The sequence below is a fragment of the Bactrocera tryoni genome, chromosome 4 (genome assembly GCF_016617805.1).
Source record: "Bactrocera tryoni isolate S06 chromosome 4, CSIRO_BtryS06_freeze2, whole genome shotgun sequence".
Taxonomy (NCBI): Eukaryota; Metazoa; Arthropoda; class Insecta; order Diptera; family Tephritidae; genus Bactrocera; species Bactrocera tryoni.
In genome coordinates this window covers 5,730,789-5,832,955 of record NC_052502.1, presented here as the reverse complement: position 1 = coordinate 5,832,955, position 102,167 = coordinate 5,730,789, and the positions used below count along the sequence as shown (strand labels likewise).

The window sequence follows — 102,167 nt, the reverse complement described above, 5'->3', positions numbered from 1 at the left end:
CATGGCGTACATTTTATGTCCGAGCTAATCGGTAATGAGTACTATTGTAAATGAAAATTGGATGAATTGAGGATTTGGTTATTTTGAAAAATTTATACAAGAAAAACTGTCAAATACTTTTTTATTCCAATGAAATATTTGCGAATGTTAAAATAAATTTTTGCCGCTTTTTCAAGCAACTGAAATGTGTGCTTAGATCTCAAGCCCTAACTTTACACTGGATTTGTTGCTAATGTCTTCATAAATTAAAGCAATATGCGCCTACCTACCAACAAAGAGGCGTGGCCAACATAAAAGACTCACAATCCCATGAGCCTGTGAGCCAAATGAATAAAAGAGCAAAATAACAACAATTGCAACAACCAAATCGCCAAGTAATGGAGGTTAAGCGCGACAACGAAAAAGCAATTATGATTAAAATTGGAATTTATTGAACGATTTGCCAAACATCGTGCGGCCAGCCCACCAATATGAGCCCAATTTCGCTACCTTCCGCCGTGGCTTCCCACACATACATACATACATTAATATAATACAAACTTGCGCCGGAGTTTACTTAAGTCTTCCACAAATGTACAGTATGTGTATGTATGTATATGTGCATGTAAGTGTATGCCACATTGCTGACTTGCACTGGCCGTAAATGCTGCGGTATGAAAATATCCTTCGGCATCACTTTGCAATGCGCATAATTTCGATTTGTAATAAAATAATCGACAAAATCGTTTTGACGGCGCAGGCGCATGCGCATTCTGATAGCAACATGCCCATAGTTGCCGCACTTATATGCGGCTGTTTGTCTGCAGCATTTGCACTTGTCCAACTGGGGCAGCACTCAATTCGACGTAGCAACAATATTATCAAGACGCGCGCTGCAGTCATGACAGTGGCGTTGCAAGAGCACAGCAGCAGCAGCCACGGCGCCGTGCGTGCCGCCCGCAGCAAAATAGCAAATGCAAAATGCTCGCATACAAAGCGCTCTTCCACAAAGTCCTTATGCGGCTCATCGCTCCAAAGCGGATACCTGTTTTGGCCACAGAATATTTGTTTGCTCTTCGCTTGGTAAGTAGGTACTATGCAGTATTTGAAGTCCTCGAGCAATTTGTTGAAAATTGAGTCACGACTCGAAATTAAAGCTGCAGATTTGAAAAGCCAGAAACATCAAAATGCAGCTTCAAGAGCGTAATCGCCGCAGTCGCTAGAATTCTACAGTGTTGCTGGCAATCGAAGAGTACGTGCAGAATATAAAAATGAGTGGATATGAATATATGTATATGAGTGAAAATAAATGTTAATAAAAAATTATTATAAAAACCATGAATAATCATACTCATTCATGGATTTTAATTCGAAGTGGAATATTGATGTGAATATGAATATTTTTGATAAATACATATATGTGAGTAGGAATATAAAAGTAATATAAAATTTAGTGTGACTGAAGTCAGATATGTTTGTAGAAGTATATGAATTAAAATACTTTATATACTTAAGAATGAGTATTACCGAAGAATGAGTATATCCCAACAAAATACAAACAGGAGTAAGATCAATGTTTCGCATTGGAATGCCGGCCTTGGTTAGGCTGCTCACAAGAAAGGCGGTGTGAGCCGGGGCGTTGTCATGGAGCAACTCCTAAACGGCTGCGATGTATTGTCAGACCCCATTGACCCTTAGTTTGAGGACTATCACGTAAAACTTAGTGTTGTCCAGGAGGAACAAATTCATGGTGAATAATGCCTTTGATGTCAAAAAAGACAATGCGCATCGTGTTCACTTTGGATTTGCTCATTCATCAGTGATCCTGGCCCTCCAAAAAGGCCTGATGCCACCGAAACACACTACTTCTTGCTGAATCAAAATCTGGGTAAGCCTTTTTGATCATATCAAACGTATCTGTCTGTCTGTTGTACCACTCACAGAAACACGTTTCCTGTTTTTCTGACTCTCCAGGTGCTCGAAGACAACTTACCAGCCGCTCGTTCGTTAGCTAGGAACGCTCTCTACCAAATCCAGACGGTCCGAAGTACAGTAGCGGTGGAAGAAAATCAGTACTACCGATAAAACCCTATAACTTTTTTTACAGTAGAGGAAAGTATCGAAAGCCGTAGTGCAAAACTTTAATCCGCTAAACTTAACCTACTCCCAACTTACGACTCTCCTACGGAAGCGGCGTATTAAGTATTACTTCGGGACAAAGAATAAGACTTTGAAGTCTCTTTTATCAAATGGGCTGTTGTAAGTTTTTAGTTTTGTCATAATTAGGTCTAACGCTTCGCTGACAGCCTTACATTTATCAGAAGCCATATGGGTTGTCAAAGTTTCCACCGATAAATTACCGCCGAGTGTAGATTTAACTTTTCTGAACATATGTCTTCAGAGTCTTCTATGCACGTCGGGCAATACGGACTAACATTATAATTAATTTGGAACGATACTTTATAAAGCATTAATGCCCACTCAGTATTTGAGTTAGGAGGAATTTCAAGTCTACGGCTGTAAAGAAGAAGAAGACGTCTGTGATAACTGGTATAGTCGCGAGAATTCGTTCCAATATTCAGCATGCTGACTAATATTTCAACAGCATCGCTTGATCGTTCAGAAACCATTTATTACATGGATTGCAGAAAACCCAGGCACTACGTTTATTAGTCTTGCATATGATTTTATGCTTAGTCCTTATATCACTATTTGTGCTGCATACAATATCACGGAACTCATTGCTTTTGCTATTAAGTATCGACGGCAGCCTCTATTGCTCATCTTTCTCAATGGAGCATTACAGTTTTTGTTTGGTGTACCAGAAGTATACGCCAAGTGTTCTTTAAATTTTAATTTGGAATCCAATTTTATTACCAGTGATCTCAATCTCCCTTAAGTTGAGTGATACCCTTTCTTCAACCTTTTTGTGTTTATGGGCTGGTCTTCCGTTTTCTGCTCAGTTAACTCTAAACTCATGGTAAAAAACCTTTGACGCCTACTAAGATTATGATCAATATTAGTTAAAGGTAATAATTGCCAATAGAATAAACATTTCACTACCAAAGACAGCTCTACGCGACACTGTAGCTCAAAAATTAGGCAAATAAATGCAACTCTGCCGACAAACTATACACTCAGTTACAAATACAGCGACTTAAAGCGGCGCGCTTGTAGCAAGAAGTATTCGTTAAGGCGGCGATCAGCGTGCGCGCCTGCGCAAGCCGCTTCGATTTGCTTTGCAGCTTTATCTTGACGGGCAATTAAAGGCGTGCCCCAGCAATGCCATATTTGTGGCTTTCAAGGGCTTTTGTGCTGGAAATGCGTTGGCATTTGCCACTTGCGACACAGGTTGACTTTTGTGCGCTTGCACCAGTGCAGGTGTGCGCGTGTGTGTGGCACGTTGTTCCTACTGCAGTGTTTGTTTGGCAATTTAAAAGGCTTTTGATTACATTTTTGGGCAACAGCAACAACAAACAACACATATCGATTGCATTTAAAGCGACATCGTCGAAGGCAGAGATTTGTTCATTTAATTTTTTTTTTGCTCTTGTGTTGCGCATTTTTGTATAGTTTTAATTTGCTGCTAAAACACCTGCAAATGCAGCGACGGCAGCGATGAATCTCACACCTTCGCAGCGCTCAACTACCCAGTGGGAGCTGGAAGTGTGTCGCGCACCGAGAATTACTGTGCTGTTTGTGTCAAAGCATACAGAAGTCACATGATACTAAATTAATTTTTATTTATCTAAATATAAAACAAGACAAAAAGAAGCGCTCAGAAAACCGAAATAGAGAGTCCAAAATTTAAAAAAATTGTTGTTTAGAAACCAGACGCATTTCAACTACTTACGCTTGCACCAAAAAGTAATGAATGTAACCCTGCATGTTGCCCTTATACATATCCAATAGGTTGCAACAACCAAATTCGTATTGGGATATTTATCACTTTGTGTGTTCGCGCTTCGGTATATGCGCGGGCAACTGTCTGCCACCCATTTTGCTTATCTTTCGATTTTCTTATTACAATTTTTTATTGCTTTTATGAGCAGCGGCGGAAATTTAAGCATTCAAGCGCTTCAACAACAATAACATCGACACTATCGTTTTTATTTGTGGTGCCGGCAACCTTTCAAAACGCGGCTGATCTGTTACTCTTTCCTGTTGTTGTTGTTGTTGCTGTTCAAATTAAGCCGCGAAATGAGTGTATTAGTGGTTAAAACTGACACATCTTCACGGCTGATATGACAGCCAATGAACCCGCCATGCAAACAGGCATGTGGCAAGGCGGTGAGTCCCAGCTTGGAAGCGATCGCCAGATCCTCATGATATACATATGTAGCTTATGTTGCAGGTTCATTGCCAATATTTTGTTAATTTGCTTTTGTTCGAGATAAGAGTGTGCTGCTGCAAACTGGTGCTGATGTCTAAATGCAATCGAACGTTTTTAATTTATTTATTCACCAACTTCTTGTTGGGAGTTTGATCTCACATACAAAGTGTATATATGTATGTATGTATCTATTTGTTTCGATTTGTTCTCTGTTGTTTTAATTCCAGTCCTCCTCTTGCATTGCCTTCATTTTATGGCGATGCAATATGTATGTATATATTCATTTACAAGGCTGGTCAAACCTTTATTAAGGCTACAAAATAAAATGAAAATTAAAAATGGAGAATTGTTTGTTAGCTTAATATCTTTTAAGAGGGATATACCGAGTTTTCCAATAGATATACTAAAGCCATTGCTTAAAAGTTAAAAAACAACCATCACATTCATCAAAATTAACAGTTTAGGGATGTTTTTGGTCTGGTGAAATCATCAGTCCATACTTCTTACGAAATGCAGCTGGTGATTAGTCAATTGAGAGCCCTGTAGATCTATAATATCCTACTTTCTATGGCCGCAAATAGAAGAAGTTGATCTTGACAACATCTGGTTCGAACAAGATGTGGATACGTGCCACACAGCACATGCAGCAACAGCTATAGCGGAAAAATTTTGGATATTTCATTATTTAAAATTATTGTGAGATCCAAAAAGTTGTAATTTAACACAATTAAACTACTTCTTGTAGGGTTATTTGCAGTCATTGATCTTTAACAAGAAAACCGACTACTCTCCAAGCTTTAGAAGTCAATATTGAACGTACCTTCATGATGTACGACTAATTTTATTAAAAAAAAGTACTTGAAAATTCAGAATCATTTGGAGAGCAAGGTCCGAAGTAAAAAATACACTAGTCTCGAGATGCTGAAGAAAGCCATTGTCCGTGAGTGGGCAAAAATTCCGGAAAGTCACATTCGGACAGCTTGCGATTCGTTTTTTGACCGTCTCAAGGTCATAGTTAATGCAAAAGGTGGTCATTTCGAGCAAAAGTGAATTGGTCTTAAATTTATGATTATTTTCACTGGACTTCTTCAAGTTAGACACTCATTTGACTCATATTCCGACAGGCAAGTAACTTTTATCTAGTCGGAAACAAAAAAACGTGCACAAAGCCAAACTGAGAAGCATACGGTGCTGGCATTGTCATAACATGTATTCTCAACGAAGTCGCTGTAAATCAAACCTTGTGAATCCTACTGATCAGTGGATATACCTCTTCGAGCCAACACGATAGTTTTCATTTTCTTCGGAGCAAGTCAGCGGTGTTGACTGTTTAGACTGTTTTTGGTCTAGATATGTGACTGCATCCATGTCTCTCCGCTGGCATAGTCACGATGAAATTAAGCAGAAAGTCCTTCAGATTGCGCTGAAACAACTTCACATGCTCCTGTGTATTGGTCCCACGGTTACCATAATTACCCAAAGCGATCATAAGCGGCATTCACTGACGGCTATCGCATTCCGAATACTTCATGCAGAATATAAATCATTACTAAGTCGTTTGAAATCCCTCAGCCATCTTGCATACTTGCAAACACCGGTCTGCCAATACAAGATTATGGACTTGTGTTACGTTATTCCCCATAGTAGCCGTTTCTGGGGCTGCTGAAGCCATATCCGTAGAAACTCTTAAACTCATTTTGGTCAGTTGAAGGAAAACGATCACTTTATATAACATTTAAGCGCTCTTTAATTTCAAAGTAATTTATAATATCTTTGTATGTTGGTTTAAAAGAGACAGGCGGCAACCAAAAGTAAAAAAGGCATAATTTTTGCGAAACTGTGGTTCTTAGTATTATGTGAGTTGATTCACATTTGACTCTCACGAAATCTTCTTAAAATCAAATACAGCTTGCATTAATAAACTGTTTTTTCTTATATCATGAAAATATTCCAGCTTGCAACAAATTTTGCGCTAAGCATCACGGCTTCGCTCTACACGCTATTCATCTGGCAAAACAATTTACTTTTTTGCACTTTTTTGAATCTTTTTATATCTCATTAGAATTTCAGCACTCATCTCATGGTTTTCTCATACTCTTGTACAGTAATTAAGTCTCGAAACAACAAACTTGCTACAGCACAGCTCACGACGCGCTGACACTGAGTAAATACTAGGAAAGCCAGCTAATCAACAGCGACAGCAACATGTCAAGTGATAAAACAACATGCAACAACGACAAGCAGCTTAGGGGCTGCACATATGAACATCTGTGGCAAGCATGGCAACTTGCCACACATCTCGCTAATGACGCGTTCGCGCACAGAGCTCTTTTAATCGTTTTTTGTGTTTCTCGCAAATGTTAAAAATAACTTTATGAAAATATGTACAGAATATTGCCACGTTTTTTCGTTTCTTGTTTGCTAGTGAGTTGCACTAGTCTCAGCTGCATGGCCAATTCATTGTCATCATTTTAATATCGGCAATAATTTCATAATGGCAGCTGCGCATGCGCAACAGTCAACACACAACACGGACGGGCCACCCATAAAGCTCAATCAAGCGCAGCCCTGGCAACCCGCGCTCACGCCGCCCCTCGCGTGCAACTCGTGAACTAAGCAACAACAATAGCATATCGACAAACATCATTACAGGCGTTGTGGACCCCGCGCAAATACCTGCCGATGCCGCACTTAATTTCCGTCATTTGTTCCCATGAATTAACTTTTTGCCGAAACAAAAATGAAGGTAAAATGTTGAAATAAAGTAAAGAAAATCTTTGCTGCAGACGAGTAAGTACAAGTTGCAATGCAAGAGGCAGAACCAATAAATTTATATCATAGCCGGTCTATGGATCTACTAGTGCAGAATGTATCAAGCGCTTACTGTTACTACGCGCGCCTTTGACCGCGTTGTGCAACTCACCCGCGAGCCACAACTCGTGTGCATCACAACTCATCGGTTGCACGTATGTATGTAAATAGAAGACGAGCAATTACGCCGGCGCATGAATGATAATCAACGGCGGTGGAGAGACAGCGGCTTTGCTGACATTGAAATTGCACGAAGAACTTCTTCATCCGCTCGCATCAACTTGCAGCTACATTGTTGCACCATCACAAAACCGCACGTTCAACCAAGACGTCATCATCAGTGTCAGTATCGGTATCAGCCGCAGTCGATGTGACTAGCAAATCTATAGGCAGACGCGTCGACGACTCCGGCTGCAGGGAAGTTTGTGGCTTGGCATGAATCGCTCTTGTAAGGGTATCAGTGTTGCGTCACGAAGCTTTTCGTGCAACAAAATAAAGGCCTCAAAACATGACCACGCGGACTCTCACATCTGCGCAGTGTTGCTGAGGCCGAAAACTAAATAAACACTTTGGAAAGTAGGCGACAAGTCGAGAGCACCTAGCTTAAGGTAGGAGAGTAAAATAAATTAACTAATATTTGTAAAAGTATCATTAATAGTTCATATGACATTTTAACTTGTAGTGCTGAGAATTTATTCGTCGGTGGATCTAATTTTGCTAATTTTCATTGGGGGTGTTCTTTACTTGGCGGGTCCCAAACCCAGCGCACAACCGTATGTCGGGGATGTTTTCGCCTTCAAACGGATGTTCTTAGGCTACCCAGAGGATACTTGGTTAAAGACCGGAAGTCGTGAGCTGCTTGAGCCATATATAAAAGAATCGTTTCTGGCCACTCCCAAGTGAATGGCAATCAGAAGACTTTCCTCACTTGCATGAACTTCTACACATGACTGCATCCTTCTAATAGAGCAGGTACAATCTTTTATATGGGTGTACACCTGCTGGCGTATGCCGATGATTTGATATCATCGGCCTCAACAGACGCGCCGTTAGTTCTGCTTTCTCCAGACTGGACTAGGAAGCAAGGCAAATGAGTCTGGAAGTGAACGAGGGCAAGACGAAATATCCCCTGTCATCAAACAAACAGTCGTCACACTCGCGACTTGGCTCTCACGTCACTGTTACAGCCAAAACTTTGAAGTTGTAGTTGGTTATGTATATCTGAACCAGCATAAACACCACCAACAATGTCAGCCAGGAAAGCCAACGCAGTATAACTCTTGCCAATAGGTGCTACTTCGGACTAAGTAGGCAATTGAAAAGTAAAGTCCTATCTCGACGAAGAAAAGCCAAACTCTATAAGTCGCTCATAATTCCCGTTCTGCTATATGGTGCAGAGGCTTGGACGATGACAACAACTGATGAGTGGACGTTGCGGGTTTTCGAGAGAAAGGTGCTGCAAAAGATTTACAACATGATCGATCTTGTTGTTAAATTTTCGATACGGAGACTGCCAGGTAGCTTGATGAATCTTCTTATGCTGGAATCTAGTACTACACATATCCATATTTCGGGCCCCGGCGAAGTCGATCAGCCTCAACCCATTTGGGGATGTTTCATCGTGGAGGCTGAATTTACCGACCGTAGTGCCAAAGATACCTTCTGTGCCCACCCTGACGTTAAAATCGCCAAGCACGATTTTGACATCGTGGCGGGGGCAGCCTTCATAAGTGCGCTCCAAGCACTCATAAAAGGCATCTTTGATCACATCGTCCTTCTCTTCCGTCGGGGCGTGGGCGCAAATCAGCGATATGTTGAAGAACCTCGCTTTGATGCGGATTGTGGCTAGACGTTCATTCACCGGAGTGAATGATAGTACTCGGCGACGGAATCTCTCTCCCACCACGAATCCCACACCAAACTTGCGCTCCTTTATATGGCCACTGTAGTAAATGCCACAAGGACCTACTCGTCTCTGTCCTTGTCCCGTCCATCGCATTTCTTGGACGGCGGTGATGTCAGCCTTTATTTTCCCGAGGACATCAACCAGCTGGGCAGCGGCACCTTCCCAATTAAGGGACCGGACAGTCCAGGTGCATGCCCTAATATCATTGTCCTTATTTCGTTTACCATGGTCGTCATCAAAAGGGGGGTTTCTCATCCGAGGCTGTTGGTAGTTTTTCATTGGGGTGGGCTTTTTACGTGGCGGGTCCCAAACCCAGCGCACAACCCTATGGGAATGTTTCGCCTTCTCACTTTAGCTCGCCTTCGAACGGATACTCTTAGGCTACCCAGAGGATACTTGGTCAAAGACCGGAAGTCGTGAGCTGCTTGAGCCATATGTAAAAGAATCGTTTCTGGCCTTGCGTGAACTTCTACACATGACTCCATCCTCATGTTTATTATACAGGTCGATAAAAAGGATATCAAAATAAAATATGTTTCTTGAATCAAAAAATTGAGAAAAATATTGTTTATTTTGGGACTTTTGTAAACATAAACGTTGTGCATGCCACATAAAATGTTGCAAGTTGTTTTCTTTATTTATCGGAGTAATTCTTATACATACCAGAGTAGAGTATGTCGAGGAGAAATTATAGGGAAAGCCGGAAATAGAGACTAACTGCATTTAAACTCAATTCCTTGCACTTTGTCTTCATAGCAACGCATTGCTATTGTAATGCCACGCCCTCTTGTTGTTGTGCTAAAAGATAAAAATATAGTATATATTTAGGATCTGTATGTCCACAAGTGCTAAAGTACCAAAGGACCAAAGTACATACTCTACCGTCGCGACCACGTATTGTCGTAGCCTTAACGGCTGGCTGTCATTGGCAGTTGCAACGTGCCACGCATTACGATCAAGTGGCGCAGACATTATTCCGCTGAATCACAAGAAGCCACACATTAGTAGGGGTCGGTTGGGGAAACGGAGTTATTTATATGGACCAAACCCGGAACGGTGAGATCAAGTAAAAAGACTAAAGCTGAGTTTATTATCAAATCATCATTATAAGTAGTTATTTTTATATCAGCACTTTTTTTCACTACTAAATTATTACCGATCTCACTGACCCACCTTGATGGACCTGCCTTAAAGAGGTTGCTATTTGGCGCGCAAATGGCTGTGATGGCGTTCGGCGCGTCTTAAGCACCACGGCATCGAATTCTTTAGAAAATGAATTTTCCGCGGCGGATTGTTGTTGTGGGTGCACCTCGGCATTCGCCGTAAGTTTGTCGCAATCTCGAAGATAAGTCCTTGGCGCTGCCAACGTTGCCGCTAGTTTCCATTTTATTAGTATTTACTACACGATTTAGCTTTGTTGCACTTGCAGCCCTTAAATTGAAGTTTTGCTTTTACACTTATTTCCCGTTGTTTGGTTGTGCGCTTGCTTCTGCGCTGGCCGGCCAGCTACTTTCGAACGCATATAAAATTGCTTTAAAATCTGTTTGTGAAATTGGAAATTGAATTTTATTTTATTAAGCGAAAAAGTTGCCACAACTTAAAATAGGAGAAGGATAAAAAGCCAAGAGAGCATTGTGTAGAGCAGTATCGATCCACGAACTACCTACTCTCACATGCACATAATTTGCCATAACTTAATACTCTAGAAAGGATAAGCGAGATAGGCGCTTAAATTGAAAATAGATTTTATAGGTGGGGGTTGCCTGATTATTATTATAGGGTATATTATGTTTGCCAGGAAGTTTGTGGCACACAGAAGGAAACGTCGGGGATCCTATGAAGTATATATTGGATAGTCGAAAAAATATTTTCGGGTTTAGTCAAGATGTTGTTGCAGTCGTATATCTCCAGTGATACCAATCACATTGTGTCATACCATATAGTGTTGGAAAGATGAAATTAAGCATCATTTAACCAGAAAATTTAATTATTAAATTCGAAAAAGTTGGAAGAAAGTTACAGCTGTTCAAAAATTAGTGAAAATAATGTAGAAATTCACATATGCAGCCTTGACAAGCTAAGGAACTTAACATTCATCATCAAGCGGTTTTGAACCATTTAAAGGCTGGCTACAAAAAGAGTTTCGATGTTTGGGTACCACATAAATTATCTGCGAAAAATTTAATGGACCGAATTAACATCTGCGATTCTTTGCTGAAACGAAATGAAATTGAACCATTTCTGAAGCGAATAGTAACAGAAAACGAAAAGTGATGCAAACATGACAACAATTTGCCGAAAAGATCATTATCAAGCGTGGTGATCCTCAACAAACGGTCGCAAGGCCAGGATTGACACCTCGAAAAGTTATGCTGTGTGTTTGCTGGGATTGGAAAGGAATCATTCACTATGATCCGCTCCAGCCTGGTTGAACTATTGATTCTACATTTTATTAGCAAGAACTGATGAGATTGAAGCAAGGAATCAAAAAAAAAAGGCCAGAACTGATCAACAGAAAAAGCTTTGTCTTCCATCAGGACAACGCTAGACCACACACATCTTCGAGGACCAGGCAAAAGCTTGTAGAGCTTGGCTGGAAAGTTTTGATATATCCACCATATAGCCGTGACTTTACACCATCGGACCACCATTTGTTTCGGTCAATGCAGAACTCCCTTAATGGAGTAAAGTTGGCTTCAAGAGAAGCCTGTGAAAATTACTTGTTGCAGTTTTTCACCAAGAAACTTGAAAATTTGTACACTGATGGAATAATGTCTATAGCGGAAAAATGGCAAAAAGCGGTCGACAAAAATAGTACATATTTGGTTCATTTAAGTTCATTAAAAAAAATAATAAGTTGAATACGAAAACTACCCAATAGAACTGATCAACGTGAGGAGTTGAATCGATTTAGCTATGTACGTCTGTCGAACCGTCTGCCTGTATATGTACATAGTCATTGAGTTTTTGAGATATCAATTTTCAACTCACGTTTTTCCCCCAAGAAGTTACGCATTTGTCGGAACTGTCAATATCGGACCACTGAATGATCCGAATAAAGTCCTTGCATAGAAAACTTGTTGATTTGACGAGATATCTTCTTCAAATGTGGCATGAGTTTTGTCATCAAGCGATCGCATAATTTCCCAAAAAATTGTTCATAACGGATCACTATAACATATGGTTGTAAAACAAACTGTTTAGTAGGCATAAAGTGCTTGTATGAAATTTTTCATATTTGTGAAAAAACTATGGATTCGCTGCATCCAAAGTTAATATTTTTTCTTGTTTTTGTACTCATATCGTTAAAGCAAACGAACTTGCAACACCACAAAGAGCGGTGCAAACATTGTAATCGATTATTGCACCCGATTAAATTGTTTATTGGCTTTCACTTAATGAAAATGTGGATGACTCGCATGACAACGCGTTGCCTGCCACATAGCCACATGCATATATGCATTTCACCAATGCATCGCCACGTTGGCGTACATATGTGGCAGGTATGTATTATATGAACGGCATGTATGCAACTATGCCGCCACAGCTCGCTGTAGCGTCCGCCTCGCACCCACATTCTTGGCATGCAACGGCTGCTGTTGTGGCTTTATTAAGCGGTAATTTACAACATTCGTATGCGTTGCGACTGTGATTAAAATCGCTGTCGAATCAGCAATGCAACCTGCACCCGCCTCGTCAGCCGCATTCGCAATTGTTGCAACTACGGACAGTAGTTGTTGTTGTGAAGTATGGCCGTTAAATGATTAAAATGTTTTATTGCAACACTTTTGTGGCCGCTGCTGACATAAACACATTTCGGTTGTTGCAGCAGTAGCGCGTGTAGTCAACATCAAGGCAACAAAATTGTAAAAATTTATCGAAAAACCGAAACAACAACACTTTGTAGCATGCAACGCAATTGCAGATGAGCTAGGCTACATACATATGTGCATGGTTATGTCAGCAGGGCAGCTGAAACATGCGCGCTTTGCATTATTTGGGTGGCAGCAAGTGATGCATGTAGCATGCCACACCGCGGCAATGCCTGTAGTACCTGCAATAATCTCCATATCAACACTTTGCTATGTGCCACAAATATGTGGCGCTTACCTGCAGCGCATATCGAGTTACGTATGTACAAATTTTAGTCACAGCAACAGCAAATCTGTTATTTGCCACATAAATGTACAAATTATCTAAAAACTATTTGTGGCAATACTTCGAATACTTATTGAAATGAACTGAACAGGTGGCAACCTTTCTCAAAAATAGATTCAGCTAAAAGCTTTTTCAAATATGTAACTATACTTGTTACCGTAATTGTTATAAGCCTTCTTAAGCCTTCTCTATATTATTGAACTCAATTTTAAAACCGGTGGCAACCTTTTCAAAAATTAGTAAAATGTGAAATTTACAAAAAACTTCTATTTGCATAATTTTATCATTTAATTATAATTTCTAAATTTTTTTAGAAAGCTGGCAACACTGTATTTTTTGTTTTAAATCATCTTAGTATATCGTTTATGTATGCGTGCATTTAATGAAATTCCAGCATTCAGCTGGACACCGCGATCAATTAAGCCATCAACTGGTGTAAGAAGCTACAGTTTTTGTATGTACATACATATGTATTCAACTAATTATGTTGCTTGATTTCCGCTTGCAAGTCGAGAAAGTTTTGCAGAATTCAAATATACAACATTTCAAAAGCAAAAACACTCGAAGTTCTCGATAAATTGGAAATTTGCATAAAAATCAGTTGAGCGCAAAATAAAGGGTGCGCAAGAGCCTCGACTGCGAGTGGGAATTTCCGCGAAAAGCAAGAAATAATTAACAACTTTGAAGACATAAGCTAGTCCATGATCAACATATACACGATACAGTGCCCTCGAAATTTCTGTGTAAAAACTATAATTAGGCCGCCGGGGCGTGTATTTATGCGCAGACAGACAAAGAGCAAGATAAGGCCATGCAACGTGCGAGTCAAGTGCAACGGCGTTAATATGCTTTATTGCTGTTATTGTAGATTTAGCAATGCCGCAATTAACGTGTGCAACAATGTAGCGGCAAGACATAATGTGCCACAAAGCGACTGCATTGTGCTGCAAAGTACATCGGCGGCGGAAAATGTTAAGTTGTAGCAACAAAAAATAGGCATTTTAGCATATTTCTCCTCTAAGTACAATTCTCAGATCAGGCATCGCACAAAAAGCACAAAATACATGGCAAACTGATTGCAACTTGTAAAAATTTCATGCAACACAATAATTTTATGCTCCGTTTGCGGCATATTTGCAAGTCGGGAAATGTGCGCTGCGGCAAAACCAAATATACAAAGCATAAACAAGTATGTAACATTAATAAAAAATACAACAACACAAACAATAAGAAATCAAGAAAGCAAAAAAAAATAAAAAATATGTACTTTGCTTGCCTTGTGTTCTTAGCTTCTTTGCTGCTGTTTTTTTCTTAGTGTCTTTCTTCTTCTTCTTTTTTATTTTCCAAACATTGATTATTTCATTATTTTCACTTTGTTTTTCAGCTTTTCTGTCTTTGAAGAAAATAAGGTGGAAGTTGGAAAAATGCAAACTTTTAGAAAAAGGCCAACAGGTGGCAACCCTGCAAAAAAATTCGTTTGACAGCAACCTGTATTTCGTTCGTATAGCGGCAATGTCTCATTTACTTCCCTAATTCATTTTAACACATTTTGAACAGGTGGCAACCTTTGCCCAAAGTTTTTGTTACAAATTTGAAAAGCTTGTTATTTATGTGGCAATCTGCCCCGAAAATATTCAACATATTGCAATAATTTTTTGATCCCTTTTGTATCTTCAACTTGCTGTTGATTCATCATTAGGCAAGGTGCCTAAAAGCTCGGCTCAACGCTTTTGTAATTAAGGATCAACTCGAATAAGGAATTTTTGGATTGAAATACGTTGAGAATTCGTTAGCAAAAGAAATCATGAAGGTAAATGTAATTTAAAAGTATCGCGAATTCAGTATTCCCTTTGTCTCCTTCAAAGAAATCATCACAGATATATTGCCGTGCCCTCATGGTGGAGTTCTATCCCCCTTCTATGGAGTCTAATAGTAGATGAGCTCTTTCAGTTGCTTATTACAATGGGATTCGTTGCCAGGAGTACACCGATGACATTTTCATAATGGTACCAGGTAAGTTTGCGAATACTTTCCGTCACATAGTCCTAGGGGGCTTGAGTTTAGCTAACAGATGGTGTACGGTAAGGTTAAACATCAACCCGTCAAAAATCACCGTCGTCTCTTTCACAAAGCGATGATCTCTTCCGGGCTTGAGGCCCCTAACACTTGAAGGTAGGGAGTTGGAGGTATCTTAAGAGGTAAAATTTCTAAAGCTCACATTAGGCTCCTTACAGGGGAATAGACAAGGCCTATTATCACTTATGGAGCAGTTGCTTAGACATTTTAGATCGAATGCTTAGGCATGGAAGCAATGGTCTTCGGTAGGTCTTCAACTATCGATGCTGGAGAAACTCTCTTCCGTCTGCGCTTCAGGAGCAATATGCACTTGCTCACACCGCTCCATCTGGTGATCAAACAGGCAGCGAAGCATATCACGCTGTTCACGGCAGCAGAGAGTTATGGCAAAGAAAAGATAATTTTATTTCCACAAATGAAGGCCTTAGGGAAAGACACACCACTGACCCTTCTTCCAAGGGACGGCGTTACGAAGATGGTAAACTTCACAAAGAAGTTTAAAATTACTCTCCGCAGTAAGGCGAAGTGAAGTGATTCCCCACTCGACCTACTACTGAGGTGCAGCACTATCCAGTGGTACAGTGACGGCTCAAAAACCTCAGAAGGCATTGCAACAGGCGGTGTGCAGAAATCATTCACAAACGCAACTATCGCAACCAGCGTATCGGTATTTTCAACGATAGGCACTAAAACTGATCTCAACTTATGAAGTCAAATCGCTATTAGTGGAGGTGTTTATAGGAAGGCTGAACCGTGTTACCTAGCAAGATTTAGAGATATGATTAACCACCACCGGGGCAAATTTCATCTCCTTGTCGCGCTTTATATTGGTCACTGCAGGCTTAAGAAGCACTTGTTCAACATGGGCATAGCCTGCAGAATACCAGATTCTAAATTGATGAGCAACTTGTAGAAGCAGGCTCAATGCCCTTAGTTCCATCTGCGTGGACAGGGATCACATCACATCTATCGCTCCCAGCAAGCTTCTAGAATTGTTCAGAGTGCTGGACCTTTGTGGATATAGGAGAGAGAGAAACCGTAATAATTTTCTATCTGTCTCTCTATCTTAGATATATGGTGGCTGTGGCACCATTAATGTGCCATTAAATGCGTGTTTCAAAAGCTAATTTTTGTTCTTCCACAAATCCGTGTGTTTCTAGTGGATTGCTTCGAGCATATTGCGCTTAATTTTCGGGTAATGTTCTTTATTGACTGTACAGCAATTTGGCAAGAACTCATGATGCACAATGCCTTGCAATTAAAGGAAACTGTTATCACTACCTTCACATTCGATCCAAATTGGCTCGCTTTTTTCATTATAAACATAAAACCACGACCATCAGGAGCACCTGAACAATGTAAACACGACGCTGATGCATAACGTACCACGCCCGTAACCTATATGTGGAGGGAACCTCCTCGTAAATGTTTAAGTATTTGCAACCTCGTGTAATTAATTAAATAAGAGAGGTGTGATTTATCTCTTAAAATTCTTTGTTTCTCTCTTAAATCTACTTCCAAAGTTTGGTTAAACTTTTAAAAAGCTTGCGTTTGTAACATTAAAAAATCGTTTATATTATTTATCTCTAAATATCTATGGAATTCATGCTCGTTTTTCTTTAAATATAGGAATATGCACTACTCTTTAATCCACAAAGTAGACAAAATCTTCTTAGAAATAAAGCCTTAGCATCACACTTTAAGCTTGAGTGTAGCTAATTCTCTCGCAAATACCAGAAAATGGCGACAAAAAGTAGTAGCAAGTGGCTGCAGACGATGCTTTCCCATATAAATAATATAAAATTGACAATTGTACAATGCCACTAAATAATGTGACCGAACACGCACACACTTACGCTAAAGCCACATACATACACAATGAGCCATTTGTAGACACACAACAAGCCCGAATAATTTGCTGCTTTGCTACGTTTTGTGACGCCTTTTTAGCACTTTGCTACAGAATAACGCATTCGTTGGAAAAATTCCGGCGGCGAGACCCAACAGCGGCGTGGCGAGGAGCAGCTAGCCATAGCCAGAAAAACTACACACTCGTACGTGGAAAGGAAGCAGTGCAAGGAAGGAAGTCAGGAAGGAAAGTGTAGCATGCAAGTAATACAAAAGCTGATTTTTTCGATACGCAAGCAGGTTGGCAAACTAATGCCGGCGAGGGGGCAGTGAGGGGCGTCGTATTGTTTCACACTGATTGCGATCGCACGAAAGGACAAATGTTGAGCTTCCCATGGAACAATTGCATTCACTGCTCACACACTCAAACATCCCATTGATTGTTGTGTGTGTGCGACAGCTTTTTTCCTGTTGCACGAAGGCTTTGGTACCGGTGAGTGTGTATGTGTGCATTTGTTGGCTGGCGGATATAAAATTGAATCGATTTTCTATGTTTTTATTTCATTCTGTGCCACCACTCGCACACACGCACACTTTTCAAGGCGAAATTCTAATGTGCGTTGCTGGAGTTGCTTGTGTGCCTTCGGCCAGGAGATTGCTTTTTAAACAAGCACCTTAAAGGCTATAATTTACTCGGTATTTGAGTAAAATTTTTCCACAGCAAAAGCAAGTCATCGCAAAGTTTCGAACTACTACAGGGTTGCCTTGCCCGCACGAATACTTTCACTTCACTGTTGCAGCAGTTGAAATAGCTCCGGTAGTTGGTAGTTGGGAGCAGTGTGAAAGGGGCGTTGCAGGTGATTAAAATGAACTTGCTCCTTTGTCTTTCGACTGGCTCAATTGCTCGAGTGCTTAATTATTACTGAAGTGTACAATCGAAGGTGTTGTGTTTATTCAATTTATCTTTTCCAAACTTTAATATTTAAGTGCAACTACTTTACTACTGTGATTTTCAAGAGTTTGTTACTCTCTTCATAGTATAGAGACGCTCATTCTCAATTCAACTATTTTTAGAGAATTATTTTAAATTTTGTGATTCATTTTCTGATTACATTCACGTCATTTTCTTGGGTGCTTGCTTTTTTCCGCTTACGCCATCCCCCCTTTTATGAGCGCTTTCCAAAAACTAATAATTCTATAATTCTTATTATTCTGCAAACTCATGTTCCTGCAATAATGAACTGCTTTATTCCGTTCTTCTTTGAAAACGAAAAAGTTCCTGTAATTATATAGTATAATCATCAGAAAACCTAAAACTGTAGCCCTCGTCCGCCTCCCTCCTCGCAAGCTTTGATATATCTATGAGAAAGCTCACAGCTCGTCTTCTACAGCGAGTCTTTCTCGAAGTCATGAAATCAAAGTGTGATAGGATTTCGGAGTGCTCAGACCCGCAGTCATCTAAGTACCCTGATTCTCTGAGTCTGAAGGCAACTTTCGGGTCATCCACCTTCAGACTATGTCCACCGGTGCTATGGTTGTACTGCACCACAAATACTGATAAGAGGCGCCCATTGAACATGCGAGTGTGATCTTTTCCAATGCATACCACCAAACAAAAATTCCGTAGAACATATACATTAACCTAAAACGATCGAAAAATATCACAAATCAGAAATAAATTAATTTTAAAATAGGTTAGATTAGGTTAATCTGGTAAGCCAATAAGCCACGCATTGCACAGTTGGGTCCTTTGCGATATCGGGTGGAGTCCAAGAAGTGTAGTCATCGTTTAGGAGCCTGCGCTTGACGCGAATTTTAACAGACCCTGTCGCCTCAATGTCGATAAGTCCCACAGTGTATCATATTTTGGAGACCCCAGATGCTTTAAGGATGCTCCATTGTTTCCCTGGTGATCTGCTCTAAACATTTCCTGCAGTCTTCTTGATCTGTCAACCGCATTCTGCGAGCATATGCCAGCACCATACAGTGACCAGTCAGTATTCCGATCATGTTCCTGTAGTCTCTTCTATCGAGTGTCAATAGGAATTTTGTATATTTCCGATCTATCGTTTTGCACATGACTTTTGCAATCTTGCACCCAGGTAGCTCGTTCGTATTTTGACAATGCATGGGTTTCCAAATGTTTATCACGGTTGCATTATGCCAAACTACCAACTCCATCGTCCATTTTCGAGCCATCAGTATAGATGCTAATAGTGTTGCTTCCACAACAGTTTTCCGTCCACACTCCCCCAAGGTACTTGGTGTGGTCCTTGAGAAAGAGTTGTATCCCATTTGTAGACAGTAACCTCCAAAGAAGAGTTTTGTGATTTCTTGTGAACACCAGCCAATCCGTTTTACCGCGTTCAACCCCAGACCCGCTTTAGATGCCCAGTGGGAGTGGTGGGCATAATACTGCTAATGGTCTGTAAACACCTTCCCGTTATTGAGATGGCAATGCCGTCCGCATATGCCACTATCTTGGGGGCTTTGCCTTCCAAATTCCTTAGCAGGTGGAGATAGCACCCTACCTTGAGGAGTACTTCTTTAGTCTTCCTTCTATTTTAGCGTCGTTCCATGCTGCTCTTATCCGCCTAGAGGTCAAAAGGCTCCTGATCCAGCGTTGTATAGCGGGATCAACACCTATTGACTGGATACTGTTCAGAATACTTACATCCGGTAGAGACGTTGTTGAACGCTCCGGAAATGTTCAGGAATGCTCCAAGAGCATATTCCTTATATTCAGGAGATCTTTCGATATTAACCAGTGTAAGGAGTGCAGACTCTACTGATCTGCCCTTCGTGCGTGCTGCGGCTTGGACAAGCTTCGTAGAGGCGCTGCGGCCCTAATGTGGCAGATAGCTGTACATCAAGCCTACCCAAAAATTCGCCTTTAGTCATGGCAAGGATAGATAGAAATGTTATAAAATAATATTAAGATACCTTAATTAAATTTAGAGATAGTAAACCAGTCATTTTGACAAATTTATATTTAACGCCCCTTACAACAAAAAAATATGTTTAAACGAATTTTAGACTTACTTCGTGGCATAAAACTCGCCCGACGCTAAACACAATAATAAATCCGTGGCGATCCAGAGCTGCATTTTCGACATCCGCTGTTGGCAACACTACACAACACTGATTTCGGCACTTCCTTAAGACACTCGTATCCGCTTCCGTTATGCTGTTTTTTGTTTGTCGGCGATTTCCGTTACTTGCAGCTTGCAGTTGTCAGATTTGACCGGCATTCGTTGTGCAACGAAAGGGAAGGTGTGAAGAAGTCGTGCACTCGGGAATTTATCGCATTAGTTGCGTGAGCTTGCTTGCCGGCGATAACGGCATATGCAGTAGCCAGTGTGTGTGTGTGCCTGTGAGCAGAAATGAGCTCAGTGTTACACAGCCGGAACACTTACAGTTGGACGCCATTTGAAAATAGCGGCAAAAACGTGCAACATATATAAATGCGAAGCACATCCTGCGCCACCTATGAGTGTGTGTGTGTGTGCATGAGTATTGCGCTGGCGTCGCTAAATAAATTCAGCCTCGTTGCGCGCAAATTGCAGAAAATCCGCTTTTCGACACTTGGCTGGCAGACAATGAGCGCCGGAAATGCCCCGGCACACAGTCAGTCAATACTTAAACAAAGCCACACACACATTCATGCACAAGACAAAGCAAGGAGTTTTAGGAAGTGCTCCAAAAAAGCATAAAGTAAATAAATTGAGGCAGTGAAAGAACGACGAAGTTCTGCGAAAATAAATTGCATTCGGCAAAGTGGCGCGAAATCCGCCCAGCATGTTAGTTGCTCTATTGAATAATAAGCTCACACACACACGCACATACAAGCACGAACACTCACCATGCCACATATGCATTTTTGCGCGCTTCGCTGGCTGTTGGTGGTGTGGCGAGTATCGGGTTTTCATGAAATGTGTTCATGCAACATTTACGTTATGTGCATAGGAGAAATTGCAGAAAAACGACAACAACAGCAACATCAAAACAAGCTGCAAATACATTAAAAACGAACTTGCAACGTGATACAATGCAACAACAACATTATTTTTTTATAAAAAACACAAGCATACCGATATTGGCGCTCGTCATGTGTGTGTATACATATATTATGCAACACACACTTGGAAACGCATGAAAAGCGCGCGAAATGCTTTCGCATGTCGAGCTTGCAACATATGCAACGCATGTATGTATGCATGCACAGAATTGATTGCATTTCTATAAATGAGTGCATATTTTATAATAAAAAATTCGCAGAACGCCGAGCTCGGATATTGCGCGCACCAGTGGCAAGCGCGCCGACAGACGGGGCGTATGAGGAATTTGCGCAGCGCACATAGTCTAACACACACACGTTCCCCCGCAACTCGAGCTCTTCGGCAGCCGTTTGCCAAATTTGTGTACGAAATCCGCAAAGCAAAACAAGCGTTGGCTGTGCAACTTTTGAAATAAACTAAAAACTAGCAGCTTAGCTGTCAATGTTGCCTGCAACGCCAGTGCCAATAGCTACACATGCGCTACAACAACATCAGTGAAAAAAGAAAAGCAGCCAAATAAATGCATTTCGCAATAAAATATGCGCCGAAAATGAAATGGTGTTGGCAATGTGGCATGCAACTATTGATGCATACGCGAAAATACGCTGCCAAATCCTACACCAATGCACACACATGAGCCTGCAACTCTGTGTGGATGCAATGGCATAGCTGATTTGTGCATTCGGCAGTTAGCGTTGGCAGCGGGCGATGTGTAGTTGCACATTTGGCTCGAAAGCGCGAACAACTGAATATTTCATATCGACAGCTGTTTCATTATGCGAAGTGCAACTGCAACAACTCATTCATATAATATTTCACACTTACAATGGCCCGTTTGCTATATCCTTGTTGTTGTTGCCTTTTTTTTATTTTCTTTGCAGCCAATGAGTGTAAAATTCTCTTTGGATGTTGCACATAGCGGCTGATTTGGGAGAGTAGCGCCATTTCAATTTAGTTAATTTTTTCAGGAAGAAATTAAAAATAAGAGAGGCAAATATGTCAAAGAACAAATATATTTCAGTGCGGGTGAAAACAAGCCTTTTCTTGCAAATTGGTGAAGTTGTTATAATATTTTTTTTTTTTATTTTTTTATTATTGCACTTACAGGGTCCGTCTGTCTGTATATATACGAACTAGTCCCTCAGTTTTTAAGATATCGTTTTGAAATTTTGTAAACGTCATTTTCTCTTCAAGAAGCTGCTCATTTATCGGAACGGCCGATATCGGACCACTATATCATATAGCTGCCATATAAACTGAACGATCGGAATCAAGTTCTTGTACGGAAAACTTTCACATTTTACAATGTATCTTCACCAAATTTGGTATAGATTATTTTCTAAGTCAACAATGTAATCTCCGAAGATATTGTTCAGATCGACTCACTATAGCATATAGCTGCCATACAAACCGAACGATGGGAATGAAGTTCTTGTATGGAAAACTTTCGCATTTGACGTGGCGACGTGGTAATAACATAATCTCCGAAAAAATTGCTCAGATCGGATTACCATAGCATATAGCTTCCATAACAATTCAATCTTAAATTTTGCGGTAGCTCGTTTGACAACTGAGTGCAAGATCAGCCTACAAATATTTTATTCAGACTTTGACTCAAATGACATCTTACTCTGTTCAAGATATATACATACATATGTATGTCTATGTTTTGGTAACAAGAAATACACATCTATACTATAAGGTAAATGCATGAGAATCTCGCATCAGTACCACCAGAGCCACTTTTGATTTATGTAGTCCGGCGTAGTACTGTTGGAACATAGTTCCGCTCCTATCGGCCAAAGTTCTCCGCTTTTGAGCTATTGCTTTATTCCGACATTCAAATTGTTGACAGTACAAGTCCGGATTTTTTTGGCCGAAGGAGAGCAGTTCATACAAAGCTGCTAATACCACCAAACACTCAGAAAAACCTGCCTGGTCGTCAAAACTCCCATGGCCACCCTTTGCATCGACTCATCGTGATTCAACCACGACCGTTTACGCTTGAGATTTCCGTAATAGACTTTTCATGGAATTTACGTGAAGGGTTCCAAGCCCGGCTCACAATCTTGGGGAGAAATATTTCGCCTTCTCCTTACCTCGCCTTCAAACGGATATTTTTTGGCTACACAGAGGATGCATGGTCTAACAGCAGAAGTCGTGAGCTGCTTAGCCATATGTAAAAGAATCGTTGTTGACTACTCCGAAGTGAATGGCGCTCAGAGAACTTTCTTCACTTACCTAACCTTCTACAAGTGGTTTCGTCCTTCAGTTCCGCTTTCCCCAGACTGGATTAGGAAACGAAGCAATTAGGTTTGGCATTGAACGAGAGCAAGACGAAATATTTCTTGTCATCAAACAAACAGTCGTCGCTCTCGCGACTTGGCTCCCAAGTCCCTGTTGACAGTCATAACTTCGAAGTCGTAGATAATTTCGTCTATCTTGGAAGCAGTATTAACACCAACAACAATGTCAGCTTTGAAATCCAACGCAGAATAGTTCTTGCCAATAGGTTCTACTTAGGACTGAATAGGCAATTGAGAAATAAAGTCCTCTCTCGACGATCAAAAACAAAACTCCATGAACTCATTATTTCCGTCCTGCTATATGGTGCAGAGGCATGGAAGATGACAACATTTGATGAGTCGGAGAGGAAGACCTCCACTCCGTTAGAAAGACATGGTGGAGAAGTACCTGTTTTAACCGTTTAAGCGATATCTACGTCAATAAAGAAAAATAAGATCTACACCATTAAAGCAAAATATTAAGACCTGTAGACTTATGCTTCCGGAGCAACGTTCGTCAAAATATTTTTTCACTCTTGCTAAATGACTTTCTGACTTTTGTGGCCTTTACTTAGGCTTTACCGTACCCGTCGCGTTGTTCTCGAATTTTAATATAATTTATTTCTAATAACTTTCTCTCCCTAAACCTTCAAAAAATAATATTTCAAATTATTACTTTTTTGAAAAAAAGTCAAAGCCAGTGTTACGTCATGTATAGTATTGCCTCAACTCCCTTTTAGTTTTCCTCTTATTGATATTCCAACGAACTACCAGCACAAAAGTTATGTTTTTTAAGATGACGAAGATGGATTTTCAACATGGAAATCAGACTCATCTATTGTGATTGGTTACTTATGGCGCTCTTAATGACAATATTTTTAATTAAAATACATATTTAATTACCGAAAAATTAAATTAAAGTAGATATTAGAGATATTTTTTGTATTTGCAATAGAACTGTACCTTTGGAATAAAATCTCGCCAAACAACATCACAATAAAATATTCTGGCAAGCGAATCTTATTTATGGATGACTAAAACCCGCAGAACCTTGCAAATTTGCATCATCGAAACGCCGAACTATTTGTTTGCCTTATAAATACATGCTCTGGTTCACTGAAATACTCCCGCCGCCATCAACGAACTGCAGTTAATCGTTGGCTGAGAAACCACTTAAGCAAGGGATAATGTGTCACGCGTTGGGAAGAGTTCCAGAGCACTTTTCGCATGCCAAAGGTCTTAATCTTGAAATATTCAATTTTCGAAATGTCAACCGAAGTTGCAACAAATGGCTTGCGACTGACGGAAAGACACGGCAGGGGCGTTGAAGCGGTAATGCATTTCCCCTGCGGCCGAGCGGGCACAACTGACGCAGAGATAACCACCAAGTGTCAATTTTTGCACACGTATCGTCACACAAACAACAACAAAAATAATAAGCACGCGTGTGTATGGGTGTATGTGTACGCGTGGCATGCGGCTGTTGCACGCAAATATGCAATTAAGCCATCTTAAGTTTCCTTAACAGTTCAAAGCTTTCAATCTGTCACTTCGATTTCAGCACCACATTGCAACGCCGCAGCCACAGGCGGGCGGCGAGGCGAGAGGGGAGGTGCAACGTTCTATGAGTTGAAAATTGCACAGCTTTTGCTGTAACGTAGGCAGTTGAATGCATGCAACATAACAAGAACAACAAAACTTTGTGCAACAGCCGAACGGCGGGGACACGTGGGGCGTTACGAAGTCGCTCGTCCGTTATGGCAACGACCTTTCCTCTTCAATGCCGCATGCACGCACATACATGTATATGTATGTGTGTGGTTGTTGGCAGGCTTATTTACTGCTGCGTTTGTTGCACGCCACGCAGCGAATGTCGCATGCCACGGAGCGAGCGAGTATGCAAACTGTTGCAAGCAGCTCAAGTTCAGTTTTCTCCACACACACACACACACACACACACACACTGCTGTGCATATGTGCGTGTATTTGTGCAATATTTATGCGAATATATTCACCGAATACCGTCCGTCTCTGCGTCTATCCGTCCGTCCGTTCGACCCACTGACACGCTCGCATGCAAAGCGTAATCGCATAATTTCTGCTTAATCAGGTGCCTACGCATCGGCGTTAATGCTCGTTCCAGCTGAACATTTCACTTGTTGTTGTTGTTACTTTTGTTGTTGCTGCCGCGCACTCACATGCCCTGCGCCACCAAATACTGCCACCTGTACGCAACGCATTTGCATTTTAATGCCTCTTCTTCTTCGTGTTGTTCTTCGTGCTCTTCCTCTCACTCTTATCCTTCTTCTTCACCTGCTTGTGTTGTTTACCGGTTTTGCTTTTATTTCCATTCATTTACTTAAGCACTCAAGTGACATACGATAAACAAAGTAACAACAACAATTTCAGCTTGAAAACAAAATAAAAACAACGGCAACAACAGCAACAATTTTGTCATGCAAAAAGTTGATTGCTGCAACTGCAACGGAAAAATGTCTGAATTCACAACCGAACGTCTGTATCTACACACACACATACACGCATACTTTTACTTACAATTTGCATGCGAATGAGCCAAATGAAAACAGACGCATTACTCAAATTGCAAAATAAGACGACGGAGGGGTGTCACGCCAGTGCATTGCTGTTGCTGTTGCCGGCGCTGCAGCTCGAGCCGGGCAAGTGGCGGGTGTGGCGCCTGACATGCACTCAAACAAATGCAATTAAGTGTAAAGAAAAATGTAAACAATGTGGCAAGGCTTTCGCAACTCTTCAAAATACAATTCTACACGAGCTTGCACTTACCGGGGTCCTGATAAGCAGCGGTGGAAATGCGAAAGCAAATAATAACATTCGAACTAAGTGGCCCTAATTACGGTCTCTTTGCCAATACTACACCAGTGCCAAGCCACAGAAATGTATTAAACTTAGAGTCAGCTGTATTGACATTTCACAGATTATTCTAATGTAGTCAGGTTATATTTTTAAAGGGATAGTCTTCATGTATTTTTGTTATAAGTAAGCAGAGACCGAATGTTTTGCATGACTGTACTATATAACCGATACTTTTTAGAGCATCTTGACAATTATCGCAATGACATTTTAAAGCTCTACTCCGTAAACTTTGTGGACAGACAACATGCACTTTTAGAGGGCTTATGTATATTGAAGAATACTATTTTTTCATACTGCACGGTAAAGCGAGCATTCATTATATACCAAGTACTTGGAAACAGTATCAAATACTTCGTTCTCATTGGTCCAAATTCTTCAAGTTTCACGATCTGTGAACCAAAGCAGGAATTTACGTTTCAGTGTCACATTTCCTACTACAGCAACCGTGTACAGTAAAATCATGGAGCATCAGCTTTTCTAGCTTTTTCTAGCGACGTTGTTTGTTAAAAACAACCTTGAATTTGAAATAAAATTACTTAATAAGGAAAATGGTCTCTTTTGAAGATATGTTTTTTCTTGATTTGGCTCAATTAGTTTGAATAACATCTATATGTTAACCCAGTCTGATCAGAACAGTATTTTTGGATGTTGTATAGTTTCCTTCAACAATAATATACATACATATGTCCAATTTCATGAAGACATCTTATCACATATTTTTCTTTTTTTACAAGAACTTGATGAGGATGATGTATGTATCAGTCATCAGCGCTCAGCTCGCATGGCAAGTATTTACAATAGTGATCTTATATCTGATATTGACGTACATATACAAGAAAGACTCACAGACAGATACGGGTAAATCAACACAGCTCATCAAGCTGACCATATTTAACGGGGTTTTCAATAGGAACGCTACAAAAGTAGAACGATAGTGACAGCAAACGACACCATATTTTTGAGGATCACACGTATTACATGAGTCACCATTGCGTTCCGAAAAAATTACAGTTTTGTACGATTTATGGGCCGGTGACGTCATTAGGCCGAACTTCTTCCGTTATGGTCAAGACCGCCACGTAACTGTGAGTTGGAGTCGCTACCGCTCAATGATAACCGAATATATTTGTTCAAAATTGAATGATATGGACAATATGTGGTTCCAGCAGCATGGCACCACAAGCCACACAGCGAAAGGCACAATCGATTTTTGAAATTCAAGTTTGGAGACCGTGTTATCTCTTTCAACTCACTAACAAAATTTTACACAAATCCGTAAGCAAACTGGTGGCCATCCTATCAATATCCCATACACATGATACATATAAATAATAACAAAAATTTTAAAGATTCCTCTCCAGCACCCAAGTAACCTACAAATTGAAATAATGTTATGATTAAGTTGAGAAGTCTGAAGCTACTGTACGGCTAGTGATAAGAACGCGTTCGATACTCATTTAGAGTACATTATACACTTTCCATACCCACCGAGTAAACAACTTAACAACAACAACAGTTCAAGTGCAAACAACGAAGCAAAATGCTGTTGTCGCCCTGTAGAATAACGGGTAAAGTACCAGCAACAGCAAATGTGTGCAGTGACTTTCGAATTTTCATGAACACGCAAAATAATTCAAAAAAAGAGAAACAACTTTTTCGTGCGCAAAACGCAAACCGAATTAGCGAGTCATTAAGCCAAAAATAGACTGAAAACAGAAAGAAAAAAGGAAGTTTTAGGTCGAATCATTTTGACAGTGAGTAATTTCATAAACAAAAATATGGTAATGAGACCGAAATAAACATTTGTTTGTTATTAAATTTGAACTACTGAGGTACTTTGATAATTTTCAGTACGAAATATTGGCAAAAAAACCGTTAAAACAACAGAAACAGGTTTTAGAACTGATAATTATGAAATAGTGCCTGATAGGTTATTAAATTCATCGCCTAAATGTATACTACAAAGTTCAAAATCTCCCAAAGTCCGTTATTTGTGAGAAATATTGAAATAATGTATGTGGCTATAACTTAGATAACTGTAAATTATATTTGATATAAATTATAGCTTAGATGTACTTACATGTGATATGCCGCACACTACAATCCGATTTTACGCATTTAAGCGTTGTTAATTCAAGGTAACACCCGATCAACAACTACAACAACAAACTAGTCTGGGCTTAGAAATTGCGTGCCCGTTCATATACGCATCAATTCCGGACGATTGGCAAAAGTGGATAAGTGACAACATAGATGCAGATGAGACGACAAATGCGAAAGGTGAGAACGGCCACAAGCCGCTTTTGCGCTTCATTAGAGGCGACGCACTGGAGCAATGCAGTGTCTGCGTGAACTCACGCAGCGTTGCAGTGGTGAGAAATTTGGGGAAGGTGGAAAGAGGATGAAGGTAATAAGACACTATTCAGTATTAATGGGAGTAAATACACACGGCATTTGACCGAAATTATTTCACTGAAATTATATGAGTCTTTAAAACCGTCTTTAAAAGAGTCTTTAAACTTCAGCGGAAGAAAAATATAATATTTTAGTTCTAAAAGTACAAATCTGTTAAAATTTACATGTAAAAAATTAAAGAAAATGTTTGAATATAATCACCGCACAATTTCCAGCACAAAAATATTACCTCCCCTCTTTAAAACATAAAATATGAGACCCTACCTACTTCATATGAAGATTGTGCGCCACCAGCTATGCTACGGCAACTAAAAATTACCAAGTCATGTTCAATCTGTTGGGGTATTTATAATTTTCGAACCTTCGCTTGTCTTCTGCGCTTGCTGCTGTCTACTTTCCGCCTCGCAACCTTATGTCGCATATCAAATTGTGCGGAATTGAGCTTGTGGGGTCTCTTGTCTTCAGCATTATACTCAAAAAAAAAAATTCTCCCATACACAAAAATGAGTCGTAATATGACGACATTTTTCAGTGCCGTTACGAAAGCCGAAAGTGAAGAAAAGATGTAAAATCAAATTTGAAAAATAAGCACATTAGTGTTTTTTATTTAGCACAAAATTCGTGGTATTATTTTGCCGAGCTCTTGTGACTCTGATTCTTGCCACAACAGCACAAGCAATTTACGCCGTAAAAAGCGCCTAAATGTATGCTTCATTTCGTTTCAAAAGCGCAAGTATTTGAGCGGAGCAAATTCAATTTCGTCGTGGCTGACTGTAAATGTGAAGAAATATATTTTATGAAAGGCAGACGAGTTTAGGCACTGTGCTTTAATAGCATATGTACTATGGAGAGCAAAAATAATATGAGAGAGCATATTTTAAATAAAAGCGCTGATTTTTCATTGACACAGCCAACTTTGCTAGAAATCTTAATTTTTATTTATATTTTTTTATAGTAGAGTTGGACAAATTTATAAAAAAAAGGCTACTATTGTTTGAATAGCTGTTAATTGGCCATATACCAGATCAAAAAGAGCAAGAAGGCACATTCCAAGTTGATAAAAAGCTGCTGTTTTCCCCATTTTTACTTCCATTCTTCTTGAACAATTAGTCATTAGAGAGCGAACATAAAGGAGAGTATTATTCTAAAATTAAACTTAAAAGAAAGAAAAAGGGGTCACATTATTTTGCACACACAAGGTATGTGTGTGTGTGTGTGTGCGGAACCAAGGTTAAGGACAGCATGTCAGCTCTCTCCATTTGCACGACGAACAGAGCCAGCAAATCAAAGATTTCAAACACACATACACGCACCTTACAACCCATACATACAAACCTTTGCAGCAAAGTCATACGCAATCGTGTTTCAATGTCAAAAACAAAGGCGCAAAAAGGTACAAGTCCTCCGCTGCCTCGCTGCCTTCACCACCGCTTGGTGGGTGCGTGAGGACAAGCTGTAGCTCCGCCGCGCGCCGACCTTCGACTGTTGAATCACTGTGGAGTGGCCGCCTGCCAGCGCTACATTCTACGCTTTGCGGCATGCGAAAAGGGTTCGCATTTGTTGTAAGCCATTGTTTTGTTGCTCTCATTGCGTAACGGGAATTTCACTTATGCACTTTAATAAGCATTTTATGTACGAGTGTGTGCGTGTGTGTGACGCTAAACGCTTTTGACAATGATGTATGGCCTGCCAACAATGACACATCCTTCCACCGAACGGGCAGGAGCAAGCAGGAGACGAGGCGATGGTGGAGGTGTATGCAAGAAACGCTTGCTTCAAAGGATATGCGTAGCAGAGGCACTCATTTGTGAAGTGCGCATCGTGTAATGTGATATGGGTGACATTATTGTTGTTGTCGTTGTTAATTTTTACAATATCTTCCTTTCTGCCTTTTGTAAACCGTTTATGTGGCTAATAAGGCAGCAAGTGAGTGTGTCATTGATGGCGGTGATTCAGTCATTCAATCCACTCTGGGTGCGTTTTGTTTGTTTGTTTGTCGATATGGAGTGGCTTGTGGCATAATTATGAATGTAATAACGGAAGAAAGCACCATTTGTTTGCATTGTATCGAGTAGCGGTACTTTGATTGGAAAAAGTGAAGAAGGTCGTGCTTGTTTGAGTTTTGTGCTTAGCGATTAGAGTTTAGACAATTGAAGGCGCTTTGGAATTAAGTGCGTCATGCAACAAATTGGGTTTCCAAATAACAAATATGCGTTTCTTTTTTGTAGCAAAAAATATTGTCTGTGAGTTATTTTATATTTTTCAGGTAAAACTTCATCTCTGAATTTTGTTAGGAGTTTTCTCTCTGTTTTGTAATTTTTCAGAATAAATTTTACTAAATTCATAAAATTGATATAATAATGCTAATAGCTTTGCGTTTTTGCACAAACAAATGTTTTTTTAATAAAAAAAAATTTTAGCAAAAAAGCCAGAACGAGGCATGTAGTTTTTTAAGCAAAAATATTTTTTGCATCCAAAATTATTTTTTATCAAAATTTTTTTCTTTGTATTAATTTTTATTTTTGCTTTTAAAAAGTGCTTCATGTTTTCATTGATGTAGTTTTTGCTCGATTTTGACTTTGGCATATTTTTGTGTGCAAGTGCTTCATATTTTTTGTCGATAAACATTTTAAATAAATAGTATTTGCACTGTGTTAATCGAGTTAGAAATGTCACAATTGAATTAACCGTTGCACTCTGAAAAACTTCTATATAGTGCAGCAGATCAAAAATGAAATTGCATGAATGCACTTAAGCATTCGCTTTTATATTACAAGGTTGCATTAGATATATGCATATATATATGTATATATATATATATATACATATATATATGTGTGTGTGTGTATATATTAATTACAACCTGAAATAAATGCGATTATCAAGTGGAAAAATAGCAAAAGAAATATATGTAAATATATATATACTATATACAGAGCACGAAGTCTTTTTCCATCGAAAACATAAACTTTTTAAAGCTAACGCCGTTCACATTTGGGAAATCTTCACGTTTACGAATGCCCAAAAAGTATAAGTTATTATATTTTACATTTGCACAATTAAATTTCCATTTTATTCTTGTTTCGTATACATTTTAAACTGTATGAGATATGATAGGAAACGTGAGTTTGAGAAAAATGTTGCTTAAAAAAACTGTAATAACTGCAATACAGAAAGCTGTATTTGTATTGTATTGTCATTTTATCCATTTTATCGACGTCTTCATGAGAAGCTCACTGTACCTATTTGTTGAAAGTTTCATCTTCTTATTACGTTTGATATTCTCCAATGCCACTGAAAGAAGTCTTCCATTACGAGTATCTAGCATTAGCTAGACAACTGTAGTGCACTTTCAGGATTTTTATTGCAATTTGATGTATCGATGGAACGACCTTTGGTGACATTGCGAAAATTTTCCCGTCTTCTGCTGCCAGTACAGCTTTATGCAGATGTGATGGAGCGTTGACAATTACGAAACGATTTTTCATTGGCAAGTTTTTTCCTTTAGAAACGATTTCACCTTGGAAGCACCAAATTTTCTAAATGTTTGGACTCCTAAAGATACCTGCAGAAAGAATAATTCGGGAAGCCTTCCTTTGAATATAGCCGATGTCATCCAGACGGATTTTGTGCTACTTGCTGATGCAATGAAAATTTTTAAAACAGCGTAGATTCTTTGCTTCCCAATCATCAATATTTTAAGTTTATGATATTCATTGGCATTTGAGCAACACACAAACGTAATAAGCCACTTATCCGATTTTACACATGGGATGCTCTTTTCAAAACAAGGGACGTACAGCTGAATTCGAATGCCGAATTTTTTTCTGAACTTTTAAAGTTATCCTTCACTAGTACTTTTTATATTATTAAAGCACTAATTGGTGCTGGTGCCAATCCTGATTTCGCATTTTGAGAAACCAAGGATAAAGGCCTTGACCTTTTTTGTTCAGTTTTCTTAAAATTGCAACTGAAGTCTTTTTCGCTTTCCACGCAACCATAAAAAATCGTGTAATTTACTATTAAGCGACTCCCTAAGTACAGAATTACTTATGTCGACGTAAAATACATTCAAACATCGAAAGGTTTATTGTTCATGTTTTAGAGCTTTCGTCTCTTGTTCGCGTTTTAGAGTGACCACGTTTTCGAGCGCGCTTAATCTGGGTGCAAACCGTGGTATCAACACTTTGGTGGCGAGATATTTTTCTTTTTTTTTTTACTTTTTAATAAACGGTAGTTTGTAGGCCCAATGCTCAACGCAATGGCTTTACTTTAGCGGCCTGTAATACCATCATTAAGTTAGAAAGAATATCTTTGTTATACTCTCGCAACAAATTCGCTAAGGAGAGTATTATAGTTTTGTTCACATAACGGTTGTTTGGAAGTCCTAAAACTAAAAGAGTCAGATTTAGGGTTATATACACCAAAGTGATCAGGGTGACGATTAGAGTTGAAATCCGGATGTCTGTCTGTCCGTCAGTCCGTCCGTGCAAGCTGTAACTTGAGTAAAAATTGAGATATCATGATGAAACTTGGTACACGTATTTCTTAGCTCCATAAGAAGGTTCAGTCCACGCCCACAAATTGGCGAAAGCCGAAAACCTATAAAGTGTCATAACTAAGACATAAATAAAGATATTAAAGTGAAATTTGGCACAAAGGATCGCATTAGAGAGGGACATATTTGGACGTAATTTTTTTGGAAAAGTGGGCGTGGCCCCGCCTCCTACTAAGTTTTTCGTACTTATCTCGGAAACTACTATAGCTATGTCAACCAAACTCTATATAATCGTTTCCCTAGGCATTTCCATATACAATAGTAAGCAATAATTAGTTAAAAATGGAAGAAATCGGATAATAACCACGCCCACCTCCCATACAAAGGTTATGTTCAAAATCACTAAAAGTGCGTTAACCGACTAACAAAAAACGTCAGAAACACTAAATTTTAGGGAAGAAATGGCAGAAGGAAGCTGCACCCAGGCTTTTCTAAAAATTGAAAATGGGCGTGGCGTCGCCCACTTATGGACCAAAAACCATATCTCAGGAACTACTCAACCGATTTCAATGAAATATATATGGTATATAATATTTTCTTAACACCCTGATGACGTGTACGAAATATGGTCGAAATCGGTTCACAACCACGCCTTCTTCCAATATAACGCTATTTTGAATTCCATCTGATGCCTTCACTGTATAATATATAGTACATTAGGAACCAATGATGATAGCGGAATAAAACTTTACAAAAATAGGGTATTTGAAAAATATGTAAATAACGGATAATGAAATCTCGATTATCACTTTATCATGCGAGAGTATAAAATGATCGGTGACACCCGAACTTAGCCCTTCCTTACATGTTCTGAAGTAAATTTGTCTCATCATCACATAGTTATAACTGTTAATTATAGGAAACATAACGGTTAGGTGTAAATTATTGAATAGTTGAGTAACGAGTTGCGAAATGTGAATTAGCAAGAGTCAGACCAAATAATTCATTTGTTTTTCCAAGATTATAATGTGCTTTGACTATAAATGAAACCATTATCGACAACAACCCAACAAACTGAAGAGAACGATTACTGGAAAACGACCGGAATTTGCAAATAGACACGAAGCAATAATTTTGGATCTTGACAAAATCGGCATTATGTTGCAAGACCGGTTAAAAACTATTTGGAAAACAACCGCCGGGAGGTTGTTTCTCACTCGGTTATAGCCCAGACCCTTTGTTCCGATCCATGCAGAGCACCCTCACCGGTATAGGATTCATATTAGAACAGGGTATTAAAAATTAGCTCGGTTTCTTCTGGGCTGCTATAAATTGTCAGAAAGATAACAAAATGTTATGGCGTCAGATGGGCTTTCAAGAATAATATTGTGATTGTTTTTCTAAAATAAACGTTAAAGTTTTGAAAAAGAAACAGTGAACATAGTAAAAACCTGCGTAAGTGCTCCCGCTTAAATATCGAAATCGCTAAACAACCAACACTTTGGGCTCAGTACTTGTATCAAAGGATTTATGTGGGCTCTCCTAAGTACCCAACCCGCCAAAGTTCCTCACAAAGCTGGAATTTTTCGTGCTGCTCATGATTCTGTTTTACTGTATAGTTTTAGATCTTCATTTTCATGACAATTTTAAAATTCAATTTGAAAAATATGTTAAAATCTCAAAGCTGGAAAGCAATTAGGGTGTGTATGTAAAGAAGTAGGCTAAAGGCCATAGAAATGGGTCAAATCGAAATACCGTGTAGGAGAAATATATACACAACTTGGCAACATACATATGTATGTATATATCTACTAAGTGTATATAACCATAATGAGTGTACGTTTGTGGCGCCAGTGCATATGGAATCCGAAAGTGTGGCTGACATGACACACATTTGACATGTAGTGACAGTTGGCAATTTTTATGTCAAAAATGTAATTCGCTACTTTACTATTTGCTATGAATAAACTGCAGAAACTACAGAAAAAGTAGTGCTGGCAAAAAGTCGGCCGATTAACTTGTCGCTGTGTCAGTCAGACTGAATACCTGCAGTGTTGGCGATGCCATTGTTGCTAGTGTTACTTTAAATCCACACACAAGCAGCTGTACACACACACACAAATGAGTGTTTGTTTGTATGCATGCGTTACTGTTGCAATTGCTGGCAATACTGTTGCAGTTTGGCAGTGACGGTGATGAATTATTTTGTAGCAACCACTTTTTCACTCAAATTTATTTATTTTTATTACTTTCAAACATTCTCATTTCATATAAAGTTTGTTTTTCTTATGGTTTTTTTGTTTGCTGCTGTTTTAGTGTTGCATGTTGCAATGTATTTTTCATAAATCATATAACACTCGTGCAACGTGTGCCTGCATGCAATTGGTTGCATACATACATCTGTATTTATGTGGCAATAATGAAAATATCCGTGCAGAAAAGTTGATCCTACACAAACTATCAACTGCAGTCAATATTTTATTAAAGCTGCAGAGTTAGCTTTTAGCTGAGACGGCGAACGGTGGCTTAGGTAAATATACATACGTATAATAATAAAATATCAATATATAATATGAAATACATAGAAATATATTCGACGTACATATATTTAAGTTTGTATTTTATTTATTGGTTTTTCTTTATTTATTATTTTATTTCTTGTTTATGTTTTTCCAAGTTTTCAATTTTTAAATGGAAATCTTGCTTTTAGATTTTTGCTGACAATCAAACTTAGAAAGCAGCCGCAATCAAATAAGAAATATTAGCAAAATAAATTGAAAGCGATGGCTAGTCAATTCAAAATGCTCAGCCGAGACCAAATACGTTACATGTGTAATTGAGTTGATGTGGGGTATTTTCTACAATTTATTTTAATTCTCTTGATGTTGTCTTTTTATTGAATTTTTAACTTTCTTACTTCAAAATATAATTTGGAAATTGGAAGATATGTCAAAGTCTAAACAAATATTTTACATAAGTGAACTAGTTCCCCATTTTACCTACCAAATGGAGTAATGAAAAGGGACTAAATCGTGGAACACAAACACTTTATATCTTCTCCCCAAAATGTCATCAACATCAACTGATGATCAACACGTCAATAAAATAAAGAAACCGTGCCTTGGGCATCGACGATTAACAGTCAGATATCTCACTGACATTATTAGAATATCGGAAGGATGAATGAAGACCGTTATGAAAGGTCAATTGGGCCTAAAAGAAGTGAAACAAGGATTGGTTCTAACATCACTCAATTTTTTGGAAAAACGGTGTCGAGTTAACGTCAGTGAAACAACGCTTTCCGACAATCAGGATGTCATGAATTTTACTATTATCGGCGATGAGTATTGGATCATGCATACGACCCAGAAACACACGATCAGTCGACCGAATATCGTGGCAAAGGTGACCCAAAGCCAAAAAAACCACGTCAAAGCAGGTCAAAAACAGGGATATGTTGTCAGTTTTCTTCGATTATCGAGCTGTCGCGCACTTCGAATTTCGTCCGACCGGCCAAACTGTCAACAAGAAATACTATTTGAGTGTGAGGATTAGAAAAAACGTAGGTACAAGTCTACTGGCGCTAATTAAGATTACATTGAGTGGGACAACATGGATATTTATGAATAAATTAAGAATTTTAAAAATATGAACCAAGTCTTACTATTTTCAGCACATATAAATTTATTTTCAAAAATTTTAACTTTAACACATTTTGTTTATGATACGATTCTAATGCGATGTTTGTTAAAAAAATAACGGGAAATTTCGATTTTTGAAAAACAAAAATATTTATTCATTTGTCTACATCAAGCAATTCTTCTAATCGCTGAAAAATTTCTCAGCACGATTTCTCGGATAGCCTTTAGTTCTTTCAGCGATATTCATCTATATTGTAAAACGACGGTCTTTTAAGTCTGTTCTTGTTGTAGCGGCAGAAAACATTCCTGAATTTAATTCGAGACATGAATTTAATACGGACATCCGTTTCCGTTCCGGTTACCCGAATGTCGTGGAATAGGTCTCCTTTATGTCTCTTAGCGAACACTGAATATTTAAAGATTTTTTAAAAGAACTGCCCCTAAGATACCAAAGTCGAAATTTGCTAATTCATTGCCTATCATAGCAATTATTCAGCCTACAACTTATTCAACTTTAGCTCGGATTTACTTTAAAAAAGTTGCAGCCAATATATCCGTAAGTCTCTGGAATGCTTCTAACTACAGAAAACTACTAACGTGAGCGAATGCTGTATTCGTTTTCGCAGTTTTCCGTTTCGGTTTTCTTTTGTTGCTCCTGCTGGCACTCTTTAACACGTAAAAAATGAGTTTGCGACACCAAGTGGTTCGTCTTGAGGATAAGTAAGTATTTGTCCATAAAACTAATTTGCCTATTTACGTTTCTACAGTATGCTTTAAAATGCGAGCGATAAGGAGCTGTTAACACAAGCTTAAAAGGTAGAGAGAATCTACAAACAGCAATGAACAAAAAGTTTCCGAAGTATTGCCCCGGAGCTATATATTTACGACGTCGGATATCTAACGAATGGAGCAAGCATGCCAATCGATAGAGACTTAGGTCTGCTCGCCCATGCCTTCAAACTAATCCACATCTGAACTATAAAACTACTCCGTTGATGGTACTTTTGTTTTAGATCTAAGAAATCTGAAGTATCCACAACGCACAACGCATTTTACGTTAAGATTTTAGATTGTAAAGTTCAAAGGAGATCCGATGTTTTCGAGCCAAATTTTGTTCTGCAATGAGGCTCAATTCTATGTAGCTCAATGGGTATGTAAACAAGCAAAATTTCCGCGTTTGGGACAAAAGGCAACCTGAAGAGATTCAAGAGCTGCCATTTCGTTCAGAAAAACCAATGATTTAGTGTGCCTCCTGAGCCGGAAGAATCATCTATCCTTACTTGTTCAAAAATGATTCCGTTGAGAACGTCATCGTCAATGGCGACCGTAATCACGCCATGATAACTGACGACTATTTGATGCCTGAATTAGAAGCTCGTAATCTCGCATTAATCAATGAGTTCATTTAGAGAACACTTCGTTGAGCACATAATTTCACGTTTTGGACCGACCGCTGGACTTTTTGCTATGGGAATATGTAAAGTAATAAATGCCAAAGAATGTTCTTTCGAATGATAATAAACATTTCTCATTAAATTTGTTTTTTCTTTGAAAAAAGTAGGTAGCCTCGAAATTGATCAATCTTTATGTAGTAGCCTATTTCAAAACTGCTTTCTTTCTTAAGTGAGCGAACACAATTCGAACAGTAGAACTGTTCAGATGCAACGATTAAAGAGGGAGTAAAACGAACGACCTGATTTCTTAGAAATTATCAACTGTCTCATTCCCGTTGTTGCATAAAAAGCAAGAAGAACGAATCTAAATACAAGTATTAAAGATCTTAGTCCATTCAGAAGAAATTCGCAATAAAATGTGTCCGAAATATATATTTACTGTACACAAAAGGGGTGCCAAATTCATACTAATACCAACATATTTCATATAACCATCAGTAGTGATGGATTTTTATTATTTAAAATACAACAGAAATTTTTTGCGTTCTTTCAGCATTTTTTCCATAATTTTAAATGCCGTCGAAACTGGTAAGCACAGCATCAACGCATTTCAATTACGACAGTAATATTTATTTATTGTTGCACCGCCATCAAAGCGCCGTTACGAGCGAATATTTGTAATCACCTGTGCTGAACGGGTGTGAATAAAAACCTGAAAAAATTATTTGAATGCGCAAAAAATGCTTCACACGTGGTGCTCCCCTGCGGCATGACTATTTATTCGGTGGTTGGCTGATGGAATGTACTGTGCAACAAAGGTGAGTCGAAGAGAAAAAAGCATGTGTGTGTTTGTGTGTGAGTGTGTGTTGCAAATAGCGCAGCGTAAAACAAGCAGCAACAGAAATATTAACGCCTTCAGTTATTTGTGAAAAGGGTAGCCGCACAAAAACAACATCAACAGCAAAAGTGACCCAACAAAAACAGTAAATATGGAGCTGCAACAATAACCTAGAACAAAGGCAACATGAACCGCATACTCTTCCATAATACTCGCTTCACATGTGTGTAGCTATTAATGGCGGAGCGACACCTAGCGGTTTGCATTGTTTGTACAATGAGTTGGAGGTGCAAAAGTGAACTTTCAATGTCGTAGAATCCCCTGCAGGAAATTCTACTAAATTTTTAAGTGGTGTGATAATGCTTCGCTGCCCTTAACGAAAGCTCGCTAAAAATGTAATTGAATACGGAACAAAATTAAGAACAGCACAAAACGCGTATATACCTCTTTAGCACCAACAGAGGTTTCTTGCAACTTCAGCTCAGACTTGTCCACCAGGGTACACAAATTTCATTTGTGGGATTCTATATGTAAATTCTTTTGTCAGTTTGTGCTGCTTTTGTATATTTTCGTTGTTATAACTGCCTTATTGCCACAGCGTGACCAGAGTGCTTTAATTTGTTGTTTCTTTTGTTAAGCGTTTATAGTTGACCATTTTGTGTGCTCCAAAGTGAGCAGAAAAAGCAATGTTCTTTTTCCATATGTCAAGCGGACTGATAAGACTTGAAACGCAAAAACACTTGCAACATTGGTAGCAGACACAAATGGCTCAAGGCCATCGCAAGTGTTCATATACACGAACTTACATACAATATGTACCGATAGACATACATACAGTAAAAAATTAAGCGTCAGCTCATGTTCAAATGCTGCGTACTTCGAGCACACTTTTTCACCATCAAACTTTTGCTTTGCTCCAGGGGCGAGTTTTTCGGGAACTAGCCTGCGTTGACAATTGGACTTCGAATGTTCCGGGCTACCAAAAACCCAGTAGGCATAGCAGTGTTTAAAATACTTAAAATTATGTCGAGTAACTTACGATTTTTTCTTAAACATATGTATTATATATAAAAGGTGATCCATTCCCAGGTTTTCTGCTATTTCAAAGAAAAAACACAGAAACAGAAAACTAATAGAGAATTTTAATTTTCATTCGAAAGAACATTATTTGGCATTTATATTTTGAAGATTATCTCTTCCAAGTGGTTTCCGTGGCTACGTCTCAGATCGTCCTTCCATTGAGTCCAGTTTTCGATGACTCGTTCGAGCGTTCCAAGTGGTAACTGGTGAATGACACGCTTGGTGTCTTGCTACAAGGCCTGAATCGAAACGAAATGTCCGCACAGACTTTAGACTTTAGTTTTTACATATCCTCACAAGAAAAAGTCTAACGGTGTGATATCAGACGATATTGGTGACCAATCGACCGGCCCAAAAAGTTAAATTATCCGCTCTTCGAAGTGTTATTTCAATTAATCCATTGATTGATGCGATGTGTAGTGTGCACTGATGCCGTCTTGTTGAAACCGAATATCGCCGAGATCGCGTACTTCAATTTCAGGCAGCAAATAATCGGTTATCAGAGACGCTATAACGGTCGGCAATTTTGGTTGTTTACATACCCATTGAGACAGAAACGTCTGTTCTTCTTGGAACTTTTTAAAAGCCCATAGAGGGAAGCGATATCGCCTGGGAAGGCCGAGCGGCTTCAGATCTTGCTAAAGATCTCGACGTAAATCTCGACAAGACGTTCCAAACATCAGTCAGAGTTTCTGCGGACGGCGCCGAATCGACTCTCCACGGTCCCCGTGTACACTCTCAGGTACGGCTGCTGCGTGCTAAACGTGGTCTATTTGGCTGAAAATTATTGAATAATGATTGCAGGGTCTCAAGATGGATCATGGTGTTTCGAATAGTATGCTCAGTAGACCGATTAAGTTGACCTTAAGTTGAATGATTTGTAAACGCTGTTCAGGCGTAAGTCTTTCCACGATGAAATGTAAAAGAATACGGAACAAAAATGACATGGGCGTTTGACACTGCTTACGCCTGATCTGTAAAAAAAACTCTATTGAAAAAAGTTCCTCTATAGCGATCACCCATTAGATTGCAATTGTATTCTAAATTGATAAATTTTGATAAATATCAAAAACATCGAATTCAATGACTCCTAGGTCTATCTTAACTATCGTGATTATTAAAATGGAGTTTCAAAAACCCTGAAATCAGTAAGATCATCTGAGTTTGAAACTACTTAATATGTGTTAGAAGAAATAATTTATCAAAGAAAGACCAGGTAGATGTTTTCTTTTTTTGGGTTAACCGAAACAGAGTTAGATATAAAAAGTAGAAAGGCTGAAAATCTTAACTCGGCTGCTGAAGCTTCGCAGAACTATTCATGCAAAAGCTCCATGAAAGCAACTCTAAGCAAAGCATACTTTCCTCCTCAGCAAGAGTTTCGAAGATCCAGTGACCAATATAAGACATTAATCTGATTTATCCTAACAATACAAAAAACTTGTTCATTAAACTTGAGTTTAAGATATGTTAAACCCACAGTTAAATTTGATATACTTTATGTATTCGTTGGTTTAAAAATAACAGAAAAATCTGCATTTTTAAATACCAAGTTGAACTCATATTTCTTCATGCTAAAGCACATCTCTTATCACCCATCTCTAAAAGTTTGTTCGGTCTGCAGAAGTCAATCTATCAAATTCCTATGAGCCAGCTTTCATGATTTCGTGCCTACCTAACGCCAAGCTGACTTTTGTTGCAGATGAAAGTGCAGCTGTGAACTGACAACTGTTTTCGCAACAATATTTTTTTATAATCAAGCGCCGGGACGCGCACACACTACCCTTACTGACCAAGAATGGCGGTGGGCAATAATCAAACAATAACATTGCAACGCACACACACAGACACACACACAGAGAAGTGTCGACAAAAGCAGAGTGATTTTTTGCAGACCTAACATACCTGAGCGAAGTGTTTTTTCCATACTTACCACACAAATTCCAACAACAGCCAACTTAACACCCAGGATAGGTGCTCAAAATTATAAAATTGACTTGAAAATTTTTAATTTTCAATTCCATTAACAGCCTTGTGCAGCGCTGTCATTTAATTGCGAACAATGTGTGAATTGACTGTGAAAAGCGCAAAAAGTCGAACATGTGGCAACATTCTCATGACAACGAAACGAGCATGCGGACACACACAAACACACGCGATTACACATAAACGCTGCGCAGACATTTGTTAGCCAGAAATGTGTAGAGTTTTGCAAATGCAAAAATAGCTGGAAAGTAAAAAAAACAACGAAATTGCCACAAAATCCTATTTTCATGAAATATCCTTTTTGCTAGACGCAAAGGCGCACAGCCATGTGAGGTAAGCGCGCAGCAAGGCGGCCACAAACGACCGTCGAAATAGCAGCAGAAGCAGATATATGAAAAACAAAAACAACAGCAACAAGCACAACACCCACGCAATAACGAAAGGATACAAAAGCCATTTGGCTGCACGAGGCAAGGATGTGCCTTAGTGTGTAGGCGGCAAGCACCGAAAAACAATCAAAAAGCCAGCTTTGTTAAATACCGACGAGCTTTGTGTGTGTATGTGTTTGGTTGGTGTGTTCTCTCGCCGAATGGCAACAATTCGTAACGGAAAGGAAGCAAATTGTGCGCCACGTTGACTTTTGACTTGGATAAGCGCTGAAAGCTCGCGGCTCAGTTCCCCGCCCACACTCTACTAACTTTAATTTGGTTGCAAATATACTGAAACACTTCGGCTAACATTCCTCGCCTCCTTTTTACTTTTCTCGCAGGAATTGGCTTTTTCCGTTTGCCGTTCTCTAGCAAAGGGTTCGGTTTGAGCGGCAATTTACACCCGAATTGTTCGCTCCGTTGCTTACCCGCTTTTTAGCCAAATTTAAGTGTGTTGTCTCTAACTCTTTCGGAAATCGATTGCGGCAGACATTGTTCCCTTTTCTGACCGCCCAAACGTTTAGCATTTGTAGCGCTTGACAATAAAAACTTGCTTCAAAGTGTGTTGCGCAAAACCAAGCTGAGCAAATGAATGCAAATGGGTGTGTGGAAAGGACACGTTGTAAATTTAAAATTGAATTGATGACTGGCGAATTTCGTTAGAGTTGGGGCTTAAATTAACTTACACCACTCCCGTTTTCATTTAAAAGAAGGAAAATGTTAACTTCGGCAGCAGTGAAGCTATGATATACTTCACAAATACAAAAGAATGGAAAATGTTTCCATACAAGCACTTGATTCCGATTGGTCAGTTTGTATGGCAACTATAAGCCAGTCGTCCGAAAGCAGCTTCTTGGTTAAAGTGGTACGGATGCATAATTTCAGATCGATATATCTGAAGCTGAGAGATTAGTTCGCATACATACAGACCGACGGACGAGCAGACAAACGGACGGACTGACAAACGGACAAACAGACAGACAGATAGACATATCTAAATGGACTCAGTACTTTATAGAGTTTCTGGCGTTTCCTTTTGGGTGTTATAAACATCTTGGTAAACTTAATATACCCTGTTTAGGGTACAAAAATGAGTATATTTTATGAATTTGAGTTCTGAGTTACTGTATGTAACGGGTTTAAATAAGAGCGCAACAAAAAATTTCGTGTGAAACAACATTCGATGCCATTATGTATGGAACTCGATTTCTTTTGCATGGCCACCACGGGCTCCCTCGAAGAAGTCCAAACGCTGAACCCAATTTTCGACGGTTTTCAAGCATAAATTGACCGATGGTGCTGTACTTTCACGTTCGATATTCGTACGAAGTTCATCAATCGTCGCTGGCTTGTTAGCCTAGACCATACACTTGACGTAGCCCCACAGGAAATAGTCTAACGGCGTCAAATCGCACGACGGAGGCGGCACATTGACTAGGCCATTTCGTGAGATAACACCTTCACCAAACTTGGTTTCCAATAAATCGATTGTGACGTTCGCTGTGTGGCTAGTGGCGCCATCTTGTTAGACGTCCAAGTCCACATAATTCAATTCGGGCCAAAAATATTCGGTTATCATTGATCATCACGGTAGACGTACTGCCCAATGGCGTGACCGGCCAATAAACCGCACCAAACCGCAATTTTTTCGGGATGCAATGTTGACTCATGGAGTACATGTGGATTGCTGTCTGACCAATAACGTAAATTTAGTTTATTGACAAAGTCATCCAGCCAGAAATGAACCTCATCGCTGAAAATCCAGATCATTTTCAATTTGTAGGTCAGCTCAATTCACGAAATTACGACGACTATGATGGTCAAGCGGCTTCAGTACTTGCGTCTATTTGACCTTCTAAAGAGGTAGGCCAAGATTTTTTGCAAAATTCTCCACAACGACGTCACAGAGATGCCCAACGCCTGAGAACGACGTGTAAGAGACTTCCTCGTCAGATGAGTTCTTTCATAGTCAATTTGGGCGGGTCAGAATCTATTATATCTACTTGTATAAACAAAGTTGTAAAATCACGAGGTTTATTTCGCATGCCTCATTCAAAGTTATTGTATACAAAAGTACAAGTGTTTCATCAATCTAACGAAGTTGGTATAAACAAGTATTCGATTGACTTAATATTCAGAACATTTTGTGAAATACGTAATGAGGCGATTCTCAAGTACTCGTACAAGAATCAACTGAATGTATTTTTGTTTTCCAGGAATTTTACATAAAATATATGCTACATATATATGTCACATTTTTAATAAGAAATGACAAAAACGTCCTTACTTCCAGCACATTCGAAGAAAAGAACTCAAAATAGTAACATGTTTCTCTTGTAAATAAAATAAGCGTTTCCGTTATCAATTTTATTGACTGCCAAGTGACGGAAGCATGCTAAATCTACAAACTAGGAATCCCAAAAGGCGAAAATCGAGAAGCTCTACGTCAAAAATTAACCGTTGGAGGTCAACTCACTCATAATTCTCGAAACGTAAATGGAATTTGAAGAACACAAAACTAAAATGGCAAATAAAACAAACGACAAAGACAACAACAACTTGAGTGCAACTTATTTATGACAACTACTAAACTTTATGACAAAATACAATTCACAGCAATGAGAGCAACAAAAGTACAAATAACAAACAAAATATTTTAAATGAACGAGCGTAAAGTCCAACAAGCGCATCAGGGCGGAAAGCTATCAAGCGAAAGCTGAAACAAATTTAACGATTTTTCGAATTTCGCACGAGCAAAGTATTTCGGTTAGTGAGTATCAAAAAATATGTTGAGCGGCACTTCTTAATTTTTGCTTAGAATACTATTCTCATCAAAAATAGAAATTTCGAATATCTTTATGAAATTAGTTCGACAGAATGCTCCAATTAATACTCCGCACAATTTCTACTGATTCTGGTTACACCAGAGGACTGATGTATCTTATCTGTATAGTAGAGATATTTTATGAAAGAGAGACAACTGTTATTTTGTACTAAATAACCAGCTCATCTTGTTGGTTTCCTGTATCTGGTTCAATAGCGATCTGAACAGATAATTGTAGTTTGAGTAACCGAACTTAGGGATACTAAATCTTCTCGAGCTATATTTCTCAGCAATACATAAAGATTATACACAGTCTGCCTTATTATTTAATCGATTTTGGCGAGCTTAAATTTATAGGTTGTGGCTGATACATTCTCTACCGGGAAAATTTACTCTTTGTATAAATATCTACGTATATATGACATGTGTGCACCTAATGGTAATTAAACGCGTTTACCTAAGCGTAATCGTAATCGTTAATGTATGAGTTCACATAAGTACTCTATGGACATAGAGACATAATGTTGCATGCCACGCTTCCCACGATGACATGGCAGAACAAAAGGCCAGTGCTTTCTAGGAAATACAAGTACTAGCTATACGGTCTAAATGAGAGGGCATGACACCGGATGGTGGACACAAATCGACCGACACACCTTTATGTTTATGTGTATAATACCTGTATATGGAATTGTCGATTTATAAGCGTCTCTAAAGTGGCGTCAAATGGCATATGAGTAATAACAAGCGTATCAGATGTTTATTTATAGTAGACTTTGTGCCTCATATATGTAGTCTCTGCATAGACATTTGCGTTGGCTGCTCATATTTGCATGCGTGCAACATTGGCATCTCGACTGCATATCTAAAGCACTTTTATGGGCACATTTGAGGTGCCTTTATGACTCATTAGCAAATTAGAGAAGAAAAGCACAAAGTGTTGTGGAAGGTTTGTTTCAATCGCAACTTTTTCTCCCTTTTGAAGCTCGCTAAGACCTCTTGTAAAATGTATACAAATTTACTGATGGCGACCTTCTCAAAGTGCTTATCTATATGGTCATGGCTAAGTATTTTATGGTCGAAAAAATATACACTTAACAATTTTCGTGTTATCTGTCGTTTTTACCGTTTAACTGACGGTGTTAACATTTGACACAAGACCCAAAGGATGATTTTCATAAAGGCGTTTGTTGCATGAAATATACGTAAGTAGTACAGCATTTTTTATTGGACAATATTGTTACTTTAGGCTAATTAATTTCCTCTCCTTTAGATATTGTCACAATCGAGTCAAAACATTTTGTAAAGAAACGAGTGAAATTCATTCGTCATTTGCAAAAAAAAATTCAATTCGAGTTATGAACTATTTGTTGATTATCGGTCTCAACCTACACTAGTTCTACTCCCTCAGAAACATCTGAGCTTGGTAATTCCAGTGGATTATAACGGGTATGGTTCATATTCACAGTTTGATTGCACCCAGCGGTGATCACTTAAGGCTAGGATAAATTCTAAAGTCTTCCGCCTACCATAGCACAATAAGCCATTTTAGCAAAATGCGTTCTTTTTAATCCAACATAAAGTCCTTTCATAGTCATATACTTTCGATACCATTTTTGTAGTACGATTTGACCTTTGCTTCAAAAGAGGCTTCAGTTTCGGCGATCACCTTTTCATTCGAAGAAAATTTCTCTTAGAGAACATTGTTTAGAAACCTGAGAACAAGAAATAGTTGGTAGAGATTGGTTGGGTAAATCTGGAGAATGCGGTGAATGCGGAAGCAATTCGAAGCCCGATTCAAGGATTTTTGCTATCCCCTTCATTGACTTCTGACACATTGCATTGCCTTGGAGAAACATCACTTTATTTTTCTTCGCCTGCTTTGCGGCGATTTCGTTCTTGATACGGTCCAATAACGGTATGTAATAGGCGTAGTTGATGACTATTTTTTGTTTCAAGGAGGTCAATAAAAATTATTTCATGCGCACCCCAAAATACAGACGCCAAAACCTTCGCAGCCAACTGTTGCGTTTTTCACGCTTTAAAGAGGGTTCATCGTATGCAATCTACGCGGATGGCCGTTGATTGAACTGCGGAGTGAAGTGATAAAAAATCAAATCATCCAAAGTCGCATATCGACACATAAACTTGAACATATCCAAACACTGCTTCGAATCATCAACTCGCTGCTGTTTTTGTTCAAAAGTGAGCTCGCAGGGCAACCCTTTCGCACAGAGCTTTCTATAGCCAAATATTCGTCAATGATATAATGTACCATTTAGTTCTATTTTCTCCAGACTGGATAAGGAAGCAAAGCAGATGGGTTTGGTAGTGAAAGAGGGCAAGACGAAATATCTCCTGTCGTCAAACAAACTGTCGTCGTACTCGCGACTTGGCTCTCACGTCGCTATTGTCAGACATAACATCGAAATTGTAGATAATTTCGTCTATTTTGGAACCAATATCAACACCAATAACAAAGTTAGCCTTAAAATCCAACGCAGAATAACTCTTGCCAACAGGGGTTTCTTCGGACCAAGTAGTAAAGTCTTCTCTTGACGAACAAAGACCAAACTCCATAAGTCACTCATTATTCCCATCCGGCTACATGGCACAGAGGCATAGATAATGACAACATCTGATGAGTCGACATTACGAGTTTCGAGAGAAAGGTTCTGCGAAATATTTATGGTCCTTTGTGCTTTGGCGACGGCTAATATCGCATTCGATGGAACGATGAGCTATATGAAATATACGACGACATAGTTCAGCGAATTAAAAGACAGCGGCTACTCTAGCTAGATCATGTTGTCCGAATGGACGAAAACACTCCAGCTCTGAAAGTATTCTACACAGTACCCGCCGGGGAAACAGAGGAAGGGGAAGACCTTCACTCGGTTAGAAAGACCAGGTGGAGAAGGACCTGGATTTGCTTGGAATCTCCAATTGGCGCCACCTTGCGAAAAGAAGACACGATTGGTGCGCTGTTGTTAACTCGGTTATAACCGTGTAAGCGGTGTCTACGTAAGTAAAGAAGAAGAAGAAGAAGAAGATATAACGTACGCGTTCAGTTGTTAGTGAACTTTTTTGATGTTTTTTTGTATACCTATATTCTCTGTCACAAACAATTTCAGAAGATCTCCGCGGTCGAAAATTAATTTGTAAACGGATATGTTTGAACTATCCAGAGCCTATTTACATGTTTACTTAACGTTTGCTTGAGTAATGGCCTGGTGATTCGATCTTTAGGTTTCAATCTTATACCCCCGTTCTCAGGTATTAAATCTAAAGTTAGAGCACAAAGTATAACCGTTGTTTGAATATGGCTTCAGTTTTTGTAATAACAATAATCTCGGTACATGAAGAAGAAAATAAGCAATGCTCAAAAGTCAAAATAATAAAAGACTTCCTCCATTGCCCTCCCACAGACGGATATACCTTTAAGCTGCGCTTTATTACGAAAAATTTATAGAAAGCATCCAGCAATCAGTGGTAATAAAAATGCTCATAAAACGAACGCATAATGTGCAGTGTCCAACAGCAAAAGCAATAATAACTTCAAAAATAATAATAAAGCGCAAACAAATCGGATTTTTTACAATGACGCAAATGTCAGAATTTTTCATATATTTACCGCTATTTCTAGTATTTTCGATACTTATGGACGCATATGGTATTATACATATATTGGACTACGCTTGCAACATCGTTCGTTAACGTGGCTGCGGTGCTTTTTAATGGCAAAATAATAAAATCGGTTATCGCTTGATCGCGCTGCGAAAAGTTGTACACTTGTAAATATATATTTCTTTTATATAATTTCATGCGATTGTGTGGGGAAAAGGTTAATAAATCTTTAAATATATATTTACGTCCGTGCTTAGTCCAGTGAGAATTGTATTTAATAGACGTATAATAAATTTTGAGATAACTTTTATATTACCAATAACAATATAGTTAGTACTTTACTGTTAATATTATACATAAAGTCATTTGAAGCCAAGGGGTCTGAAGTAAAGGTATTTCAACAGAAAGAGAATTTGCAGCGATCAAACAGTAGTCACCTGGAGAAACGAAAACAGCTTATTTCTTATGAAATATTTTTTACTTTATAACTCGGTAAATCTGCGACAGAGACGTATGATATGATCAAACAGGCTCACCCAGATGTTGCTTTAGCAAGAAGTGGTGTGTTTCGGTGGCACCAGGCCTTTTTGGAGGGCCGGAAAGAGGTCGGTGATGAATGACCAAATCCGAAGTGAAAACAATTGTCTTTTTTGACATCAAAGGTATCGACCACCATAAATTCTCCTGGACAAACCGCCAACGCCAAGTTTTGCGAGGAAGTCCTCAAGAGACTCAAACGTAGGGTCAATCGGGTCCGACAAGACATGGCAGCTGACAACGGTCAGCTCACACCGTCTTTCTTGTGATTAGCTAACTAACCAAGGTCGACATCCGTACGCTTCCGCAGCCGCCCTACACCCCAGATGTGGCCTCCGGGACTTTTTTGTTTGCTTGCTTGTAAAGGCCGATGAAAGGCAAGCATTTTTAGACGACAGAGGGAATCCAAGCAGAATGTCCCCTGGCTCATAATTCCATTCCGGAAAAAGCCTTCCGTGACTCCTTCATTGCTTGGAAATCGCTGCAGTGCTGCATAGACGCAAAAGGAGACTATTTTGAAAGTTTTTAGAGAATTGTAACGATTGGTTCTGGACAAACTCTGTAATTGAGTTGTCATTGACTATCACCAAATGAGTTCTCCGGAGCTTTGGAAAAAATTCAATGTCTTCGAAGACGATTTTTACATTTTATATAAATTTATTTCGCGAGTGATGGTTAGGTTGGGTAAATAGGCTTGTGTTTCGTGAGAGCACGAATAATCGTACTTGGACAGCTGGGGATTCCTGTCCGTTCTGATGCCCGGTGTGATGTCGTAGAAAGTACGGTAAACTAAACGCTGCGTAGAAGTACTTCTGATACTCCTTTATGGCTGATAATCCTGTTGGAAACACACCGCAAGAGATTTAAAAGAAGAAGTTAATTTAACTTTTCTGTAAAAAATTATTTTTTTTACAATATTTTTTTATTATTTTCAAAAATTATAACTCTGTCTGCAACTGCAATCAAATTTCGAGTTTATTTTTGGCAATGAACTAATTTCCCCTGAACTTTTGTCCGATTAGAGTCAGTGAAGTGCACTTTTTATAACTGGAAAAAGCCGTTTCAAAACACCGCCATAAAATGCTAAATTTACTACATTGAAAAGTCAGTTCGCTTGGGTAGCCATTATAATCCAACAGCAACAAACACCCACTGCACTGCCAATGACTTTTATTTTATTTATAAATCATTTTTATTATCCGCTTTTATTTCACTGCACTCCTCCTCCAATGCTCCGCCAGCAGAAACGAACAAACAAAGCGCAATAAACCAGCTAACCTTTGCTGCCAGTCGAGCAGCTCCATTGTCCAGTCGCCGTAAAGTATGACCCTGGCGCGCGCGATTAAGCGACTTTTGTGCATTTGAAATGAACGAAAATGGACGAAATGGCAAAACTGTCGCACGGCAATGAAATATCGAAAGTCGCCATGAGGCGAGAGTTGAAAGGACCGCATGTGGCAAAGCGAACAAGTAAGCAACTAGCTGCAAGCAAGAAAAAAAGACAACACTGTGAGCCAAAGTATTCCAGCATTGCATGCAACAAGACTACGTAGTGTGTAGATTGGTTACTTGCAACGCAGCAACAGATTGCGCTCTCGAAAGGAGTCGCTTTCGATGGAAAGCCAACGTCGTGGTGCATGGAAAGCGACAGAATAGTTATCACATTTGGAGTGTGGCATATGAGAATATGCAAATTATGACAGATAAACAGCTGGCGGTTGACAGCGGCGGCAAGCAGACGGCAGAGTTTGGGGCCTAAACTTAAAAGAGAGTAAATCTATGTGGACGCAGACATGATGCGCCGGTTGGGTAATTGAATTTCGAATCGCCTGAGGCTAGAACTGAAACATTCCCGTGAAATATAAAGAAAATATCACATTCTAGTTGTGCTCATCCGTCTTTCCTCTACCACAGAGATACTTACATTGCTAATCAAAGCAAACCCACCTGATAGCCTCTAACTTTTATGCTTTATTCGTGTGCACATAGCTAGCACACATACAGCAACAAAAACAAACATGACAGCTACATGTGCAAGTGTCAACTTGATTGTCGGCATTCTAGTGACAGCCGTGTCTCGCTCTTTATACCCTTCTTGAAATTTGTGTTTGTGGATGTAGTGGACTCTAAGAGAAAGGATTATGATCTGATGAGCTATTAGTCACCAATTTAAAAGTTGATGCCTCACTCTAAAGGATTCTCAAAACGTCACAAGCGCGTGTACCTTAGAGGTATTAAATGGCTAAATATCCCTTTATGAGTAATCTCCACTGCTTATTAGTAACTGAAGAGTTCAAAATCTACCTGATTAAATCACCTTTTATGATTATATGCTAAATATATGATTCATGTGATCATAAAATGATCTTTGAAGTATAATATTCACACACCAAAAAAAACAGCCTTCGATTCACCAAAGTTTGGAAAGTGAAGCTTGGAAAGTGACGAATAGAACGAGCAGTTAGCTAAAAAGCATTGAAATAGCTAACAGTTATTCCAATTAGAACTCACTTTGTTACTACGCTCATATCTAAAACATAACGGAAAAAGCGTAAATAATGGAGCAAGGCTTAACCTAGTGAGCAAATATGTAAGGAATAGCGCTGGCTGACGGAAAACATTAAGTTAGACCAGAGTCTGATATCAAAAATTCGAATAGTAGCTATTGGTTACCTAAACCAATTTTCTAACCGAAATTAAATTAAATTCAGCGCGGTGTACAGAAACGGTTTTCAGTGTGAAGACCGTCGCAAACAATAAAAAATAATAATTTAAGATTTAAAAATTCAAATTGTTTCTGAATAAATGTACTTGTGAGCGGTATATACATATGTATATTGCATCTTGTCTCCATATAACCCATTCAATACTTGACAGTTCAATTTGGTATAAGCATCCTGGTATCTAGCAATTTTCCCATATGGCATGTACCCTTTGGGGCGGCGGAAGATGCGCTCTGAAAATGCAAATGAGCCTGCACTATCGACTCATCTACCTTGCTATTCGTTGCACTACCACTATTTGCAGACTTTGATGGAAAATATGACAAACATATATAAATATATGGTAACATTTAAATTCTGTATAAAATTTACACGTCTCAATACCCGCAAGCGCATATGCTTTTCCGCTTGAGTTGCCAGATCGCTTATTTATATTAATTTTATTTAGCGTAGCAGCCTGTGAAGCCATTTACTCACATACAAGTTTATTTAATTTTGTAAATTTTTTTCAGACGCCACATACAGTTACATATACACACACACTTGTGGCAAGCCTACTTGCGGACTCACGAAATTCAGCCAATATCGATATTGTCTGTTGCAGTATTAGATCCCACTTGACAGCAACATGACAGCTCCCCTTAGCGGCGTGGCAGCAGTTAGAGTGTCTTTCAATTGCTCCAACCACCTTCGTCTTTGTAGCCATACTTATTTGCAGCGCACTAAGCTCAATATCATGTAGATATGCATCGATATGTATAGGCAGGTATATACCATATATGTATATGCAGGATTACTTATATATATGTGTGTAGATTTTTTGCATTATCCTTTCTAACTTTTTTGGAGTTTTCTTTTTTTTCGATTGGTCCACATCAATAGAAATAGCAACGAATGGGCTGACAGGCATGTCGCATTGTCTGTTTCACCGAATTTACAACTCACAGGGGCTTACAAGTGAGATTTTCATGTTTCACCAGCGCATACGAGATGTGACACTTTATCTCTTTTTACGCCCGTATTTGATGTATGCTATTTGGAGGAATGTTTGCAGCCATGGTGCATTGGAGAGGTGTCGAGATATGTGCATTTACAAGCCTGAAAAAAGGAAACATGTGAGGATTGTGACATTGGAGCAGTTTAATCCGAATTTCAGTGGTGCAGATACTTAATTCAGCGATTTTTGGAACTTATTAATTAAATTTAGAAACAAGTGTCTTGAAGTATTTTAATATTTTTAACTCTTTTTGGTGTTCAAACTTTTGGAAATAATATTTAATTAACCTTACGATGGCTCTTTTTGGTATTTTGCCCTTGCATGGGTTTCCTCAGGTAAAAAACAGTTCTTTTTTAGCAATTTTTTTTTTCGAATAACAAATTAAATATTTTATTCGAAATTTTTATTGTTCCAAACATATGTATCTATTAATAAAAAAATTCTTAATTTTTGGAGAAAAATACTTTAAATTCGGCCATTGCGACGCCATTGACCCCTCGAAAAAACGGTGCACCCGCGTTTGCAGAATAACTGCTTAATGGAACATCTGAAGCGAAAAAGCACGCGTTTTAGTTAAGTTGGATTTTTGGCAGACATTTTTACAAAAAATAAAATTTCAGTGAATTTTTTTCAAATAGTTGTAACCGAAGAAAACCTTCGCCCAAGTATTTAAGAATTATATCTCAAAAACCGTGTAAAATTTCATGTAGATCGGTTGGGTAGTTCTCGAGAAATCTTTCTATCGATTTCAAAACCGCAGTTTCGAAAAAAAAACTCGTTTAAAGACGCGCACTTATAGGGGGATTCAGTAACCAGTCTCTAGTTTCTATTTGAGACATTTTAAGGTAAAATCTCAATTTGTGACTAGTTACTATTCTCTAAACAGTCTCTATCGTTAGTCTCAAAATATTGACTCAAACTTGAGACCTGGTAATTAGCAGTCCGCCATTTTGAATATACTGAATAGAGATCATAACAGATATTAATCGATTGTAGTTATTTTCAATATTATGAAACAAAGTCAACATTTATTTTTACTTTTATTGATAATTATGTTTTTTGACTATGTCATAGAAAATTTTATATTTGTTATCGACATATTTACTTTCATTCAAGTTTAAAAACATCTCTGAATAATGATATGTAATAGATTTTGTGACTGTCACTTACAGAATAGCAAAATCGTCTCAAGTCTCAAAAATTGTCTCTAACTCAAAATCTCAAATTTAGAGACTTGAGACAGTATCACAGTACAGAATCGCACGGTTAACCTAGCTAGCCTCGAGCGCACAGTTCTCAAGCCTGTATCTCCGAAACTATTATTCGGATCAACTTGAAAATTTAGGACAATATTCTATAAGTATTGTAGAATTCAATAAGATAATAAGCAAATATCGATTTTGAAACCTGGAAACCCATGTAACCCTTTAAAACATAATATGTATAACTAATGGATATTGTTTAAGAAGTATGCTCCTTAGAACTACTGCCCTTCAAAACATTGTCTGCGTTTATTTCAAAGAAAGCCTATCTACAATGTTTTATGGTCTAGCAATAAATTATGACAACTTCTCAGAGAATAAGTTGTCCGCAATAAATTTCTTATTATCTTTACTTCAACTGAGAGTTTATACAAAGGACCGATCGATTATGGTTATTGGATTCGTCAAAAACTACTTTCGTAGACATTGAGAATAAGTTTCTAAAGACTTTTGGAATAGTTTTTTGATTAATTAGGCGCTTTTCCAAATAGAACCATTTCAAAAGGCTAAAATATTTCATCATCATCTAAAGAATTTTGTACTAAAATATCTTTATAATGATAGTAAGTCCATTTCGAGCAATCCAGAGTTTCAAATCAATTTTCACATTACGAAAAAAACTCTAGATAACAATTTTCCAGTAAAGAGGCCTTTATGAAACTAATGACTTGATATACATAAAATTTAACTACATAAATATTTTCTAAAAAATGACGAAGAACTTGTGGATTAAAATAATAGTCAATTCAAGAGCTATCTAAGCTCAGGATAAAAGCTAACACACCGAGAAACAATTCTAAAAATTGAATATTAAGCCCTGGATTGTTAAAACTCTCAGTCACTGCTTCCCTATGTAACTCTCACAAACTCTAATTTCTTTCATATAAATTATGATATTACAATACTTCAATAAGATATGTTGCTTTTGTGAAAACTATTGTGCAGAAAAATAAAAAAAATCGAAAACATAGCAACAACTGTCAAAAGCAGAAACAACAAAGGAAGTAGGTTCAATGCCACAAACAATGCGATTGAATATTTTCCATATTTCACCGGAGCGAATGCGAAATTCCAAAACTGCAGCGGTGATAATGCGGTCAACCGCATGACTGGACAACGATGCGCCAGTAATAACCGTAAAAAATGTTTGAAACAAAATATTGCAAGCAAATATGACAACAATGCTGCTGATGTCACACAGCACGGACGCGCCGAACCCAAATCGAAATCACGAAAGGAATTCACGTGTTAACCGCAAACCAATATTTAGCTCAAGCGCCAGCAAACAATGACATGTATGTTAAAACAAGAATCACTACAGGTGTTTGGATAACTGACGGAGGGCGCAGAAGGACGCAGGTGAGTTTATGAAGCATTAAATTGAGCTAACTTCATAAAAATTATTTTTCATGCTGCGCGGCTGCTGCCCGAAAGGACTTTGGTCGCAAATAAATAAAAGAAAATATTAATGAAAGTTATTAAAGCAGCTGAGTACCTGGCTTGTATTTTACGAGTACGCATATTTAACGGCATAATTGACCGCTCTCCGCGCCATTTAAAATTAAGGGGCAAGGGTGCGAAGTAGAAACTAATTAAACGCTAAATTGAAAAGAACCGTCAAAGAAAAAAGGTTATTAAAGAAAAATGCTTTTAAGCCTTCGGCTTGAGAAGCTGCCACTCAGCGACGAAAAGGAAAGTGCCGCAGCGCTAAGTTATTGCTCGCTCATGCGGTCAGCGTTGCCGCCGGCTGCGGTGTGCGGTTCGTAATGCACCCACGCTTGTTAAGCGTTTTGACTTGTATTTAACCAGCCGCGGTTAACTTTCACTGCAAAATAAACACAGCCACAACAACAACAAGGTCTTGTAACGCACATCATGATTACCCGCAAGCTTATTACATTTTAATTAGCATTTTTTCCACAACACAAGTGACGCACGACCCTTCTACTGAGCTTGCTGAGAGACCACTGAGTCTAACAAATGAGCGCTGAGGTGTAGCGGCGGTCAGCGAGTGGTGTTGCAAGGAAGGACAATATAATAAAGGAGAGTAGAAAGTTACATGGATATAAGGCGTAACTGTGGAAGGTGTGGATCAAAGACCTCAGCAGTCATATTTTCTTATATAGTCTGGCACATGTTTCACAAAATCTAATAGATATGGTCACCTACAAATTTTTGGCAAAAAGAGTGAAAGGTCAAAACAAGAAAAATTTCTATTTTTTAACAGTTTAGAAAACGTTTTAGGTTTCCCTGTCTGGATCCAAGTTTTTGCTCGAGTTCAGCAAACATTGGTCAGGAAGCAGAGTGAAACGTCAGATATCTATTGAAGTAAGAACTTGTTCGTGGAAAGGTTCACATCGTAGGTGCTGAAGACACGCGGAGAGGCTAAAGATTTTGGACTTGTAAAAGTTGCATGAATTACAATGAGATGGAAGTTTACCCATTCTTTCTCCTCCACTATCCAGCTTTATCGTTGAAGTATCTTTGTTGACATACCTTTTACGAACCTTTAAGAAACAGCGTAATTGGCTGGCATTGATGATATTGAGGCAGCTCAAGGCGCTTTATCGATTTATAAGTAATTTCCTTTAACTCCGCTTGACACATAGGACCAAAATAAAAACATTGAAGTAGTTCTGATTATTTGCGAGTTGCGAAAGACTATTATAGTCAATGTGAGAGTTCTTCAAGTCGACATCTACTATATGACGCTAAGAAATTTTCGGACTTCCGCAATTTCTAGACTCATTTGGGTTCCAATAAAAAGGAGCTCTGCAAACTAATCAGTATTTTTGCAAAGTGTATGTCTTAGCCTACCAAATCGTATAAGCCCTGGGCAAATCAACAACTGACCAGATATTCTCCATGCAGCAAATTTTGGAAAAGACCCGTGAAAATAGGATCGACTCACGCCACCTCTTGGTTGATTTCAAGCCCGCTATTGACAGCACAAAAAAAACTGCCTTTATGCCGCGATGTCTGAATTTAGTACCCAAGAAAAAATAATACGGCTGTGTAAACTGGCGTTGAGCAATACGAAAAGCTCCATCAGGATTGGGAAGGACCTCTGCGAGCCGTCCAATACCAAACGAGGGTTGAGACATTGCGACCCTCTATCGTGCAAATTCTACAATCTGCTCTTGGAGAAAATAATTCGAGATGCAAAGCTGAATCGAGCAGCCACAATCTTTTATAAGAGTGTACAGCTACCGGTGTATGCCAATGATATTGATATTATTGACCTCAACAGCCGCTACGTTAGTTCCTCTTTCTCCAGACTGGATAAGGAAGCGAAACAAATGGGTCTGGTTGTGAACGAGGTCAAGACGAAGTATCGTCTGTCATCAAATAAACAGTCGTCGCACTCGCGACTTGGGTTCCAAGTCACTATTGACACCCATAACTTCGAAGATGGAGAAGGACCTGCTACACATGGAATCTTCAATTGGCTCCAAACAGCAAAGAGCAAGATGGACTGGCGCTGTTGTAAACTCGGCTATAACCGCGTAAGAGGTGTCTAAGCCAATAAAGAAGAAGAAAAGCGATAAATTTTGCCTGTTAGAGATTAAAAATTTCTTCGAAACAAAGAACAGAAGTTTATCCTTACCTTCTTCTTCAGTCCGTCACTAATTTAAATGGTATTTAGGGAGAAACTTGCCTGAAAATCATGAGAGGCTCTCCAAAAGTGCAAGAAATTTACGGCCATACTTGTGGCCATCGCTTAAAATATTCTGAGGTAACATTCTTAAAATGGAGGATGGAGTTATGTGTAGAAGTTCACGCAAGTGAGGAAAGTTCTCTGATCGCCACTCAAGTCGCTCATAATTCCCGTCCTGCTATATGGTGCAGAGGCTTGGGCGATGACAGCAACCGATGAGTCGACGTTACGAGTTTTCGAGAGAAAAATTCTGCGAAAGATTTATGGTCCTTTGCGCATTGGCCACGGCGAATATCGCATCCGATGGAACGATGGAATGATGAGCTGTACGAGATATATGACGACATTGACATAGTTCAGCGAATTAAAAGACAGCGGCTACGCTAGCTAGGTCATGTTGTCCGGATGGATGAAAACACTCCAGCTCTGAAAGTATTCGAAGCAGTACCCGCCGGGGGAAGCAGAGGAAGAGGAAGACCTCCACTCCGTTGGAAGGACCAAGTGGAGAAGGACCTGGCTTCGCTTGGAATATCCAATTGGCGCCACGCAGCGAAAAGAAGAAACGACTGGCGCGCTGTTGTTAACTCGGCTATAATCGCGTAAGCGGTGTCTACGCCAATTAAGAAGAAGAAGAACATTCTTAAAAATTTTAACAATTTCAACGTTCAACCTTCTTCTATTCAATCGAAACAACCTTTCCACCAAAATCTGCTCACTAACACACACCAGCTAAAGTCGACACACTTTAAGAATGTGCTCTGACAGCTGTAATGAGAGAGTAAAAGCAGCTTTAAAAGCAAACGGTATTAAAAAGCGAATTGTGAATGATGTGCCAACTTTGTACATGTTTGTAGTGTATATTTATGCGCAAACTTTTAATGCACCGCCGTGAAGGATATTCTGCGTTGGAATAATAAAAGAACGCTAAGCTTTTACGTTCATATACGGAACAATTACAACAACAACAATAATTAAAATACGCAAAGAATAATAAAAAGGAATAAAATAAGACAAAAATAACATCATCTACGTCACGCATCAAATTGTGGCACGTAGAGTGTGGCAAGTTGTAAGTGCTTGTGTACGTGGCGCTTAACGCCGTTAATAGCTCATTTGCCTGACCAGCAAATATGGCGGCGCAGAGGCTCGTAAAATCTAAAAAATAAAAAACAAATTAGGTAAGATCATGCGGGGATAGGTTGCATCAGCCCCCCAACACACACACGTGCAGTTAGACGTAAAATTTTTGTAGCGGCTGGACAACACAACTTTCAATAATGTGCCACAATAATGTTGCGCTTTTACGACTCGCACTGGACGTGTTGCCAGCACACTTTTCGGGCTGTCCACGCAACCAATAGTGAACGAGGAGCTCCTTTTTAATGAGCTACATTTGAGTGTTGCTCATCCGCCGTGGCTGCCTACAATGCGTGGTGGTGATGGGAACCTGCTGCAGCCTACTTACCGAACTTACAGTCGGCGCTCGGCACATTTTGCAACAATGTTTTGAAACTTAATTTAGTTTTATTAGCGCTGCCACACTTGTGTTGCCCCACATGCTTGTTTTGCCGTTATATGCCTTGCCATGTTTTACGATTCTCTCCCCGAGTGTGAAGCTTAGGAAATGAACTAGAAAATGAAGATAAAATATGAATATACGAGTTGGTACAATGTTGCAAAAGCTTTTTTAAATTAACGACCGAGGCTAAGGACTAAACTAGAGATACTAAACAAATTTAATAGTCAGGACACTCTATTCGAAAATGATTCAAGAAATGTTATAGGTAATAAGGCAAAGTTCTATCTTAGAGTGACATTTTTAAACAGAAAGCACGAAGGTAGTATTTCGCAGAAGTTTCAAGGGAAGAGAATAGAGAGAGAATTGATATCGAAAGATCGGGTCGTGTTGACAATGTGAAATTGTTTTTTTTTCATCGCTTAACTTCACAAAAGAAGCTCATACATCTGATAAATTAAAAGCGATTAAATGGGCGACATCAAGTGATCATAACTTGAAAAAGTAAGAGCCTGGAACTTATATATTGTAAATGCCGAATAAATTTCTTAGCCATGATGACCAAACACTTTGTAGTCTATAACATCATATTTCGTTTTCCACCCAAACAGTTTTCCAATTACCACCCACTTCAACTAAATTTCCAGCAAGATTTCCTTTCAAACAATTTGCTTGCTGCCCCTCCTTGTCGAAGCCGCAAAACTAATTGAAAGAAACTCCTACACTTCCGCATTAGGCGTAGTTATAGTAAGTCAATAAAAAGTTTCTATTTCATTTTTCAGCTCTCCGCATTGCACACATATGAAGCCTTCTTACGCTCGGCTATCGAGTGGTTAAAAGCTTGCAACATTTGCAGCTGTGGCCAGTTAGTTAGCTCAGCTTAGGCGCAATCAGTAGCAATTGATTGTTTTCCTGCCAATTCAAATAACTAATCGTAAAACGAAAGTTGCATGGAAAGTGGAATGAAAGAAAGCAAAAGTGGTCGGGCAACAGTTGGTGTCAGTGAAGCCGCATAGTGAGCGCAAAATCAAAGGGGAATGAAACTAATGTGCAAAGGGGGAAAATTAATTAGGTCGATTGGTTGATGAATTGAAAACCGACACTAACCACACGCACACACACACACATACTAGACGAACATGTGCTTTATGTGTTAGTGTATTAGGGGCAAGCAGATGTTAATTGTATTGGGACTAGCAAGAATTCCCTTTTAGAGTGCTTCTCTGCTGCTAGCGATGCAGCTGGTTCGGAGATTTTTGTTTACCTTGGCTCATAAGTTCCACTAAAGCGTTATTGATTTTTTCTGCTAATAATATGTGGATGTGTCGTTATTTGAGGGCATATTTATGGTAAAAAATTACAGTAAATGTGAAAAACAATGTGGTACTTTAAATTTAAGTATTTTTTCGGTATAATGGTGATAAACAATTTTATTACAATAAGAAAAACGGAAACTCTTTATCTGCCTTCACAGGTAATTTTATTTTATAGCATGAAAGTGTACAAAAAGTTATTTTATTGATTTTGATCGATCAGTTTAAATGAAAGCTATATTTAAACTAGAGTAGACTGATTTTAAAAATTTATTTGAAGATTATAGCGCTGCTTGAGAAAATAAGAAAAGGAGATCCATTTCGAGGTTCCCTACTTTTTTAAAGAAAAAACACAAAAACTTCAAATATAACGGGGTATGTTTATTACCATTGGAAAGAACATTCTCTGGCATTTATTTTTTGAAGATTATCTCTTTCAAATGTTGGCTACGTCTCAGATGGCCCATCCGTTGGGTGAAAAATGTGAAATTATCTTCTCACCAAAGTTTTCTCTCAATAAACCATTCGCGTATATACAGACAGTCCAAGAACAGAGAGAACGACATGGCTAAGTTGATTCAGCTCATCACGATGTAACTTGAATATGTATATACTCTGTAGGGTCTGCGATATCTATTTACGAGGATTGGAAAAATCGGTGGCATAAGTGTACTGGGAACAAGGGGGGTTACTTTGAACGACATAGATTTTGAAGAATAAATTAACAATTTTAAAATCGTGAAGAAGATAGTGGTGTTTTAGAAATAATATGGAAAGTTAAAAAATGTAAAACGATGTGTAGACTCTACTTCATATGTACTACAAACCTTTAGCTTGGAGTAAGTATACAGTTTGTTGATCTGGGAGTATCTATGGACCTCAAACTCAATTTAAATCTTCAAGCATTTTCCATGGCTGTTAAAGCTAAAGGCGATCTTAGTGTTTTTAAACGTTGATCTAAAAAATTTAGAGATCCGCTTATTACAAAAATGTATATCGTAACTGAGGCCTATAGTTATCAGGTCCATTCGGGAAATCATTTTCACTGGGATTCCAGGCTAAATCTCTACCAATATACTAATCGTTTAAAATATATAAATCTACCTACACTCGCTAGTCGTAGGGAAATGCTTGGTATAATATTTCTTGTAAAAATTTTGAATGGGTTATTGTGTAGTTCATCTCTGTTGTCTGATCTCAATTCTAACATCCCCGTTCGCTCAAACTCGAAATTTAGATCTTAACTTTCAAAATTTTCTGGAAAAAATTTTGAGTTAAACGAAGCATACCGCCGTTTACGTCACTATTTTAATTCTCATTCCAGCACATTTATTCCAACTAACACGTACATTTTAAGATATACAAGGTGCGTTCCAAAGTAAACAGGACTTTAAAAAAAAAAACAGAGCAAATGGTGCCGGTGCAAGACGTTTGAATGGTCTCTACGTCTGCATAACGCTTTCCTTTCATGAGCAAATGCATTTTTCCGAAAAGAAAGAAGTCGTACGGTGCCCTATCAGGTGAATACGGGGAGGGGTTAATGGTTAAAATGTGATTTTTGTTCAAATAATCGTCCTTCGAATGTTGGATTATGAGCAATTTTTGGTCGTCAGTCAATTTGTGCGGAATAAACCGTGCACACACTTTTCATAAGCCCAAATGTTTATTCAAAATGCAATAAATCGATGTTTTGGAGATGTTCAATTTCATTTCCATTAATTTCAGTGATGATTTCGGCTGATTTTTGACGAATTCACGCACAGTTTCGATGGAATTTCTGGTGACCACGGATAAGTAAAGGCAACTTGGCATTTGCATTAAGTCAAAACAAGAGAAGTCATACATTCCTATAAAGTAGTAGCTTGACGATTAACTTTAACTACTGCTTTTCCGGAACAATTCTGTTTGTTTACGGTATCAAGCGCTCGACTTCCGTAGGCAGCGGGGAACACAACATAGATGACTAAGAAAACATATTCATATTGTATCATCGGCGTCTACTTATTCCTAAAATATAGTATTTACCAAGTTCTTTCAAACATTTATCCCCTTTGGCTTACTCGCTTACTATTTTGGCGGTTTTTCACTTTCAAAATTATTTTTCTGAACAACAAGAATTCTGGGTAACGAGTATGTTTGTGGGGTATGTATCTAGTTGTTTACGGCTTTCTGTTGGTGTGCACCGTTGTATGGAGGCGCGAATATGATTTATGTTGCTGCGGTCATTTATCATTTTTGCTCAGGAATTTATTTACATACGCAATCACTTTTCGGAACGTAACAAAACCATATTTTTATTCAATGATGGCGATAATTTTAGCTGTTGTGCAGTTTTTGGGTAACATGGGTCTACATTGGCCTCTTTTGTACACGGCGCGAAATAGCGTTATATAGTAGTAATTGCTACAAAAAAATGTTGATAAAGAAAAAAATTAGGTGGATGTTGATCGAAGGAAGAAGCGACAGTGTATACTAACACGTATAAGTTCAGATAACAGTAATTTAAGCAATAGCAATAGAAAGTGAGACTGAATTCAATGGGTCAGTCAAAATAATGACGAGGCAGAAATTAGATGTGATATTGACTTATGCAATATAACAGTGGCTTTCGAATTGTGTTTACTGAACTAAAGCACAGAAAGTGATTCGTTTTGGACTATCACTATTTTTCAACTTTTTGAAGACACTGTTCAGCTGAATTTTAATTAAACACATACCTAATTTTTTTTAATTACAATTTTGTTAGCTTTCAATAAAATATTTTTTAAAGGCGGCAATTCAAAACTAAGATGTGTCTAAGCGCTATCTTATATGGCTCAAGGGGGTATTCTGGTCTAGACGTATGAATTTTGGGCATTTTTTAAACTTTCTAAATAAGCAAAAAAAAATCGATTTTTTCAAAATCCTAGACCAGAATACTCCCTTAATTCCATTCTGTGACGCCACACCTCAAACTTCCCCCAAAAAAATAATTATATTTGCCTATGGATCGGCTCCCAGTGAGTCATTAATAAGGAATTTATTAAAATGTATTAAATCAGGATATACATACATATACATATATTTATATACATATATGAGCTCCTGTGTATATTGGAAACGCTGCTGATGAAAGCTTATGAACGAGATAACTGTGACCACACAATACCGTTAGGTTAATTATGATAAAGTGAATACATTATTTTTTTTTGTTTTCAGGATCAAACGTGGCGAGCGACAACACATACTTGCAGCAGTACACCCACAAAGTGTCCTGCACGGTAAACAGCGATTCTTGCAACAATGGCAAAAGCACAGCACAGCAAAGCTTGATGAACGCTGCAAAAATCGAAAAATATGATTAAAAAAGGTTTAAATAAACTGTAAATAGAGTTGCGCAACAACAAAGCGCAGGTGTGCGCCTAGACTGACAGTTTGACAGCGCGTTTACTGCGCGACAGCGCGAGCAACGAGAGGACGTGGGTATGAGCGTTGGCTTTGTAAGGTCGTGGCGTTGACTAGGTGTTGCATTTCATGCTGTCTTTTCACGTGACATGCAAGCAGACCGCGACAGACGGACGGGGTTAAGTCAAGTGCTTAAATGCTGATGCCGCAACATCGAATAACGGTAACGGCGTTGCGCGCATTTCGGCCTCCTGCAACTTTTACGCATTTTTATTAAATTATGGCAATAAATAAATGGAACTTTTTGCTCGCTTTCGTATTGTGCGAGTTGCTGCATGAAAAAGACAAACGCTTGCGGCCAGTTTTCTGCCATTTTTCAGCATTTTTAAAATGCGCTTCTCGTATTATTTTCACATGCGTGCACGTGTATGTGCGCCCGTATGTACATACGGTGTCGTTGTTTTTCCTTGCTGCGTGCATTTTGTATTCATCAGCGTAAATTATATTTTAATTGCATTTATAGCAGACGTGTTTTTCTGCGGTGGTCATGCGGCGTCGCTTAAATATTGTTACTCATACGCAGTGGCGGACGTGTTGGCAAATTGTGGTGCTATGGTTTAAAGACGTGAAGGCAGAAAATTTTTTAAAAAATATTTAATGAAGGCTTATTTATATATTATTTTATATTTAAGTTGCTAATTAGAGTATAAGTGGTTGGATTAAAAGTGACTAATCAGCATTTTGTTAAAAGACTTGTAGTTAAATATTGCAATTTAGTCAAAGCTGGGTCTATTTTACTTGTCTTGTGTTATTTTTAAATAAATTGTAAAAAAAAAATTGAAATAATTTTCATAATAATTCACTTTCGACTTCAAAAGTCTTACTCTAGTTGGTTTAGATACGTACAGTATAGGCAGAATCCTTCTAATAGCATTAGCCGAAAATTTTTTAATTTTTTTGCACTTATTCCACACAACATTTTGACTTCAATTACTGAGTAATTTCGAAAAATTTCCAAGTCTTCGAAATTTGTTTCAATTTCCGCGAACAGTTAGCTTTTCATACTTTGAGAGTTTTATGCCAGCTGCTACTTCACAAAGCCGGGATGAAAATTCATTTTAAAGACCACCACCTTGATTATATAAACAATAAAAATGCCAAACGGAAGCATATTATAATTCTTGGTATCACTGGTTGCAGGCCAAAACCCAGCAATTTAACAGATAGGCGACCAGCGGCCTCGCCACAGAGACAAGACTAGCATTTAAGCGACCGCTAAAATGCACGCAATGTCGCGATAAGACATTTGGCGACAAAGTCAACGGTTTGTGGTTGCATAAATCAAGAGAAACCGTTTTCACTTGCCACCCAAAACCATAACTACCAACAGCTGCAGTGAGCACACACTCACAGGACGATGGAGTCTCTTGCAGAATTATAATTTCGTTGTTGTTGTTGTTGTTGTGTTTGTCCATAATGGTCGCCAAGGAGTGTATATTCGAAATGAACTGCAACAATTTATGTGCTGCTGTTTGCGTTCTCATTACAACAACAACAAAACTTGCGGCAGACGCTGTCGCGAATGTTGCATGCAACTGTTGGCTTTTTGCTCAAATTTATTCGGCATATTTTCATTGCCGTATGACTTTATTTATTTGTTGCAGTTATATTTGCTGTGAAGGTTCTGCGTTTCCTTTGGAATTCAACTCTTCTCCGAAGCTCGCAATTTGTTGTCATTTAATATATTTTATGAACAACGGTTTTAGGACAGACCAAGTAAGCAAGGAAAAAATGTTGCAAGATAATGTGTATCCTTTGTTTTTGTTAGTTTTATTCCACATTTTCGCGTTGTCCTTCAGAACTTTGCTGCTGCACTCCTCTCCAACGAATAGGTTTGAACTTGACTTTTGTCTGTGGCAAGCGGAAGTGCGTTGCTTGAACTTTGACTTTCAGCAGCCACCCCGCCTCACCCTCGTGGCATGATCAATGGAATCCTGGAGAAATTCTTAACTCGCTCGCTCCGTCTGTCGCTTTTGCGTAGAAAATTGCGGAATGTTTCAATTCGAAACTTTTTGTTGCCACGTACGCTTGCGGCAGCAAGAAAGTAATGAGCGTATTTTCTGCAATGCTAATTTTTGTTGTACTGCCCCTGTGCTTTTGTTTTTGTTTTCGTTTTTGGAAGCTAACTTTTCACTTTGCTCATTTGCTTTTGTCGCAGCGCTGGACGAGCACGAATTTATATACTAACGGGAAAGTACTTGCAACATATGCTCTCACACGCACCACGCCATCAAATGTGCACGCGTGTGTGAGTATCTTTTATTATTTTTCGCTGCAATGGAGCGGAAAACTGCTCTCATCATATTTTATGTTGCCGGCAACGTCAAGCCAAAATCTGTCGCCCTCCTCGCCCCGGCTCACTTTCCGCTGACATTTCCTCCGTTGTTTCAGCAGGGCACTTCCGCACATACACACACGAACGAGCTTATATTTATTTATAGGCGTGTGCGCGTGTGTTCACTATATATTTATGTGCATATTTATTCGTCTGCGCGCCGACATCATTAACATTTGGTTGCTGGCAGCCACATATCACTGCCACACTGCTACATCCATCTTGCATCCATCCAAACTTGGCGGCATTCCTCGAAATTCGCTTTCCATCACCCCCAAAACCCTCGCTGTTATTGCCGCTCTGGCAAACTTTACAAGAACTTTTTGGCAGATAACTTTTATGCATTCGGGGGCAATGCAATTATTCTGTCTGCAATGATTGTAATAAAGAGTTGCAGAGGACGATTGCAGTTGTTGCGAAAGTGAAGCAATTAGTTTGGGAGAAAGCTCGAACTTTTCAATCCCACCAAAAATGTTTTCTAAAGCTTTAACAATTTAAGTCTACTAATATAGTTTTGCAGTAAATATATGTGTATGTATCTTTAATATTGTCTTTTATAGAATAAATGTGACAGTTACTAACACTGTTTCCACGACAGTCGGGTCTACGAAGTCTACGAAACCGGAGCGGACCAAAGACTGTCAGCTCAGCACCATGCCTAGAAATTACTCCGAATACTCTCTTCCAAGGCGTCAATCGTCTCGAACTTATCTGCGTCGACAAGCTACTTCACAAAAAATATTCCATCATTTTTAAGACGCACTAGCTTAGAGGACATGCTACCGAAGCAAGAAATTTTCTTATGAAAATCGGCTTGGGTAGCCATTTCGTTTTGTACCCATTCACCGAAAGTGCGACGCGCTTGATGGTTATTCGGCTTCAAATGTGGCACGAATGATGCGCTTTATCCACTAGAGTCAACGTAGTACATACAAAACCAATCCTTGGTGTCTCGAATAACCGACTATTATTTTTGTAATACATTTACAGAATTTGCAAACGTCTGTTCGTTATGAAATGGCAAACAAAACTGAATATTAATGAAGTAACAGTTGTTAAAAAGACCAACTTCGAAAAAATAAAAGTCAGCGATAGAAAGAACTAGCTGCAATCGCTTTTGGTACTGCTTACTTCCTTTCCGAAATAGTGACAAGACGTATATTTTAGTTTAGTGGTCGGAAAGGTATTTAGTCACACACTACAAGTATTCCGGTTAAACGTTCATAAAATAATTAATGGTGATATTTTTATTTTGTGCCGAAATTTCGATCATGTTTCAGTCTATGATAGAAATATTTTTGTGAGAATCTTACTAATATGCATATGTATATATGTGTAGTCTTCAAACACCCTATGAAAGAAAGAAGAAATAATAAAATAATAATGGAATATCTGCCGAAGTTTGTTGTAGTTCTTGGCATTAAAGCAACTAGAAGGCGTTCTTATATTCTTGGAAGTCGCGACATATTTTGCTGTTCACGGTACTGAATTACCACTAAATACTACCACTACCAAATACCGATTCACTATTATCAATAAGAGAAACCGCACTTCTATTGAATACAATTTCGTGATGATAGCTTGAAAATGCCATAAATTTGGCATAAAATTTAACTTGTAAAATTAAATGTAATATCCAACGTAAAAAGCATACCGAACCCATTTGTTCCTGTTCTTAACGCATATTTGATGAACGTTTTTGGTGTAACTTTAAAGTTTCATAGAGCTATTTCATAATTCAATTAATTAATTCATATCTTCTTATACATGAGGTAGCTTGGAACCTCGGGACGGGCATACGCTTCTTTCTATCGTTTTATGTTAAAAGTCACAAAAATTCATAAACAAAAAAATTATATTTCAAAACATAAGCATGTGTTCAATATTCACGTAAGTATCATTTCAACATTTTTTTCTTCAAACTACAAAATAACATGACATAGCTACTGGCACGGTACAGTGGTTTTTCTTAACATACTCATATTTACAAGGTCCGTTCCAAAGTAAACAGGACTTTGAAAAAAAAAACAGAAGAAACGGTTTTTCGGCAAAATCAATTTATTTTGTTCTAAGTTGTCTTATTCTGCTTCAATACAGCTTTGGCACGGTCCAAAATCATATCGAATGAGTTTTTTAGCTCGTTGGCCTGTATGGTGGCCAGTGTGCCGGTGCAAGCCTTTTGAATGACCTCTACGTCTGCATAACGCTTTCCTTTCATGGGCAAATGCATTTTTCCGAAAAGGTGGAAGTCGCACGGTAGACCATATCAGGTGAATACGGGGAGTGGTTAATGGTTGAAATGTGATTTTTGCTCAAATAATCGTCCTTCTAATGTTAGATTCTGAGCAATTTTCGGTCGTCAGTCAATTTGTGCGGAACAAACCGTGCACACACCTTTCGTAAGCCCAAATGTTCGGTGAAAATGCGATGAATCGATGTTTTGGAGATGTTCAATTCCATTTCCATGAATTTCAATGATGACTTCGGCTGATTTTTGATGAAATCACGCACAGTTTCGATGTAATTTCCAGTGATCATGAATTTTGGTTGGTTTAGTTGGGTTATTGATCGTCATTTGTGTCCTCACGACCACTTTGGAAACATTGAAACCACTCGTGCACTCTGCTACGGGAAAGGCAATCATCGAATTTCATAAATTGAAACGTTTCGGTAAAAGTTTTACCAATTTTAAAACAAAATTTAATGTTGGCTCTTTGTTCGAAGCTCATTTTCGCGCCGATAACACAAACATACTGACACTTAAAACGCAATAACTGCACTTCCAATCAATCAAATGTCTTGAAGTTGTCACTGGACAATCGACCTTTATCGATTCTAACGCACCAGTCGACATATAGATTGCTCCACCAGGGGGCTCTAGATTCAAAAATTTACTTGGAAATTTACTTTTAACTTTAAAAAGTTCAATTAAAAATATAAGAGAATACGGATTCTTCACTAAAGAGGTGTAAACGAGAATCAAGTTTTTTTTAGATTTTGAAGCAGTTTTACTAATAAAATCGGCTCAAGTATAAAATACACTGCCAAGACTGAATACAGAAAGTTGTTTTTTGACTGAAAGTAAAACATAAATTATATATAAAAAATTAAAGGCATCGAAATTAACGAAAATTAAGCCATTACACAAGTTTATATTTTTTTTTTTGTGCAAGGCTTGTATCACATGTATTGCCAGTCGGTTTAAGCTGTTGGTATAGTCTGTTCGATTCACAACACTCTAACCCTTAACGAAACGAAGTGAGCTTATGACTTCTTGACCTCCTTGCTACCGTTATCACAGCTATTTGGATTAGTTCCACGCACACAAGACCAATATATTCCATAAATCTTAAATGCAACAATAATGTTTTTTTTTGTTTTTTTTTTTTTTGTTTTTTTTTTTATAGCAGGAGGAAGCATCGAAAGCATCGAAAGCCGAAGTGCGGAACTTTCATCCGCTAAACCTAACCTACTCCCACCTCATGTCTATCCCACGGGACCACTGGACAAAGTATTACTTCATGGGCAATAATGTGACAGTACACACATAGTGTATATTTTCTATTTATTATTTAATACCATATTTTGCGTTTTCTATGCTCTGCACTCAAACCATTTAATATGAGATGAAAATTCAAATATTATCCACGATTATACTTTTTGTATGTTATTCAGTAATAATGTTCAATGCAGCGCAGCTCTTCTACAACAAATGTTAATGCAAATAGCAACAAATAAAAGTTTAACTAACTGTAAATCCGACAGTTTGTACACAAGCTTTTAGCGAGCACGGACTAACTTCCGGCGTTAATGAACTAAAAAGCAACAAAGTGAACAGAGTGCAACATTCGATAGAAAAATTCAAGCATAAGGTCAGAAAAAATATTCGATTCAGCAACTAAATTGTGCATTTGCAAATAGAAAAGCGAAGAGCAAAGTTTCGCTTCCGCTAAACAAACTAAATGAATTGGAATAGTTGCAACTTTACCGAGGTGCGGACGCTTATTTAAAGCTCATGGGATACAGGTGTTGTAGAAATAGGCGACTTTAATGGAAGAAGAGTTAAATAAATAGAAAAAAAAATTTTTTTTCAAAATATTTGTTGGCCTCGCTGCAAAATATTTCGAAAAAACGAACTTAGTAAGCGCCCTCGATAAATATTTCCGAAGACATTGATTAACTCATTCGAATAAAATTGTTATTTTCAATGTCTTCTCTTCCTGGCAATAACCGATTTTATTGTCAGGCGACATGCGAGCATAAAAGACACACGCCCAATTTGCCAACTATTTTTTATGTCATTATACACTCACACATACATAGATACGTATGGTGGGCATGTTTTGTTGTGCTTCAGCAACACAATTGTTTATACACATTTTCCAGCGCAATAAATCTACCGTTATGTCGCTGTGTCGTTTGACTGCGAACGTGAAAAAGCAATTTGCGCGCTATCAGCGCCGAGTAATCTTCGAGAAAATTTTTCGGCTTGCAATAATCCATTGACAAAAGCCAACAACAACAACAAAGTGCTATGCGTGCAGCGTACATTTGCGTTTTTTAAAGCAATCTGTGTCTGCAAGTCAACGCGTCGCCGCCGCAGTTTGTGCATATTAACACAGCATGTTGCATGCCTCAATCAAAATCACCATTATTAGAAGCGCACGCAGCCACCCACCCCTGCAGTTGCTGGCTCATTGCGGCATGCGCCGCCAATTGTTCTCGCACCCTTACGATCATGCACACACATACATACACATGTGACTAGAACAGATAACGTGAAGCAGACAGCGAAACGCACACATGCAACCACCCTCAGCAGCTTGCAACTCGCAGCCATTTCCGTCATTTGGCCCGCCCACATGCGTATTTATGGCATGTATTGATCGCCAACGCCAACAGCGCGCCGCCACTTTGACTGCTATCAACAACAATCGCCGTGCTGATTGCCAATGCCCCGCACGTTTAGAGGTGGCGTGGGTATATATATATATATGTATGTGTGTGTGTGCCTATGTATGCATGTATGTGTCTGCGGCGCACACACATGGCAGTGCAATCAACGCTCCGTCGTTTCACAACCGATTATGCCGATTCGCACACTTGCCACAGCGGCAGCCGGCGCGATGCTGCACTGACAAATGAGGGGTTGTGAACTGCTCTTCTTGAGCTCCCTTCTTACTATCAGCGTCTTGCCACGCCGCGCCTTCGACTACTGTTGTTGTTGTTGCGTCAGACACTGTTGTTGAACTTTGATTTCTTGCCACTGCTTGGCTCTGCGTGCTATCTGGCGCTGCTAAGCGTCTTGGCTTGCAGCGCTTCCATCAGTAATTTCAGTTGTTCAACTGTTTGCTTAGCACTTTGAGTGATTTTCACGGCTGTCAAGGATTTTCACACCCACCTCACTTGTCTTCCAGTCGCCTTATGTAATCTTTGTCTGCCAATAATCCTCTCCACCATGAAATGTCCGCGTTTGTTTTGGCATTGAAAATACTGCTCTGTTTGGGGGTTGGAGCGGTGGCAACATGACATTAGGTATTAAATGTGAATTGCAAGATTTTGATGGCATTAAGAAAGGGTGTACGAAAATAAATTGGAGATAAAAATCTTACTCCTTCTTTGCTTACATAACTTTTAAGCATATTAAAGAGAAAGGCGTAAAGTTTTAATGTACAGAAAGAATAGCTTTATCAGGAGTCAAATTCACTTCGAATGAAAGTCAAGAACACACACTGATTAAACAGAGAGTTCAGTAGAAAGTGTCTTCAACGAAATGTTGCAAATACCAAGAAAGATCATCATTGTTAAAGGGCTCATTCAAATGACTAGGAACAAGTTTAAGCAATCGCGGCCAACTTCGCTCAAGAAGCAAAACAAGACAAGCAAAGCCAAAAATATGGATCAAACTATAAATTTGTTAAATTGGTAGGTTATCTATTAGGTACCTTGGGTATAGTTCATAATGCTTATGGAGTCTTATATCCGTCTTTTTAAGATCTTTGGGCCGTCCGCGTTGGCGATGAATATCGAAAAAGATGGAAAAATTCTACAGCGACTAGATATAGTTAAGCGCATAAAAATCAAACGAATGCGCTGGTTAAGACATGTCGTTTGCATAGAAGATGATGCTTCAGTGAAAAACTTTTTCCACTCGAGACCGATGGGGGGACAACGGAAGCAATGGCGTATCTAATGCAAGGCCTACGTGCATAGTGACTTGTTTGCACTTTTGCCGGTTGTACAGCGTGACTTTGAAAATGATAGAAGCAAAAAAGAAGAATCAACTTCAGTTACCAAATATGTTTTAGTCGTTATCGCATTACTGACCAAAAATATAACAAAAACAATGTTTTACTAAGATGGTTTGGTACTGTATGGTGTTTTTGTGAAGTTGGATGGTGAAGCAGTAATGAATGTTCCCCAAGCTATTAATGATGTTTTCTAACTTTTTCCTAAAGTGAGAAATATTTATATTGCTCAATTATTTTAGAACAAGTCGTATGATCACAAATATTATAGTAGTTTAGAAACGTTTTTTATAGTAGAAGAAAGCATCGAAGGCCGGAGGGCGGAACTTAATCCCCCTTAACCTAACCTACTCCCAACTCATATCTCTCCCACGGAGCCACCGGATTAAGTATTACTTCTTGTTATAGAGAAAGACCCAATCTATCATACGGACTGACTGACGCCTAATATATTTACTGTAACGTCTTAGTTTTGTCATAATTAAAGCTGACGCTTCGCTGACAGCTTTCCACTTACCAGTGGACTGACACATGAGTGCTGTTCACCGAAAAACTACCGACAAGTGATGTTTTTAACATTTCCCTTGTATTTAAAAAAGGAGGGTATGAAAAAATGGATGCTCAGTGTCTTTTATGCACTAGATACACGTCGGAGAGTATGAACTAAGGTCGTGATGGGATCGGAACAGATAGCTTCTAAAGCATCCTAGTCCACTCAGTATTTAGATTAGGTTAAAGTCTAGATCCTCATGTTGTCTATCTATCCACAAATGGATATTCGGTATCAATCTGTGGGTCTACCGTCCGTTGATTGAGGTTTGCCACCGTTGCTGTCACGTTGTGATGCTTTCGGTTTTTCCTCTTTTTTATGCCTACAGGCGCTTCTGATAGCCGGTCCAATAGCGCGAATTCGTTTCTCTGGATGTCAATGGACGGCAAATTAGCTAGAACTTCAGCAATGTCGCTGATTTAGAAAGGTTGCATTGTTGGAAAATTGCATAAATTGTTGTGAAAATCTGAAACCAGGATCGAACTATTTGTCGGTTTAAGATATGTAAAAGTATTTACAGAAAAAAGTTTACAGTGTATTAAATAATATAGGAATATGCCCAGAAGAGTATTTAATACTTATAATACGTGAGACAAGAAGAAGAGTGGTACAGTAGGCATGAGACTAATATCTCGATATCAAAGTAATTCCCCTGATATCCTTGTGGCCCCATTATTTAATTATCTTTATATATAAAAAGTTCGTGTCACTTTGTTTGTCCGCAATGGACTCCTAAACTACTGAACCGATTTTATTAAAATTTAGCACACTGTTTCCAGCTCGATCTAACTTAGAAGATAGGCTAGTAAAAACAATCCATAAATAAAAAATACAGTAAAAGCTCTGTTAAACGGATATCTCCAGTAACCATGCACATTGTTGATGTTTATTAAGTACAATCTATTAACTGGACAAAATGGTTAGTAACCACACATTGAGAAAGCAGCCTTAAATTCGTTATTTTTTCCAATGAAATTTATTTTTATGAACATATTCAAAATTAAACCTCAAGTACAATCCCTTGGATTCTTATACCGACAAAAACGTTTTCACCTTTATTGGTAAATAAAATATTCACTGTACTGAGTAGTTTATTATATGCATAATATTATAAAATGTATACCACAGCAACACGTGACCGGATCCCCTAATTTTATTATAATTTAAAAACTATATCAAAACGATTTTTTGTGTTTTTTGGGCCAGTGTGCCAAAATTAAGTGAGAAATGTCTTACATTTTGTTGTGTTCGGATGTTCTTCAGTACAAACCTTCTCCAGTTCACAAGATGAGCATATATTTCTCAATACAACCAACGCGTATGTGAATTTCTTTCTTTTGTAGACTAAATAGGAACGCACCTACGAAACACAACAGTTCAAAAATATATATTTTTATACTCAATAAAAAGTCTACAATCGAGTCTGAAGTCTGCATTCGGTAAAGCTCAGCGCATAATGGAAATAACTTAACAAAATGTGGAATTAAGTAAGAACTTATCCGTTGAAGGCGCTTAATTTACAATACCTACTTTGGAAAATACGTCGACAAGTATTTATTTACATATGCGCGCGGCTTGACTGGCACTTAACTGCGTTGGCCTCGCGACGCTTCTGATCTCGTGCAATAAAATGGCATTTACGCTTATCTCGAAGTCGCGCTGACCATTAAGTGAGTCAGACGCGCGGCGCTGCAGAGCAGACAATTTGCAGGCAAACGCATTAACGCAGTCGGCGTTGCGGCGGTGCTGTTGCATAGGCAACATGCAACAAATACAGCAAAAAACGAAAATGCAAAACGAGCAAAGCGATAAAAATTAGTGCAGCATACGGTGCACACATACACATTGCAACAAAATTACAATCGACGGAGCAGCAGCAGCAGCTTGCGATAACAACAACTACAAAACACCCAGGTTGTCTGCGTATGCAAATAGCAGCAGGCTTGAATCAATATGTTGCAAGCGCCAGCCAGGTCGTGGCAAGCGCCGCACACTGTACCTCATGGTTGCCTCCAATCAGGCCCAGTTCGTCAGTGTGGGCGCGCTTTGCCGTTGCTTCTGCTGCCTTACTTCCTTCCTCCTTTGCATCTGCCTTCACCTTCTTCTATTTTAACTTGGTTGCTCCGACGCGGCTTTCGGTGTGATTGTTTTGTTACACATACATGTGCGCTGGCTGTCACAATCTTAACGCTTCCATTGTTTTTCCAGTTGCCGCAGTTGTTTTTGTTTCCGCTGTTGTTGCTGTTTTTATTGCACTGATGTCGCATTGGACCTTGTCACTGCATTGCCGTTCCGTACGCCCTGCTGACCGCGGGAGCCATGCGTGATAAATGACATCGATCACATGTGAGTCCGGCCCAGCATTTTTATGCCTTCAGTCCTGCGGAAGCCCCCGTCCGCCGTTGTTCTGGGCGCTCCAACCACCAGCGGCCATCCATTGTCTCTTCCACATTCGCCACCTTCGTCGCGCTGAGTGCTTGTAATGCGTTGTCATTTTGACCATTTACCAATACACATACACATACCTGTCTGTGTGTGTGTGTGTAACGGCATATGTCACATTGGCACCCGCCACGCTCTCTACTCTCCGCCGGGCGTTGGCGGCTCTTGTTACCCTGCAATTCGGTTTTAAAATGTCGTCTGCATTGTCTGCGCCTGTTAATTTTGTAATCCTTTTACGTGACGCTGGAAACGGGAGGTAGCGGCACGACGGTACACTCTCCAAAGCTGTGCTGCCCTGCCTTTTCGCGACAATCGCTGTGATGGCCTCAAATAAATGTCAAGCGGCCTCTGTGCCACTCCATCTGCGCCTGTTGCCGTGGCTGTGGTGCCATCGCTGCCTCGACCGCCACCGGGATGCCACTATGGCCCCGGCTAATGAAATCTGCGCTATGTGCCAGTAAGTGCTGCAATCATTTTTGTTGCTGTTACACAGTGCTGATATGCAACCAGCATTTCATTGCTGCCATTGTATGCCCGGAGGAGCATGAATCGGCGGTGGCTAGGGTGTGCGGTGCTGGATCGGTGGCGTATGGAGGATACACTCATTTTGTCGTTGTGTCATTTCGTGTGAGACATCACATTAATTTGCAGATTAATTGCCGCTATGTTGCGCATAGCTTGTTTCGAGTGACTTCTCTTTTTGTTGTGCTGTACGGGGATAGTCTGATTTAGCGGTTATTTTTCAACATATTGACTTAATAAATTTTGACTTGATAGGAAACAAAGTTAAAGCATTGATAGAATTACTCGTTTAAAAATCGGGTATTAGGTTCGCACCTTGAGCAAACCGAGAAATACATATTTCCGAATAGACCCTAAGGGTGTTTACATTTTACTCAGTAATGAATGAGTACCTGTGATCCAAGAGACCCATGTCCCATAAAGAGAAAACCGTGTTGTGAATATTATATAAGCTCATTGGCTCAAGCAGCTCACGACCTCGCGTCTTAGACGAAGTATCCTCTGGGTAACCAAAAACATCCGCTTGAAGGCTAGTGAGAAGGCTTATCCTCCCCAGGGTTCTGCACTGGGTTTGGGACCCGCTACATATAAAACGCCCCCTATGAAAACGAAACAACAGCCACAAAAGAGAAACCCCCATTTTGATGACGACCATGGCAAATATATTAAGGATAACGATTTAAAAGCATGCATATGAAATGTCCCGTCTCTTAATTGGGAAGGTGCCGAAGCCCAGCTGGTCCTCGTAAAAATAAAGGCTGACATCACAAGGACTGAGACGAGTAGGTCTTTGTGGCATATAAAAGAGCGAAAATTTGGTGTAGGATTTGTGGGAAGAGCAAATTCGTCGGCGAGTACTGGCATTCACACCGGTGAATATACATCTGGCCAGATTTCCAACATATCGCTGATTTGCGCCCACGCCCCGACGGAAGAGAAGGACGATGTGACCAAAGAGAATTTTTTAAGCGCTTGGAGCGCACCTATGAAAGCTACCTCCCCACTTTAACACCAGGGTGGGCAAAGAAGGTCTTTGGAACAACGGACGGTAAGTTCAGCCTCTATGAGGAAATATCCCCAAACGGGTTGTTGTTATTCGATTTCACCGGGGCCCGAAATATGGTTATCTGTAATACCAAATTCCAGCATAGGAAAATTCACATAGCTAACACGAATCAAAAAGCCTCTAACCAGATTGATCATCGTGTGTGACGCAAGACACGTCTTCAGTGTTTTAAACATAAGTACATACGCTCCGAGGTCTTAACATCGACTCGGATCACTATCTTGTTGCAGCAAAAATACACACCCGCCTCTGTACAGCAAAAGTGCAAGACCAAGGGATGGCGAACCTCATTCCCCAATCGTTGACAATGAAGCAGATGTTCCATTGCCCGACCATGAATAAGTTCGAATATGGTCGGACTAAAAAATGCCCGACGATTGGAATTTAAGCGTGCTGTGCGCAATAAAAGAAAAGGGAACTGAACTGATTGGAACTTATTAGTGTGCCTTTGGTCTGGAAAATCAACGACTGACCAGATATTTATGCCCCAAATCTTGGAAAAGACCCGTGAAAAGAATACCGACACCCCACCTTTTAGTCGATTTCAAAGCTGCTTTTTACAGCACGAAAAAGAGCTGCCTTTATGTCGCGATGTCTGAATTTAGCATCCCCGCAATACTAATACCAAACGAGGTTTAAGACAAGGCGACTCACTATCGTCCGACTTCTTCAATCTGCTGCTGAAGAAAATAATTTGAGCTGCAGAACTAAATAGAGATGGGACAATCTTAGTATAAGATAATGTTGTTATCATTGGCCTCAACAACCGCGTCGTTAGTTTTGCTTTAGCCAGATTGGATAAGTAACCGAACCAAATGGGTTTGGTAGTGAACGAGGGCAAGAAGAAATATCTCCTGTCATCAAACAAACAGTCGTGGTATTCGCGACTTGTCTCCCACGTCACTGTGGACAGTCATAACTTCGAAGTCGTAGACACGTTCGTCTATCTTGGAACCAGTATTAAAAGCAACTACAATGTCAGGCTCGAAATAAAACGCAGAATTACTATTGCCAACAGGGAGTACTTCTAACTGAGTAGGCAATTGAGAAGTAAAATCATCTTTCGACGAATAAAAAACAAACTCTTTCAGTCACTCATTATTCACGTCTTGCTATATGGTGCAAAGGCACGGACGATGACAACTTCTGATGAGGGGACGTAACGATTTTTCAGGAAAAAGGTTCTGCGGAAGACTTATGATTTATTTATAGAACGGAGGGCTCTATGAGATATACGACGCCATTGACATAGGTAAACGAATTAAGAAACATCAGCTACGCTGGCTAGGTTATGTCGTCCGAATAGATGGAAACGCTCCAGCTCTGAAAGTATTCGACGCACTATCCGCCGCGGAAGCAGAGGAAGACCTCCATTCCGTTGAAGAGATCAGGTGAAGAAGGACCTGGCCGCACTTGGTATTTTGGATTGGTGCCAAAATGAAAGAAAGAAGAAACGACAGGCGCGCTGTTGTAAATAAAGAAGAGAAGTTTGCTCACTGCACATTCAACAAAAGTTAAAGAAAGTTATCAAATGGTAGATGAGCCAAGACTAAACAATGGACTTAAAAATTTAATTTAGTGCCAGCCAGAAACCGCGTTATATTATCCCTTCCATAGAACAAAGTAAAGCTATAACAGATAAATAGAAATCTGCATGGATTGAATTTATTTGGGTTGAGCAAAATTTCTTGAAAAATAGAAAGTCTTCAGGCTACATTTACAACTTTAAGCAGCTCATGTTTGACTCCCAGAGCGGCCTTTGAAATGCAAATTTGATAGCTGATAACTACTGAAGCATTCAAAACAAGAGTACTGTTTTTACTCATACAAGAAAAGCATATAAAAGCAAATTGTTTCGTGTTAGGTAAGAGCAATACATAAAATTGTAGTACTCTTCGCTAAATTCATATTTGGAAAACTAGAGCCGCAAACGACAAACTGAGCACAAGTTTGGAATGAGCGTGGCAAAGTCATACAAAGCAAACAAACTGTTTTTTCTCTCTCATTTTGTTCAAAATTATTCACTCTTAACAGAAATTAAACATTTCTGTTTTATCAGCAAAGCCACAAAGGAGGTGCGCTCTATTTAAGAACCCATTTTGTTAACCAATAAATGAAAATTGCATATTTTATTAATATAAACTGAAATGAAATGCTCTGCACCGAAAGTCCATTACGCAAAGCCACATCGTGTATTATGTTTCGTCACCTATGCATTAACTGACACACACACAGGCGCACACACACGAGCACCAGCTGAAAACTTTCAGTTTTCAATTCAATCAGTCAAAAGCGGTATAGTGGTGCAGACAGCGGTGGCCCAGCGCTCGCCGCCCGCCTGCCGCACAACCGCAACACACCGCAGGCCATTGAGAGCCGAACACCCACAGCAAATAAAAAGCAGACAATCATGAGTACACGTACTTCTATGCCACACTGTGCCAGTGTTGCTGTGTGGCACTAAAGCGCTTTGTGCTCCACATAAATAAGCAAATGTGAAGTGCATGTGTATGTGTGTGTGTAGGTGCGGAGGAGCTGCAGCATGGCTTGTGACAAATTAAAAATAAAGCGTCATATTTATTATGCACAAAAACACAAGTAAATTTGTGTACTGCATATATTTATTATGGGCACACACATACAGACATACAGACATATGCACGTATAAACAGTTATTTTTGTGTATGAGTGTGTGTGTTGCAATGTTTGCATAGACATATGAGTTTGTATATGCTTATGTTGATCCTGAAGCTTTTGTAGGCAAGTGTGTGTGTGTGTGTGTGTTGCACATGTCGGCTGTTGTTTGCTTGCCAACTCTCTTGCATATGTGTGAGTGCGTGGACGGGTATGTGGTTTTTCTTCATTTATAATTAATGGCAGTGCTGGCACGAAACACCCTGTTGCCTCACAGTTGCTCGACAGCACTGTGGCACTACAAGCGCTGTGTAGTGTGGCAATAGCTGCTCATTGCATGCAACGACGCACAGTAAAGTCAAGCAAAAAGCACACGCTCATACGCACTCATTCACATAACGGCATATGAGTGTACACAGCTCCTCACAGTAATGGCGCCAAATAGCGTCTATTTACTTAAACAGCAGCGACCATTGAAGCACCCGAGCGGACTTGATTGTGGCCAATGCACACACACACATACACAGATATGCGGAAGTCACTGTAAATACCCCACAGGGAAAACTACAAAATGGTGCTAAATTTCAATAAAATTTAACCAGATTTTGAATGAGGATATTTTCGAAATAAAAGTTACAATTATTTCAGAATTTAGAAGATCTTAAATAAACAAAAAGTTCGATAAGAACATTCAAAGCTTTTGACTAAAGAAAATCTGCCTTAATATTCGCAAAAGTGCCGCTAATAATTGCTGCTCAAGAGTCCTGCAAGGAATGTGCGCTGCCATTGCGTGGTTATAGGCGCTGGCGCCTTCCTCCGCTGGCCTCCATCGATTGTGGCGGTATGCAAACAGCCATAAATACGTTCGCACACACACATTACATATGGAGCAATAAAATATTTATATATCTGTGCACATACATGTGTTGCATGTACTGCTGCTGCATGCAACTTTGATAAGTTTTAACCGTAAAGTGTCGTTTATTTCGATATTATTACCGCAGGCACGCAAAGCTAAATAAATGGGAATGATTGAATGAATGCGTGTATGTGGAGAGCACGGTGAATGGACGGTGGTAAGCAGTGCACATATTCATACATACAATTTTTCATTTCATGTTTAGTAGTGTGTGTTGCGGATTTAATCTTTACATAAAGTTCTGAAGATTATAAAGAAGATAAAAAAATCTGGCAGCATATGAGATTTATAACCTAACTTTACTCTTGAAATTGTGGAATTCATTGTTCATGCTTGGTTTTCCAACAACTTGAAGAATAATAGTTAATTGGACTTAAATTAATTAGACTAATAATGAATGTGAATTATTGTACTTGAAGGAGTTTCTATCTCAAATTATATAATTTCGCAGAATTATATTATAGAAACATCCAAGAAATATCTGAAACCTTATTAATTAGTTGAGTAGCAAGGAATGATTTCTTCTAATGGCTGCCCTGCTTCTAAGACTTCCCTCTGGCGAATTCGAAGTCAATCTGCTGTTACGTATCGGGATTAAATTTTTCACGCATTAAACAGATGAAAGAAGTCATTCCTAGAATCCAACTCAAGTTCTTTCATAGCCTAATTAATAAGTAACCAGTGTGGGATCAATGGCATCATTTTGAATTCTTATTCAGTTTCAATATTTAATCACTTTACTTTTCAGAATGTACTTTTCAGAATGACGGATGCCTGCTTTGCATTTTCTTTTTTATTACAATTTTCACTGGTTTGAAAACTTCTGTTTCGCTTTCGTCAACCACTTTTCCTCATCGTAGAGGGTTTTTGGAGCTCTCTGAGAGCCAACTCACTCTTTACCTACGAATAGTTGGCCAATGCTCACAGAGAGCAAGAATAAGATATATTGGAGAACCTTCAGACCATTTGCTTTCATCGATATTGGACAATAGTACTATGATCACGTCTAAAACACGAAAAACATGTCTTACTTTTTATGTCAATGTGAACGATTTGAATACGAGGCTGTTTTCATCTTTTCATTGGTAGTGTTTTTTACGTGCCGGATCCCAAACCCAGCGCACAACCCGAAAACACTACAGCTCCAAAAGTATTCGACGCAGTACCCGCCATGGGAGGCAGAGCAAGAGGAAGACCTCCACTCCGTTGGTTAGACCAGGTGGAGAATGACCTGGCTTCGCTTGAAATATTATATTATTCCTTTTTTTGACATAGGTTATTATATTGACTCTGTCTTCTAGCATAAAATTGATTTGTTTTATCTACGAAGTGAGCCGAAATCAGTGCAACAGTGGAGAATCTGTTTTCAGCGCCATCGAAAAAACAAAACTTGTTTCTATATTCTTGCAAACTGCTGCTAGGAGTATAAAAGTTGAGTTCAACTAACGGTTGTATGTATCACCTAAAATTAAGCGAGACAGATATTGGGTTATTGATATATACTTAAACGATCAGGATGACGAGACGACTTGAAATCTGGGTGACCGTCCGTAAAGCGGAGTTCATAAATGGGCATAATCGAATAAAATTTTTTAAAAAGTGGCAGTGGCCCCGCCCTCTAATATATTTAGTGTACATACCTCCTAGATCACAAAAGGTTCAATAGCCAAATTCCCTCACGATAAAACTCTCAAGAAGCAATTGGTATCAAGGAATAAAACTTTTTAATAATATTTCCTTTAAAGTGTGCTATCTTACGGCCAAGAATTGTCCAAATACTACCAAAACTGTTTAAGCCCTTCTATACCAGAAATGTGGACTCCATTGTATATAGTTGACTTTTGACCGAAAATACCGGTGAATATATGGGATATATAATTAAAATTCAGAGAAAATCCTCTTGTGATAATACATAGCATCCCTGTCTACTGAAAGTGGTTTCAATCGAGTCAATATTTCCCTGAGCACCCATATACCTAACATTAAGATGGCGAAAACTTGGCCTAGTCCCCATAAAACTAGTATTAGGATTTTTGAACATCCGGCTGACTTTAATCCATATCATTGGTGGTTGTATGTGAGGTACCTTAATGAAGCCCAGAGAACATGATTTAGTATGTCACATGTTATGTATAAGTTACTGGCAAAAATAGATAAAATGGGGTCAACAATACCTCCAACTCCTACATACATTTTCCTGAAGGAATTTATCAGACCTTGATTCTTGAAAATTTAAACAAAGTTTAAGGTTTTCAAACCCTTCTATTTAAGAGTTTCGCGGTGAGATAAAACAATTTTTTCATCTCACTAGTTGGCTTCTTTTTCCTGCTGTAGTAACCTCCTATAAATACATCAAATTGAGGCAACCACATCGGGAAATTTTAATCTAATGTTAAATCTGAATAAACAAAACTCGCCGGAGTCTCAATTTATCTTATGAAACTTGTGAAAAATATTGGCTTATATATTTGCATATAGACTACATATTCCTAGTAGATGTGTAGTTGTGGAAACGCCCCGAGTGCAGCGCTGCAAGTGACAATTAATGCCGAGTAAAAATGTAACAACTTCATCGAGTTGGCAGCTGAAAGAATATCCATATAAATGCGGCAATATTTTTGTGTCATTACAAATGACACTTGACGGTAATTTATGTGTAGTTGACTTTGTTGTTATTATTGCTCTGGTTGCGGCACATTTCACTTACACAAACACACGCACACATGCATAAATGCAGCCGTGTGTATATTACGCTTTGGCAACGGAGCAACATTGCAGCTTACAATTTTAATTAGGCATCAAGTGAGTCTATGTAGCATGCTAAAAATTACTTGCCACCGACTGCAAGCGAGGGCCAACTTGTCACTTTCATTCATTAAAGCACACCAAATGGCAAAGTGCTCGTATGTGCGCGTGCCGAAGGTGGCAGAGAGCGCAGAGCAAAATGTGGTCGAAATGCAGACATGCAAAGCGCATAAATATCGCCAAAGTGTTGTTCTGTCGCAGTGCCAAGGCGTCGAATTGTACGTAGCAGTGCTAAGAAAACAGCGACAGCCAATGTTGCATGCCACCGCACTCACTATACTTGCAACAATTGTGGCATAGCAAATGTTGCTAGCTTTCATTTTATAATTTATTGAGAATGCGGCAATTTGTTAATGCGACATGCGCTGCCAGATGACTTCAACTACAGTTGTTGTTGTTGTTTTTTGTTGTAAATTGGAATTGAAATGTTGAATTAAATCTAGAAATAGTTTTGCTTCTGACAATGATCATCGTTTACTCAATTGAAGTTTAAGTAGATGAAACTGTAGGAATACTAATCTGAGGATACCGTTTATGGAGGATTATTGTTTTTGGAATAGGAGTTTGTGTATAAATATTCTGAAAACCTACTGCGGAAGTCTCAATTTCAAATGATCTTTAAAGATCAGATAAACAAGTTTCATTGACATAAATCCTCGATTAGGTCTTAAAAATACAATAAAAGCTCAACTCATGCACTTCAAGCATCGGGCTGTAATCAACCAACTACAAATCACCTATAAACAAAGGCTGTTATGATGAATAAGTCCAGAGATACAACCTTTTCTTTGCTTTGGAGCTCCTAACCCTATAAACTTTACGAAATTTTTAGTAAATATACATAAAGCTACTGTGACGCACAACTATCGTTTCTGCATAAAGGGATTTTCGGATAGTGCCTGGAAGATCTCAAATTGGAATATGTGTTTATAATTCTAGTGAACGGAAGGCGTGAAACTTTCTGAAAACTCATTGCAATAACTCTCGATCGGGGATCTTACTGCCAAAAGTCATAGAAAGTTACGATGCTTCCTACTAGAGTAAGACATTTTAATAAGAGAACAATAGTGTCAAACTGCGGCGAAAGGATCCATAGTTTCTGCTGTTAATAAGATTTTTAAACCCTTTTTTATTTGAAGGGATGTCTCGGATTCGCTAAAGCTTGGAAAATAGCGATCGACAAACCAACTGTTATACAACCTAAAACTCACATAATCTAATAGAGATGAAACCGAATAGCTTGAGAGGATAAAAAACGAATACTCATGTAATTCGCTAAGCCGTGTCGAGTGACAAATCGAAAAAAAAATAAAAAACGTTAACTTCGGCTGCACCGAAGCTAATATACCCTTCACTATGTGTTCGGTTTGTATAGCAGCTATATGCTATAGTGAGCCGTTCTGAACAATTTTTTCAGAGATTATATTATTACCTTAAGCAGTAATCCAAGTCAAATTTCATGATGAAAGCTTTCTATACAAGCCCTTGATTCCGATCGTTCGGTTGGCATGACAGCTATATGCTATAGTTAACCGATCTGAACAATTTCTTCAGGGATTACTTTGTTGCTTTAGAAAATAGCCTGTGCCAACTTTTGTCAAATGTGAAAGTTTCCCAAACAATAACTTGATTCCGACCGTTCAGCTTATATGGCAGCTATATGTTGTAGTGGTCCGATATCGGCAGTTCCGATAAACGAGCAGCTTCTTGAAGAGAAAATGAGGTTTTCAAAATTTCAAAACGATATCTTAAAAACTGAGGCACTATTTCGTATATATACAGACAAACAGACGGACGGACGGACGGACAGACGGATATGGCTAAATCGACTAAGCTCAACATACTGATCTTTTATATATATACTTTATAAGCTATCCAACGCTTCCTTCTGGGTGTTACAAACATCGTGGCAAACTTAATATACTCTGTTCAGGGTATAATACACACGTAAAGATGGAAAGAGGATACCAAGCGGTTATACCACTTTAATGAAGTGTCCACATACTATCTCGCATACAATTCAATAATGTGACTTTGCTGTTTTTCCCCTTTTAATATGTTTTGTGAAGAGCTTTGAATTCAAAGATAGTCAGTAGGGAAGTGGCGACTCGAAAACTACTAATATAAGGAGCGACCGTTCTATAAATAATAAGTTAACTACAGAAGTGCAATTTTCCATTCCTGGAGGATGGAGCCATGTGTAGAAGTTCACGAAAGTGAAGAAAATTTCTCAGAGCATCATTCAGTAGTCTGAGACGATTCTTTTACATACGGCTCAAGCAACTCACGACTTCCGGTCTTAGACCAAGTATCCTCTGGGTATCCAGAAAGCATCCGTTTAAAGGCAAGCTAAAGTGATAAGGTGAAGCAATCCTCGCTGGGTGTGGGACCAGCTACGTAAAAAACATCGCCAATGAAATGAAGAAAACAGCCTTGGATAAAAGACCCCCATTTTTTAACGACCACTGCAAACATATTAAGGATTACGATTTGAGGGCATGCACCTGCAATATCCGGTCTCTTAATTGGGAAGGTGTCGCTGTCCAACTAGTTAATGCCCTTGTAAAATTAAGTAAGGCTGATATCACGGCCGCCCGAGAAGTGCGATGGACGGGACAAGGACTGAAACCAGTGACCATATAAAGGAATGCAAATTCAGTATGGGATTCATGGCGGGAGAGAGACTCCGTCGCCGAGTAATTAAACTCAGCCCGGTGGATGAACGTCTGGCCACAATCCAAATAACAGTATTTATTTTCACCCCTTGCAACCCCACTCCACTTTAAACTGCATATCGGCCTGTACTACATTTATAGAAGTATATACATATGTTTGAAAAAACTTTTCACTGAAAATTCGTATTTTCCAATATGCATGTCATGTTCTTGTTGCATGTCACCGCAGCTTATTAGCCAACCGACAAATAACCAAAAATATAATTGCAGACATTTGCACGCCCGAAATAAGTAAAACGCGACAGATTGCTACGTAAATCACCAGCTAGCCAAGGGATAAACCGCAAAACATTTTCTGCTCTTATTTCGTACAACATAAAAATGCGGCATGCGACATGAAAATACACGCTAATTGAGCGATACCAAAGTAAGCGCGCCAAATGGTGGGTGCCGCAAGTGCAACACTTTGCCTGCCGCACTGCGGGAGACGCGTTAAACACGTCCATAAACTGGCAGCATGCAGCATGCAGCCGTCAAGAATGCGCTTTCGGTGCGCATGTGGCAAGCAAAGACTAATAAAACCGCGCAGGTTAAGAATAGAAGACTGTAGACATTGCAGCAGACAGACAGCTGGGCGTTTTGCAAGCGGCAATTTATTAAGAAATTAATACACAACAATTTTTGCTCCCGACGCGGGGGGTGGGAGTCAAATATGCAGGCTAGCGCGTCTGGCCGCAATGCCAAATGTGCCAATAAATTAGCTTTTTACATGAATATGAGCATGTTGCACGTCTCCAACATAGACAGACAGCTGTCGCATGTTTTTCATAATTTTTAATGAGCCAGAAGACGTCTTCACAAGGGGCTAAAATGTATTTCCATAATAAATAGAAAATATGTGTGAGTTATGCTGTGATGCTGCTTAGCTCTTGCCACACAATACTTCCAAGTAGTTAATGAATTGTATGTAAGCACTTGCCTTAGATCTTGCGTGGAACGAAAATTTCTCCACACAAACAATTACGTATAATCTGCCAAACTTAGACACAAAAAAAAGTTCTAAATTATAACAACAGACAGACAAAATTACACAATATTCGAACAATTAACTTAGCTCGGTGTGTGCAACACTTTCCAGCACCCACTGTAGTGACCAATGAGGCACCAACTAACTGCAGCCTTGACCGGGCCCTAGACAAACAATTAACGGCAACTTTGTTTACAGCATTTTAATGAAACTTCTAAACTTGAACAACAAATTAAGCATAGAAATTTAATTAATTTAATGCCAGGCCAACGCAGTCGCTCCAAATGAAGTTCAAGTGCTGAGAGAAGTGGAGCTTATCAAGCAATATGCAACAACTACTGAAATATGCAGACTTATTGGCAGACGGTGCGTCCAGTAGTTGGCCGAAAGTACTCAAATGAACGCATTAATATTGCGAATATATAGCTTGTACTTGCATAGCTTGTCTATATGCCACATGTAAGTATAAACATATATATATAAGTATAACTGAACTTAAGTAAATACAAATCGAACCTAATGCAAAACAGCGCTTTACTGCGTGCAATCTCAGCTTCATAGCCTCATACACACGCAAGCATTGACGAACGTTCAGCGAGCACGTCCATCACGCACACACCCACAGACCCACCCAGACGCATTTGTTTAAGCGCCCGACCGCCTGAGCATTTGTGCAAATAACAATCGAAAATTTCAACAGTTGCAAATGAGTAAACTTCAATCGAATTTATTGAATTATTTAAGCCCGGCCATCGGCGCCAACAAATTCCAGTCCAGCGCTGGCTAACGCTCGCAGCCGAGCGAATAACAACTAGAGTGAGCAATCCATGCCGCGTTCATCGAAAAGGGCAAGGTGTCTGCCGCTATTTGCTCACGATTCTATATGCATATGTGTTGGTAAATAAATGTATATGGGTGTGTGTGTGTGTGTGCTTGCTTCAGTAAATTGGTGGCGTGGGCTCTTTCGCAAATATTTGCACGTATGCAAAGTTGATGTGATTTCGACAAGCAAACAAGAATTGTTGTTGGCAACGTCATCGATAATGTCAGGCGTCTATTCAAGCGTTAATTCAAACTGTCTGGCTGTTGCATTTCGCAGACGCCAAAGACCTGTAGCTTTGCAAATTTACAGTTAAGTATGTGAGGTAAATAGTAATAAGTTACGCACAAGTATCCAAATGATTTACTCTAGAGCCCCTCTTACTTTTAATTACTATTACGGAGCTTTGAATATGTTTTCCATTATTTCAATTCAAATGAAGACTGAATGGCGCTCGACCTTGCAGGAAGTTTGAGTGCGATAGTTAGCAAGAGCAATATTTTCGACTATTTCAAAATACTGATAAATTACTAAAACCTCACTTTGAAGTTCGAACCACCCTTTGAACAAAATTTCGCCCTAACATATCCCTGAGAGAAGTGCTTAAATTGGAGTAGTTGAGTACATGGTCCAATAGTATGAAGTATTTATTTTCAATGAATCAGCGCTCTCTAGATATTGAGTTGCTCCTGGTATTGGTATTGGTAATGGTATTAAAATTGGTACTGGTATTGGATTGATATTAGTATTGATATTGGTTATGGTATTGGTATTGTCACTTGTATTAGTATTGATATTGGTAATGGCGTTAGTATTGGGAGTGGTGTTGGAATTCAAATTGGTACTGGAATTGGTATTAGTATTAGTATTGGTATTGGTAATGGTACTGGTATTAATATTGGTATTGCTATTGGTAATAGAATTTGTATTGATATTGGTAATGGTATTAAAATTGGTACTGGTATTGGATTGATATTAGTATTGATATTGGTTATGGTATTGGTATTGTCACTTGTATTAGTATTGATATTGGTAATGGCGTTAGTTTTGGGAGTGGTATAGGAATTCAAATCGGTACTCGTATTAGTATTGGTATTAGTACTGATAATGGCTGAACAAAGCTTTTTGGTAGGCCAATCATATTTGTATCTTCCTAAACTATAACGATTCTTTCAGGAAGTAGTCGAACAATTTCAAACTGGGTCCATGCTTTCATTTACAATTTATGAGTATGCGTACCAGAAAGCCTATCTACATAATTTTGTAAAAAAAATTAAAGGTTTTGAATTAAGGAGTAAGCCAAGTTGAGGCCAATGCAAACAGAACCAATATGCGATCCATTAGTTTCTATTACCATAGCACTACAACTACCGAACTCTACTCGCAACTGTCACTTAATAATGAAGGCACAATTTATAAATTCTTTTTGTAGACAAACAAACTCAAAACCAAAATCGAAAAAAGCGCAAACCAAGCTACGTTACATAGAATTTGACAAGTGCTGCCGCTTGTAATGCAACACCCAGCGTCCCTGCGACGCTTTGTCGACCCACACATTAGACACTTGTATGTGCGCCACTAATAAGTTTTAGATTTGAGCGCGTGGTAAATTAAACCAAACACCACAGCTGACACGCAACTTTATTCAACCACCGCACGTCCGACCCAGCCACCGCCCTCTGGCCGCCAGCTTCGGCTGTCTAATGCGCCACATGCAGTAAATAACAAACAGCTTACACTTATTGCATGCAACATGAGCGCAGCAACAATTGTATACAACGGCAGTGGGGATCGGCGGCAGGCACGGTGCAGGACGGAAGCGATAGCAGACGCCCACCTGTGGTCACAGCGCCCCATAATTTGGCATCAAAATGTGTTGGCCCACCATTAGCAACCATTTGGGTATTTGGCATTTATGCAATGCGTTGCAACACCAACATCCACAACAATGGCGCACTGCTTGTTCAGTGCCATCGCTCAGCATGCAACATTGACACTTGGCCAAATGCATTTGTTAGCCGAATGAGCGCACCAGGGCTCACGCCGTACGGTGGTACTTAGGCGGCGAGGCGAGTTGAGCCGGTGCCCTGCTGTACGGTGCTGTTCGGTGGTATGGTTGCACGGCGGCCACTTTGGTAATCAGCGCAGCGTTCTCACCGGTGGCCAACCTCTAAATACATATACATATGTTCATGTAAATGTGTGTGCACATATTTACATGGGTATCGTGGCGCAACATGAGTCTAAAGTACTCTGCAACTAGCATTAGTGGCAAGGGCAGCACAAATACTGAGCACTGCAAAACAAAAGGCAGCAGCAATAAAATAATTATTGTATTTGCCTGGCAATGGTTGCATTTGTATTGATTGTGAGAAAATGCACTTTCAGTCGCCCAATAACAACTAGATGGGTGCGTGTTGCATGCAGTGCCAGTAGTGTTGCACCTTGATTGTGAGGTGTAAGCGTTGCATTATTATTGCGCCCGCGCCCTTAGTCATCCTTGCGCCAAACGTGGTGAGCCAGTCTGCCAACTGTTTGTTGTTATTGGTCATGTGGCAGCAAATGATGCGCATGCAAATGCACTAATGTGAAATAATGGCTTGGCAAATGCACACAGGTGTAATTAAAAAATATTAAACGCAATGCAAATTCACGAAATGCCTTGAAGCAACGTTTCTTTGTATTTTCCCCATGTGCTGCCGACTAGCAATGTGAGGATCCTTGGGTTTTTGACAGTCGGAATTTTAACGCCATTAACTGCAATATTAAGGTCAAGTCTGTACTCTTTCGTACTATAGATTTAGTGGAGGAGAGTGTTAAAGTCCGTGTAGTGAAAAAGTGAGAAAGATCGGAGAGATCCGTTTACTTTTGAGCATGAAGTCATTATCGTCCAATCAGCAGAGTACGAGGTGATATAAATTTCCTCTGGTGGTTGAGCGAGTTTCGCAATGTAGAAATTAAACAGCACCAGGGAGAACACTCCACCCTGCAGAACCCCCTGTTTAATACTTCTCAATTTGAAATTTTCACCTCGAATCAGTACGGATGATTACCGACCGTTCAGGTTATTAAAGTTCACCTCTTTAAAACTGGAGAGAGCGTATATTTTTCGGCTTTTGACAAGACCAACGCCACGAGGATCATACCCTCGCAGGGGAGTTTTTGGTTGAGACCATGATGTTTTCACACATCGAACTAGATAGCTAGTCGTCTCTAGTGATCTCCGTCTAAACGCTCAATGAATATCAAACTACCATGTCATGTGCCTTATTCTCATTTTGACCATTAACTATCACTGATTTCAATACCTGGCTAGTTATTAGGGCAGAGCACACATTCTTTCGGTGCGCCACGTGAGATCTAATGAGTGATTTTAAAACCCTCCTTTACCAACAAGACGACAAGATGTTAAAATAAAATAAAACAGTCAAATGTGGTCAATATTGCTTCTCTTTTTTTGATATTCAGATAATTTTATGCCATTTATGATTTGAACAAAATGTCGGCTAAATGGTCACCACGGCTCCGTTTGCACATCTCCACAGGTTAACGCCAATTTTCAGTGACCTCGTGCGGCATTTCGGCTATAAAGCGCTGAATGTTGTTTGCTAGCTTCTCGAGCGTTGCTGGTTGATTGGGGTAAATTTTTGATTTAACATACCAAAGACAAAGAATATAGTCTAGAGCCGTTCAGTCGCATGCCGGCTATTTGACTGAGTCATTTCTCGAGTCGCCAAACTTTGCACGTATGCATGTTTAGACTTGAAACATGAGGCGCCGCACCATCTTGTTGGAAATAGAGTCCATCCTCGCCAACTTTAACTAATTTTAAGGAAAGAAAGTTGGTCAACTTTGTGTTGCGGCGTTCGCTATTAATGATAACGTCATTTCTTGCCTCTTTCGAAGGCACTAAGATTCGATGATACCGCCATACCACAATCCGGACCAAACAGTAAATTTGTTGAGCTTCTTGCGTTTCCTCTACCACACGAGAATTTGGCTCACCTTAACAGCGACAAATTTGTTTGTCGACAGAGCCATTAAACATTAAATTAAATGGACACTTTTGTAGAGTGTTCAATTTCGAGGAATATGTGTCTAAAGTCAAAGCGATGCCATAAAATGCCTCTGAACTATAGAAATTTAAAGATAAAAAATTACGATTGTCGTGTATTTTCAATGGAAAATTTTTACATGCCTTGGTCCAGTCCTTAATGTTAATATTAAGGGCTCAAATTTTCTGCTATTTCCAAGGAAATTTCATCAGGGGATTGAAAAAATTGAATAGTTAAAAAACCCTCTTCTAACACATATATAATCAAATTAATCCATACTCATACTAGCTCGTTCAGATTCAGCAGTCTTAACCGATTTACTTCAAACATACATAAGATAAGTTTTCCCGAATAAAAGGATTTTCGTCAAAAGCTCATATTGTCGACTTTAGGCTTACAGGTTAGGTTAGTCTGGTAGGCAAATAAGCCGCCGATAGGTCAATTTGGTCTTTTGCGATACCAGAGGGAGAGAGTTCAGTTACCAGATTCATAAGTAGTAGTCAGCCTTTAATATGTCTGGATTTAAAGCAAATTTCAATAGACCCTGTGGTCACACTATCGACTCACTTCTAATGACTCATAGCGAGGAGCCCCCAGATGATTAAAATCTCCTCTTACCAATGCGAGAAAAGTTTTCAAAAGAAGGTTCATTGATGCTCCTTTCTATGCTTACAGAATTCCAAAACCTTACTTTACGTATTAAAAAAACCTTTTATGGACTTGCAATCTAAATACTAACCTTTGGTGACCGAATTCAGGAGCTTAGAGCAGTCTTTGAATGAGTTTTGAATATGCTGAAATAACCGACGATAAAAAACAATTGGTTGAAACTCACTCTTTATAATTTGACCGAAAGTAAGGCAGCATATATGATGTATCTAATTATTATTAGAAGAAGAAGATATTACTAGAAGAAGTTTTCAGTTATGATATTCAAGGCATGCGTTAATAATTTTATAGACAACAATATTTTAATGACCTTCTTGGGAGGAAATCGCTGTGACGCGCTTAGTAAGCAAGCTCTTGAAATCATTAAAAACTTCGGTTAGCCATAAATGCACACGAATCGCAATGAAATGCTAACGAAGCGCAGCCAAGTTCTGTGACCGTATAACTGTCAAAATTTATAGCTTAACAGCAGATTGGCAACGAACAGAGCCAGAGCCAATTGCGAATGTAACCGCTACTCAAATGCGGCCAATTGCAGTTGATTGTTTTATTGCACCTGTCCGACCTCTGTTTTTCTCTCTTAAATGCAGCTCTGGCAACGCTCTGTGCCCTCGCAGTTGAGTGGGCTTGTGGAGCACTAAATTTTATGCTTCCAACTAACGGTAACAAACGAAATTATTGCCGACTGTCATGTAACTTGGCTATAAAAGAAATGCATTTATGCAACTGCAATAATTGGCAACAAGCCGAGTCGAGCGAAATGCAGAGGAAAATAGACGAAGCCAAGAAGCACCCAAATAAATGCGACTCACATACACAATTGCTTGCACGTAACCTTCTACCTGGTGCCTTTTTGGGTGTAGACCAAGTGCACGGCATGTTGCAATTGTTTGTTTGTGCAACAAAACCCACGCAATGCAAAAGCGGCACAGCTTAATATTATTTCAACGATTTTTGTTGCAATTTAGTTTGCTTTTGGCTGTAGCATTTCCCCGTGGCAGTAATAGCGAAAACAAATCGCAAATGGCATGAAAAAGCGACCCACCGCCTGTGGTATGTGCCGCAAGCACGAATTGCGCTAGCGAGTAACTAATTGGAAGCGCACAACGATCGAGCGGAACGTGGAAATGTCTTAATTAGTGTTTGTCGCATGTTGCAAGTACATATGTATGCGCGGCAGCACAATTCCTTAAGTGGCATTAGACAACCAGTGGCAACCAACTGCCATGCAATTGTTCACCATGCCGCATATGTAGTCGCCGTACACGTAACTGTGCAACATCCCACATACGCACTCGGCACAAGTGGTGGCAAGCGGCTCCGCCGCCTGTCGCTGCACTTTTCTGCTGTCATTTGACATTTGTTGCACCGAAAACGGAAGCAGCACAACGACAGCGCCTGCGACAACGACAACAAATTTGCCACACACAAAACACGCGTAGCATGTGACTAGGCAATAGCGGCTGTGGCAACTTTTCTATGCCGCGGTGCCACCGCAGTTGGTCGCAGTTGGTCTGTATGAAGACATCAAATGTGGCAGTCGTATTCGGTGTATGTATGTGTGTTACTTGTGTCCACAATGCTTAACGGCCACTTTCTACGGTTAAACAAGGTACAAAAACAACAAGTAATGGCGGTCAAACAATTGCAAGTCGGACTGCCGCGCATTGCCATGCAGTCAGCTAATGATATGCAGATGCACCTACGAACGTACGATGCCAGTGTATTCTATTAAAAATATATGTGAACTCGTTTGTAGATTCTTTCGATTCTGCGCTGCTCTTGCTTTAGAAAAGCATTTGTATATGCGGTCAACCAACAATAGTTATACCCGGAAAAACCATGCCACACCAGTTTATACCAAATTATCGTTCTGAGAACAAAATAGGTATCTCTGTGTCTCAATTAGACTTTAAGGTAATCGAGCGGAAACCATCGCGCTGGGTTGATGAAAAGAGTAATATAATGTACCATCTATATTCCTCTATCTTATAATCTGTATTCATATAAACATAGTGAGCACTAACTTCTTAGCCGGTAAATAAATGTTGGCAATCATAAACAATCAAAAAAAAGCAATACTATTCCGATATTTTCTTACAGGATCACTTCCACTTGGTACAGTCTGGGTAATACCTGCGGCCTTCGCGGCCTGTTGGACTCTTTATGGATCATTGGCCTTAGTACTTTGATTATAAATAATCTTGAATTTGGCTGGGTTGGTGCTCGAGGCATTCCGTCACCTGTCCTCTGCGAGGATAAAACCAAGTCAAATGGTCGGGCCAATCTAAAGGCTCTTACTCAGTCCCACTGTAACCCAGAAAGGCCTCAGAACAACGTTAACATTATTAAGTTTTTGTGTATAAGCAAAGATAACGCAAGCTAAAAGGGTGCCAAGCGTTAGAGGAAAGATCAAACAGGCAGGGCCTTCCAGGATTAGTAATCTCGAACGTGAGCTAGATAGGTGAGACTATAGCAGAGAATATAGTGTTTTGTTCCAGTGGTAATTCAAGGCGGTGTACTCTGGGTCACCTCAAAGTTGTAATAGTTTCCATTACGTGCCCATCATGTATGTTTATTGACAACTGATCGTCTTCTCTCTGTAAGGATGCTTGTATACAAATATCAGCAGCGATGTGGAAAGAAGCAAAAATTTATCGCCGCGCTGGCTCTCAATAAAACACTGTCCTCTGGAAGAAGTCGAAGGTATATAAAAATTAGAGCTCTTGGTATTCTACTCATCGACTAATCAGATAGTGCATTATGGTTTGCGTTTAACCGACCTTTTTCGAATAACTGGTTAATCGTTCGTTGTCGACTATTCGAATAGTAAGCGGTTCGATATTCGTACGAAGTTCGTAAATCATCGCTGGCTTGTTTGCATAGACCATAGACTTGACTTAGCCCCACAGGAAATAGTCTAACGGCGTCAAATCACACGACCGAGTTTACTTTTCAATGTGGCGCCGTCCTGTTAGAACCACACATTTTCCAGGTCCATGTAACCCAATTCAGACCAAAAATATTCGGTTGTAATTGAGCGGTAGCGATTCCCATTCACAATAACGTGCCGATCTTGTTCATTACGGAAGAAGTAACCCGCACCAAACCGCAATTTTTTTGGGATGCCCTCGACTTATACGGAGTACGTACGAATGACACACAAGAATAAAGAATTTCATTGATATCCGAAACCGTTCTTAAAGTTGAGGCCACTGACTCCGAGTTTCGGTAGTAAATTTTAATAATTTCGACTCCCTGTTGGATCGTATATCTCTCCATGATGAAAACCTTACTGAACACAAATGTCAAAAGAGCAAGAAAAAAATATGGTGTTGTTTGCTGTCCCTATATATTAAATCCCCGTGAGTCATCCCGCCTCAAAGTGAGGCATTATCTTCAACACTTTGAAGTATCTGAAGTCCATACAATATAGAAAGCTTTAAAGGACTTCCAGGAAGTAACGAATAAGGTGGCGTCTCAAGTGGAGTCTAGCTATGGAATATTAGCAAGCTTAGTGTCTATCTTAACAGCTATAATTTAATATAAATGTACATAATGATATCCAAACCTGAGTTAATTTTGGGCCTTTTTTATTATGTTTGTAGGAAATATAAGCTATTTACCTTTCCCATTTTATTTTAGTATCAGAGTTTTCGAGCATTCTAAACAGAAATGAGATGATAGGAAATCATACTCGTATATATAGTATGTATGTATATTTCCATAGTAAAATGTTTTCCACTGCCCATTGTGAGGTGGCACTTCTGAATGCGCGAAATGTCGCGAAGCCGTGGAATAAGCGAGAATTCGAGAGATTGCACTTTGACGGCGCTGATAATGCATTTGATTGTTTTCCAAATCGGCGCTTTATGCGTAATACCCCACATAAAGCGGTGAATGTGTTAGCGCACGCACGCATACCACAACAAATGTGTGTGTGAATGTGAGTGCACAGTTATTTCCATGTAAATGGAGAAGCGCGAAAGTCAACGTGCCTGTGTGTGGTTGCGTGAAATGCAAGGACGCGCATAACTGCGATATCTGCTTATGTCTGCTCGTTGGAATTCCCTTTACAGTCAAGCGCATATGCAACAACACGGATGTGTGTAGGTGCGCGGGCTAGTCTGACACTTTGAAATATGAAAACTCAATGTCGCGCCATTGGATGGCATTTTTATGCGTCAAAAGTGCCGCGTCCTCAGCGAGCAGAGTGCATAGTTGCCGCACAGCAATTTCCTCTGTCATTATACACCCGCACACATGCACGCACATAAGTGAACACGTACGTGTTTGATCAGTGGAACGCACTCTGCGTCCCCCTGATTGCGTGTGGCACAGTTGCAGTAATGTGTAATTATGAAACACGATGCTCACACAATAATTACAATATCGCTTTTGTATTCATGCGCTCAGACGGACACACAGCCACGCACGGTTATCCTTGCACGTATGTGTGTGTGATGCGTGCGTGTAGTCATTCGCTGTGCTGAATTCTGAACTTACCACATTGTGTGCGAAGGGCGAAAATTTTAATGAGCATCTGCGTTTTGCGGTCTGACAGCGGTGATCTCGCGCCATAAAGGGAAAAATGATTGGCATAAAAATGTTGATGGCGTCTGGGAATTGCAGTAAAGTGAATCTGTGCGAAGCGCAGTTTTGCGCTCGAATGACTCTGCGCTCACAAGTGGAGTCAAATGGACTAAATAATTCGCGTAAATATTAAAAAAACGACAAAACGGCAATAAAGGATCACATTTTCAAACAATTTACATATTATACTAAAAATTGTTGTACAGTATACGTGAAAAATTAATAATATTTAATATTTTTGTAAAATAATAATGAAGTATTTTCAGGTATCTATATTCTGAAAGGTACACATATGTTTGTAACTCCCAGAAAAGAACAAAGGAGATCCAGTAGAGTATACTTTGGCTGCCTTTTATATTTCGGGATTTCCACATAGTAATATTGAAATCTGGCAACTCACAACTTTATCGTAAAGTTTGACATTTTTGATATTATACATACTTAGTACATTTTGACATACGTCCGGTGTTCGTATTGTTTACAGTAACTTAAAATATTCATCTCTAGTTTTTAAACCTTCGTCGTAGATTAACTCAGCAGCAGTGCATGAACTTAGTTCATTATTAACGATGCAGCTCCATCAAAGACCAATGTTTTTCGATGGTATGCTGAATACAAACAAGATCTCAGATCACTCCAATATAGATCGTCGTGTGATCTATCGTGAAAGTGAGACAAGTTTAAGTTGTAATTGGAACCTTTACGCGCACAATATTGTATAAAGACTTGTAAGTAAGAAAAATTGGTCGCGTTGGTTCCCACACAATTTGTCCGTTGCTCAAAACAATACTTGCTTCCATTGATCGAGATAAATGTTAAAAAATACGACTTCGAAACACGCCTACAGCATCGTGAAATGTGTCGAATCATAAGTTTACGCGTATAAGCCCGAAAGTAAGCATCAGTTGACTGAATGGGTGTTTCAAAATGAGTAAAATACAACATATTTATTTGCCCACGAAGCACTTTAAAGTTAGTGGTTGCCTGATAACTTGGCAAAATCGGATGTGTCGCAACTACATATACCACTATAAAAAGAAAGATTAGTGAATTCTGAGTGAAATTAAAAATTTTTTTGCCAGTTTTCTTTCAAGTAATCAGAAACACCAAAGCAGCCGAGGACAGATCACTCTTAACCACGAAAACCGACACAACGACATAAAAACTACTTTTTTGAATACTCAAAACATCCATTTGATGAGTAGCCAGCATATAGTATTGAATTGGTACCTATGTAATGTCTTCTTTTTTTCCCATGCGTATAAAATAAACTGAGAGGTAAAAGTTTTTGGACACCTGAAGAGGCGGTTCAAAAGGCATGTTTTGGAGTTACCTCAATCGGAGTGGCAAAAGTGATTCGATATTTGGTTCAAACGCGTGTAAAAGTGATCTTAATGAAGAATACAGGTATATTGAATAACAATAAAGCGATTTTCGATGATCAATCGGCCAAAACACGTCAAGTGGACCCTGAAAATTTCGATATTTCGCCGATTTTGAAAATTAGCACATCATTAGGTGAGAGATCAGTCTGTTCGTCTGCCTCTAAATACGCGCACCGGTTTTTCAGCTTTTTGAGCTATTTATTTGAAACTTTACACACGTCCTTTCCTTCAAGCAAAACTGCTCATGTCGGAACCACAGTATGATATTGCAGTCATACAAACGGAATAATCAAATTCATGTCCTTGTATAAACAAGATTTGTTTAAAGAGATATAGCAGTTATATGCTATAGTGATCTGATCTAAAAACTTTCTCAGATTTCGTAGCCCCCTAATTTTAAAAGTAATTTTTATTTCTTCTTCTTCTTCTTCTTAAATAGCGTAGACACCGCTTACGCGATTATAGCCGAGTTAACAACAGCGGGCCAGTCGTTTCTTCTTTTCGCTACGTGGCGCCAATTGGATATTCCAAGCAAAGCTAGGCCCGTCCAACCTGGACCTTCCAACGGAGTGGAGATCTTCCTCTTTCTCTGCTTCCCCCGGCGGACACTGCGATGAATACTTTCAGAGCTGGAGTGTTTTTGTCCATTCGGACAACATGACCTAGCCAGCGTAGCCGCTGTCTTTTAATTCACTAAACTATGTCAATGTCGTCGTATATCTCGTACTGCTCATCGTTCCATCGAATGCGATATTCGCCGTGGCCAATGCGCAAAGGACCATAAATCTTTCGCAGAATTTTTCTCTCAAAAACTCGTAACGTCGACTCATCGGTTGTTGCCATCGCCCAAGCCTCTGCACCATACAGCAGGACGGGAATTATGAGCGACTTATAGAGTTTAGCTTTTGTTCGTCGAGAGAGGACTTTACTTTTCAATTGCCTACTCAGTCCCAAGTAGCACCTGTTGGCAAGAGCAATCCTGCGTTAGATTTCCAGGCTGACATTGTTGGTGGTGTTAATGCTGGTTCCTAAATAGACGAAATTATCTACAACTTCAAAGTAATGACCGTCAACAGTGACGTGAGAGCTAAGTCGCGAGTGCGACGACTGTTTGTTTGATGACAGGAGATATTTCGTTTTGCCCTCGTTCACTGCCAGACCCATTTTCTGTGCTTCCTTGTCCAGCCTGGAGAAAGCAGAACTAACGGCGCGGGTGTTGAGGCCGATGATATCAATATTTTTATTTAAACAAGTTAAACTCTGATTATGTTATCAAAGGATACTTAAGGAAGAAGGAGTGAAATCGAATCAAAAATACTTGGAAATCATTTTTAAACTTTTATATTTAATTTTAATTGCAATTTCATTTTAAATTCCACAAATTATATCCCCACAGAGTTTCGAAGCAAACACGAAGGAAAATTTGTTTTAAAGACGGAAGGATTGGCTTAAGAGCTTCATTAGTTCTAATGAAGTGAAATCACTTTTCGTATGTAAAACAAGCGAAACACAAATACTAAAGTACACAATAAATAAAATTCCACAAATTGTTTGTAAACAATGTTCAGCCGAGTAAGGGCTGAGCAGCGGGGCAGTGGGAAAGCTGAAAAGTGAGGTAAGAACAGCGCAGAGCTTTTCCGAAACCTAAATAAACAGCAGCGATAACTTTGACACTGCATACTGACTGCCAAGCGCCAACAAAAACAACGAGCACAGAAGAAGTTATAGGAAATCAAGCGCACATCCTCCTTAACACACACAAAGCCAAATAAATACGAAAATAACCCCAAATTTCTCATTTGCCTCGACAGAAGGAGCACGAAATGAGTGTGTAGGTGGAGCCGAGAGCGCTGAAGTGAACAAAGGCAGCAAAAGACAAATAACAAGATTTTAAATATTAAATGAAAAATCCCAAAAACAAACATGCCGAAATTATTGTAAAACATGTTGCTAAAACAACAACAATAAATATTCAATTTGCGTTTAGTTAAAGCGATGCGGGGGCAGCGGCGGCAGAGACCCGTCAAATTCGGGTTAAGCGTTTTAGCCAAACACACACATGTGAAATCATTGATATTTTTGTACATTTGTACATATATATATGTACACATGTGTATGTATATACTCATATACACATGCTTGTGCCTTGAGATCGCGCGCACAATTAGTGCGTAATATTAACAAAGTAATATTAACAGGCAGGAAGTTCTGCTGAAGGCTGAACAATAGCATGCGCAGGCAACGAGATTTGTACAATACACATAGAATTACAAAAACAACAGCAATACACAATAACAGCTAAATTCAAGGCCAAAAAAACAGCGCACACCAAATGAATACGCCCAAAAGAGTTTACGACTTTTTGACTTTTCAGCGGGGGAAAGTACATGTAAGCGACTTTCTGTGGCAAAAGTAATGAATTCAAATTGCCAATTAATTATTAAGAAGTTTTTAAGGAAGGACGGCGAAACCTCCTCCGCGATTCAGCCGTACTATGGAATTTTAGTATTGGTTCAATCTGCGCCAACAACCGTGGGATAAGCCTCCTTAATATCGCATACAAGATTCTATCGAGCATATTGTGTGAATGATTAAATCCCACCGTCAACAAACTGTTCGGACCTTATTAGTGTGGCTTAAGGACCGGAAAATCAACAACTGACCAGATATTCACCATGTGCCAAATCTTGGAAAGACACACACCACCTCTTTGTCGCTTTCACAGCTGCTTTTGACAGCACGAAAAGAAGCTGCTTTTATGCCGCGATGTCTGAATTTGGTATTCCTGTTCGATTGGCTCTCCGAACCGTTCGATACCAAACGAGGTTTCAGATAAGTCGACTCCCTTTGGTGTAGCGTTTTCAACATACTTTTGGAAAAAATATGTCGAGCTGC

General features: G+C 39.2%; 1 long non-coding RNA gene across 1 annotated transcript; it reads left to right on the top strand.

Moving 5' to 3' along the window:
• Positions 1 to 6,436: 6,436 nt before the first annotated feature.
• Positions 6,437 to 53,599, top strand: LOC120774319. Its single transcript, XR_005705232.1, has 4 exons — positions 6,437 to 7,731; positions 14,572 to 15,200; positions 52,850 to 53,103; positions 53,220 to 53,599. It is a non-coding gene; the product is annotated as an uncharacterized LOC120774319 (long non-coding RNA).
• The last annotated feature ends 48,568 nt before the right edge of the window (positions 53,600 to 102,167 follow it).